The sequence below is a fragment of the Platichthys flesus genome, chromosome 2, assembly GCF_949316205.1.
Source record: "Platichthys flesus chromosome 2, fPlaFle2.1, whole genome shotgun sequence".
Lineage (NCBI taxonomy): Eukaryota > Metazoa > Chordata > Actinopteri > Pleuronectiformes > Pleuronectidae > Platichthys > Platichthys flesus.
This window is the reverse complement of record NC_084946.1, coordinates 14,587,937-14,729,358: the sequence shown is the minus strand read 5'-3', so window position 1 is coordinate 14,729,358 and position 141,422 is coordinate 14,587,937. Positions and strand designations below refer to the sequence as shown.

The 141,422-nt window shown below is 42.5% G+C and overlaps 9 protein-coding genes across 18 annotated transcripts; 7 read left to right on the top strand and 2 right to left on the bottom strand.

The window, feature by feature from the left end:
- Positions 1-28,848: 28,848 nt before the first annotated feature.
- Positions 28,849-39,145, top strand: pfkmb (phosphofructokinase, muscle b). The gene is made up of 24 exons (XM_062400254.1): positions 28,849-28,904; positions 29,654-29,719; positions 30,379-30,483; positions 31,917-31,990; positions 32,407-32,484; positions 32,794-32,983; positions 33,632-33,797; positions 33,893-33,937; positions 34,841-34,949; positions 35,043-35,138; positions 35,229-35,321; positions 35,456-35,581; positions 35,725-35,789; positions 35,880-35,943; positions 36,042-36,188; positions 36,310-36,380; positions 36,489-36,576; positions 36,703-36,855; positions 36,975-37,139; positions 37,240-37,301; positions 37,386-37,497; positions 37,602-37,701; positions 37,807-37,912; positions 38,113-39,145. The coding sequence occupies exons 2-24, from the start codon at positions 29,686-29,688 to the stop codon at positions 38,249-38,251; spliced, it is 2,388 nt and encodes a 795-aa protein (XP_062256238.1). The 5' UTR covers positions 28,849-28,904; positions 29,654-29,685; the 3' UTR covers positions 38,252-39,145.
- A 1,969-nt stretch (positions 39,146-41,114) lies between these two features.
- On the top strand, positions 41,115-56,465 carry espl1 (extra spindle pole bodies like 1, separase). Its single transcript, XM_062400242.1, has 33 exons — positions 41,115-41,377; positions 41,561-41,649; positions 42,144-42,446; positions 42,539-43,294; positions 43,422-43,523; positions 43,665-43,776; positions 43,887-44,014; positions 44,223-44,416; positions 44,762-45,004; positions 45,539-45,683; positions 45,942-46,101; positions 46,290-46,429; positions 46,810-46,944; positions 47,046-47,162; positions 47,254-47,425; positions 47,531-47,659; positions 47,795-47,951; positions 48,088-48,197; positions 48,417-49,546; positions 49,634-50,033; positions 50,356-50,481; positions 51,065-51,278; positions 51,387-51,592; positions 52,228-52,355; positions 52,650-52,772; positions 53,099-53,248; positions 53,410-53,577; positions 53,706-53,810; positions 53,889-54,004; positions 54,091-54,174; positions 54,450-54,614; positions 54,784-54,985; positions 55,158-56,465. The coding sequence occupies exons 2-32, from the start codon at positions 41,569-41,571 to the stop codon at positions 54,983-54,985; spliced, it is 6,501 nt and encodes a 2,166-aa protein (XP_062256226.1). The 5' UTR covers positions 41,115-41,377; positions 41,561-41,568; the 3' UTR covers positions 55,158-56,465.
- Positions 56,466-56,951: 486 nt separating this feature from the next.
- pfdn5 (prefoldin 5) lies at positions 56,952-59,924 on the top strand. The gene is made up of 6 exons (XM_062400229.1): positions 56,952-57,092; positions 58,206-58,308; positions 58,584-58,615; positions 58,730-58,804; positions 58,919-59,024; positions 59,677-59,924. The coding sequence occupies exons 1-6, from the start codon at positions 57,027-57,029 to the stop codon at positions 59,760-59,762; spliced, it is 468 nt and encodes a 155-aa protein (XP_062256213.1). The 5' UTR covers positions 56,952-57,026; the 3' UTR covers positions 59,763-59,924.
- A 2,789-nt stretch (positions 59,925-62,713) lies between these two features.
- On the top strand, positions 62,714-74,054 carry larp4ab (La ribonucleoprotein 4Ab). Of its 3 annotated transcripts, none has more exons than XM_062400216.1 (15): positions 62,714-63,269; positions 64,826-64,976; positions 65,276-65,546; positions 65,855-65,991; positions 66,126-66,229; positions 66,461-66,571; positions 67,062-67,115; positions 67,891-68,103; positions 68,205-68,308; positions 69,381-69,596; positions 69,829-69,880; positions 70,075-70,227; positions 70,340-70,473; positions 70,724-70,898; positions 71,340-74,054. In XM_062400216.1, the coding sequence occupies exons 1-15, from the start codon at positions 63,267-63,269 to the stop codon at positions 71,727-71,729; spliced, it is 2,268 nt and encodes a 755-aa protein (XP_062256200.1). In that variant the 5' UTR covers positions 62,714-63,266; the 3' UTR covers positions 71,730-74,054. The 3 variants fall into 3 exon arrangements, with proteins under 3 accessions (XP_062256200.1, XP_062256182.1, XP_062256191.1); XM_062400198.1 differs by having other exon boundaries at positions 62,721-63,269; positions 70,075-70,239; XM_062400207.1 differs by lacking the exon at positions 62,714-63,269 and having other exon boundaries at positions 64,820-64,964; positions 70,075-70,239.
- A 719-nt stretch (positions 74,055-74,773) lies between these two features.
- Positions 74,774-83,631, top strand: atf7b (activating transcription factor 7b). Of its 5 annotated transcripts, none has more exons than XM_062400163.1 (12): positions 74,774-74,863; positions 75,790-75,851; positions 76,592-76,688; positions 76,812-76,945; positions 77,078-77,203; positions 77,608-77,762; positions 77,911-78,007; positions 80,078-80,197; positions 80,378-80,521; positions 81,088-81,276; positions 81,408-81,513; positions 81,659-83,631. In XM_062400163.1, exons 2-12 carry the CDS (start codon positions 75,804-75,806, stop codon positions 81,892-81,894), a joined length of 1,452 nt encoding a protein of 483 aa, XP_062256147.1. In that variant the 5' UTR covers positions 74,774-74,863; positions 75,790-75,803; the 3' UTR covers positions 81,895-83,631. The 5 variants fall into 5 exon arrangements, with proteins under 5 accessions (XP_062256147.1, XP_062256154.1, XP_062256140.1 ...); XM_062400170.1 differs by having other exon boundaries at positions 76,812-76,957; positions 80,405-80,521; XM_062400156.1 differs by having other exon boundaries at positions 76,812-76,957.
- A 620-nt stretch (positions 83,632-84,251) lies between these two features.
- Positions 84,252-124,421, top strand: dip2bb (disco-interacting protein 2 homolog Bb). Of its 2 annotated transcripts, XM_062400137.1 has the most exons (39): positions 84,252-84,664; positions 98,573-98,644; positions 100,440-100,592; positions 105,494-105,619; positions 105,734-106,081; positions 106,645-106,791; positions 107,358-107,477; positions 108,194-108,391; positions 108,609-108,700; positions 108,907-109,017; positions 109,148-109,271; positions 109,415-109,524; positions 109,773-109,875; positions 109,966-110,030; positions 110,273-110,366; positions 110,453-110,572; positions 110,677-110,791; positions 110,951-111,090; positions 111,918-112,054; positions 112,165-112,245; positions 112,374-112,501; positions 112,876-112,990; positions 113,081-113,282; positions 113,781-113,893; positions 114,179-114,202; positions 114,699-114,779; positions 115,555-115,678; positions 115,778-115,899; positions 116,072-116,183; positions 117,128-117,237; positions 117,446-117,576; positions 117,693-117,861; positions 118,399-118,569; positions 118,661-118,722; positions 119,566-119,623; positions 119,720-119,794; positions 119,883-120,057; positions 120,270-120,393; positions 121,279-124,421. In XM_062400137.1, the coding sequence occupies exons 1-39, from the start codon at positions 84,292-84,294 to the stop codon at positions 121,529-121,531; spliced, it is 5,178 nt and encodes a 1,725-aa protein (XP_062256121.1). In that variant the 5' UTR covers positions 84,252-84,291; the 3' UTR covers positions 121,532-124,421. The 2 variants fall into 2 exon arrangements, with proteins under 2 accessions (XP_062256121.1, XP_062256129.1); XM_062400145.1 differs by lacking the exon at positions 114,179-114,202 and having other exon boundaries at positions 84,253-84,664.
- A 1,027-nt stretch (positions 124,422-125,448) lies between these two features.
- On the top strand, positions 125,449-130,597 carry atf1 (activating transcription factor 1). 3 transcript variants are annotated; one of them, XM_062400105.1, is made up of 8 exons: positions 125,449-125,624; positions 126,437-126,531; positions 127,682-127,804; positions 127,893-127,990; positions 128,088-128,221; positions 128,493-128,675; positions 129,031-129,178; positions 129,754-130,597. In XM_062400105.1, exons 2-8 carry the CDS (start codon positions 126,442-126,444, stop codon positions 129,896-129,898), a joined length of 921 nt encoding a protein of 306 aa, XP_062256089.1. In that variant the 5' UTR covers positions 125,449-125,624; positions 126,437-126,441; the 3' UTR covers positions 129,899-130,597. The 3 variants fall into 3 exon arrangements, with proteins under 3 accessions (XP_062256089.1, XP_062256080.1, XP_062256098.1); XM_062400096.1 differs by having other exon boundaries at positions 125,450-125,624; positions 129,025-129,178; XM_062400114.1 differs by lacking the exon at positions 126,437-126,531 and having other exon boundaries at positions 125,451-125,624; positions 129,025-129,178.
- Positions 130,598-130,732: 135 nt separating this feature from the next.
- Positions 130,733-132,996, bottom strand: LOC133965522 (N6-adenosine-methyltransferase TMT1A-like). The gene is made up of 2 exons (XM_062400124.1): positions 132,492-132,996; positions 130,733-131,331 (listed from the first exon to the last, which is right to left on the bottom strand). The coding sequence occupies exons 1-2, from the start codon at positions 132,987-132,989 to the stop codon at positions 131,095-131,097; spliced, it is 735 nt and encodes a 244-aa protein (XP_062256108.1). The 5' UTR covers positions 132,990-132,996; the 3' UTR covers positions 130,733-131,094.
- Positions 132,997-134,119: 1,123 nt separating this feature from the next.
- Positions 134,120-136,864, bottom strand: LOC133965495 (N6-adenosine-methyltransferase TMT1A-like). Its single transcript, XM_062400086.1, has 2 exons — positions 136,277-136,864; positions 134,120-135,565 (listed from the first exon to the last, which is right to left on the bottom strand). The coding sequence occupies exons 1-2, from the start codon at positions 136,769-136,771 to the stop codon at positions 135,332-135,334; spliced, it is 729 nt and encodes a 242-aa protein (XP_062256070.1). The 5' UTR covers positions 136,772-136,864; the 3' UTR covers positions 134,120-135,331.
- Positions 136,865-141,422: the final 4,558 nt, after the last annotated feature.

Here is a 141,422-nt window from a genome sequence, read left to right as displayed (position 1 = left end):
TCTTACTTTTTCACAGTTTACAAATACTTTTTGGTGTGTGAATCCAGATTAAAAAAGAATAAAAAAAAAAAACAAGAGAAAGAAATGGACACAGCAACCCGTGACGAAGGACAGAAAGACAGCCGGGTTGGAAGAGAGAGCGAGGGATCATCCAGAGGGGATGACAGGAGCAACAGAGAGAGGAGAAAAAAGGAGGGAGTGATAGTGAAGCGAGACATAGATGACCTTCTTTTAGCTCTTAAACCATGCTGTTCATGCCATCGCATCACTCAGAGACAAGAACACCTCCTATACCCTGCTGCTGCGACATGAACATGACAGGCACTGTCTGATATACTGAACAACGGTATCTAATACACACACACACACACTTTTTTCACCTTGAGGCTCTGTGTGATAACATTTACAGTAAAACATCAGATTTTCATGTACATGTAATTTGACTTGACTCATTATCATGAAGGGATCTTACAGTTTGTCAGTCCGTGAATTATTTGATTCAGCATCCTTGTGAGTTTTTACTTCATTTCAAACATACAGTAGGATTTGTTCTCCTGAACTCTTTTTTCATTAGGATATGGTCAAAATACAAAGTAAAAGCTAGATTCACATTTCCCATAGACAAAGTAATTAACCTTGTGGTATCCTTGAAAAAATAAAAGGGCACAGTTGAGACAAAGCTTGAGACAAGCAACTCCTTCAGTGGGACAGAAATTGGTAGTCCTGGAAATCTTGTGTCAGGAAGAGGAAGCAAGATGTACAAAGGCTGTAACTCAAGCCATTGTGGAGGAAGTGGGAAAGCATGGGGAAAAGAAAGATCAGCTGGAAGGACCTGTGGGGAATGGAAGCAAGAAAATGTTGGTGTACGTGGGCCAGCGGCTTTTAGTCCCATCACATATTGTCATTATCGCCCTAAGACCAGACCAGATACTGCACGTCCTCTACTTCATAGAATTCACAGTACCCTGGGAGGATCATGTTGAGGAAGCCAATGAGAGGAAAAGTCTGTAGGTATGCAGACATTGCATTTGAGGCAGAACAACATGGCTGGAAAGCAATAGTTTGCCCTGTGGAGGTTGACTGCAGGGGTTTCCTTACTTCATCCAACATCAGGCTGCTCAAAGATCTGGGGATCCATGGACAAGCCCTGCGCCAGACCATAAAGGAAACATCACAAACTGCAGAACCCTGCAGCCAATGGGTCTGGATCAGGAGGAAAGATCCCGGCTGTGCCCCTGGATTTTAGGAACGCAGCCAGATCTGATCAATCTGTGGTGGAGGCTGGCTGTTTAATTTGCATAAAACAAACTTTTAAATTAGATTTTTATTTATCTAATACTGCACTTTAGTACAAGGACTATAGCGCTATCCTGCAATACAAGAACAAAGCTGCCAAGACGTTTGACACAAAGTCATTATCGAAAAACAGGAACACAAAAGCCACCACAGAAACGCTTTTTTTCGGCATTTCGGCCACCGTATGTAGATTTACCAATAAGTCAAAAAATAGAACTAATTTGATCTCTCCTGAGATCATCTGTGTCATCTGCATTTGAGTTCTCAAGTGTCTCTGGATGTAAGACCTTGTAGTAACAGTTTTTATTCTAGACAACCCAAATGCTGGCTGGATAAGTTCAGCCTGCTTTTTTCATTTTTATTTTAGAATGAAGATCTATTGTTTAAAAAATGATGACGCTTTTCCAATGGTAAATGTTATCGCTGAATCAGAGTGGAGACCTGGACATACAGCGGCAGTAACTAAGGAGGATGGAGCCTTATTTAGAGACCGTATGAAACATAAGAACAGGATACAAAAGAATAAATCTACACTAAGTGAAATACAATGCACTACTCTCTTCTCAAAATCCTATTCCCGCGAGCTGGATTTTATTAATTGCAACATTTTCCCTCCGATTTTGAGATTCTCATTAAATGGACGACGACTTGATATAAACACAATCTCTCACCATTTCTATTTTCAGCCCCTATCTCTTATCAAAGCTTTATCTCCAGCTCTTACCCTCCTGCTCTCGCCACACACCACGAGTACAGCGGCCTCATTTGTTTTTATCCTGTAGATAATGACGTTTCATTTGGCCCGTGCTTGTGTGGGCTGGTAAAACCAAACTCTCTGTATCTCTATCTGTCAGATGAAGAAAAAACTTGGGCCATAAATGTGCAGAAAAATGATCACATGCGTGCTGCAGTTTCCCTAGTTATTTTTTTCAGTAATCCCAGCTTAAGTTTTGTGCTTCTTCAGGTCAGAAGATAAAGGGCTCCTGTATGTTCATGATTTGTTATTGATTATTCTTGCTGACAAGATAATAATAATAGATAATTGTAACTGTGACATTTATTATTAACCATCTAATGGTCCCTGTAGATAATGCTTTGCTGAGGCCTGTTTAATGGACTGATTGGTGCCTTTGGAAACACTGGACAAATGATGCCAGCTTTCTTTCGCTGAATGCTCTCTGGGTCCAAGAGATGAATCTGAAGACCAGGATGTGCTGACATAGGAGAATGAGACCAAAAGGCACAAAAGAGAAAAGATGCCATGAAGTAAATTTTCTTGTAGACTAACTGAAATCTGAAAGTGTCCAACAAATCAGTGGATTCTTTATTGTATCTAACTACCTCTTCATCCTCTGAATCAGTTTCATTGATGCAGTCAGTAATTAGATCATTTTGTAACCAATTCGCTCAGAGGGCTGTGTGATGACAAACCTTCAATGTGGCCCAGGACACATTTTGTGACGCCACTGAAAGAAGAGTAAATAGTCCAAACAGATCTTACAAAGACTAAAAGATGTTCATTATGTGTCCTGAAGGATAAAGAACACTGAAGTGTTAACACTTTAACAATTGTTTCATGATTGAAATACTATGTCATGTTTTAAATATACATGGAAGAAACTTCTTCGTTTTCTTTACAAGGCATAATAAGTGGCACAATTTTTATTGTTTGGGATTCTTTGTTAGTCTAACTCATTTTTATAACTTTAAAGTTTAAGAATTATTAAGTTGTCTGAACAAAGCAATTCATTGGCGCAACAAACTTCTTATTTTAAGTTTGCCTCAAAACACCAAATTCTATTGCAGTAAGTTGTCTTGAATTTGTAAGTTTCCCCAACTATTTTATATTTACAGTGTGTAACCATTTGAGTGTTGTACATTATTGTATCATTCCAATACATAATTCCCCCCTTAGAGACTTGAAAAGACTCGAAGAACGGTAGAGACAAGAAGAGTCTGGATGATTCTGACTGAACCAGCACTGATCCCTGATGACCCACCCTAACACCCTAAAACTCCAGCTGAGGTCACAGCATGTGTGTGTGTCTAAAGGCTGTCTGCTGTAGAGCTATGGTGTTGTCTGTCAAATCAGCCTACTCTCCATTCTGCATCATTTACCTTGTTGTTCTTCATCATCCTCTCCCTATCCTCTTTGTCACTGTTGTATTTCACCATGCCTTTGTATAAATCCTACATTTTCATTGAAGACCTATATCTTTCTGCCGGCTGCATCTCAGTTTATCTAACGCATGAACGGGGGGTTGAGTAATGTGTTGAAAAAACTCAGACAAGTCGGCCATGGATTTTAAGGATATATCGAAGCTGCTTAGCTGGTGACTTATTATTTGCTCCATTCACAGGCAAGGTAGTAAATCTTAGCTGACCAAACTTACTCCGTCTTTTTTTTCTTCTGTTCATCCGTCTTTTTCAGCACCAGTCCTCCAACATCTCTCTGTCTCTCACGTCTCCTTGTCCCTGTTTCCCGTTTTGCCAAATAATGACTGTGCATCACGTTTGCTTCATTTCAGGAAATAATCATTGTCTCTTTATCCCGACTTTCCCTGTTATTTGATTGCAACATATCTGTGGTTTACTCTTTATCAACAGGCTACATAGACATGTGCATGGGCTAAAATCCAGCTTTGTCTTTGCTCAGTGTGAGTGAAATGCAGCGATGGGTGCCATAGGACCTGAATAATTCATGTGTGCTCTGGCTCTGTCTGTGTGTTTTAAATACTGGTTATAGACCAGGAAGCTATGAATCATTCATCAGAGGCGATTAAAGTCTGCTGTTAATTAACCCTTATCCTTTCCTATAGTAGTATGGAGGGGGTCAGTGACTGGTCACCGTCCTGACCTCCCAGACCACCTGCTCACTCCCTTCGTCTGCCACTCCTGGATTTGAGCTCTCTGTCTTACTGGAGCGTGAGGGGTTGTCTGATTGTTTGTCTTTTCTCACAGAGAAGAGGTCAGTCCCACTGAGATTTAAGCCACACAAAAAACAATTGTTTATGAGTGTTATAACATCTAAGAGTAGAGTGTGTTGTTCAGTGTAAATGACACTTTGCAATATGTTTTAAACTGAGTATGTGTATGTTAAACTTTGAATGTGTGAGTGTGAATGTGTGTGTGTGTGTGTGCGTGTGTGTGTGTGTAATTGCCGTGACGAGACAAGATGTTGAGAAATCAGCGGTGCATGTCGTCAGACTGCTTGAACGCTCCGCGGAGGGCCCCACAGAGACGAGGATGGAGGGAAGAGACAGGAGTGGGTAGAGGGATGAGAGGAAGAGAGAGGGGGAGACAGATAGATGAATAAACAATGTTTTATTGTTTAAACAACAGAGAACTTCACAGGGATATCGGAGGGAGCAGCTGTAAAATGGGTGGTGTGATTTGAGTTTTACGATATTTCAAGAAAATGGAGACGTTTTATGGACGAGGCAGAGTTTCTCTCAGGACTGAGGTCAAACCAGTTTCATTACACCTGGTTCAAAATATCATTCACTGGCTAATTAGAGAACAAGACTGTTCAATTGTGTGTGTGTGTGTGTGTGTGTGTGTGTATGTGTGTGTGTCGGCATGTGCATTTGTGTAGTGTGTGTGCAGACATTGGTGTATGTATCCAGATTCAGATGTATTAATTCCCCCTTTACTTCTCCTGTCTCCTCCAGTTTCTGACATATGAACACATGAAAGCCAGTTACAGTTACAATTAAAGGGGAATGCCAATATTTTTCAACCGGTCTATACACATATATGTGTGTGTGTGTGTAAAAATGTATGAACATTTTGTAATCAGTCAAGTATATCACCTCCACCAGTAGCTGTGACACTTCTGCAGTGGCTACAATGGGATCTTACGGGGCAACTGCAACAGTCCATGAAATGTCCACCGTAAGTGCTTTTGTTTCACCTATAAACGGCTCAACATGCTATTCTGGGTCTTTGCTAAGTATTACATCCGAGTTGCTTAGGGTTGATACACACTCCATAAGCGGGGGGCAACGCAGCATATACATAGGTACATTTGAAAATGGTATTTTTTATCTATAGGGTTTTTAAACTCAAATTTCATGTCTGGTGAGAAAAGGCTCAAATTGTTGGTTAAAAAGAAAAGTTGTGGTTTGACCTCTAAATGTGTCATGTTGTTACAGCGGCAGTTGCTTAAATTACCTCCAATTTTGATTTCAATATCGCGTTCACGTTCACGTATTTTTGATAGCCATGACCTTTGGTGAGAAGAACCACAAAGATGACAACAATTTGTGAGCAAAATGGTTGCAAAAGCTGTCAAATCCAATTCAAAAACCACAAAGTTACTTCAGCTAATTTAAAAGTAGCTTCACACTGTTTACTCTGGCTATTTAAATGTTGTCACTGCAGGAGAAACCGGTGGAATTAAGCATCTTGGAATTATGCGTGAACACTCCTGGGTCTGAATATTTTTCTTGCTCTGACATCGTCTGAATGCAGCATTAAAGTATACAGCATCTGGCAGTGAATAACAGAGTGAAGCTTCGAGGAAATAAGTGTGACATGGAAGAATGGCCAGGACACAAGCCAGGAACATGGTTAGCCGAAGAGCTGGATTTCTCATCATCATGTAACAGTTTTAATGTCTTTCAAAAAAGGAGCGAGTGAAGCTGGAAGAAGGAGGCAGGGAAAGAGATGAGGCCTCTGAGGACCCTGTTGATGACCTGTCAAGTGAGCAGCATTTTAATTCCATGTACCAAGGCCAGCAGACTGCAGATGGACATGCACACACAACCACACACATATTTTTACCTGCACATTCCTTCTACCTTCTTGTCAGTCTCACAATCTTAAATGGGATAGTTCACCAAAAAATGAAAATTCATTATCGCCTCACCATTATGCTGATGGAAGGTTGGGTGGATTTGGCTGCTAAGCTGTTTAACCCTGAGACTCCAAAAGTGTTATGTGGACACAAACACTTCACGCACCCCTCCATCGGCATAGTGGAGAGTAGGTAATGAGTGAATTTTCATTTTTCGGTAAACTCTTCCTTTAATACACTAACAAACACAAACTTTACTCTATCACCTGGAACCTGTCCTGGTTTTCCAACTAAACTCAGTCCAACACCCTCTTTGCAAAGCCAAACGTTTTGCAATCTATCGTTGACAGGGCCAGGGACTGAAAAAGCGCTTGTGTGTGTTTGTGTGGCTGTTGGTTGTGGTGGTGGTAGTGGTGGAGGTGGTGGAGGGAGAGTGACAGGCAGTGACGGTGGGTACACAGCGTAACCTTTAGAGTGGAGCCACAGGAGCATGACGGCCAGACTCCAAGGTAACAGAGAGAGAGACAGCGCGAGGTGTGCTGGGGTTGTGGGGGGGAGAAGGAGAAAGTCGACAGGTAGGGGAGATAGAAACTTCAATGTATCTGTGTCATCTGCTCCTCTGTCTGTTTTGTTTTGCTGTGTCCCAGTGCAAAACTGCTACCAGCCAAGAGGTTAGACAAAGAAGTTCAACACTTTGGTAAGCATGCGTATTAACTATCCTTTTGGGACTGACATGACAAAGGAAAAATTTCCCCGCAATAACAAACAATATCATATCTTCATATGCACGCTGATAGAGTTAGTGGTCGCTGTAACCTTTCCCTTTCTTCACTGAGAGTTCACACCCGCCATGGACTTAATTATTACAATGACCTGTAACTCTATAATTCTTTAGGCGTGGATTTTGGATGTGTTTAATCCAATTAAGGATTTGAATCTGAGGAAGCTCACTGTCAAAATTGAAAAGAAGTTCACTTAACAACTATAAACCAGTCAAATTAGTACAATTCAAAAAAAGATAATTTCTGGACCACCTCCTTAGAGATAAATACAAATTGGTTATCTTTTTCTTTAAGTTTTGCATCTGTCGTGTGATATGTAAATCATCAGCTCTTGCTTGTAGTGAATCCCGTGGAGGATCTCCTGTTGTGCTCTCACATCGGAGCCTTTGGACATTCTGCAGACTTTCCACCAGGGGACTGGCCGGAGAAAGTCTGAAGAAAGTCCGGAGGCTGTCACTCAGACATTTTAGTTCACACATACAGCTCCTCCACAGAAGGTCTTCGGGGTTCAGTGCATGTCTGAAAGCAACTTAAGTCAATTACTCTTCAAAGGCAGCCTCCAAAGGATGTGGCTTCTGAATAAATTCGCAGCTTGTGTGACCTCTTTTTAGTTTAACACAGACATGAGACAGAAACGTATCATATCATCTCCCTCGATCAAATGTATGTGTAATGTAAGTTGTGAATAAGAGCAAAAGAACGCAGGTGTTTGTACGAACCCTGTGAGTTACAGCTAACTGAGTTTCTCTTATTCCACCATGACTTAATTACACAGGGACCTAATCATTCCTCGTGTCCAGCAGTACTGATTTTAATTAGCTTCTCTGTATACATCATGCACACGTGAACACATACACAAGTGCACACATCCACTACATATAAAATGACATGGTGCCTATTTATACTTAACCCACGCTCACATGCACACACTGACACAGCTGAGTGTCTGGCTGTAACATTTTTCTCATTAGGATCTCCGTTCCATCAATTGAGGCGTGGTGAATAATTTATAGATATCGGAGAGTAGATAGTTGGCAGCGGATGAGCGTGTCCAGCTCAGGTCCCTGGTGTGAGTTTTTTCTCTGGTTCCACAAGTCAAGTGGGACGTTCTGCCAATACTGTAAGCCAGCTTAGATGTCCTGTCCTGACAGGCCACACTCAAATACGTGCACTCATACACGCAGGATGGACATTCATACAGATTCACATATTTAACTACTTAAATCACACAAACTCCAATTAATAGTAATAATAATAATGATGGCTTGTATTTATATAACGCCTTTTACAGGACCCAAGGATGCTTTACAAATGTCTGTGAGGACCCAAAGATCATCGTCCTCCAGCCAGAAGGTTGGAGGCTGTTGTGGCAATTTTACGTCGTCGTCAGGAATAAAGAGTGAATCAAACAAACAGTTCATCTGTCTTTATTAAGAAGCTTCGGACACAAGTCAAACGGAGAGCAAGGCTGTCTGCTTGAGAGTGCAAAGAGCCTCTCACGGACTGGCAGTTAAGAAGTTCACAGACTTCCGCAAAACAGTGGCAGGGACTTCAAGAAAACATGTACAGGACACGTGAGGCAGGCAGATTATATGATCAGCACACTAGCAGCATAGCAAACATATACGCTATCTCACGACACAGCATCGAGACAGGAACTATGTCTAGACACAGTCTCGAACAGTAGAATTTTCCATTACAAGGTTCAATCCTCAGTCTTCCCCAGCTGCATGCCGAAGTGTCCTCAACCACTAAAATAGCCCCTCATAGACGTTGACTACAATAACTGTAGGTCCCTTTGGATAAAAGCGTCTGCCAAATGACACGTAATCATAGGTTAAGAAAAATGACTCAAATAATGTTCTCATAAAATGCTGCAAAAGATTCCTTTTCATGATCTTTATCATGATTAAATAGTGCAGTTTTTGTGATATTTTTTCTCCACTTTCTCGGATCTGGATCGGACGCAGTGCTGGACCACGACCACCACGGTAGAAGTGGGAGTGTGCTGGTACGGGGAAATTTGGTGTTATGTTACTTGCCAAAGGACACTTCAGAATTTGGGACGAGCCGGGGATTGAACCCCCAGCCTTCTGGTCAGTGGATAACCCTCTCCTCCTCTGAAGCCCCCCATTGCTGAAGGCTAATAAAATCCTATTAAGTTGACATTTTAAAGACAGAGTTGTACTCAGTCCAATTCTATACTGCAGAAGGTGAGAATAGGTCAGTGTTGTGTTCACAGTCTGTTTGCCCAAAGTGGCCCAAAGTATCATTTATTTTTGGTGTGAGGCTTTGTGTTCTATTGAACTGTTTGTTTTTGGTACAGTTTCACAGCTTTTTTAGAATTTTTTATTTGAGATGAATTTTGATTAATTGGATGATTTGAATGAGTGTCCTTCGCATACACTGAATTAAAATGTTCCAGTGAGTTATTTTCGTCGATGCAGGGATGCATATGCAAACACTATATGCAAACAATTGAGCACTTATACATATGTTCAATCACATTCACATACAGTAGAGATTCATATGCACATTCGACACAGAGAGAGAGAGAGAGAGAGAAAGAGAGAGAGACTCTCCTTGGACCAGGGCCTGTGACTCTGACAAGCCCTGCTGTCTACTGTGGTCCTCTCCCAGGCTTTGGGAGAGGATGGGGGAGGAATGCTAAAGAAACCAGGAGAAGCCAAGCATATAGTTCCAGTGTGCGGGCTGGGAGAAGTGGAGGCTTGAAGTGGGGAAGGAGGAGGAGAAGGAGGAGGAGAAGGAGGGGAGTGGATGCTGCTCACCACACACACAACTCCCTTTCTCTCCTCCCCTTCGTCTCCGAGCATCCTCTCCGTCTGCAGAGACCCCATGTGTGTCAGCCAAGCAGTGGAGCGTCCCTTCTGTTTATTTTACCTATATTCTTCTCGCCTCTTCTCCCGCAGTCTCTCTGTTCCATCTCTTCTCATTTTGTGTGTTATTTTGTCCATCTTAAAGAGTTTTTTATTTTATTTCTTAAGGTGTGGTGCAGAGGAGGACATTCAGAGTGAAGGAAAATTTTAAGAATTCAAAGGTTGGAGAAAATGGGGAAAGGTGGCAATGGAGTTGTTCGAATGCAAAAAAAGTCCCACAAGAATATTATTGATCTGGCTGTTATTATCAGTAGGTCATAACCAACTTGGACCAAAGAAAGAAGGACCAAATCATAAAGATAGACTGACTCAGTGGTCCTAGAGAGGTTGCTATTGTCAATGTGTGTGCATGTGTGTTTGGTTGTGTGTTTGTTTTCTGTTAAAACTTCTCCACTGCAGGTGTCAGCTGAAGAAGGAGGCTTGGAGGTGGAGACATGGAGGAAGAAGGCAATTACTGTTGTGGAGCGTTTTGTTTTGTTTGTGGAAGCTGCATTGTGTGGCCTGCAGCTAATGAGGCCCTTCGAGCGTGTTCATAATGAATTGGGGAAAAGGTGACATGGGGACACTGTGTTTGCGTGTGCTTGTGTGTATGTGTTTGTGTGTAGGGGCGTGCGTGCGTGTTTGTGTGTGTGTGTGTGTGTGTGTGTGTGTGTGTGTGTGTGTGTGTGTGTATGTGTTTTTGTGTGTGTGTATGTGTGTGTGTGTGTGTGCCTGGTGCGTGGAGATGGTTGGTGGGGTACTTTCACCAGAGTGTTGACATTCTCTCTGATAGGCCCCCAGGCTGAATATGGTATCACAGCAGTGTTTGATATTGATCTGTCCACACACACACACGTTTCTTCTCCTTTTTCCCATCTCAACCTTGCAGCTTTTGTATCTGTGTCTACCTGTGAGTTTTGTGACTCTTTATTGACTTGCAAGTCTCAGGTGACTGGTTCGGTTGACTCCTGAACTGTGTTTATCAGTGTTTAGCCTACGAGTGGATGAGGATGAGGACTCTTTAATACAGGGGTCTCAAACTCAAATTACCTGGGGGCCACTTGAGGCAGTATCTGGGTAAGGCTAGGCCGCATCAGGTATTAAACAAAAAAAACTTTGCTAAAAAAAATCCAAACTTCTCAAATGTCCTTATTAACAGTTATTTAACTTCAATGGGTTCTTCTGAACATTAATAGAATATTGAAGAACATGAACGGTTCTTCTGAACATGCTTTCTCTTGCCTACTTCTTGCTGCCAGATCCGGTACCTCTCGTATCGGAATTTTCTTTTATTATATTAATATGAATATTAAAAAAAGTTTTTAAAGAAATAATTAAAATAAAATATAACAATATAATGTAATCACTAGAAAATTACGGAGCCCCTGTTGACATCGGTGGATAAATTAATAATTTGTGGCCACGCAGTAACAAGAGAATCTAATAAGCTATATATAAAGCTTTCTTAACAACAGCATCACAATTTCATAAAATAATAACAAATGCAGACTTCTAAGATGAACCAAAATAATTATGCACATCGTCATGTACAGTATGTGGCTCGGTGCGTAAAAGTCACCACCAGAGGATGAGGGAATTTGAATCATTAAAATTCATCCACACATATCAGGTGTAAATAATAATGTAAAACAGCCCAGACTGTAAAATGTAGATATTAGCTCAATGACGTGTTATAAACTGCTGCAGTTTAGAATAATCCGTCTGCGTAAAGAAGCTCCCAAAGCCTCAAAGCGCAGCGTAAAGGAGCCGTGGTGTCCCTTGAATTTGCCTTCAATTTAACAAATTGTGTGTGTGTGTGTGTGTGTGTGTGTGTTTGTGTGTGTGTGTTCCGTTCGTTTTCTCCGCTGGACACAGAAGTCGCCTTTGCTCAAGATGCCACTTTATTAATCACTGACACAAAGACTGATACCGTCACTGCAGTATAGCCTAAATAAGTCCCACTGCATTGTAAGTGGCATGTGTGTGCTGTCTTGAGCGTCGTTTTATGTACGTTCCGGGACCTGTGCTCGTCGTGCCTGCGCTGTCATATGTGCTTAGCGTTCCGGCACCTTGTGATTTACAAATGTAGCTCTGGATACATCATGACCTGGCGAAAGAGGGCGGAAAACTATGAATTTCACCCTCCTGCTCTCCGCACATCTAAAGCCACTCTTTTCTCTCCCGGCTCTCTCTCGCACTCACTCTCACACACACGACCCTGCCCCCCATGTCACTCTCATGCATGGTTTATTCACTGGACAGGCACATAGTAGCTAACAATATAAATCTCGCGGGCCACACTAACATTAAACTTTCATATTAAGGTGGGGGCCACAAAATATCGTCTCAAGGGCCACAATTGGCCCGCGGGCTGCCAGTTTGAGACCCCTGCTTTAATATGACTTATGGGCAGGCGTAAAGGTTTGCAATTGAATTAAATGAAAGTATTCACAAAACACGAAACTTACACGAAATAATTAAGACACTAATGAATAATAATTATGAACTAGCACCAAACAAAAGGCACTGCATATCCTAAAACCTTATTTACACTGCAGATAGTTTCTGAAGGTATGTTTTCCCGTCAGTTTAAAGAAATAAATCTCCATCCATATGAACTTTGATTTCCAAAAAATATCTCAGTGAGCTCAGTTCCAAACTTGCACTAAAGGCCTCTGTATGCCTTTTTGTTCTGAAAACAATTCACCGCCAGAACAGTAGTTGGCGCAACGGAAGTCGAGCTTAGAGAAGCCTACCTCATGAGGTTTATAGTAGAAGTCCAAGCTGGTTTATTTATGTCCCCCGTAAAAGGCTGTTGATGACACGACAGTTTTTGCTGAAATAAAGTGACACCCAGCAGGTCGTACCTTAGCGCAGCGGTACCCCGGTCTTGTTTCGAAACTTTGTTGCTAATTCAACAGCTGCAACAGCTTGAAGCTACACAGAGGCAGCTAGCTTCCCCCCAGCTTCCACACACAGTCAGCCCAGACACCCAATACTAACTACTACGAAGTGTTTGCTTCTAACCTCACGGTGTTTGAGAAACAGTGTCATGAGAGCCGTGGGATTAAAGTCAGCTTTTTTTTGCACTTTTCCCACCGCAGTTAGCATGGTGGCTAGCCCGCTAGCCCCGTTATGAAAGCTCGTTATAACCGTATGTGACCATACACACATGCCATAAGTGCTCTAACTGTAAGGGGTGTAGACTGGAGTGTGGATCTAATAGCACGACACGGAGACACAAGAAGGTGCAGTTAACCAACTTTACTGTTGAATGGCGGTACACGTTAAGGCAGTCCAAACACGGGTACAATAATCCAACAGGAGGCAGGCAGCGGCAGAGTTCGTAATCTGTTAATCCAGCAGGGAGCAGACACCGGCAGAGTTCGTAATAGTTTCGGTCCAAGGTCGGTACACGTGCAGGCAGTCGATCACAATGCAGAGTATCCGGCAAAGGAAAAGGCAGAGACGTAACTCGTTAAGCAGGCAGTGATCGGTAACAGGAACGCTATCAGAAGTAAATGCTGGAACGCTAAGAACATGGAGAAACAAAGACGAACTGGCAACGCAACACAGGAACACACAGACTAAATACACCGGGTGATGAGGACCAGGTGCAGACAATCAGGGAGGAGCTTACAATCACCCAGGTGGAACACACACACAAGGGAGGGAGTGAGGAGTCTGAGACAAGAGGAGAGGTGAGTAAACAATAACAACAGATAACAGAAGAATAAGTTATATTTATCCAGCCAACTTAACTCAATAATCAGGGCTGGACATAACACTAAAGGCCGAATTATACTCTTGTTGCACGGACGCACGCATGCACGCAAGACACGCAACACGCCCCTTTCGTGCCCTCTGGCGTCTTGCTGTCGATTTTTCTAACTATACGACAAAACGACGCGAGCCTAACGCAGCCCGCAAGGCTTGTGATTGGTCGGCTTACTACATCCCGTCCGGAGTCTAGTTTCCGGTTTCATCCCCCACAATACGCGGAAATCACGGAAGATTTAGAAGAACGAATATGGACCAAATAGAAGAGCACTTGGCAGAAGAGATCCGAAAGTATGACCACTTGTATAACCCGTCACTGACTGGCCGATTTGTCCGCCAGAAATAGGCTATGAGGAGCCGGAGTGGCAATGTAAATAAACATTCGACGAAGAAGAAGACGTCTCTTATAGTTACTCCGCCTAGTGTTCTGGCGGTGAATTGCGTTGCAACACGCGCAACACGTTTAGGAATCATAAACCAGAACGGATCCGTCGATGCAGCTGCGTGGCCTTCCGCGGTTGCAGTCGCAGGACTATAATTAGGCCTTAACCAGCCACCGTCAGCCGGACAACGCCGCTAGCTTAACACACTTGTCACATTAATCATAGAGTCGTAGTTGTGATTCAGGTTTATTGAGATTTAGGGAATGAAACAGGAAGTTTGAGGTCCGGAAATGATGTCGTTCCAAAATGCTGGCATTAGCGGACCAATCACAGCCTAGGTCTATCCATGGGCTCTCGCCCATGCCGACGTGTAGTTAGAAGAATCAGAGCTGCACGAAAAGCTCTCCGAGTAGCCCCGGAGAGGCCCGGAGAGGGCGTTCCACGGCAAAGAAGGTGGTCCTATCTGTCCGTGTCCGTCAAAACGGAGAAGCATACATTGGCCTTTAGACGCAACAGTACAAAATAGAGAAATTGCTATATAGCCGCCATTACATTTGTTGCTTCGGGCATTTTCCTCAACACATAAAGCAACAGTGGGTATGTGGGAGGTAAGCTATGACATCACCAACCCTCCATTTAACAAGCACACAAGGATTCATGGAAACTGAAAACTGCACTTTGGAAGGCATTTGAAAAATCTCTGTTTTAGTGACTTAAAACACTGTTTGCTTGTGGATGAGGGGTTAAATCTCAGAGGAATGGGCCGAAGTGCTTTAGTCTGTCTAAATGGACAAGGTCAATATGACAGGAAGCTAATAAAGGGTTATGATCTCAAAGTGCAGGAGACTCCCTCCTGATTGGCCAGTGCAGTATATCCCATCGTCTTTTTGTGTCTATAGATTTGCGATATGTAACTTGTGCTGACTAACAATCATTTGACCGAAACAAACAGTTTACACAATCTTGTTTTCCATCCTATTCTTAGTGTGTGGCAAATTGTTTCAGATACATTAAAATGTTAATTTTTTAAATGATCATCTTTTGAAAATCCTGCAACTGTTTGTTAAACTGTTAATTTCTTTAACTTATACTTTGTCATGTGCCTCTAAGGACAGCCTCACAATGCTGATAGCTTATAGGCTCTTTATCTTGTTATTTTCTACACTATATTGTCGTTTTTCTTTACATTGGTTTTAACTGTTTGTGACTGATTTCTACTTGTGTCCATCTTCAGCAGCTTTCCTACACATGGCAGAGTCGTCCGTCAACTCTGGGCCTCGGTAAAGAGCTCAGGGATTACGGCTGGATCTGATATGAGGGCTGACTCACCTGGGCTGCATTGAATGAAACAGTGTGTGTGTGTGTGTGTCTGTGTGTGTGTGTGTGTGTGTGTGTGTGTGTGTGTGTGTGTGTTTAATGCTAGAGGGGAGACAGAGAGAGAGAGAATTATTACTCCCCTCACTTTGGTGTCCAAACGAAACCCCTTAGATTTCTCCCAACTAACACCTCCCTGAGGAGGGAGGATCAGACAGTCTGCAAGAGGAATGAATTTGTGTGTCTGTAAGTGCGTGTGTGTGTGTGTGTGTGTGTGTGTGTGTGTGTGTATGCATAGGTGCATGCATGTGACCAAGCCATGCTGGAAGGTTTAGTTGTAACATGGACCAAAGGACCAAAGACTACTGACAGTTTCTCCTCCATTACTCCAGCTCCTCTTTGTCGCTCTCCGTCTTCATTATGAATACAGCCCGATCCTTCCATTTCTCCTTTTAGCCTTCTAGTGTACCGCCTGACTGTTAATAGCCTCTGTCAACACCAGCGGTCTTTTCTCTGACTGTCGGCCTGCTTTTTTTCCCCCCTCTTTACCTTTAAAAGGTAAAAAATATTTTCAGCATCCCTCTTTTGTCTATGTAGCTGTCTGTTTTTGACACTTTCTCCCAGTATTCATAAACCTTGCCTCCTCTCTTGTCTTCTCTCCCACTCACCTACGCATAGACAGTGACCAAAAATACACTGTCTTAGTTAAAAAAGCACACTTGTATGCCACCCTCCAGCCATTTGGCTTTTTCTCTTGTCTCACGTCTCCTTTCATTTCTCCTCCCTTTATTTTTCCCGTTTGTATCCAGCAACTGAGAGCATGGACGTGTGGTGCAGTCTGCTCCTGAGTTATTACTTAATCGATTGGACTCTTCCTATCATCTTCTTCTGCTATCTCCGTCTTCTATCCATCACAGTGATGGGCCGACAGAAATTTAAGCCACAGAGTTTTAACATGTCTGGCTTATGAGTCGAGTGCACTTATCATGTGTCGGTAATGATGCATCTCAATAGCTGCGACTGTCTGCTGTCAACATATCGGACAAGGTGGTCCCATGTTGAACAACTTCACATGTAGTAGCCCTGGAGGTTTCTTAGTCACTCGCTCTCTCTCTCTCTCTGACCAGCTAGTCCCTCTGGGGTGGGGCAGAGGAGTGCCCAGTGGACCACAGCAAACCATGTCTATTTCTGTCTCCCTCTCCCCTCCGTCCCTCTTTAACGACAAAGACGGCCCCCGGGTGCAACGACTGACCCCCTCAGTCATCTCTCATCAGCTGGATTGACAGCTGTCAATCCAATTTCTGGGTCGAGTGTTGCTGGGGGAAGCATTGATAGACAGCCACTATGTGTGTGAAGTTGTGTGTGTGTGTGTGTGTGTGTGTGTGTGTGTGTGTGTGTGTGTTTGTGTTTGTGTATGTGTGTGTGTAAGGCCTCCTCCTTCTCAGGGGAACACGGTTTGGAACTGCTTCTGCCTCATGGCTGTGATGACCTGCTGAGATTCAATACGTTGTTGGAGACTAACGGCGGGTTCACACCGGACGCGGGAGCGATGCCAAAACACCCATCCATCCACTCCAATGTTAAACCTTTCTGCGAGCGTATCGCACCAGGAAACACACTGAAACATGGATGACATTAAATTAATAATTGAAGTGGAGAAGTACAGTGAGTTGTATGAACCTCGGAACATGTTGTAAAAAGATAAATGTTGGGATGCTGTTGATCAATGTTGGAGCAACAAGTAAGTATACGAGTGCCATTATTAGCGCTGCCAGGCGCTAATAATAATAATAAAAATGGCACACTAGGGATTAGCGTCTACGCCACATTTCAGCGTCGCTTCCCCATCCGGTGTGAACCCGGTTTAAAAGTAAGAGAGCACCAGAGAATAACTGTGTGGGGGATGAATTTATGATTTATTAAAATGTAGTAAAAATATTACAAAGTATTAAAAAAATGTAAACCTTGAAATGTATAAAAAGTAGTATAGAGTATTAAAACAATATTGTTCAGTGTATATTGAAAAACACCAACAAAATAGGGCTACATTGTAGCATTGGCGGGCCCGTGCTACAGCGATCGATGACCAAGCGCACGTCTCCGCTTAGCATGCGTTTGGCGCACTGCAGCAAGGATAAATGCTTCACTTCCTGCGTCCGTCACACGATGTCGATTCTTGCCTGCTAATTGCTCATAACGGTCCCCCCTATCAATTGCACATCACACTCTGAAGATTTTAAATCGAGTGATGGTTGTAAAACAAAACTTACTTCCTGTTTCCAGTAGGTGGCGCAATCACTATTTCATACAATTATACAGATCTGTTCAAGTAGCTGCTCTGATGTAGTGTGAGCAATTTTATGTCAATTGGACAATGTTACCACAACTTCATTTTCACACTGATCAGTAGGTGGTGCTATGACCCTGAATTAATATAAATATATGGATGTGTTCAGGTCAGAATTATGATCATAGGTCAGTAGTTCGGAGTCGATTAGATAATGCGGAGTGGATTTAGAAAGTACTTCCTGTTTCATGGTAAATCAGTAGGTGGTGCTATGACAAAGAGGAAATATTGACCCATAGAGCTGTTCAGGCTTGGACTCTGATCATGTGAAAGAAGTTTGGTAGTGAAAGGACAATGCACAGTGGGGTTATGACAACATCGTGTCCTTTTGCGAAGGATGATCCTTCGCCGCACATCAATGTTTACACGGTTTGAGGAAATGTCACAATTCTCACCATGATCCAATGACTTGACTGAGCTCTTTTGAGCTGTATATTGTAAAGCAGCCAGGAGCAGTTCATCAAAGTATAAAACATGTCACTTCCTGCAGCCACCAGTGGGCGCTGTGATTTCATTGTAGATGTCATCAGGCCGGGACTCTTACATGTGTAATTTGGTCTTGATTGGATAATATGTGTCCGATAAACAGAACCTCGTTTTTTGATGGCGTTTAATCAAACTTTGACATCATGCCAAGGTCACACGGTGTGACGAAAAATCGATCTTCAAATCAGTTTTTATCTCCATCTTGTTTTGAGGACACTTATCTCAATTTAAAGTTCATCTGATGAAAGCCCTGGAACAAGTACTTTAAAGTAAAAATGTAGAATGTGGCCAAAATGGCCACTAAATGGAAAATGGCGGGCTTCCTGTAACGTTTTTTATAATGCCCCTTGCGACTTTTTTAACTGGTCACGATACACCTTTATTCCTATTTGGTGAAGATCGGTCAAGGGGAAAACTAGGGGCTGGTCCTAGGCGGCGCTGTTGAGCTATTTTTCAGAATAAGTACATTTTCACCACCTTCTAATTTTCTGCAAAGTTTGGTAAGAAGTTCAGCATGTTAAATCCCTCAAAAGGCCAATTCAGTTTAATCACAATAATAACATTAAGAAGAATAATCCTCACAATTTCAATAGGGCCTCCCATCATTCGGTGCTCGGGCCCTAATTAATAAACAAAAATTCAGTCCTCCACTTTCGGACGGAAGCAGCATGTGAGGCATGAGAAGAATTTTCTAAATTTCTTTCTAATTCTTTTCAGCAGCTTTCTCTTTCCACCCGAGGAAGCTTTGGCTGCAGCGGAGACTTCTGAGGCCTCGTCAGAACTCCAGGGGTCTTCCTCTCTTGTGTCATCATCTCCGATGGTCAACCAGACTGAGGTATTTCTGGGGTTGATCTGCAGGTCAGACCCTATGGTGAGTTCCTCACTGGTGTCCTCATCTCTGATGGGCGACCAGACCCAGGTAGCGCTGGAGTGGATCTGCAGGTCAGACCCTTTGGAGAGTTCCTCACTGGTGTCATCATCTCTGATGGCCGACCAGACAGAGTTATCTCTGGGGTTGATCTGCAGGTCAGACCCTTTGGAGATTTCCTCAGTGGTTTCATCATCTCTGATGGCTGACCAGACCGAGGTATCTCTGGGGTTGCTCTTCAGGTCAGACCCTTTGGAGACTTCCTCACTGGTGTCATCATCTCCGATGGTCAACCAGACCGAGGTATCTCTTGGGTTGATCATCAGGTCAGACCCTTTGGAGACTTCCTCACTGGTGTCATAATCTCTGATGGCTGACCAGACCCAGGTAGTGCTGGGGTTGCTCTGCAGGTCAGACCCTTTGGAGAGTTCCTCACTGGTGTCATTATCTCTGATGGCCGACCAGACCGAGGTATCTCTGGGGTTGCTCTTCAGGTCAGACCCTTTGGAGATTTCCTCACTGGTTTCATCATCTCTGATGGTCAACCAGACCGAGGTATCTCTTGGGTTGATCATCAGGTCCGACACTTTGGAGACTTCCTCACTCTAGTCCTCATCTCTGATGAGCGACCAGACCCAGGTAGTGCTGGGGTTGCTCTGCAGGTCAGACCCTTTGTAGAGTTCCTCACTGGTGTCCTCATCTCTGATGGCAGACCAGACCGAGGTACCTCTGGGGTTGCTCTTCAGGTCAGACCCTTTGGAGACTTCCTCACTGGTGTCATCATCTCCGATGGTTAACCAGACCGAGGTATCTCTTGGGTTGATCATCAGGTCAGACACTTTGGAGACTTCCTCACTGGTGTCATAATCTCTGATGGCTGACCAGACCCAGGTAGTGCTGGGGTTGCTCTGCAGGTCAGACCCTTTGGAGAGTTCCTCACTTGTGTCATTATCTCTGATGGCCGACCAGACCGAGTTATCTCTGGGGTTGATCTGCAGGTCAGACCCTTTGGAGACTTCCTCAGTGTTGTCATCATCTCTGATGGTCGACCAGACCGAGGTATCTCTGGGGTTGCTCTGCAGGTCAGACCCTGTGGAGAGTTCCTCACTGGTGTCCTCATCTCTGATGAGCGACCAGACCCAGGTAGCGCTGGAGTGGATCTGCAGGTCAGACCCTTTGGAGAGTTCCTCACTGGTGTCATCATCTCTGATGGCCGACCAGACCGAGTTATCTCTTGGGTTGATCTGCAGGTCAGACCCTTTGGAGACTTCCTCAGTGGTGTCCTCATCTCTGATGGCTGACCAGACCGAGGTATCTCTGGGGTTGCTCTGCAGGTCAGACCCTTTGGAGAGTTCCTCACTGGTGTCCTCATCTCTGATGGCCGACCAGAGCGAGGTATCTCTGGGGTTGCTCTTCAGGTCAGACCCTTTGGAGACTTCCTCACTGGTGTCATCATCTCCGATGGTCAACCAGACCGAGGTATCTCTGGGGTTGATCATCAGGTCAGACACTTTGGAGACTTCCTCACTGGTGTCATAATCTCTGATGGGCGACCAGACCAAGGTAGTGCTCGAGTGGATCTGCAGGTCAGACCCTTTGGAGAGTTCCTCACTGGTGTCGTCATCTCTGATGGGCGACCAGACCCAAGTAGCGGTGGAGTTGATCTGCAGGTCAGACCCTTTGTAGAGTTCCTCACTGGTGTTATTGAAGGTGGGCGAGCAGATGGTGTGGGACACTATTGTCATGTCAGAACACCAGGACAGTTCACTGGTGGCACTTGGGGAGTCTAGAGCCTCCACAGAATCCGAGAAGTCTTGGAGCCAGAGAAGCTGGTGTCTGAGTTTGAACAGTGGACGCTGTCCTCAGTGGGGCAGACCCTCATTGCTTCTTGGCAGGTGGTCCGACTGGATGAAAGAAGACAATCAATTAGTAAATCAGTCACTGTCAATTAATTCCAATCATCGGTCCATCCAACCTGATGTGTTTAGTTCCAGTGTGAAAGGACATGTGGGAACTCACTAGTCTCTGCTGTGGAAGTCCTCCCTCAGGTGGCTCATGGAGATGAAGGGCAGCTTCAGAGCTTGACGAGGAGAGATCCTCTCATCCCCGTCGAGATGCAGCAGCCCCTCCAACAGGGACACAAAGGCCATGCGGTCTTCCATCTCAGCCGCCCCCAATTTTGGATGGATCTGGATTTGAAAACAGGTTTCAGGTCAGATGATCCAGCTCCTGATTGACAGATAAATAACTGATGCAGTCTTTACTTGTTCAACACATGAGTGAGTACTCACATAAATCAGGCTGTTGAGGGAGTTCAGCTGCAGGATGAAGGTCTCCTTTTCCTCTGTTTTCACGTTATTAACAGCATTGTATTCGTCTGCAGTCTGAAGGAGCAAAAATAAATAAAGATGAGACCAAGGAAGTATTTAAACATGCTCCATTAAAATTCTCAAGCATACAAGAACATGTTTACTCTACCATCAGTCTCCATGATGGACTGTCTTCACCCTCCCTATTCGATGAAGAACCGCTCGCTGTACCAGCCAGCATCAAGCAGTTGGTGCTGCGGAAGGCCCAGCACTGTCACCATGTCCTTCATCTGCAGACAGAATATACATTATGAGAATCACATCCACTTGCATTCTCTATGAATATGAACAAAAAATCCAATTGGTTATGTGATAAATACCATTTGATATTCGCAATTAAAGGAGAACGGGTTTCGAGCCAGGTACAGGAACGCCAGTAGGCACCCGACCCCCCACACATCGACGGCCTCGGAGAATGGAAGACCCAGAGAGATCTCTGGAGCCCTGAGAATGAAAGACATGAGCCACAGATGAAAAATATGTTGGACTATTCAGGGGAAAAGAAAATAACATTGCTTAACAGATGCTTTGCAGGATGAACTCACCTGTACCCATACGGCTGGATCTTCATCCCTCGCCAGACTTTGGATGCCATCATGGCTAAGCCAAAGTCAATTAACTTCACCCTGAGTGACTGATCCTTCATGTTCACGAACATAACATTGTCTGGTTTTATGTCCGTGTGAAGGACCCCGAGACACTTCAGGGCATCTAGGGCCACAAAGAGCTGCAGGGACACAAAGAATACACAACATTTAAAATGATGTCTTCAATGTGCTATAGTTGGGTGTTAGGTTTAGGTTTCGGGGATCTCTCTAACAGAGGAGTGCTGGTTTCATGATGCATTGATCGCTGCTAAATACCTGCTTGGCAACTTGGCGGATCTCATGAAGAGGATGGTGCTCAGACTCTTGCTGCTTTAGCAGGTCATAGAGACTTACGTCCAGCCGCTCAAACACCAAACAAGTCTGGCCCAGGTGCTGGAATACTTCATGGAACTTGACCATGTTGTTGAGATCAGCATCCAGGCCACTGATGACTTTCAGCATGATTACCTGAAGAGAGAAGAGGAGACGTGATGAGACAACACTATCAACAGTTTTTGAGCAGCGACATGCTCTGATGGAGCAGGCAACACCTCTCATCATCTCATTTTCATCCGCTTATCCGGGGTCGGGTCGCGGGGGGAGCAGCTCAAGCAGGGGGCCCCAGACTTCCCTTTCCCGGGCCACATTGACCAACTCTGACGGGGGATCCCGAGGCGTTCCCAGGCCAGTGTTGAGATATAATCTCTCCACCTAGTCCTGGGTCTTCCCCGAGGTCTCCTCCCCACTGGACGTGCCTGAAACACCTCCCAAGGAAGGCGCCCAGTGGGCATCCTTACCAGATGCCCGAACCACCTCAGCTGACTCCTTTCTAAGTAAAGGAGCAGCGGCTCTAATCCGAGTTCCTCACGGATGGCTGAGCTTCTCACCCTATCCCTAAGGGAGACGCCAGCCACCCTTCTGAGAAAACTCATCTCTGCCGCTTGTACCCGTGATCTCGTCCTTTCGGTCATCAACCAGCCCTCATGACCATAGGTGATGATAGGAATGAAGATCGACTGGTAGATCGAGAGCTTTGCCTTGCGGCTCAGCTCTCTTTTCGTTACAACGGTGCGGTAAAGCGAACGCAATACCGCCCCCGCTGCTCCGATTCTCCGGCCAATCTCACGCTCCATAGTACCCTCACTCGCGAACAAGACCCCAAGGTACTTGAACTCCTTCACTTGGGCTAAGGACTCATTTCCTACCCGGAGTAAGCAATCCATCGGTTTCCTGCTAAGAGTCATGGCCTCAGATTTAGCCGTGCTGATCCTCATCCCAGCCGCTTCACACTCGGCCGCCAGCCGATCCAGTGAGTGCCAGGCAACACCTGAGCACAGGAATATAAACAAAGACTTCAGTCTCCTGCCTCATGCTCAGCGTCCCGGCAGACCTGGTGTCCTTCATGATTTTCAAAGCCACAATCTCTCTGGTCCTGAGGTTCATGGACGAACATTGTTCCGAAGCCACCTTCCCCTAGAAAGTCCAGGACCGAATAGGAGGAAGAGCTGCTGTGGATCGTGAGGCAGTCCTGAGCTTCAGGTGCCATCAGTGAAACTGTGGAGAGAGATGTTGGAGAATATGTGACGTGGGTGTTTTCAGTGTGAGAGATTCATTCAGACATCACAATATGAAATAACACACAACATGACTTTGCACTTCTCTAGTTGTCATTTTAAGACCATGTGAAGACTAAAAATGTGTATATGAGTCTCTGGCTCAGTGTTGTTGCTTAATGTGATTTAGCACCCTTGAAAGTTTTGTTCAAACAAACTAGATGATTATTAATAGTTGTCAATGTAATGGTGACAACAGAGGTCCAGTACGCTTATGAGTCTAAATAGATGTGAATAGACAGAATCTGGGTTTACATTCCATTCCATTTAGGTAAACAGTCTTTAAATAGAGATTGGTCAAAATATTCTCTGGAAGTAAAAACACCCACAAAAGTATCACTGTTTGTGTTTAATGTCAAGAAACTATGTGTAATAAAAGGAACTAGTCAAACTGTAAACTGTGTACATCCAAAAGAAGATGGAGTCTTGGCCCGGGTATCAGCTGTCTACACCGGTAGCCCCAAAATATTGGCTGTCGCCCCCAGACGCTGATTTATCATCAGGTAATAGCTGATGGGCTCCGAGATCGCTATCAGACGGCAGCGCCAAACCTTCTATAGGGCCAATGATATAGGAGGAGTTGCTGAAATTGTCAGTACTTTCAATTACCAACACATGCACAGGCTAAAAAACTGAATGAGGTTTATGATGAAAATACTAATGACTAAACAGTCATTAAAGTCAGCCTGGTGAGGTTCCAGCGCAGTAGCTGTGTTCATTTGAGGCATGCCTCCTGTGTTGTATTGTTGAATAAAGGAGACATTTCCAGAGGTTTTAATGCTTTGTAGCCGGGGGCAAAAGATCCGAGCAGCGAGGATGTCTCAGCTTGCCTCTCTTTGTTGTGTGCGAGTCAGTGCATCCATTGTTTATCTGCATTATTATTACTCTCCATTGCCAACAAACTGTTAATGACAAAGCATACAGATCAAACCCCTCTATGGCAGCCGGTTCGAGTGCCAGGATGTTTCACATGTTCGTAATACATGCACTGCTGACATGTAGCTGTAAGCCTGAAGCTATTGTCCATACGCAGTCCTCATATCAAACCTAGTAGCTGCAGGGCAGCCGTCGAGTTGAAAGAAGCAAACATGATCTGCAAGTTCCCAGTTTCATCGTGGAGAACGAGGAAAATTATATCCTCTCCACTGTCGACAGCCACTGTTAAAATGTTATAATAATATCATCATGTAGAGGCCCAACAGTGATGCTATGTTTCCTTTAGGCAAAAACAGCATTTCTCGTGAATCGTCAAATCAGCAGGCATAACAAGGAATATCTTATTATCTGATGGCAGTAAAATTAAGACCGGGATTTATGTGTTTTCAGATTAACACATCAATAAGCCTTATAGGAAATGTCTCATTAATTAGTCATCCCTTAATTGGCCCTGAATGTCATTAGCACACCGTGTGTGTTAACCCACGCGTTCATTACAACATTACTGTGCGATCCAGATCTGCATGGACAAGCTGGATTAGTTTTACTCCTGTAGCCACTTATGTGTGTCTGTGTGTGTGTGTGTGTGTGTGTGTGAGAGAATAATATGACGCCCATGCTGATGCACGGAGCTGGTTCTGCTTTGATCAATGGTGCCTGGCACTGGGGTAAAGGAGGAGGGGGGGGGGGGTGCTGGAGGTGAGTTTGGGGGTTGAGGAGGGGGTCTGAACCTCCCCCTGGTGGTGATGAAGACGAATGAGCTAACAAGACATGACGGAATTGCTTTTGCAGAGAGGGGGGCTGAATGCTGTATTGTAATATTGTGTTGAGGGCGGTTAAAAGGGGCAGGTTGATTTATCGTTCCAGCTACAGATAGCCACCGCTTTACCTCCCCTCCCTCTTTATTTATTCACAGAGACCCTTCCTCCTTTAATTACAGCCCCAGCCTCCTCCATACTCTCATCCATGTCCTTATCAGAGGAGTCATACCACACATCACACACATGTTCACGATGGCAGATGGCATCAGTATACAAAAGACACAGGCTGAGGGGAGTACAGGTTTTAGTGGGGAACTTGTACCCAAAATGTCACAGAATGTGGATTTTGCATTCTATAACCACCTTATGGTCATGAAAACAGGGAGGAAATGCAAAAATGGGTGTGACTAATGAAGCCAGGGAGCGGAAGGTCAAAGAAGCATCTATGAAAAAAAGCATGGTATGGATGAAATGGAGGAGGGGCGGAAAATGGGCCGATTAAGATATGTACATAATGGGGAAGAGGGATGGGGGATGACAAATGGAGAAATAGAGCAATCCTCAGGGAGAGGAGGAGGGGGTAAAGACATGTTAAATGGTGTAGGAGGCCTGAGAGTGTAAGGTGGAGCCCAGCGGTCCATCTGATGAATTCATGGAAGGTCTTGAAGGAGGAGATAAAAAAAATATGAAAAGTTGCAGCTTGCAGTTTACTAATCAGATAAAAACACACTTATTGTCTTGTTGGGCCAATTACAGATTATTTTGTTTGTTCTAAAATGAATATGGATCATCTCCGTACACAAGAACAATACCCCTGCAACAGTAAGTGGGCAAATTGCTGTGCAGGTCTACATTAGTGATTCTCTGGAGCGAAAAACAAGAGATGGAGGAGGGGTTGGGGGGTCAGGGAGGGGGGCCACCTCACCCCTACACAATTTATCACTGCATTGCTATCCACTTTCTGAAATATCAGCCTATTAAAACATTCATTGAGCTGATTAAACTGCAATAAAATCCAACAAAATTTGCACTGACACTTTCAGTGCATGATTTATTAGCCAGGCTCTGCATGAGCGACTCCAGCACTGATAAACACAGGGGCAGATGCTGCTGCCACCTGTTGGCTGACTGAGAGCTGACGGTGAAGGGTTCAGTGAGGGTTTTCAATCTGAGCGAGAGAGAGAGACAGAGGGACAGAGAGAGAGAGAGATAGAGAGAGAGAGAGAGAGAGAGAGACAGAGAGAGACACAGAGAGCAGCAGAGTACAGAAATCATACTGTAATGGAGTTAAGATATATAGTTGAGTATATACAAATTAACACAGTGGTTTAATCTCATGTAAATACTACCAGCTCAGTAGATAAAACCATGTATTTTATCCTTTTTTTAGTCTCACCCGGAACCTTATTTTACATCTGTAACGCAACGGTGAATGATTCTACAAACTTTTCCTCATGCAATTTCCAATAATTATACATTGTCTAGCAGTGTTTTGAAAATATTGACGATTGACTGGTAATCATATTTTCAACATTTATGCTGTTATATGACTCAACCTGAGAAGAAAGATGACACCGAGTTGCAGCTAAAGGTTATTTTTATTGTTGATTAATCTGGAATTTATATTATATGTTATTTCAATTTAAAAGAGTCCTGAATAGGATCACTCTGACTTACTGTTGTAGTTTCCAAGATTCTCAGTCACAATTATCTTCTACAACTACAGCCTAAGTCTCTACATGGGTGTGAGAATATGTGAATTTAGCACCTGGTGAACATGTTGACTAGATAAATAACTGTAGCAAAACATTGTTTCATAGGTTGAAAGAGAGATACAGACTGCAGAGAGTGTTAAGAAAGAAAGAAGGGAAGAAATAAGTGTAATAAGAAGTGGAACATTTTGTATTAGTTTATTAGGCCGCCTCATATTTCTGAATGTCAGATTCAAATTGAAATTATACATGAAAACCATTGTGCAATCCGTGAGAATTGTGTAACCGGTTAACATGTCCCTGCAGAACGACCCCATCTTCCCCTACTTGGTGTGGTCAAATTACTTACCGTGTGCTGTGAATCAGATTATTGCAGAATGTGAGCGATCAGATTGTAACAATATCCACAGTCTGCATTTCACCGCATTAGCTGAGGTGGAAGTGTTTTGTTTGGAACTGTTGTTGTATTGATCCATGTGGTTTATTACAGGCTGTGTGAATGTTCCCTGTGCAGGGAAGAAAGGGGGTGGGATTACCTGGAAATGGTGGTATCGATCGGGGTTTGCCTCGGGAGAGAGCTGGTCTCCCCCCCACCAGGGGTGGCTATGCATGTGTTGGAAGGAGTCTACACAAAGAGCCAGACCACAACCATCACCTGAGACTGTGTGTGTGTCTGTGACAAAAGGATATCTTTTTTAAAGTCCTCTCTCAATATCATGATACGATTGTTTCTGTGCGCTCCTCTACCCTGTTTGTTTCTCTGTGGAACATTTTGAGTTCTGGATGTTAAAATGTATTAGGCCCTTTTCTCAGGCCCCTGCTTGAAAATGACGTGCCTTAAAATGAAATGTGTATATCTTTACAATTACAGGGGTCTATATGAAGGATCTTGGTATCTACATAAAGGAAACACTTTCAGCAGAAGTGTAAATGAAGAATTTAGTATTTACAGTTTAAGACTAAATACACCCTTTAAATCATGCAAATGAATACTATAACCTCCAGCAATCCATGGCGCAACGACTGAATATTAACTGTACCAATTTTATTTTGATAAAGTGAAGTAGAGCAAAGTTGGAGATATTTTAGTGGGTATGTTTAAGAGTCCTCTCCAAAAAGCTGTTTTGGCTCATTTGAGGTTTTCTCACCATAAATCAGATCTATTTTTACTTATATGTCACTATATATATTAATTTCTTCTAAATAGAACTGTTTGGAGGACTTACATCTATGAGTGTGTGAAATTTGGTGCCGCTTGATTGAATTCAAGGCAACTGTTGGGCCTTGGTGGAGGTATGCGCTTCACTGAGTTTCTTTTTAGTTTATGAAAGTCCATCCAGTGTCACGACAGTGTTTTAAAAATCTTCTGGTTTTCTTCTAATTCTTCTAATAGTTAATATAAACTGAATGATCTGTGCTTATTTAGACATTGTTCTCTTCTGTGTAAGTCTTGAAATCCCTGTAGTTAATAACTGCAAATATAAATCAACCTGTGCTTTAAATGTGAATCCATTTAAATAACAATATGATTGTCCAGGAAAATAGGCCATAATTAAAAAATTACAAACATCTGTTATCTTATTTTCTCCACCAACAGCAAACCCTTTTACCTTTTTCTCATTTGGGTTTATGTTCAGTGTTGGGAACATAAATGAATTAAGCAGCTTAGATGGTGTTAGTGTATTTTTTGAGTATACATTTCAAAAATATTTATTATACAGCCAAATTTTATTCATATTCACATTACACGTGATGCTTGGACAACTACCCAGTGCAACAGACTCTGATCCTAAGGCAGGTTGTATCTGATAACCCACCATGCATTTACACTTGTGCTCATTACACAATGAAGTGTTGGGATATCAAAGCTATTAATACAGATCAGACCCCGAGAGGATGTGGGCCCCGGCCTTCCCCTCAGCCCAGTGTGTTCTCACTGTCACGCTGCTGCTGGTCTGTCTGCTGGTCTGGCTCAGAAGGAAAACTCAAGGTGCAGGTAAATGCTGGATATGTGTGTATTTTTGATGGGCCCATTCGTTCTCTGTTTCAGTCAGTGGCTTTTCTGCTTTTCTTTACATTCGCATCAGCAGCACTTTTGGAAACTATTGAAATGTAATATTTTATAAATTATGTCATGAAGGCCGGCTGTGTATTTATCAGGTAATAAATTACACAAGCATGACATGTTTTGTCATTCAGTCCAATAGGGGATGACTGTGCAGTTTCACAGTAATGGCGGTGCAGAATGGGAGGGGGCTCTGTTGTTTTATAGATAGCAGCTCTGTGTCTACGTTCAGACATCTTGAGTCTATTTAAAGACGCCTCAAATAGGCTGCGCCCAAGACATGAGCCTTTGTTTCTCACTGAATCATCATTTCTCAACTTTAATCAATTTCCATAGCCGTCAATATAAATAAATCAAATTCTTAACCATGACTCTTACTTTTCTATTTCATAAATATTAAGCTTTATTTCTAATTAATATGCAGAGAAAATACAAGAATGCTGATCATTCATGTTTTCACTTGCAAAATGGACAGAAGAGACAGGGCTGAGGAATAATGCTGCAGCAGCATCTTTTGTAGGGTTTATCATGTGAGTGAGCAGCTGCCTTGTACACTGCACAGTGAGTGATGGAGATTTATTTTCTACAATAACAGCTGATGATGTCATGTGGAGCATATGTGTGGTACAACTGAGGTCTTACCACAGTCTGTATTATCCTGTATCATTCTACTTTCTCAGGTGGCGAAGACCTGTCAGCGTCTGAGAGCAAGATGTCCTGCAGCTCTGATCCAGCAGTAGGCGCTGGTAAACCAGATTGAAATGAAAGGACTGTCTCCATCAGTTTACAGTAGTGACCAACGAATAACTGAAATCCAGCTGCAGTAGCAGTAACTGCCGTTCCGATATGCAGTGAATAACATGACAACTGCATCTCTAATGTTCCACAAAACTTGAATGTTAATAGTATTTTCCAATAAGACAAAGAACCTGAACAACTGAACAGGGACAGCGCAGAGAAAATAACATCAGTATCAGATTTTGTGGTGTAAAGTTGAGCTGCAGCAGTTACACACATGGGTCATATTCTACAACTTTTTTTAACTTAACATACATGATAAATATATTGCTTATATTTGTATCTTTTTTATTTGTGTGCTGATTAATGTGAAATGGTACATCGACATTCAGAGTTGTAGAAGATGAAATATGTAAAATGACAAAGAGTATGAATGGTGATTAATAATAGATGAATACTTTTAATAGGCACTGCATACGTGCGTGTGTGTGTGTGTGTGCGCGCAAATATGTGTGGCTCAGTGTCTGCCAAGGGGATAGTTGAGCTGGACACCCACTGCCCTTACTTTCCATAACAGGCAGACTGTGTTAGAGGTTGAGGCTACTTGTGCTCCAAACAGTTGAGCAGGGTGGCAGGGACTTTTACACTCAAGGCCTCTTTCCCTCAGCCAGCTTCAAGTCCGGCACCATGGCACAACCAGCTCCCGTTCACCCCACCAAGATGGGAGAGGGTCGGGCGATTGCCGTGCTGACCTCGGGAGGCGATGCCCAGGGTGAGTGGAGGATTTCTGGTGTGGCATGGTGAGTGTGGAGTGTCATGGCTGGACGAGTCTGTTGTTTGTTTGATACAGCAGGTGGTTGAGAGGATTTGGTGAGTAATCAATAACTCTACAGGAGTGTTTTATGAGAGATAATAAGTAGTATCTAAGTTGTAAAATGAGAGAAGGCCAAGAAAGGCCTAGAAATAGAGAAGAGTCGAAAATGTCGATGTCTCTTCAATGATAACCTTAGGCACAGGCTATAGCCCACACAATGTGTCAGCTTAGCTTGTCAACAGCTTAAAACTTGTTTAAAGTATGATGTAGCCTGTAATAAAATCTCCTTATTTACGAGAAAAGTCTAACTAGCTAGGTACCCATTTGAAATCTTAGCATAACTTATCGAAAAGGGCAGCACAACCTCCCTCATTCCAAGCTGCTTGGACCACAGCGTGACACAGATGCTCCTTTGACCTTTAACTTGACGAGGACCATATCTCCACGGCGACCTTTGGGTTGTGTCAGTGACCCCACACCAGCCTGTAGTGTGAATGTGTGAAACACTGACCGCTCCATCTGCCTGTTTCTCTACCTATCTTAACTTTACGAGACCTTTGTGGAGTTGTGTGCATGCCAAACTTATAAACAGGCTAACCCTCCCCCTTCTTCCTTTTCACCTTTAATTTTCATAATCACAGCCTTGCCTTTTTAGTCGTCTTGATATCTTCCTTGATTTAGTCTGTAACTTTCTGTGTCTCCTTCCCTCCCTCCTGTCTCTCTCACACTGTATCTGTTATGAGGGCTAATTTTAGAGGAGTGACCTTTCTGTCATATGTTTGTAAAGTGGAGAGGTAGTGAGTGAGCAGGCTGCCCTTACTCCACCTTCTTCTCCTCTCCTCCTTTAAACTGTAAGCGGAGATGCTCTTGGCACACATAATCTATCCAAATCATGTCCTTTAAGTACCCCCCCCCCCCCCCCCAAGGGAAGAGGCCAAGTTGCCTTTCCTGAAAAACAATTGACACCACAACTCTACAGTCATAATCATCAATCTTTGCCTTACGTGTGTTGTTGTTGTTGTTGTTGTTGTTGTTGTTGCACCATCAATAGCCATTTTTTTAAAGTAACAGAATACAAATGTAAGTCAATGATCGAGAGTTGTGCAACATCCATGCAGCATGTTAAAGCTTTGATGGAATCTCAACATAACTCATTCAAACTAAATGCTACATTGTTTTAACTGCAGCACAAAAAAAAAAAAAATTATTATAAAAAACAACCAAAGGTTTTTGCAGGAATATAAAACGCAAAACAACTACATCGATAACTATTATTTTGACCATAATTGAATTACCATATTTGAATCACCTGGTTATGTCACTTCCACCTTTGTTTCAATCCTATCATAACATGTATATGTAATTACTATGTGCATGCACTTTGCCTACAGGTATGAATGCAGCTGTACGAGCCACAGTTCGAGTTGGACTTTACACTGGAGCAAAGGTTTATTTTGTCCATGAGGTATTATTTTTTAATATAATTGTTATTCTTTTAATATAATTGTGCACAATATCAAAATAAATACAACAGGCTGTATGTCTCTGTCTATCTAGTGTGTGCTAAATTGCTTGTCTTTTTGTTGTCTTCAAATGTCAATCAAAAAAGTTATTTAATTTACAATTAATTGAAGTGAAAACGACCACAACTCACGAGCTGGTACCAGTAAATGCTCCACACTCTAGTCTGAGGAATTACTTCAAAATCCAATGTGATTTGGTCAACAAATCCTGGTAGCATTATCCCATCGCCAAACTATCACCAAATCCCATTTCTAACATACACTGAACTGAAATAGTGTGTCACAGGAAAAATATTACTTCTTCCATCAATGCACTTTCAAAGAGCTGATTTTGTGTTGTTTGCTTTTTTGTTGCCAGGGTTACCAGGGTCTGGTGGATGGAGGTGACAATATCCGCCTTGCTACCTGGGAGAGTGTGTCGATGATGCTGCAGCTGGTGAGAACAAGCATGAGGATGCAAAAACATTTTTATAAAACAGCATTTTTCTTATTGCCACTCTTTTCCCGATCACTGCCTAAACTATATTAGGTGGGATGGATGTGTGTGTAACTTTAGCAGCTCTGGCCTCTACTTCACAGTTCTGTAGGTCAAGTGGTCATTTAAATGTCAAGGGTTCATTAAATAGCAAGACTTACTGCATCTTAGCCACGAGCACTAGGGTTACATGACCTTACCCCTTGTCCTTATATGGCTCCTGATGAATCATGTCTGGGAATGAAACCTTTTCTCCTTGCCCGACCTCAGGGTGGGACTGTGATTGGTAGTGCCCGCTGCCAGGATTTCCGCACCAAGGAGGGTCGCACCAAGGCTGCCTGCAACTTAGTCAAGCTGGGCATCACCAACCTGTGTGTGATTGGTGGCGATGGCAGTCTGACGGGTGCCAACCAATTCAGAACAGAGTGGAGTGAGATGCTGGCCAATCTGGTCAAAGCCGGTGAGAGTCATGGCCATGAAGTACACCAATGTAAACAAGACAACCTATGTATACAAGAGAAACTAGAATGTCATTCAGTAGAGCATATCCCAAGGCCAAGGCCTAACAGTCCCCTTAAATTCAATCAAGCTGTACCAAATTGCACACACTCAGCATTCTCCCTAGTGTAGCTCATTTTCCAGCATAGTCTATTGCATCATTATGGTTGAGGCTCAGGGGTGGCCTCTTCTGAAATTGTTATGATTGGATCAGTGGATCAATTCCCCTTTAATCACTGATTACTCTTAAAAATATAAAATAGAACGTGAACATGTAACACCTGTAAATGTACCTGAATATAAATCTACTGCAGAGTTAAGTACAGAAACATGAAGAATGTACTTGAGTACAGTAACAAAGACATGTACTTAATTACATCACACCACTGCTTGTAATGTCAAAGAAGGTTATTTTAAAAGAAAAAATCGTCCAGAACCAAAATTGAATGTCCCCTCCTTTGACCAAGTTTCATGGAAAATGCCTCCGTAGCTTATGCAGAATCCGACAAACCAACCAAAGAGCAGAGTTGACACCATAACCATGTGCTCTTCCACATCTGCTGTTTAATTTAACCCTGTTGGTGAAATAATGCATTTAATCTTCACTCAGGTAAGATCACAGCCAAGGAGGCCAAGTGTTCCTCTCACCTCAACATCGTCGGCATGGTGGGCTCCATTGACAATGACTTCTGTGGCACCGACATGACCATCGGCACGGACTCTGCCCTGCATCGCATCATAGAGATAGTGGACGCCATCACCACCACAGCACAGAGGTACTAATGTGACTGTAGAAGTTTATTCACTTACATGAATGACAGACCTGCCTTGGCAGTTTAAGATCGTTGACTTGAAATGTGTCATTCGGCAGTCACCAGAGGACTTTCATCCTGGAGGTGATGGGCAGACACTGTGGGTGAGTACAGCCTGTGTGCATGTTGTGTGGCACGGGGATGAAGTGGCCACCAATGTGTAAAGTGCTGGTTGTACACTGCATACAAATAACTGTTTGGACTGTGGTAACCAGGACACTCTCAAGGGATATCTGGTGAAATAATCCAGGGCGCAGCGGACAAAGTGAGAATGTAAAACAAAGACACATAATGTTGGTATCTTCTAAGTAAAACAGTTAATAACAGAAAATAAAACTAATAAAAGGAAATTGCAACTTTAACACCAAAACTCAAATTGAAGCCTTAAATCAAACAAGTTTTATTTTCAAACAGTAAGTCTCCAATCTGTTCATTCTATATCCTTTCAGGGGCAGATCCTCTCTGAGGATGAAATAGTTAATGTTCCTCTTCTTCACATTCTACAGACATGGTAGCTGCTTTATGAGGGTGTGCCATAGTGTATGGGTTTTACTTTGACACACAACACTTTGAGCTAAATGCTGAGAGTTTATCTTATCATAAAATATGCTAATTAGCAGCTTAGGCTGATGTGAATAGGATGAGTTTGCAGGTTTTATCTTTGGTATCATTAACCAAAATACAAGAAAGGGGGGTGTTTGTGCGATAACTGGTCCTGAAAGTCTTTTCCAAATAAAAACCACTTTTGTGTTATCCTGACAGCAAACCAATATTCCACAAACACAGATGAAAACCCCATTGGCAGGTGATATATATATATATATATATATATAAAAAACACCATTATGATGCACATCATGGTGAAGCAGCTTATTTGACCTAAATCTAATTCTGATGTGCTGTTTAACAAATGACCCAAGATCACATTAAATAGTTAAAAAGGTTATTAATCAAAGTCTAATTTTCAAAAATCATTTACCACCCGTCTGATGACCTTTTACCCGCAGTTACCTGGCTTTAGTGACAGCTCTGGCCTGTGGCGCTGACTGGGTGTTCATCCCTGAGATGCCTCCAGATGATGGATGGGAGGAGCATCTCTGCAGGAGACTGACAGAAGTACACATCTTATCCTGCATCATCTTCAGAGACTGACTTTAATCTTCCTAAAGTCTGCATGTTGATTTTAAAGCTGTTCTCTGTTGCTCTCAGCAAAGAGGTCGCGGCTCCCGTTTGAACGTCATCATTGTGGCCGAGGGAGCGATGGACCGCAGTGGAGAGCCTATTACCTGTGAGCTTGTCAAACAGGTGAGTTAAGACAGAGCTCCAACATACTAGCAGATAGGATAGACTCTTGTTACGAGAGGAAGGCTGCTCATAAATGATCTGTCTGTCCAGCTGGTATCAAAGAATCTAGGCTTCGACACTCGTACGACCATCCTGGGGCACGTACAAAGAGGTGGAACCCCCTCCGCCTTTGACAGGATCTTGGTAATACCTTATTCTACTCATATATAAATTCACCAGTAAGTCTCATCTCTGTTCCATATACCAAACCTACATCTATGAGCTTGTCTGAGTGCCAATGTGCTCTCTCTCATGCCTCTCATGCCCCCATCTTCCAGGCAAGCAGGATGGGAGTAGAGGCTGTGATGGCTCTGCTGGAGGCCACACCAGACACTCCTGCATGTGTGGTCAGCTTGTCTGGGAACATGGCTGTCAGGCTGCCTCTCATGGAGTGTGTGCAAGTGGTGAGTCCATTATTTGTCCATACTGTACACAAAAACACCTGCTTCTTCGGTTTATACAAAATTAGCTAAATTATTAACATATGTATTTTGTTCATTTTCTGATTTAATCCTCTGTTTCCTTTTTGTCTTTTGATCCACTTCAGACTAAAGACGTCACCGTAGCCATGTCCGAAGGGAGGTTTGACGATGCTGTGAAGCTCAGGGGAAAGTGAGGCATGCACGGCTGTGTTATCATTTCAAATTCTCATGTGTTGCATTGAGTCTCAAATGTCTGTGCATTTCTCACCTCTGACAACAGGAGCTTTGAAAACAACTGGAACACTTACAAAATGTTGGCTCACCTGCACCCCCCAGACAAAAAGGTGAGGAACTGCAGTTGTGCCACGTACATAAAATGTCTCTGAGTCAGAAAATCAATACTTTGTTTTGACAAGTGTCTCTGCAAATCTGACCGTGGCAGAGTAATATCAACATCGCCATCTTGAACGTGGGAGCTCCGTGTGCTGGAATGAACGCTGCCGTCCGTTCAGCTGTCAGGATTGGGCTTCTGCAGGGCCACCAGATGTTGGCAGTGCACGACAGTTTCGATGGCTTGGCTCATGGGATGGTAAATTCTAGTTACGCACACATATACAAACAAGAATGCTTTTACTCTCATGATAAACAGCTTTACCCTGTTGGTGCATGTCTATACAAATGGAAGAGACTGATCCGCTGTCTCTGCTCAGATTGAGCCCATTGGTTGGGCTGGAGTGGGAGGATGGACAGGAAAGGGGGGCTCCAATCTGGGAACTAAGAGGTGAGACTTCAGTTACACTACATGTTTCAGTTTTTCTTTTTATGTACATAGACTTTGAGCTTAACGTAACATGGAGCAGGTTATTCAGTGTGTTTCCCTTTCATAAAGATCCCTGCCCCACGAGTTCATGGAGGAGATCAGTCTGAGCATCACGAAGTTCAACATTCATGCTCTAATCATTATTGGAGGTTTTGAGGTGAGCAGCAAGTATATGGAGGTTTTGCTTGTGTATTGCATGATTAAAGTCAGTACATAAAAATGCAACATGTAAAACATAAGTGGAAAATCACTTCTACTCATTTTGTCCTTTGTTCCCCATCAGGCGTTTGTTGGAGGTCTGGAGATGGTGCAGGCTCGAGAGAAGTATGAGGAGCTGTGCATTCCCCTTGTCGTCGTTCCTGCTACTGTCTCCAACAATGTTCCTGGATCTGACTTCAGTGTTGGAGCTGACACTGCCCTCAACACCATAACCATGGTAAAACTCTTAAACACAAACACTTAACAATCTAACCCCGGATTATACCAGTCCTGCTAACGACAATCTATTCATCTTCTCCCTGTTTCTTTTCTCTTTGTTCTCTTTCCCCTTTTTAGACATGTGACAGGATCAAACAATCAGCTGCCGGAACCAAGAGGAGAGTGTTTATAGTTGAGACCATGGGAGGATACTGTGGCTACCTGGCAACCATGGCTGGCCTGGCATCTGGGGCTGACGCTGCCTACATCTATGAGGAGCCTTTCAACATCCATGATCTAGAGGTCTGAGCTTATGAATGGATAAAAGGAAGAACCTCTGTGTCCATGGATGGACGGATGGGCATTTCTAAACTCTCTGGTCTAACAGCTGGTTTGTTTGTAGATGAACGTGGGTCATCTGGTGGAGAAGATGAAGACCACGGTGAAGAGAGGACTGATTCTTAGGTTTGCATCGTTTCTGGTCAGAACAGAATAACTTTAAACTCACAGTGTCTTTGTACCTCATGCAATATCCTCCTTGTGTTTCAGAAATGAGAAAAGCAACGCTAACTACACCACAGATTTTATCTTCAACCTGTACTCAGAGGAGGGCAAGGGTGTGTTTGACTGCAGAAAGAATGTACTCGGGCATATGCAGCAGGTGTGTGTGTGTTCAGAACAGGTCTTTTGTCAGTCTTTGTTGTTACAGACTCATTCTTTTAGTTCAATAATTACACAATTATAAGAAAAGCTTTTTGTTTTCAGGGTGGAACGCCTAGTCCTTTCGACAGAAATTTTGCCACAAAGATGGGCATCAAGTCTGTCCTTTGGTTGACTGACAAGCTGAAAGAATGCTACAGACATGGTGAGGACTTCACGTTACTAAAACACAATCCTGTATACTTCAGGTGCACTCACCCCTTGCGCTTCCTGAATTGATATGGTTTTGTTCTCAATCTCAACCCTCCAGGTCGCATCTTTGCCAACTCTTCAGATTCAGCTTGTGTGCTGGGCATGAGGAAGAGAAGTTTGGTCTTCCAGCCTCTGACAGAGCTTAAAGATGACACTGACTTTGAGTAAGACCTTCTTTTTTGTCAATTCTATTTATGTTCATGTCACTTCTCTAGCTCTTGATGTGAAATTGGTCAAAAATTACTTTACTTAAATATTTTACTTTAATCATCCGACACGTCTTGAGGACTTCACTCTTGTTGTTATCATGCTCCTTGCTCTGACACATGTTTTTGTTGTTGTTGTTGTTGTTCTTAATCTGCAGACATCGTCTTCCAAAGACACAGTGGTGGTTAAAGCTGAGGCCCATCCTGAAAATTCTGGCCCATTACAAGATCGACCTGGACACCTCTGAGAAGACTGCGATGGAACATGTCATTAAGAAGAGAGGCCTAGCTCCTTAGAAGCCTTTCTTCTCGACCTGACGTCACCCGTCTGATTTATTTTTGAAGCAACCCTGTCTTTGAAAAGTGACATATGAATAAAGACAAGCAAGTCTCACAATAAACACTCAAAAGTCCCACCCCATTATTTGTATTTGCTTAATTAGAGCAGCTTTTTGAACACCTTGAAAACTTGTGGTCCGGTGCTTTTGGGTGAATATTGAAATATTGTACTTTTGCTAATGTATGTGCTAATTTGTATTGTAACTTATTATTTGGAAGTGCACGACAGTTTCGATGGCTTGGCTCATGGGATGGTAAATTCTAGTTATGCACACATATACAAACAAGAATGAAGAATGCTTTTACTCTCATGATAAACAGCTTTACCCTGTTGGTGCATGTCTATACAAATGGAAGAGACTGATCCGCTGTCTCTGCTCAGATTGAGCCCATTGTGTTAGATTCACATTAATAACACAAAAAATCTACAAATTATTACGATAAATTGTTAGAAACAATGATTTCTGATGCATTGTTACAGGTCATCCTGGATTCAAATTCACAATAAACGGCAGTGGAGCTAATATTGTTCCTTAATCTGTACCTATCTATCTATCTATCCATCTATCTATCTATCTATCTATCTATAATAAGATTAAAATGGACCCCACTTTATAGAAGTAACATAAAATGATGCTGCATCAGTAATAATCAACATAATAACATAATCTGAAATGGGTCATTCTGTAACCTTGGCCATTATTTTTATTTGAGTTAAATATATTTAGATGGGAATACTGTTGTACAATTAATTGACCAAAATTAAGGAAGCATAATTCTTATTTGAATTTCCAGCCTGTTGTTTCTATACCTTGAATAAAAGTTGTAGCACTTAAATGGCACTTACTTATAGCACGTTGTAGTTTTACTTTATTTGTGAAGAAATTGTACTTTCTTGATTCTTGTTGTTCTGGGTTTGTACCCTCGGGGTTGAATGCACTTCTTGTAAGTCGCTTTGGACAAAAGCGTCAGCTAAATGAAATGTAATGTAATGTAATGTAATGTTTCTGGGAGATATCATATGAGGCAAACATGTATTTTTGCTTCTTACGTGTTGTTTAAACACACTGGTTTTCAAACGTGGGTCAGTGGTTCTTTATGGAGGACCATACATGACATAAGTAAAAATAAATAAATAAATAAATGTATAAATAAATACAGAAATAAATGAATAAATAAAAATGGAAATAAATAAATAAATACAGAAATAAATAAATAAATATGTTAATACCAAAAGAAATGTCAAAAGAAATGTCTTAAATATATTTTAACATTTATTTTTTCCCTGATACATTTCCTTTGCATTTGCAGTGTCCTTATGCTAATGAGAAAGGCGGGCCTAACCGCAGTCTCATGCAGGATTGGTCACAGGAGTGTAATGATCCAGCCCTACTACTTCTGCCTTTCAATGCTGGTGTCCAGTAGCTGTTTGGGACGTTGAGCCAGTTCACACTTAAAATGAACTAGTTCAAGTTCAGAGGGTTAGTTAAGGTTATTTTTTATTGGGATGATTTAGGTGTCAGTAGTCCTGACTGTGAGCGACACGTCTCGTGTTGTACTGAGCACAAGGAGCGAGCTGAGAGGAGGAGGAGGAAACAGAAACTCCAGCTCGGTACAAACCACCTGCAGCCTCTGCTCTGATCATGAAGCCGCTGATCTCTGAGCAGATGTGACCAGAGAAGCTCTGTGTTTTCACTGTTTCCACAGAGTCACTAACTGGCTGTTTCACGGTGAAGAGCTCAATCTCAGTCACTGCCCGTGTCTCTGAGCGAGTGTGTGACGGAGCGCAGGGGCTGTGTGTGTGTAGCTCAGTTGACCAATCCTGCTCGAGACTGAGGTTAGGCCCGCCTTTCTCATTAGCATAAGGACACTGAAATCGAAAAATAAAAGTTGGAATAAATGTGGAAATAAATAAATAAATATGGAAATAAATGCAGAATTAAATAAATCAATGTCTTAAACTTATTTCCACATTTATTTATTTATTTCCACTTTTATTGCAACTTTTATTTATTTCCACGTTTATTTATTTCCACATTTCAGTGTCCTTATGCTAATGAGAAAGGCGGGCCTAACCTCAGTCTCGAGCAGGATTGGTCAACTGAGCTACACACACACAGCCCCTGCGCTCCGTCACACACTCGCTCAGAGACACGGGCAGTGACTGAGACTTGAGCACTTGAGCCAGTTAGTGACTCTGTGGAACAGTGGAAACAGTGAAAACACAGAGCTTCTCTGGTCACATCTGCTCAGAGATCAGCGGCTTCATGTTCAGAGCAGAGGCTGCAGGTGGTTTGTACCGAGCTGGAGTTTCTGTTTCCTCCTCCTCCTCTCGGCTCGCTCATTGTGCTCAGTACAACACGAGACGTGTCGCTCACAGTGAGGACTACTGACACCTAAATCATCCCAATAAAAAATAACCTTAACTAACCCTCTGAACTTGAACTAGTTCATTTTAAGTGTGAACTGGCTCAACGTCCCAAACAGCTACTGGACACCAGCATTGAAAGGCAGAAGTAGTAGGGCTGGATCATTACACTCCTGTGACCAATCCTGCATGAGACTGCGGTTAGGCCCTCCTTTCTCATTAGCATAAGGACACTGCAAATGCAAAGGAAATGTATCAGGGAAAAAATAAATGTTAAAATATATTTAAGACATTTCTTTTGACATTTCTTTTGGTATTAACATATTTATTTATTTATTTCTGTATTTATTTCCATTTTTATTTATTCATTTATTTATTTATTTCTGTATTTATTTATACATTTATTTATTTATTTATTTTTACTTATGTCATGTATGGTCCTCCATAGTTCTTAACCTGAACGAGCACGCGTACATGGCATAGACACTACATTACCCGAAGGTCCGTTGAACTTCCGTATAAAACCGGATGTCTTCTCGGATTGGTTAACGGACGCCTTTCAAACAAGAGTGCGCGAGCAGTGCAGTTGTTAAGGTTGTTGAGGATTTTATTCTTTACATTTTAATAAAGCGGTACAACCTATGTTCACGTGGATATTGGTTGTCCGTGTGGTCTGCTGTGAATAAAGGTTTCTCTCCGAGGGTCTCCCGCTCCAGGTAAGTGGCAGTTAACGCTGCCTGTAGTTAGGTTAGCCGATGTTAACGTTAGCCGATGTCAGCGCTAGCCGCCTTCATATTGTGCTGGACGTTGTCGCTGATGTCGTCTGACAGCTGAGCTACTTCGCTTTGTGGGAGCTCAAAGATAAAATGGCTAATTCCTGACTAACCTGTCGTCCACAGCCTGCAACATGAAATGCTTGAAGGTGGACGAGTTCATCAAGCGGACTGCTTCCGTGGAGGAGACGGAGCGTTTGCTCCAGGAGCTCGAGGTTAGCATAACACTGAGTCAACGTTATATTACATTACATTACATTTAGCTGACGCTTTTATCCAAAGCGAGTGTCAAAGGTCTTTATTGTCACTTTATCGCACTCTAGTACAATGAGGTAATCCGATGCTTCTCTCTCCAAGATAAATCTCTACAGAAGTTTAAAAATATAGTATGAAAAACAACAATTGTAACAGCATCAGCAGATAACTATGTACAGAAGATATAAAATCATATTTCCAGATAATATATTAACCATATTTAGACACTTCATTCATCATCACATCTTTAGTTACATGAACCACTTATAATACAAGCTCATGTTGTTTTACTAGTTTAGGACTAAAGCTCACATTTTTAACCCAGGATGAACTGCCTCCAAATAGTCCAATTGCTATATTAGATATTATACATGTTTTCTATAATGAAACATCTTTCACCTAAATATTAACTATTAAGTAGAGAATCCAAACCGGCTTTGTTTACATTTTGCAGAATTATGTGGAGAGTAAGCCAGGCCTTCAGGGTCGCACGCTGTGTGACCGGATCATCAGAGCCTGTAACCAGCAACTTGGAGTTGGATCCCCTGACGGGGACCATGTCAGTCTGTTGGTGAGGCTAGTGGAGCGTGCCCTTCATGGCTATGACATTTCTGCAGCACTTATTCCTCAGAGCTGTCCGCTGTACATGGAAAAGATTGTTTTCCATATCGTCAAGAAGCTGAGCTCCCTAGAAGCTCACAGCCTGTGCAGCTATGTGTCTGGCTTGGTTTACACCAGGCTTACTACAGCACAGAAGGTATGTATCACTTCTAACTGTGGTTCTCCCATATACACACTGCATGATTGTGTCATTACAATCAGCTTTAACAAGATTTTTATGGTCTTTAGGGGGAGGACTACTCTGTTCTTCTGCGGAGCTGTTTCTCGGTGCTCTGGACTGGACTATCTGCTAACAAAGACCGGACAACCCTAACTCCTCAAGAAAAACTCCACTGCCAGATGCAAGCTCTGAGCTTCCTCCTGTTGTTCGACACCGAAAGTACAACTCCCTCCTTCTCCAAAGCTCCCATATACACGGAGGATGCCATCGCTGAATTTGAGAGGGCCTCTGGAGCGGTGACCAAAGAGGATGCCTCTTTTCTGCTCCAGGAATTGCGCTTGCTTTTCAACAGATGCCAGACTGGAGGTCAAGGCTGCAAGGGGGATGGGTCAAAGCAGTTTATTAAGAAATTAAGCGTACATGTGGTTTTTGAAATCCTGCTGGTTGCTGTTCGGGTGCTTTGTAAAGCGGGACACTATGATCTGGCTTCCGCCTTCTTGAATGATATCGAGAGAGAGGTCCGAGACGTCTCTGCTGACTGTCAGTGTACAGCCCTGTTGCTTGGCAGGTGGGCTGTCGAAGTTCATTCAACAATGAAGGCTGGTGAGGAGAGTGGCCAGGTTTTGACAAACTGTGCTCGAGCTTTGAGGTCTCTCTCTGCCGACCTGGGAGAACAAGTAGCTCATGCAGTTGTGGAAGGGTGTGGACTTGTGGTGTGGGCGGTCGAGACTGGCCACAACAAGGGATTAAGTGGTCCTCTGCTCCTGGCTTGGTTTTCATTCCTTGAGGAGTATCAAGAGCAGATATTAAGAATGTTGAAAAAGGTGAGGGTAGTAACTTACCAGTAAAATGATAACATTTTATTAATCTCTTACAACACCAAACAAAAATGAATTGGTCATCGATTTTTGGAGAACTTGTAGAGATAAGTAATTTGTGGCTTGTTTACAGAATCTGACATGCCAGACTGAGGACAGCCGACTGCAACAGACCCTTTGTTACAGTATTTACCAAGGCTTTGTATTTGCTTATGAGAGCATGCTTGCATCACAGGTGAGGATAACATCAGATTTTATGACAGTAATGCTGATGCTAAAACTGGAAATGAAGTGTATGTTTTCACACTTACTTGTTTCACCAGTTTAAATGTTCTTAGATTTAGACTTAACTTCTGATTGCGATTTGTCGTTTTAGCTTGAGAACAGTGACATCCTGGACCGAGTGCTGCTGTACTGCCAATCCACCGCTGGGCAGATGATGACTGAGGTGCGCAAGCTGCCAAGTGACAGTCTTCTCATCAAAGCAGGTGGTTATACTCTACTTTATTAATCTTGTCCGGTCATATTGAAGGTTCTTGAATGCTCCCAATTGAATGCGTTTAATTTTTTTCATTTGTGTTCGCTATGTGTATTGCAGTGATAGCTGTGAGCAACCTAGTGTGTGGATTGTACAACCGACGTCTCTATGACCAGGCCTTCACGCTAGTTGAGATCCTCTGCAAGGATCTTTGCAAGAATTGCCCCGTCTCACTCTCTGTTGATCGGGTAAACTCCTTAATCATGTTTTTTATCAATAATGCATCACATTCCCCAGCATATCATGACAAACAAACAAACTCAGATGAAAACATAACTGCCTTGGTAGATGTATCTATTCTAGAATCTTCTTGGATAGAAGCAAACAAAAATGATTATAGTCATTGATTTCACCACTTTTAACTCTTAATGGCGATTTATTATTGTTATCATCTAGTTGTGCCGACCCTTCATGCTGGCTGTGCAGACTTCTCGGCGGGCTGGTCAATTGGAGCAAGCACTCGACTGGGTGATTCTGTGGCTGAAAGCCCTGGGGGATAACATTCCCACTCATATGGCTGAACCGGTCTCCCTGTGGGTGAAAACCAAGACTGATGCAGCACGTAACCTTGAGGAGGATATCAGACTCAGGTACGGATAGGGGTGGGAATCTCTTGGCACCAGACAAGTTCGATTCCGATCTCCACATTGATTTGACATTGGTTCATTTTAGGCTTGTGTGCTGCATCTTCAGCCTTTACTGTATCAGGGTACAAACAACGTTATCGTCAGTACCGTTCAGATCCTAGAAGCGATTAATTTCCCCACCTCTAGAATATGTGTTAATGAAGTTACAGTATTAATATTAAGTATCTTAATAATTCCTAACCAGATATGTAAGAGCTAGGTCCTGTGTTGTGTTAAAAGTCAGGTATTTGAATTTTGGTTTGATTCATAAGTATGGAAACTTGAAAGTGTTTGCTTGTCCTTTAACAGGACGTTACGTGATGGTTTTGGTCCTGACGTCCCTGATGAGAAAGTGATGCTCTGCCTTTTGGAGGAAGAGCTACGTGCCTATAAGGAGGTGGCAAGTGACACTGCCCAGGAACGTTATAACACCCTTTGTGACCTGTTGGACATCTGCCATGAGGACAGCTCCCACACACACCTACGTGCTGTCTACCTCTGTGAAATGGCCCAAGTTGTGTGTTTCCAGGATTTCAGTGAACAGACTGATTGGTAGGAGCTTTCGTTGACATCCACATTTACAAGGAATGGTGTTTCTTAACAGAGAGACAAACTTGATGTTATGATCACTGTTGTTAGATTTATGCAATCTGCTGCCTGTTCTTTGAGAATCTGTTTGCATTTGGAAGAAATGTATGTTCTAACAGACTAGTCTAAAAGAAATTAGCAAGAAATCAAGTGGTTGATAAGAGATAAACTTAGGAAAACAATAAATTTATGTCAAACTAAATACATTTAATAAACACTGATTTATCCACTAAGTTGAAACTAAAGCTGCTAAGGCAACTTATTAGTTGAAAGGACTTGCAACAATTTATTTGCAATTAATTAACAATTAAATTATGTGAATGGGGTTTTCACAGTAAATGTGAGGGTGAGGTAAATATATCAGACCTTGTACCTGAGCAATGTTTTGGGTACAATCTTGTTTTGCACTGGTAATTGGAATAAGTTATTCTGGACCAACACTGGAAAAAACCCACTAACCTTTCACTGTGTTTATTATATTTCTCTTTAACTACACAGCTCTGCAGTTGATTTTACCCATGAAGCTTTGCGGCTACTGGAAGAAGAATCTGTGACCGCAGAGAACGCAGATAGACTAAAAGATGACAAGGCCCATGCTTCTCTTTGGCTCTTTGTCTGCACTCTAGAGAAGAATCTTCAGGAGGTTAGTGCTGAGTCTCTGCACATATATTCAACAATCACTGTTTTTGTTTCATGAATAGGATGTTAAATTGTTGCGCTTAGGTTTTCTGGCGTGTTTGTGTTCTATCAATTATGTCCAAATAGCATGTATACAGATGCCTTTCTCAGCTTTTTTTTTAGTTTCTCAATGATTAGAATTGTCTGGAATAGGAAAGCAGCTAAAAGATGGATTTAAGTGGGACCTACACTGATGGCAATGTAATGTGTTTTTTTCCCCCAGGCCATTGAGAAGGACATCAAATTGCGTGAGTTGCGTAACCAGAAAATATGTGTGGCCAATCCAATAGTAACCAACGATTTTGACTATGAAGATAAGCAGAAAACAGAGGACAGCATTCTGCTCTACGAAGGCCTGCATTTCAACCTGTCTGCAGAAAATAGTAGGAACCATCTTTTTCTATATTCTCTTAATCTAATCACCAGTATCATGGTAAATGTTAAACCTGTTATAATGCTCCAGAAATATCCCCACCATATACCATTGGTCGGTCTAAACTAGATAATTGTTTATCGCTTGCTGTCTCACTGTGTAATTTAATACAGATCATTTTTTCCCCCCTTTCTTAAGAATTGTGCCAACCTTTGGAAAGAGCTCTGGGTGAGTGGTCTGCTCTTCTGCAGAGTCGAGATCTGCCTTCTGTCAGGAGCCCCAAACAGACCTGCACCACCATTGCACTGGCTGCAGCTCTCTTTAAACTAATGGGAAAGGTAACCATTCAACATTTAACTCTAGATAATTTGTTGATTGTTTTTATGGTTCTCTACTTAGCTCCAAATTGATTTAGATCTTGTATCTAAGTACCTCACTCACTTCATAAAGCATCATTGATTAGGGATATAGATTTTTGTCTTTCAATAATAGATAATTTCAATAAATTGAATCATGTCATCATCCTTTCTCCCAAGATGTTGGTAAAAATATACACAGATTTATTAAGAATCTTATAAATTTGGTTTTACCTTACTTTAAAGGTGTGTCAGAGGTATTTCATGATGCATACTGGGGTTAGGTTGTTTTATATTGTGTTCACTTCATTGGTAATTATACTATCTATGTATTAATTAAATGTCTCTCTTCTCTCATGAAGCCTTTAAAGGCTTTGGAAGCTTACCAACTCACAATTGGACTTTCACGTCATCTCTCTGATGCCCATGGTTGTGCCAGCTCCCTCTGTCACTCAGCCAGCCTCCTACTGGATATGGGTGCCCCTGAACTCGCTTTGGTAAGGCAGTTTTGTAAGGATTATTCTATAATGTGACTGATTGATTTTATATTTATTTTAAGTAGATAAGCATTATTCCCTTCTCTAAATGGTGGTTTTAGGCCCAGTTAGAGCAAGCAGAAAAAAGTCTTGCTTCAGAAACCACCAATGAGGGAACTTCTTCCCTCTCTATGCTGCCCCTGCTGTTGAAAGCTCAGTACTACTACAGCACAGGACAGGTAGGACATCTGCTAGCAGCATATTTTATATTACAGATTCCTGCGGTTTTGCAGAGCAGTTTTGCTTCCCTCCTCTTTGATGATATTTCAGGTGGCTCTTGGAGTGCCTTATCTGTGTGAGGTGCTTAAAGAGGTGAATGAGCAGAGACAGTCGAAAAGTTGGTACCTGCTTCGTGCTCGGGCTCTGCAGACCTGCAGCTCCTACCTCAGTTTGGACACAGCTGCACTGCCACAGGCTGAGCGCCGACGTATCACTGAACTTGGTAAGCACACACATTTTCTCCACTTTAACTGCTGGCTTTGTATTTAAATTTATTCATGATGTTTGCAGATATAACTAGGTATTGACCTATGTTTGGCTTTCTCAGGTATAAATAGCCCCGACACTGCTCTGTATGAAGGACTGAAGCTTCTCTGCAGCCTACTTGTCACTTTAGTGGGGAAAGGCCTGTATGGGACTCATGGCACCAGCTCGGATGTGCGCTTTATCGACCAAGGTACATGTTTTCCACACATTCATTCAACAATTCATAAAAACGAACTTCATTTAATTTACTCTTCTTTTAATCCCCTCAGCTATTTCAGTTCCTCCCTCCCTGACTGTGTCTCTATCTCTTTTGTTCCACGAGCAGGAGATAACCTGGTGCTGAAATGGCAGCTGCTCTCAGAGGTGTTAAACTGCTCCATGAAGATGGTTTCTGTTAGGAGCAGCTGTGGGGCCATCAATGATGCCAGGCTCCAATGCCTAGAAGCTCTTAAACTGGCCATAAAGCTGCAGGCACTCAGCCAGTAAGTACATGAACAGGGTTTATGGTGAAAATGATTTTGTGAAGCAGGGTCTTAAAGTTTGTTTGTTTGTTAGATTTCAATGTCCACATTTTGAGGAAGCCTTTTGATTGAATTCCTTCCTTTCTCATTTATTTAGATGTGCTGAGCTGCTGGTGATGAAAGCGGAGTTGGAGCTGATGCAGGGGGAGAGAGAAGAAAGTAGTACTGATTTGGAAAACGTCAGAAACCTTCTGGACCTCTGCACAGGTCAGTTAAATGCACAGCTACCAGTTCAAATAGTGCTGGGCACTGATTCAATTAATATTTCAGTGACTTTGAGTGAAGTTGTAGAGTGAAAATGTAATTATATTGTATTATTAATTTGGTTTTATTTTTTAGAAATGTAAGGTAGTTTTATTGCATTATACTTCATTCATATTGACACTTTCTTGAGCTGCATAATTTACTTAATTTTCTTCTCCTCAGATTTCTCTGATCAGGTGCAGAAGACTGAGGTAAAAATCAAACCCCGGAAAGGTCGGCCAGCACAGAAACCTCAGCCTCCTCTACCTTCTCCTGAGGATGATTTTAAAGACATCCTGAGCACTAGATGGATTGCTAAAGAACCTGTAGTAAGGGACCTGACCAGCTCACCTCCTCTCAAGGCCCAACCACGTCGGTGGCTCTCCTCCCTGGCACATGAATCTGACTGTCAGTGCCCCTGCTGCTCTGAGCCCTGTCTGGGCCATGCCACTGCTCGCTGGGCTGCTACACAGGCTGATTTGGTTCTCAAGGTGGAGTCCAGTGACCCCAAAGTCAGTCTGAAGCTTCAATGGGCCACATTATCCCGCTGTGAGAGCATCACAGCCAAAGTTGGGGCAAAATTGGCTAAACTCTTCCCTCGCTGTGGCCCCACAAAAGGCTCTTTTAAACCCTCCCTGATGAAAGATGTGGTGGGTCGTGTGTACCTTCACATGGCCCTGTCCAGCCTGGATCCTAGGCTCAACAACATTTGTGGTATATGGAAAATACTGAAAGCTGGTTTAGCATTTGTTGATTGCTCACCCTCTCCTGTGCTAAGACCTGTGAGAGCTGGCTTAATGGCAACCAAAGCCATAGTGTCATTGATCACCTTGGCTTCCAAAAAGGGTTGCAACCCAGAGGAGCTCTTCTCAAATGTGTGGACTTGGAATGCACCGAAAGACAGAGAGCTGAAATCAGAACAGAAAAATGTACCCGCATTGTCCTTGAATAAAAAGCCTAAAGACTGCCTTAAAATCCCTGATGCTCCTGACAAAACAAAGAAGGCAACGAAGGTCAAGCCTGTCAAGCCCAAGATTCAAGTGATGAGCTCTTCAACCAGAGGAAAGGATCTGGTTCCCATGACACCAGTAATGGTTAGGTCAAAGTCTGCTGTTAAGGAGCTCAGCTCTTTCAACTTCAACACAGTGGTGCCTACTGTGGCTTGTACTCCTGTTCAAAAAGTGAGAGCTCCTGCTTCAGTGAGGAAAGCACCAAGAACTGCCTCGAAGCAACAGTTTTACGTGTATGAAGAGTTCTCACCTTCCCAGGCAGTGCCCGCTGCCCCCAGACGCACCAAGACATCACGTTTTAAGGTCTGCATCACATCAGAGCGAGTTAGCTTTTTTCCAAAATGTACTGTTTTAATGATAAATATCTTTCTTTTATTATATTCAATACAGGTGGAGTTTAGTGATGAGAGCGACTCCGAGGCTAATACCCTAGCAGAGGCCAACGAAAAAACAGAGGCCCCTAAGAAGAGAACAACTACCAGAAGAGCTGCCCAAAGTGCTAAAACAGTCCCAGATCCACCTGCAGAGAGCAAACTGCCCAAGAGGCAGGCTAAGGGTAGAAAAACCACTGCAGTGCCGAGGGCCACGTCCTCCGAGGACGACGAAAGTTTGATCCTCCAACCTGTGTCAACAAGAAGAGGTAGAAGCAGAAGGGAGCTGACCAAGACAGAGGTGGAAACGATGGAGGAGCTGGACAAAATGAGAACCATCGAGGAGGAATCTAAGGAAGTTCTGGACATGAGCATCGAAGAGCTTAGGACATCAGACACTGAGGACAATGCTGCTTCAAGTAAAGATATAATAATATAATATTTTTGAAATGTTTAACTTTTCATTCGCAGTTAAGTTGCACTTAAAGTAATGTTCACAACAACGATCCCCTCCAAATTTCATCCTAGTTCTGTTATAGTAATAATAAGCAAAACTGTTGTTAATTATGTATCAGAATATCACAAACAACCTGGGAGGAAATTGGATGATATTGATAAGTTATTGTTTTTAAACATGAAGGATGCCAGGAAATGGCAGGAGACCATTAATAGCAATTCTTATCGGTATCCTGTAAAATGTGGATAAATGCTAATCTCGCACTTATCTCTCCCCCAACATAGACTTTGAAATCCTGCGTAGGGATATAGGTGGTCGCCTGCCGAGAGATGGTTTGTCTGAACTGAGTAGCAGGGGTCATCTGAGAGAAGGGCCACCAATCCATCTCACCCAATCAGACACCAGGCCAGGTGAGTTTACTGTGCAATGGTACTGTGCCTTTATGGTCTGATATCAGATGATGTAGTATGTTAATGTACGGGTCGGTGCAGGGTTTGCACTGTCTCCTCACAGCAAGGAGGTGCAGGTTGGCTCTTTTTGTGTTGAGTTTACACCAACTTCCAAATGCATGCAGATTGGGATTAGGTGTGAATCTTATTGTGACTGGTTGTCTCTTTATATCGGCTTCCTAATACACCGGCAACCTATCATGGGTGTACCCAGCCTCTTACCCAATATCAGCTGGGATTGGCTCCAATTCCCACGCGACCTTCAAAGGATGACTGTTACGATAATTAATAGATGGATGTAAAAGTAATGGAATTACAAAAGTGGAATTTATAAATTGTTTTGCAAGATCATCCTCATCCATACCTCACATTGCAAATGTCCATGTTTAATTGAGAATATGCTGTGATATTGCTGACTGTAACATTAACATATCAGGATGTTACTGCCTATGTTACTGGTTTGTAGAGTTAAATTATTTGTACAGTTCATCACAGATCCTTATCCAGTTCCCTCCATGTTTTTTTTTTCCCCCTTGTTTTACAGAGAATCTGTCTCTGGAGGACGTTGAGTCGTTGCTCCGCTCAGCCTGGCTGGACCTTCAGCACTTCCCTTCTCCCACTCTCCACCCAACCCTCTGCGCTCTCCTGGCCCTGGCACTGGGACAGCAGGATCCTGTAACCACAGCACTGCTACACGCCGAGTCCTTTGCCATCACGAGCCGTCATCGCACAATCAGGCATTTAGCCAGTTGTCTTAAGTAAGCATGCCCGTGTTGATATGCAAAATAGAGCAACCTACTTTACTTGTATGATCACTAGTTTTGTGTAAAAATTACTGAACTGTTCCGTTGCTTTGTATCTTATAGAAAGCTGAAAAAGTCGTCCAGTGAACTTGCGGACCAGCTCGATGCTCTAAGTCTAAATGAGCTCAGTTCAACAGAGTCCAAGGCTACTACTGAACAGAGGTTGAATCAGTTGGAGAACATCTTCTCCTTCCCCACTGCTGACTCCTCGTCTTTCCCCCAAAACCTCTGCCAAGAGTTCATCCAACAACTTCAACACCTTCCCACAGGTAAAGTTGTAGATTCTGTCTTGGATTTACTAGCAAAATGTATATATTTTTATTGTAAAATTTGATTTGGTCCAGACATGGTTTGCATGTCACTAATGCATTCTGAGAATTCATCTTACTACTGTAGCAATAATTTTTAAATAAAATAATACTGAGTATGTACATTATATACACACAGGATGAGTGTTTGGGGAAGTAAAAATCTGTTTTGTACGTGAGAGTAAAATGTTTGTACATGTAAAACAAATGTGAAAAAAGTGCTCTCTCTTAAAAATAGTGCAAATAATGTAAGGAACAGACCAGAGCAGCTACTAAGGGCCCCCACGTCATATCATGTAGGGGCTGAGAGGTGTTGTCCATGATTGTATTCAGCTAATAAGTAAAAGGTAGAAAGCCACATGCAGCTTAATTATGCAAATCACAGGATTGTGCCAGATATTATGATTGCATCACTGTTGGAGCCAGAGCAGATACATTTCTGTGACAGATGAAGCGTCAGTTGGACTTTTTTGGCAGTCATTTAATGGGTTTTCACTTTTGGTCTTGCTCATAATCTGATTAGTTGATGCTTTCATGCCTAATAAGCACATAAACTAAATATAAATTGCACGATATCCCTCCTCTCTGTTGTACAGGGATAACTGTGTGCATGATTTCTGTGCTTGGAGTCAAACCTGGGGAAATTGGCGACAGCATCTTACTTTCACGTCTCCAGAAAGGATCTGCACCCGTCACTGTTCATATCTCCACATCTATGCAAAAGGTGATGACAACAGTTTATATAATTTCAACATGAGTGTTTTATTTTATTTTCCATACAAGTATAATCGAAGCAAATGCAGTTTAAAATCAAGCCAAATGGTGGCCAGAAAACAGATAATTATAGTGTGAGCTGTTATCCAGCTGTAGATGAAATTCAGTGAAAATAACAATAAGGTGTATATGAGATTCAGTAACGATAACCAACAAGTTTAAGTTTGAGCCTTAATTTGACTCTGTTATAAATTTGCTATTCACCATCCAAGAAACTGACTTCAACTTTCTCTGTGTTGTGCAGCGTCCCATTAGTTTGCTTGTGCAGGAGATGGACAGTATTCAGGTGGATCAGAAGGTTGTGAGCTCTGTGTCGGATAAAGCCAAGTGGTGGGAGGGCCGCAGGGCGCTTGACTCTCGAGTTGAGGTAGGTGATGAGAAGCCGTGTAGGGGAAATTCATTTAAACGATCTAAGCAGTTGTACTTCTTAATTAATCATGGTTGTGTTTGGGGCGTAACATGCAGTAAACCATCCAGTCACCGTAACTCCTGGTGTGCTTGCACCTTGGTAAATTGATATTATAATGGTGGATTTGATTATGTAGTGAGAGACGAAAGAGATCTGCATGTGCAGACCATTTCTCAAAGATCACTCGTATCATTCTAGTTTGGTTGTTTTGACTAAGAAATGTCACTTGAAAGTTGTAAGCGAATGCTTTTTCTCGTCTTAACAACTTCACATGTTTCTTCCAGCAACTGTTGAAAGAGATGGAGGGATTGCTAGGATGCTGGAAGAGCTTTCTTCTCCCCCTTTCTTCAGACCCAGAACTTTCCAATCAGGCCCAGCACCTTTGCAAAACCATTTCTGCTAAAGGAGTGACATGCAGTGAGGAGATGTTGAAGGTGTGTGTGGTTTATTTAGTTTGTTTGTTTTTATTCTGTTTCTTTTCACTTGATGGATTCTGGAGCATCAACAGCCGACCTTCCATTCTGACTTGATCTCAAAAGCAGCTGGAGCAGGAACTGCAAAACAAACAAACATTGAACTGGTGACTTTCTTTTAGGCGCTGCTGTCTGCATCTCCTCTGCTGTCTCAAGAAGAGTTGCAAAGATTTGCTCTTGGAGTTTCTCCTCACTGGCCTGCGGAGTGTTGCCAGCTCCTCCATACAGCTCTTTCCCGGCCCTCAGAAAGGGACGAGCCCCGTGGTCATGTTGTTCTGATCTTGGACAAGGTTGGTTATATCATCTCAATCAAATCCTGTCAACTGACTTTTGATTAACAGAATTTTGAGAGTCAAATAGATGAGTTGTTGAGCGAAATGGTGTAAAAGTATGGCCATCTGTCCTGTCTCCTTTGCAGTACCTTCAGAAGTTGCCATGGGAGAGCATCTCCATCTTAAAATCTCACTCTGTCAGTCGGATGCCTTCTCTGCACTCACTGATTGGACTGAGCATTCAGAAAGTGGTAAGATTAAAGTCCACGAATGTAATCTGTAGTGTGCACTAGTAGATGTACGTCTCATACTTAAATCTTTCCCTTCAGAACGACTCTCAATCCGTCCTGAGACAAGGTGTGGATACAAAGAAGGCGTTTTATGTGCTAGATCCTGATGCTAATTTAGGAAACTCTCAGGACAGGTTCAAGGAATGGTTCAGCAGGTAAGGCTAACACTCAGAATTAAATAAGGTTTATCTTTTTCACTGCTGTTTCATCCTCAATGACGACATGACTGTTCTGCTTAAAGTAACCCGGACTGGGAAGGTGTGTGTGGGGTTGCTCCTGACTCGGGTCAGCTGGAAGAAGCAGTGGCCAATAAGGATCTGTACATGTGAGTTTGTGATAATCTTCTGCATCCTGAAAGAGACGAGAAGCAATGGCTACACTCCACAAACATGCTAATGTTGAGACATTTTGGGGAAACCCTTGTCCAAAATATGCTGCACATCGAATGAACCAACATTGTGGAATAGTTGTATAAAGGAAGAAAACAACATACTGATGGGGATTAAAGGGAGACCACAGAGGAGATTCGACCAGCACTGTATTTGTGTTTTAAGAAATGTGATGTGATGACCTGTTAAACTTTTATGTGTGGTCCTTCAGCTACGTGGGTCACGGTGCAGGCGCTCGGTTCCTCGACGGTCAGACGGTCCTGAAGACGCAGATAAGAGCAGCGTCTCTTCTCTTTGGCTGCAGTAGTGCTGCTCTGGCCGTGCGTGGAGACCAGGAGGCACAAGGCATCATCCTCAACTACCTCATCGCAGGCTGGTGAGATATCTGTGTTATGGTGCAGTTAAATAAGGATTAATTGATACATTTTTAACACAACTACATCTAACAAATAGAGTTGGCGATTTATATCTTGATCTGGTTGATCTATAAAGATTAATTCACTGACTTCAATTGTTCATTAATATTTATTTTTTTCTCTCTTTAGCCCGTTTGCTTTGGGAAACTTGTGGGATGTGACTGATCGGGACATTGATCGCTTCACCAAAGCTTTGTTGGAGTCCTGGTTCGCTGCTGGACCTGGAGCTCCCCTCCTGGAACACATGGGCCCATCGCGTCAGGCCACAAACCTTAAACACCTGATCGGGGCTGCACCTGTGGCCTACGGTTTACCTGTCTACCTGCAGTAGGTGGGTTAATGAGCCAAACGCAGGATGTAAAGAGCCTCTATGCAGTATTTAAACACACTGCAGAGACAGCTGATCAGTGTCTTTCATTTGGGTAGACATGCAACAACAGGGTTAAGCTGTTTATCATGAAAGTTAACGTTTTCTTCTTTTGTTTGTGTGTGTGTGTGACTAGACTTTACCATCGCATGAGCCAGGTTGGCACTGCCAACGTCTGGTGGCCCTGCAGAACCCCGATCCTGACCGCTGGTCTGCAGCGTTCATTACCAGCACACAGAGCTACCGTGTTCAAAACGGAATAATTTATATTACTATGACAGTTTTGCAGAGACACTTGTCAAAACAACAGATTTTCTGACTTGGAGATAGTTTATGTATGTGGCACAACTGCAGTTCCTCACCTTTGTGTCTGGGGGGTGCAGATGAGCCAACATTTTGTAAGTGTTACAGTTGTTTTCAAAGCTCCTGTTGTCAGAGGTGAGAAATGTACAGGCATTGAGACTCAATGCAACACATGAGAATTTGAAATGATAACACAACTGTGCATGCCTCACTTTCCCCTGAGCTTCACAGCATCGTCAAACCTCCCATCGGACATGGCTACGGTGACGTCTTTAGTCTGAAGTGGATCAAAAGACAACAAATACTAAACGTATGTTAACATGCAGGAGTGTCTGGTGTGGCCTCCAGCAGAGCCATCACGGCCTCTACCCCCAGCCTGCACGCCTGGAAGATGTCAAGGCATAAGAGAGAGCATGTTGACACTCAGAAGCTGATAGATGTATATTTGGTTTATGGAACAGAGATGAGACCCACTGCTGAGTTATATATATGAGAAAAGTGAGGTATTACCAAGATTCAAGGCAAGAGGGGGTTCCACCCTTTTGTGCTCACCCACAGTGTCTGCCCATCACCTCCAGGATGAAAGTCCTCTGGTGACTGCAGAATGCCACTTTTCAAGTCAGCGATCTTAAACAGCCACTGCAGGTCGGTCATTCATGCAAGTGAATAAACTTCTGCAGTGACATTAGTACCTCTGTGCTGCTTTGGGAAACTTGCAGATTGTGACTGATCGGTTCATCAACCGTTTCACCAAAGTCTTGTTTAGTCTGATTCTCTGCTGTGTGGAGCACCGCTGCTGGATACATGGACCCATCCCATCAGGCCACACTTGGAAAACACCTCACAGGAGCTGCGCCTGTTGGTTACCTTTCCACCTGCACTAGGTGCATTAATGATATAAAAGTATTCTAAAAGCAGGATGTAAATAGTCTCTATGCAGTGTTTAAATATTACGGTTTCAGCACACAAGCTGGAGAATGACTTTAATTTGTATTTTACCTGAAGTACGATTGTAGTACTGCAAGTTCCTTATTTAAAAGCCTCTGTTTTTAAGCAAATTCTAAAGTGTTTTGAATTATTTAAAATTTTAACAGTGTTTGGATGTGTTTGTATTGACAGAATTGTTTTTGAATAAAGATATTCTCACACACAGCCTGTGTTGTGTAAATAACTGATATTTATCAAATGTATGTGAAGGGATGGGTAAAGCCTGACTCAGGGTATTTACAGTTATAACTTGGGATAGGAAACATGTGCTTAGTGAAATGTATTCTTACACACACATCTCCTTCATGCAATACAAATTTACTATTTTTTTTTTACTTGTGGGATAGTGTTCTTAATTTTAAAAACGGAAGCTATATCTCTAGCTCCTGAAACACTTAATGCAGAGCACGTTCTGTATGAGGCATAATCAAATATTAATTGTTCTGTTTAATGCAGTTGGCCTGATATTTATTCCTTAAATGAAAAATATTCAATGCATTATTTTTTAATTCAACAGTAAGCGACTTACACTTGTTGCACCACAGTGTGTTTGTAACGCGTTTGTCTTCCACGAGAGACCATCGGCTTTGTTTAGACTAGCTGTACCGTCGCGTCTTGTCCACCAGGGGACGACGTTTCCCACTATCGGCGGCACTTCACCCGGAAACACTCCCACGAAAAGAAGAAGAGGGTCATCTGGCAGTGCGTTTCCAACATGGCGGTGAATCTCACAGACCTCTCCCTGCCTCAGCTAGAGGGACTGAAGAACCAACTGGACCAGGTAACAAGAGCAGGTTCACTCCATTTCACGCCTGAGTGTGTTCGGACATAGTGACCCGACGGGGGCGACACTCGGGTTGAAAACAAGACAGTGGGGAAGCTAACTAGCCTCACCCGCTAGCGGTTCAGACGATGCTTAAATACCCGGCGTGTTATGACAACGCGTGTTCCTCCTCGTTTTACGTAGAATGTTCTAGCATGGAACGTTATGAGGAAATAGTGTAACACGTTATTATTCTCACGTTAAATCAATGCAGTTGAGTTAATGGCTACAGTCCTGTTAGCATGACCAAGTCAACCGTGTGGGGTTCAGAGGAGTGCCCCCCCCCCCCCCATCTACCGCACTGTCATTATTTCATCATGCAGGTTAATTGACCAATCAAATAGATGATTGACACGATAACATGATATTAATGTGTACTCATGTCTGCCAAAATCAGTTGTCTATGATACCGATCATCTTTGTCCAGACAAAACGAGAACGATGAATATATAGATATGTTGGTTCTCGCTATTTGGTGACATTTTATACACTGAACAAACAGACAGTCAAAATCCTTAGAAGAAAGTTTCGCCTCCATTAACATTGTGTATTACTGCAACATTTCCCTGTGATTTGTGTGCGTTTTATAGTTTGAAAAACTGGAAGGAGATCGATTAAAAAGAGAAAACAATAATCATTAACTGAAATAGTGACCCCTTCCAGACCTGGTATTATCATCCGTCCTGAATGATCCATTTAAAACATGATTTGATCTTTGAGCTGGGAAATGAGATCTGATCACAAGTGGTCCAAGGAGAAGCATTCAGAAAGGATATCAGTGCGAGGAGGGAACAGGACAACTTACCGCTGTCCACGTGTGATGGGATCTCTCAGGACACATGTCAATACCATGTCTGTCCGGGGCCATTGAGGGTCTTGCAGCTAGAATTTGACATGAGACTGGGCCACAAGACGGGGGACCAGTCAAAGCTGCTTCTGTACTTCAGTCGTAAATTCTTCAGACGAATTTGCAGTTACTCAAATTACTTGGACCCAAATGAACCTGGCTTTTTGGGAGTGTTTGGTGTGTTGACTCTGACTGGTTGTTTTGTCAATTTTAATGTCTTGCAGGAAGTTGAGTTCTTGACGTCTTCAATAACTCAACTAAAAGTTGCCCAGACAAAGTTTGTTGAGGCAAAGGATAGTTTAAATGTGTTGAGCAATAACAACAAAGGTGAGTGAAATACATTTGATTATTTTTTGACAATCAAGTCTTAATCAATGTCACTGGAAATATTTATTCAAAAACATACATACCTCATCGGTGGTTCTTCAGTTCCTGTGATAAACCATGTTTCCCTTCTCTGTGTGTCAGTAATAGTGAACTTTATCACGAAAGTTCAGCCTCGATTTAGTGTTGTGAAAATTGTGCTGATCTGCAGCTTTGAATCTTTAGATGTAATGGATTAGTTGTTCACCTTTTCTGTTTTCTCTTTTTTTCTCATGCAGGAAAAGAATTGCTGGTGCCTCTCACCAGTTCTGTATCCTTCATCACAATGTAGCAGCTAGCATTTAGCTGTTCTGTGAGATGTAATTCAAATGATGTCTCTTGAGATGTACAGTAGTTGCTTGTCCTTGACTTGGTTTCTTCTCAGATGTACGTCCCTGGAACATTAAATGATGTGGAACATGTCTTAGTGGATGTGGGGACGGGATATTATGTTGAAAAGGTAAACATTTGAACACCACACAATGTATTCATGTATTTCAAGTGTTCATATGATGTTGAGCTAGTAATTGTTATGTGAATTTATTTGTATAACTGTATTTGTCTGTGTCTGTAGAATGTGGGAGACTCAAAGAAATTCTTCAAGCGCAAAATAGACTTCCTCACAAAGCAGATAGAAAAGGTTCAGCCAGCTCTTCAGGAAAAACATTCAATGAAACAAGGTAAGTCCAGAAACATCTTCAACAGACAAACATTTGTACTGCATTTCTCCTATATCTTTTACTTATACATATGTCATAGACTGTATGTAAAGTTGTCTGACATAATGGCTCCCGAAAAGTAAAGCCAAAGCACCTCAATCGCCCCTGGTGGCTGGCTGCAGTATAGGTCATATACTGTGTTAGCAGATGGGGCATAGGCCAAACTAAAATGAAAAAAACGCATATCAAATAGTTTTATCTTAAAGATGTTTTTAGCAAGTTTGGTTTTAATTAGTGACTTGATGATACAACCACAGGATGAAATGTCATGCTTGACTGTTCCATCACTACTACACACACTCTACAAATTGTGTAATTAGTGCAAGATGACAGCGACCATATCCAGGACATTTTGGCTTCATCTTTAGATAGTGGAAGTGGAGGCAGTATCTTAATATAGTCTGTATGCAAGCCCTAAGAAATGCATTTATTTAATGTTATACAGGGATGTAGGTATGTAAAATGTATAATTAAACGGATGAAAGTACCATTGTTGTTCATTACTGAAGACCGCACATACCAAGTTAGGTTGTCAACCACAACCTTATCCTTTAGTTCAGGACAACGAACGCACCTATTTACTTAATGCATTGAGGGTTGTTTTTTTTTGCAGCTGTGATCGAAGTCATGAATGTGAAGATCCAGCAACTACAACAGAGCCAGCCGACGTCACAGGTGGCCGGGACCACCAAGGCTTAACCTAATGAATCAACAATAAATGATGAATAATAAAAAATCTTTCTGTATCTGTCTGAAGTAAGTGCACAAACCTGGTCACCAGTAAGTAGGCTGTTGTCACTGGTAAATTGGTCATGTACTTGGTCAATTTTGCATAAACAATAAAAGTAATTAGACCATAAAGCAACAGTTTCACTTCTGAGTTTCATCATTGGTATCCAGTAGTTAGAGGTTTTTCAATTTTGCATCTGACACAACCATTAAAGCCCTGCACACCCACATAGCTGTGTTCCATTAGTCTGATGGGAGAATGTGGGTAAAACTTAGTTTGGGAATTACCTGAGATCACTTAATTCTAATTTCTAATGCCATCCATGTGATATTGTAACCAGTGTTTAATTTCAATTTACATGTGAGTAAATACTAAAATCCCATTTGTCTCACGTCACCTTTTTAAAAAGCAATTGAACACAGAAAGCTAAAGTGACCAGTACTTATTAATTGAAAATAATTTTTCGCACACTTTCAAACTTTGCATGAGGCCATGTCCTCTTCACTCACTGTATGAGTAATGAGTGATAACCAGAAGTGATGGAATGCAAGTTTAGCACATTTACCTAAGTACTGTGCAATTTAAATACAACTTTGAGAGCTCCTTACTTTATGTATTAGGATTTTATGCTGCATTGTACTTATACTCCACTAAACTCAGCTGGAAGTGTACCTTTTTTATACATTTACTGTCAATTATTGGGATTACAGTTAATATAATTTTTATATATATATAATTAAAATATAAATTTGGCTGTTTTTACCCTTGTTTAATTTTACTTTTTGTTTTGAGGTTTGGATAATTGGTTCAACAGAATATATATATATAAAATAATTAAATTAAATTAATAAATAAAAAATAATTAGCTATTTTCTATATTGTTTACCTTCAATTGTCAATTGTTTAATCTTTAAAGCACCTTGTAACCTTGTTTACGCGTTTATTATCATCTTATCTTATCTTCAACATGTCCAATGACTGGGTTGTACTTATAATGCAGTAAATTGACTGGCAGGCACGTGCACAGACATTTTGGGGGGCCGGTGCTCAAACCAAAAAAAGGGCAACCATCGCCAACATTGTTTATGAAATTAAAAATAATAATAATACATAAATAAAAAACACAGTAGGATATTTTCAACTTATATATTTATTTTCAAATCATCAATTTGAATAAATGAATAACAGGCAAAAACAGACAAAACAAGGCCATATTGAAGAACCAAATAATATGTTTATGTTAGGGTTAGTGATGTGATGTGATGGGCTCCTCTGGACCAGGTAGGGTTACTGATTCTCCCTCATCTGTTTTACAAGTTGATGGCCTGATCCAAGATAAAAGAGAGCTGCTACCCTGAGCTGCTTGCTGCAGTTCGCAGTCCTTCTGCTTTTGGAGTCTCTCTTTTCTTGGCATTACGCTGCAAATTTTGTAAACGAGATAAATCTCTAAATTTCATTTAAATAATTACGATTTTAAATTAAACAAAACAAGTGAACTTGTCTAATTAATAGAACAGTAAAACTGCCTTTAAATGATCTGTCTGTCTGTCTGTCTGTGTATGTATCTCTCTCCCTCTCTCTTTTCATTAAACATGACAAACGTCAGTAAACAGCTGGACAAGGCTTTGAAATCACAGAGTTTTTTGTTTGTTTTTATTTTTAGGAAACGTCGGACCAGTTGCGACGTAATGTTTTCAGCGGCGCTAATGTTGTGGTTCATTTATCACCAAACACCGTCGGGGGATTGCACAAACACCGTCATGACCTGTTTGTCTGATGCTGCGGGCAGTGTTGTGCAAGTTCACACCTCTCATGAACTAGTTCATAGTTCAGTTCATACAAGTAAACATGAATAGTTCACGTTCATAGTTCACCATTTAAATTCTGAACCAGTTCATAGTTCAGTTCATGTCATAGTTTTAAGGTGGAAAGTGAGAATGAAAGACTTAACTTGTTAAAGAAAACCTTATCCATCACTACCTCTTGCCTTTACTGTTGGAATCTTTATTAGACAGTGTGTAAAAATCCCTCTCTACTTTCTCTTGCCATCTGTATATGAGACCGAGAGCTGTTGTGTTGCAGGTATGACCTGCCCCTTTAAGGGAAGTTTGTAGTGTGTGACGTAGTGCACCTGGGTATTGTGGGAAAATACGCTGAAAGTGTGTGTATAACCATAGATATGTGTATAACGAGAAGTTACCACCTAGAGGTGATGCGAGTGTCGCTCCTGTATATCCGAGAAATACTGGGTTGAGTAGGTCAGTCACCTTTGAAGACCATCATCAATTACCCCTGAACCAGCGCGGAGAAATGATGATGGTGATGAAAAATTAAATATAAAAAAATATATATAAAATTAAATATAAAAAAATTAAGAAAAATTAAATTAAATTAAATTAAAAATAAAAAAAAACTGCCCACTGCGTACTTCCTGTGCAGAATCCCACTGCGCACATCCTGCGCAGCAGCCCACTGCGCACTTCCTGCGCAGAATCCCATTGCGCATATCCTGCGCAGAAGCGAACTGATGATTTCCATAAGGAATTAAGCACAATAATAACATCACTAAAACTTCAGAGAAAATATTTTCTACTTTACTACATATATTTGACAGCCTTACTTAAATGTTACTTTTATATTTTTGGATTTTAGATACTGGATGATTTAACATACAAACTATTCCATAAACTAAAAACTTTAATGTCCTTCAAGGGCAATTTGATGTACAACCAGCAATCATCAATTGATGACAGAGAGAGTAATTTTTATTCTTAAATATTGATGAATGGAAAACTAATTGGGCTCCAGCAGAAGGGCACTTTTCTCCAGGGCAAAAGGGCCAGTGCTTCAGCACCACTAGGGGTCTGTCTATCTGTGCACGTGCCTGTTGACTGGTAATGGGAGCTTAGTAAAACATGAAGTGTGCTTGAAACATCCCATGTGGATATAGATTATAGATTATGGATGATATCTCGGTGTGTTGAGGACTGTGCTGTGCTGCAGCCGCTCAGAGGTCACCGTCAGCGGCTGCGACGCTGCGCTGTTGACGGTGCAGTGGTTGGAGGCGGAGGCAGCTCATCTCGTCGGGACGAACAGTGGAGGACAGAGGACGCAGCTGTCACACGCAGAGCGAGCGGCACTTGGGAGCTGATCTGCGGGATGAAGAACTGAGCAGCGGAGGGACCACACTTCACGAGAAGAAACCAACGGGGAATGCTTCCAACCACAGCGTCACTACTGGTTCAAGTTAGAAGTGTTCCAAGTTGAAGTCTGCGCGGATCCACCCGGAGCACGCGCGGCCGTGTGAGTTACCAGTTGCCGGGGAGACGTAAGTTCAACCGGGGAAGCGACGACGCTGAACAAAGAGCAGCCGGCCATTCTGAAACCATCTGCGGGGGATACATCCACCAGGGCGGATAAACCCCTCGGAACCGAAGAGGACACCGTGAGCAGAAGCCGAGGACCGGGGCAGCATGGTGAGTGTTGGGGCCTGGACGTTAGCTAACATGCGGCAACCTGTTTGCGTCCTTCCTCCCTGGAATTAAACCGCCTCACTCTTTTAACAACACGCCCGCGACGGTTTATTAACCTTCGTGATGCCATCTATTTCCCCTCGGTTCATTATTTACACGTGCTGTAAATGGCGGGTCGCGGTGACCCTGTGGTACACGTTAGTTAATGACTGCAGTGTAAAGTCAGGCCAGTTCTCGCCGGTCTGCTACAGTCAACTTAAGCTAGTTAGCTAAAGGCGAGTGTGTTTGTTGTGGCTAGCTACCATATGGTGGACACCGCGCTAGCCTGCGTGTGTTGAGGGACATGCGGCACTCGGGGGGAAACGTGGGACATGTTGTTCCTTATCAAGTTTTACTCCACGTATTCTTTCATTTCGTTGCGGTGCCCGTGCTGCACGTGATTAATGTTCGCCGTTAGCTAGCTGTTCCACTCGGCTGTTAAAGAGCTGCGAGGTAAAGGTCATGGCACGATCTCTTTGTCAGGAGATCGATCAGAGAGGACCCAATAATCAATCAACCACAAACGCCTTGTACCCATACCCCAGATCAGCTCTATTTATTCTGATTTAACGCGGAATGAGTGCGTTTTGAATGTCGTCCCGAGTTGCACGGGCTCGTCTGCGCCATGTGCTCGTTCTTCCTGATTCTCGAAGCTACGTCGCTTCACTTTGAGGCCTCGGTTGGTAGCAAACGGCCACAGGACGCTCGGAGAGGTTACTACACGTTACCAGTTATTAACTGGTCTCGATGGGCGAAGGGCGGTCGAGGTTTTGCAATGGGTGACAGGCTAAAATGCCTTGTTCAAGTCACGCTCCCGGGCGGACCAGCGCCATGTACAGTTACATGTGCCCGTGGGAGGGGCGGAGTGTAGTCGACTAGGAAGCCAATGAAGTGTGTGAGCGTGTGCGAGCCTGTGTGTGTGTGTTGGTAAACTGGATTACAGGATTTCGCATGTGAACTCGCCTCATTCATCGGATTGGCTGTGATATATCTGAAGAAGGAAGTCAGTTGTCAGGGTTTGGCAGGCTTATTAGTTATTTTTGTGTTATTATACGGATAGGCAGTATTTCAAAAGCATATCAGCATAAAACTACAGCATTTTATTGAGTCTGGTGAATTTGACCTCATTTCAAATTTAATGGCTGATTAGTGCTAATCATGTCTTGACAGCTCTAGACTTGTCTGGGATCTTTGTTGGACACAGTTGACACATGTATTTGCAAAGATGCTGTGATTGCTTCATCCTACACTCAACCACACTTCTCAACTTTGTAGGCGTGATTAGCATATCTTAAAATCGTGATTGTCATGTGCAATATCAATATTTCTCCACTCTCCACCAGTCTAATATGCCAAGCTCAACTTTTAGAAGTAACAAAATAAACTATTGACTTTTTATACTAGCTGCCTTCAACCATGCATTTGACTCTGTAGCAAATTCCCCCGGATTTTACCCTTTTATCCTTTTTAGCATACAGTGTAAGGTGTGAACCTCAAACTATATTCTTATAATCATGCAGGTTACCACTAAGGGAGCGGGTCTGAATCCCAATGCCAAAGTGTGGCAGGAGGTGCCTGCCCACCAGAACGACGTCCCAGAGGGGACAGAGGATTCACCTTGGCCGCAGACAAACCCTCCTCCTGCTGAGATGACCAATTGTAAGAACAATTGTATGTTATATTAATGTTTTTGAGCTAAAGTTTATCCCCAGCTTCTCCTCACATGAATTTTAACATAAATATAAATCAAAACCTGCACCTCTCCCATTACAACACTTTGACATATAGAATTGGACAATTTTTCTTAAACAAAAAACATAGTATATGAGAGAATCATTGTAAGTCTATGTGTTCAGGGTTACGCAGAGAATACGAAGCATGACCAAGCTTGTTCAGAGTGTTGTCTGTTGTGGTCTACACATAACCGTTATTTCACAACTATTTTGTCACTGCCTGCATCTCTATCTTAGGTTACACAGATGTTCCTACCATAGAGGGTAAAGGATGTGACACTGAGTTTCCTGACGGGACTGGTGACTTTGCCCCTGTAGTGACCGAGGCCCCTGTACCCACTGAGGGCCCTGTGGCCACAGACGGCATCAACCCCCCTGACTTCGGGTATCTAGTTTTCGACCAACAAAGTCAACCAGCCATGGATGGTGACGTTTCTAAGGAACAACCAATGTCCGAGGAGTGCCTAAGGGAGTCTCTGAAGAAACAGCTGGAGTTCTGCTTTTCGAGGTGAGAAGAGAATATCTTATTATTATTAGTAAGAAAAGATCAATAATCGACCAAGTCCTTTTTATATACCACAAATTGTAATTCGGATGTTTTCGATGCTGATACTCGCTTATGTACTTTATGAAGTAAGTCATGGATGAATAGAGTGGTTGATGATTGATTGAATAGGATCCGTTCCTGATTAATAATGGTGTGAGATGGGAGTGAAAATCCATTTTCTGGCACTGTCCTGATTGGGATGGTACAAAGCAAAGATATTTTGAATGATTTCTTTTAAAGATCAATGTTTTTGTTTTGGTTGATTACAGGGAGAACCTCTCCAAGGACCTCTACCTTATATCTCAGATGGACAGTGATCAGTTTGTTTCCATCTGGACCATCGCTTGCATAGATGACATCAAAGCTCTCACCACTGACATGGACCTCATTGTGGATGTACTGCGAGGTACGGTCATGCTACTGCTATTCTCCCTGTATCCATTCACACTTGTTAGCAGATTCATAGAGGTCAGCAACAGAAACCACATTACAATTTTTTTAGTTTGTGACCCTAATGTTTCAGTTGTGTTTTCCTAACAGCCTCTCCCATGGTGCAAGTTGACGAAAGTGGAGAGAAGGTTCGGCCGAACCACAGTCGCTGTATCATTATTCTGAGAGAGGTGCCAGAAACTACACCAGTTGAGGTAAAGACAACTCGCACTGCACAGTCCTCAACATCCACACTTCTCCCTGCACAGTACATCCTACAAACAAGGTTTACACTGTGTAGCTGCTCAGTTAGTAGCTAGTTATACTCGGTGATTCACAGTTCCTGTTATGGTTCATTGACAGCTCGTCACCGAGCATGCATGGGGAGATGAGTTCAGTGGTGGAGCCAGAACAGTATAACATGTGCCTTGTTTCTCTATTTGCAGGAGGTGGAGGCTCTTTTTAAGAGCGAAAACTGTCCAAAAGCATTAAGTGCAGAGTTTGCACATAACAGCAATTGGTACATAACATTTCAGTCAGATATGGATGCACTACAGGTACGTCTCCTCTTAAATAACCACTATAGAGAGAGTTAGAATACAGTTAATTCTTTGGAATTGATAGTAGGGCTGAGGTTAATAAAATTTGATTATTAAAATCAGTACTTGTCGAATGCTCTAATCGCCTGGCTTATTGTTAACAATGACGGATGCAAATAATGCAGTGTACGACAGTAAATGATTCAACATAACTAATCACACTTCGATACTATACAGCACATGTTAAGACATGGTGAATTATAATAAGCAGTTTATGATTCAGCAAATGGTAATTAATGACGCATATTAAATAATAAGTGATGAATGGTGTCAGTGAAAATAGATAATTGTTAGGGAAGTGGCGGCGCGATGATACAAAAGTTATCCCAACAAAGTGACGTGTTAACAGTGAAATGAGCGGAGGAAAGCTTTAACTCTTTAAGTTTAAAAGGGAACAATGCAGATTTTTACAGTTTTGTGAATGTCGGATTCTTTTTTTTGTCCCCAGGCTTTCAGATACCTCAGAGAGGAAGTGAAAATGTTCCAGGGAAAACCCATCATGGTGAGTACTGTTATTGACTTTATTGAGTATAGAAAGTTCCTAGCTCGAGCTGGATCACTGCTTATCATTTAGACACTAGTTTGGAGCACGGTGAACCTTGTGTTACGCAAGACTAGTTGTGTTGTCAGTTGTCGCGTCACTACCCTCTGTGCTAGGCTGTTTGGCTAAGCCGTGGCCTGAAGAGTGACCTTGGGATTTGTGTGTACAGGCTCTTGATAAGCAAGGAGGAAATCCAATGATCTCTGCTCCTGTGTTTGTCTGAATTGCAGCACACTCGTATCTCCAGATAGTTTGATTGCCAGTGTTATCCCAGTCTGGCATTTACCTTTGCTTTTCACGTATATCTAATGCAGCTGGACTTTGACTTGACCTTGTGGGCCCTAATACTTTTTGCTGAAATAACAAATTAGCCTTTGACATATTAATCATTCTGTTTAAACCCCAGTGATGATCAGTATCGCGCTTGGAAGGACCCATATGCACTGGAACTAGCTGGGAGGAAGTTTTAATCTGTAGTTCTCTATAATTCTATCGTATTTCTGCTGCTGCGTCTACTCTTTACCTCTACTCTCCCTTGTCCTCCTTCACTCTCTCCCCCCAACTCCCTCTCCCTCCCCTTCTCTCCCCTAGTCAGAGCAGTGTTTTATGACCTAATGACCGTGAGATTATGAGATCTGAGGGCACTAAAGGACAATGTACACAGATCTACAATCATTCTTGAGCCACAACAAACACACCTATCTAACTCCTCTCCTTCCTTTTCTGTCCCCCACAGGCCCGCATTAAGGCCATTAACACATTCTTTGGTAAGAATGGCTTCCGCAGTTTGGACTCCAGTGTTTTCAGTCAGCCTGCCCAGCCCCAGGCCCAGTACAGCTCCCCTGTCTACATGCCGCAGATGTACAGCCCTCAGCAGCAGTACCCTGTTTATCCTGTGGTGTCTCAGTCCTGGAACCCTTCAGTCACGCCTTACTTTGAAACGCCACTGGTAAGAATTCAGTCACAGCGTGTTTCTCAAGATGATATTCATTATTGACAAAAGTATGAGAGAGTTACATTGTGTAATTGGATTTCCTTTGTAACATCTAGGCACCTTTCCAAAATGGTGGATTCATGAATGGTTACAATAATCCTGGGAACTACAAAGGAAACTCGGGCTCCATCAAACCACATCGACCCATGAGCAGGAACCAGTAAGTGAATGTTGTGATGACATAGCTCTCTCATTCACAGTAGTTCTGTCCCATCTTAATTCACCTTTTCTTTTAAAGTCTTTATCAAATGCAAAGCAAATGTTCATTCTCTAATCACTTGTATGACAGGATGTGATTATTTTACTTAAGTGAACCACAAATACACTTGCCTGCATTGAGCATAACATTTGACTCACTTGTCAGGTCCTGTCGGGGACCTCACATTACGTCACGTGAATTTGAACTCTATTCTTACTGTAATTTCCTTTGTATAACACTACTGACGTTAGGGGTGTGGTAATACTCATGTTCATTGCCTTGCTTTTTAGCAGACTGCATCAAATTTAACGTTAATGTTTAGCCCCTGATGGTTCAAATATCTTTAACAAGACTAATACTGTCATAACTATTGACATGATTTCCTTCTGGGTGTGTTTTAGACCATGAGACAATAGGATAGACATTTACTTCAACTCAAATGGATCCACATTATGAAGTGAAATGAGACATTTGTTACAGTAGCTTAATTATGTCATTTGAGAGGGCGGCAAATCCCAGGCTCAATCAAAGTGACAGATGAAGTGGAATGACCTCGTAACAGTTTTTATTTTGGTTGTAGTGGCTGTTAACTCAATTCATAAACATTATATGTAAGCCCTGGTTTTTAATTGGCAAACAGAAGTTGCAAGCTACTTTAGAATATATGACAAGTTGTTTAATTTCCCTTGTACGGTCGAAGGTCTTCTGCACAGATTAGATTTGTTTGAATTTGGTAGATATATTTTGAAATGATAAGCAAATTATTTAAACGAATACTAAAGACATACAGGTCAAATATAAAAAAAATGTGTGCAGTCAAAGCAACCTGTGTCAGGCAGTTATGGTCTAGAAATGTAAAAAACTACATTGTGATCAAACTACCGTATCCCTTTTGCCTTTTATTTTAAACTGCTTTAAAGTCATATGTTCATTCTTATTGTTAGAGTAATCGGTTATACTTTGCTAAAATATCAGTCTACTTTTTCATGGTAACGCTGGTGTTTAAGATTGTATGTTCTTTGTTTATGTCCAGAAACCACGTGAAGGGTCACCACAGGCCTGCTGACATGCCCACTCATTCTCCTTCTTCCTTGACACTGGGGGCCCTGATGGATGGTCTGACTGGTCCCTTGAGTGTGCAGCCCTCGCAGACACCCGAGCCAGTCTCTCTGCTGTCCTTCACTTTTAAAGATATTGCTCTGCCAGCTAACATATCCAACGGAGATCTGAGTGGTGGTGGACGGGGCAGGTTAGTTAATTATATCTTGTTTTGAAAATGTAGAGATTATTTGCAGTGTGACCCACTAATATGCAGTGAACTGGTTTGCTCTATTAATATTCATATATATATATATAGTTGTCATAATTTGATCACCTCTTAAGTGTTGACATTGTTAAGGATTGACCTTCACAGTCAGCTCAATGGAAATGCAAAACAAATAAAAACAATGAATATGAAAACAGAACTGATTTGTTTTTAGGAGAGGTGGCTACAGAGGCATGAGGAGAAAGAGAGAAGATGAATATACCACGGTGAGCACTTTTCCTTTTTTTTTAAAATATCGAGTGACTCTCTACAAAACAATTGTCTTCACACATTTCTGTAGACCAGACAGGTCCTGAGGGTATCTCAAAAGTTGTCAGCGTAATGTTCTTTGGCAATTTTCAAGTAGTATACAAAATCCTTACTTGTCTTAACCTTTACCCAATTTTTTTTTCTTCTGCAGCATCCAATCCCTTTGATGGAAGCCAAGGTTCCGCCTCCTCCAAAGTTTGACCTGGCAGCTTCCAATTTCCCTCCTTTACCGGGGTCTGTGGTTAGTACGCGAGGAGAAACCACGCCAGAGATGCGCCTCTCTGATGTTGTACGTGGCATAAAGGTGACCAACAAGGTAAATCTCACCTACGATTGATGATTCTCCTTTATTGGAGAATCAGCCTCAAGGTTACAGTTGCATAAATACTTAATCTTTTTTAATTTCTTTATCTCAGCCTGTGAGCCAAGAAGCTAATGAGAGCAGATGCACAACTGTCTCAGAAGAGCCTGTGAGCTCACCTGAATCCGTGGTCTCAGCTGCCAAACCTGATCCTGTGGCACTGCAGACAGAGGCACCACCCACCTCATGGTACAGTTTTCTTCATGGTGTAGCAAGAACTAATAAACACTACAAGTGGATCTAAACTTGTTAAAGAGGTCCTGCTCACTGTCCGACTTGCAATCAGAACACAGATCAACTACTGAAACATTGCATATTACATTTCTGATTGCAAGTGGGACAGTGTGCAGGAGCTCTTCCAGAAGTCTTGATTGTAAGAACTAGCAAAATATCTGAAGGACGTGTTGTTAAAAATAACACATTGTTTTTGTCAATTCAGTGATTCTTCAGTAAAGGAAGAGGATAAAGCTGAAGTTCCCATTCCAGAGGAAGCGATCTCTTCATCCATGGAGGATGTTTCTCCAGCTGAATCAGAATATGTCCCCCCCGACTGCAGCCAGTCACTTCCAACTGAAGCACCATCTCCGTCTCCCTCAACTCCAACATCAGAGCTGGTGAGTCCTGCTTTCCACCTCTTGAATACTGCATCAGTTTCCTGCTTACTGCTCCCTGTTTAGTCAGTCATATGATTAATTTTATAACCTCCGTACACTGCACTTTGTGTCATACAGAGTTATTCAAAAAATTTGTATAAGTCTAATTGAATATAATCTGACTCCTTTGTGGATAATGAATATTTACAGCTGATGTCAGCTTTAATTCACACCAGTTTAAATTGATTCCATTTGTGTATTAATGTTTACAATTTCTATAGACATGTATATTTTACAACTTAAGTCAATTCTCTGCCATTGATCCATGTCAGTGTATTATTGAAGGATTATTTGTCGTGGATTTTTTTATATTTATGCTCATATGGTGTTCAAACAGAGAACATGTTTGTGAAACTTGTGACATATTTCAGTTTTGAAATGTCTCTATTCTTCACTAACCAGGGGCTCAAAAAGCTCAGCTATGCAGAGGTGTGCCAGAAGATGGCCAAGCCAGGAACACAGATCCCCTCTCCCTCACCTCCTGCGTCTTCACCTAGCCAGCCCCTACAGGAGCTCAAGGCCAACAGGGTTGAAGAGCCTTGCCCAAACTACAGGGGCACAACAGACAAACCAGAGAAAAATGGAGACAGCCGGCCACCTCGTCAGCCGTTGCGCTCCTTCAGAGGGGGAAATGGCCAAGCCAGAGTTGGAGGTGCAGCTGCAGGTGCAGGTGCAGGGCTTAAAGTCCGGGAGCATCAGAGAGGCCTGAACATTGGAAAACCATTTAATCCACAGCGGGGTGCCAGACGCAGCGGCAAGGAACAGAACATTCCCCCAAGGTCACCAAAATAGCTCAAGGAACAGAAACTTTTACAACATGTACTTGAACAAGAAAGAAATATATATGTAAATATAGAATATATGTAAATAGACAGATGGATATATTTCATTTGACAGACTTTGTCAAAGATTCTCTACATTCTTGCAGAAAAATCTGCAAGTAGATTTTCCATTCAGGAACATGTATTTAGTCTGCTGAGAGAATTGCAGACGAGGTGATGAAAAATACTTTGCCTAAAGTAATATCACCATAAACTGGCAAAAGTGTGTGTGTGTTGGAACCTTCGAAAGAGGGATCTTGTATCTATATAATTATCGTGTTCTGACATGAAGCATTGTAAACAATCCAAAATGACCGAAAGGCAAATGTGGCACATATTTTTTTAGTGGCCATTATTCGCATTTGTTTCGTCTTCTGATTTTATTTAGATTTGTATCAAGGGTGTTATTTTGTTATTTTTATGAAATGGAAGATAAATTCCGGGACAGAGTAATAGAAACAGTGGAGTGTGATACCACAGAAGGTTTGAGTTTAGATGAAAAGCTGTGATTGGAGAAGTTCTCATGATTATGGAATCATGCTCTTCAACAGATGATGGTGAAATTCTAAGTAACATAGATTCAAAACATTACATCTTATGATGATGATTTTTAATTATTGAATGTTTTGCCAGTCATTGTCTTTGCGACGCAGATATTATAGCACTGCAAATAGCTGAAATAACAAATGTAGAGTAACAACTAAATTCTATTATCAGTAGGTCTTATTTCAGTTGCTTAGTTTTATTAGAGTTCAGCAGGAGCAGTAATGTTTTATTTGATGGTGTCTGTTTCATGAGGCAGGATTACTGGTTTATCAGCTACTTAAGTAGTTCACGGTGGTAACCTGCCGAGCACAGAACCTGCTCCAGAAATGTTTAAGTCCAGATGATCACCCACTAATTACTGTAACATAGTGTTTAGATTGTTCGGTATTTTAAGTTTCTACTCTGAAGTTTTTAGAGAAGGATGAGATGTGAAATAATTATTTGTAACCACCACCTGCATGTGACTTGCTAACACATAAAGATTTCTGAATAGAAATTGGACTAAAGTAGCTGTTTGATGGATGGTGTTGTGGCCAGTGTCTCCTCTTGGTTTTTGGGATACCGCCTGCATCATCATCACTTCATCATTTCAGCTGAATGTATATCTGTCGCTATAGAAACCATGTTTAAGCTTGACCTTTTAACTGTCTTATGTATTAGCTTTCTTGCGTGTGTGTCTTTATACAGGCTTATTTTTTGTTGTTTATGTACTTATTTCCTGCTGCACAGGATGTCTTTACATTTAATTTTCTGTCCAGTTGTCATGTTTTTTTCTTTTCATGGTTATCAGTGTTTCTCTAATGTTTCTAAATTGTTGTGTAGACTGATCTGAGGGGGGGGAAAGACTGGGTTATTGTCAACTGAGTTGAATGCTGAGGTGTACAGTCAGGATTCATGGCAGAGCAACCTGTATCTGTAGTGGTGTGAACTGCAATGCACTAATGTTTGATCTCAAGGTTTTTAATCATAGCAGATGTAAGAAATGGGAAAATGTTGCTCAGAAATGCTGATCTTATGCTTCAATATGTTTTCATTTAATCTGAATAGCCTGTGGTGCTGCAAATTTAAATGAACAAAAAAAATGAGTGAAGGTAAAGAATTCTACATTTTAGGGTTAGGGGAATTAAAAAAATGCCTTGGGAAACGTGTTTTGATTCCTTTGCTTCTAGGAAACTTACTGTGGTGTTCAGTATTTTGCTTTTTTGTAATCACTAGTTGTCTCCTGTGAACAGTATAGCATAGTATGTTCGTATTGAAAGTGTAAACCTGGGTGCAAGAAAGAGACGGATTACTTCTGCTTCAAACGACACGGAACTGTCATCTCAAACCAAACCTCCAGTGCCTTAACAGTGTTTGATCCCAACAGCAAAAAGTTGTGAGATTGTTGAGCACATCCCTCCACTGATCGAGGCTGGTTAGCTGGTCGAACAAATCCAACACGGTCCGTTCACGACACGGGAGACACGTAGATCCTACCTGATGGAAATCTTAGTCTATGGTGGCTGCAGCTGATTTGAGCAGAGCTTAACATGTACAGTATGTGCATGCTTATTTGTCCAATGTTAGGTGTGTGTGATATAGATGATTTTGTTTGCTTGTCAATGCAATATTAGTCTTATATCATAGTCCTGCTTATTACTGTCTCAATCAAACACAGGATTTCAAGTATCAGCCAAGTACACACTGGTTTATCAAGTGAATATTTTATTACTGAGCCTGATATATGGAAATAAAGATTTATTTTTAAACAGCCCTGTTCTATGTGTGTGTGTTTTCACATGTTCAGACGTGGGTTGTGTTGATCTTCCTTGACTCTCTGACATTACTGGCAGGACAGTGACAGGTGTGTGTGTACAGTATAGTTTCAGTTCCCAATTTAACTGGAAACGATTTCACTGTCCAGGAAATGTTCACTGGAACAGTAACACAACTGCCTCTGTGTAGACAGGAGATAAGAGTGGTAAAGTGGAGGGATATAAAGTATATTTTCTTGAACATTTTTATTAACTAAGAAATTGTACACGTTACATTGGGAATACAATAAAATAGAGCTGATAATGGTAAATTATAAATACACAAGGATGTGAGCAATGTTCTGTGCTTTCTCCCTGTTCTGATTTAATGTTCTAGTTTAATCTTGTTTTTCACTTTTTTTTTTATCTTTGTGTGCTTCAATGCTGTGTGATCGATTGTTTAAATTGTTTAACTTCCTATTGTTTGCCTTCAATTTGTCCATCTTTAACTTGCAAAGCGCCTTGTAACAGTGTTCTGAAAGGCGTAACTTGTTTATTATTATAAAAAACAAAAGAACATATATTAATATGAAAAATAATGGAAAACTTAACTTAATAAATAAGAATTAATTGGACTTTAGGGGGCTTCCCTATATGTGAAGTAGGGGCACATTAATACGACCCCCTCTCTTACGCAATACTGTGGCTTGGTTCAGCTCTCGCGATGTTTGGCGGGTGGAGTGTCAGAGTGTCAACAACGGGCAGCAGCAGCAGCACCGCGGCGCTGTCCGGAGCAGGGAGGTGGGAGAGGCCGTTTCCACGGTGGGTGAGTCCGGACACTATTCGCTTGTTCTAACGTAAAATGGGATTTTTCGTGACCGACACCGATTCTGTGCTCGTGTCACTGGTGTTATTTTCTGCGCGACCAGTTCACGGGCATAGCTTTCTTTAGCATATAGCGTGCTAACGTGTAGCTGCTAACTCGGTGGAGCCGAGTGTGAACTAGAGCTAACGAAGCTTGGGTTAGCATTCGCTTAGCTAGCTGTGTTGGGCTGGCAGCTACACAAGGAAAAACATCGCTTGGCTGGGCGTGTTCGACCGTGTGGTGTGTGACATAAGTGAGCACGATACTAGCCTCTGCGCTCGGGACGATGACAGGGCTGTCAGGTTTCGGGTCAGTGTGGTGTGGCTAGCAGCAGGGTTCTGCTAGCCTGAGGCCCATTTCCCATGAAGTCCAATATGTACTTACCATATGATAGCCCTATGATAACCTATCCTTGAGTCCCGTCACCCAGCCCACCTCAGTAGCTGCACAGCCGGGTGACCTCGGCAGTGTTCGCGGGCTAACGCCTCTGCCTTGAGGACACTGTAGGGCAGGTTGTGTGTTAGCTTGCTCTGGCTTTGCTGCTTCATCGCTGATCGCCTGTCCACGGTTCGCCTCGACTTACCGAGTCCGCAAACGCACCGAACAGGCCGGAGATGGTCGGCCTGTTCGTCACTTCAGTGTTTACGTGAGAGCTCGGGCTATCAATGGCGCTAACAGAGACTGTGGTTCTCAACAGGTGCACGTCTCATGTGGCCAACCACTTTCTGTTTGGTCAACGCTGTCAATGGCCGGAAGCTGGTTTAAACTTGCACTATTGCAACCTTCAGTAGCATGTATTTATTACTGATAACATAATGTGTCTTAGTAAGATCAGCTGTCTGCTTACATTGGAGTTAACAGTTTGCTCTTTGCTTTTTTTTTTACAGATCACTCGTCTGAAATGGGGGATGACAGACCTTTTGTATGCTCTGCCCCTGGATGTGGGCAGGTAAGATTTCTTTCAATATTTATTTTTTACTTCTCTGATTATCAAGCTCTGAAATCGAATACCCTGTTCAGACCTGTTATTTACACCCATCCTGAGTGATCGGATTACAAGTGGTCTGTGCCAAGTTGATTGGTTTGCAGCCAACTGACTTCTTAAATTGTTAAAATCTTCCTCATAGTTTCGCAGTCATTCATTTCGTTTCTCCTGCTCGCTCTACCTTTCGCTCTTGCTCGCACTGACACACATACAGACACACACAAACATTGGAGTTAGACCGGGTCAAAACAAAATAATTCAGTCATCATAAACAACACTGACAGCTGTGATCCCCATATAGAGTGGGGAAGTGTTTCCCCGAGAGATCCAATCACAAGTGGTTACAGGAGACACATTCAGGACGTATTTGAATGCCAGGTCTGAACAAACGATTATCACGCTGACCACTTCTCTCAAGACGAATGTTAATATCAGGTCTGAACACGGTCTAAAATAAATCCTTGCTTCTTCACCACAATTTATTCAAGGTGAGGCACAAATGCCAGAGTAATCCATTAAAATGAGTAAGCACATGTAAGACTGCTTTTACAGTGTCTGACATCACTGTAGACCTTCTGCACATAAAGGAAGGAGCTAATCTTCATTTCAAATCAGATTTATGAGCAGCACAGTGGCCAGAGTAATGATGCTGTTTGGTGGATATATTACTAAACTTTTCTTATCTGCTGTGTTATTGTTTGCAGGGATTCACCAATGAAGACCACCTGTCAGTCCACAAACACAAGCATGAAATGACATTAAAATTTGGTCCTGCCAGAACAGACTCTGTTATCATTGCAGGTAATGACATTACCATTTACATGACTGTTTTTACCTCTATATTTGATATAAAAATCTGTTGTCTGTTGTGAAAGGGACATTTCTGTCTACTGACATAATTCTTTATTTTTTTTTCAAATTCAGACCAGACCCCCACACCGACACGTTTTCTGAAAAACTGTGAGGAGGTTGGGTTGTTCAGTGAATTAGCCAATTCCTTTGAACAGGAGTTTAGCAAAGCTCATGATGATGACCAGAGGGCAAAGCACCTGGTTCGAGTAAGGACGATTGTATGTTGAAAGGAACTTCACACTCTTGCATTACTCAAGTTGTAAGATTCATTTATTTATGAATTTAATGATTTCAGACGAGCTGATATCATCTTCTTTTGTCTGCTTTTTTCCTCTAAGACTGCACCTTTACAAACACCATCTCTAGCCAAAGATGAGGACGAGGGTCCTTTGGAAGTTGACTCTTCACCTCCTGGAAGTCCAGACTCCTCCTCCAGCATGTCGGACGACAGCAGAGACTCAAGGGTGAGAGGACAGATGCAAAGTATTGCTAGAGACGTCTGTTATGTGGACTGCACATTGGATTACAGACGGGCTGCAACTATCGATTATCCAACGATTACTTATTCGATAAATGATTAATCGAATTATTTTGTATTACTAGATAAATATAATAATGGATTTATCAAAACAAAATTTGTAAAACTTGTGCCATTTACATTTATTTAGTAATCTTCTCCTAAATACAAACACATCTGACAACAAACAAAGTATGCACTGCAAGGCATTATTCCACAACAAAAAATAGCCCAGTCTCAACTGATAAAAAATTAAAAAAGTTAATTTCATTCATGATTATATCTATTTTCCTGAATACAAAAAAACTTCCATTTAACTGTCAACATATAAAGTGTGTGATGTTTCAACAGGTGATTCCCACCAAGCCCAGCTCTGCCCCTACTCCAACCATTGTACGTCCAGGTTCTCTTCCACTTCACATGAGTAATGAACCACTACACCCTACAACTCTGCCATCCCCAACATCCGTCATCACACAAACTCCACCCTCCAACCGACAGCTCAGGTAAACAGATGTGTTTCTCTTGGTGGTATTTACAGCTCATCCTAATCCCTCTTGAAAGATATAAATGCACCGTTTCCTCTATTGTAATTTTGTCAGTCTGCACCAAATGGAGGAACAGCAGTTTACAAGTATCTGATTTTGTCAACAGCTCCCCAACAAGTTCTTATCCACTGGTGAGGCACCTCCCTAATGGGCAGAATGTCCCTCTCCTGCCCAGTCCTGTGCAGATGACCTCAGTTATATCTGTAAGTCATTTTCAAAACTCTCAAAAGTATAACGCATTTTATTTAGGAGTCTTTTTTATAAACCGCTCAAAAAATAAAGGGAGCACTTAAATACCACGTATTTTTCCAATGGAAACAAATATGACTGTTGAAAATCATTACTGTCGGTAACCCCTTGAGTGCTCAGTGAGAACCTGCTCTCATCTGTGAAGAGAACAATTGCGAAACTGCCAATTCCATTGTTCTCTGGTGATGCCAATGGAGCTGCTTGGTGCTGGGCTTTGAGCCCCGGTCTCAACTGAGGACGTCAAGCTCTCATCCGACCCTCATGGAGTCTGTTTCTGATAGTTTGGTCAGAAACCTACACAGCAGTAGCACTCTGAAGGTCATTTTGTTGTGCCCTGGCAGTGCTCCTCTTGTTCCTCATCGCACAATTGAGCAGATACTGGTCCTGCTGCTTGGTGGTCTCCCTTTTACGGCCCTGTTCAGGTCTCCTTATGTAATGGCCCCTCTCCTGGTATCTCCTCCAGCATCTTGAGACTGTGCTGGGACACATAGCAAACCTTCTTATGATGGCACACATAGATGTGCCATCCTGTAGGAGCTAGACTACCTGTGAAAAGCCCTACCCCTAGATATGAAGTGCCCTTTGCTGGCCGTGTCCACCTCCAAACTGAGCCACAAGGGGTACAACTAGAAAATCTTCCCCTTAGGGACCTGGCACCACTCGCTACGTCATCAGCGGCAAAACAACATTATTACATTGACAAACGATATCAACTAACACCACTGACAACGGTAATCAACCAATATTATAATAGTGACACAGATTGATCTGTTGATCATTACACAGTCAGTCAGTGTGTTTACATTGGCTTCTTCAATGGAACATTAGTCCATAGAAGTTTCGAACCCCGAACTGAAAACATTATAACATGAGCAGGGAAGTTTGCAAAATGTTAAGCTGTTCAATTTTTCAATCTTCATATAAGGGATACATGAGTGACAAACTTTACTTGTTACTCATTCAGACTGTTCACATGCTTGTTTTGACAGCATGACCAGCTATTTTCGTGAAATTCTTATCACAGAGGTTCAATTTTCATTTGCTACTGGATTGAAATAAGATATACCGCTGGATTTAAAAAGAAATTTATAGTTACTTTGCAAGTTTTCATACTTACATTTATGAACATTTTACCTGCAGCGGCTGCCATGTTTATTTGCTTTCTTTGTTTGTAAAGCATTCAGGAATTTCTGTCTACCCGTTCATTTTAGCGGGGTCCTGAATCCCTGCGGTTGAAGGGGTGGTTGAAGAAACACAGTTAGCAGCACAAATCTCTGCCTGACTGACTGACATCTCTCAGTGGATGTCTGCAAACCACCTGAAAATTAACCTTGACAAGACTGAACTACTTTCCCATTTACGGAAGGGCTCTCCCACACACGACCTGACTATTACCTTTGACAACTCTGTGTTAGCCCCCACCCGGACTGCTGGGAACCTGGATGTGACACTCAACCAATACGCCCCCTTCTCACTCAGAGGGCGGTGCAGGTTCTGGTCCAGGCCCTAGTCATCTCCCATCTAGACCATTGTAACTCCCTCCTGGCTGGTCTACCTGCTAGTGCCATCCGACTTCTGCAGCTCATTAAGAATGCAGCAGCTCGACTAGCCTTTAATCTAAATTAACTCGCACTACTCCGCTCCTCCGCTCCCTTCACAGGCTACCAGTGGCTGCCCGCATCCGTTTCAAAACATGAGAACTGCGTACCATGCTGTGAACGGATCGGGTCCAGTCTGCATTCAGGACATAGTCAAAGATACAACCAAGCCCTTTCACGCCGCTCTGAGTCTGCCAATCGGCTTGTTGCTCCCTCACAGCGAGCTAAACACTCAAAAAAATAATAACAATACTACACCTTCAAGACCATGCACAAAAGTAGGGGCAGGGGCCATGTGGTAGGGGCTAAGGGGTGAATTGGGACAGGCCCCAATTGATCCCTTAATCTTTTTGAGCAATGTTCTTGATCCATATCTCTTCTGATTCTTACTCTTTTTCTCTCATGACCATTCGATGGAATGTGAAGCTTGCGAGGCCAGTGAACTCAGTGCCTAACATCCCTGGGATCCCAGGACCTCCAGTTGGTGGAGCGAGCAGTGGCTCGTCCTCGCCCTCTGGGTACAGTCTGCATTCTGAGGCCAATATGGTGAGAGATGAGCAGTCATATTGGCATCATTATAGGGGCCAAACTATTTGTAGCATGTGTAAAATTCCTTTTGAATATATTAATTGTGTTTTATTTAATAAGTGCAGACGCCTAACTTTTAACAGCTTTTTGTAAGGTCAACGTTAGCGGACCTTCATGGTTGCATCTGTATTTTTGTAGCGACTGAAGACAGTTCTTACTCATCAGAGCCAGGGAGAACAAGATGGTGGTGGGTCGGGGTCCAACCCTGCTTTTCCACATCGGCATGAACAGAGCCAGCAGCTCGGCCAAAACTCTGATGCACCGTCACCTGCTCAACCACAGGTACTACACAGGTCATATGAGCCTCTATATAAAACGACCTAGCACCTTTCCCTCCCTTTTATTATGAAGACATTATCTCAGACACATTTCAAATTGGTACAAACTTGTACTAGAGGATCATATGATTTATTTTTTTGGGTGGTCAGAGTAACTCTGTCCTCACAAAACATGCCTTTGGTTTCTTGAATGTGATATCTCAAACTTTCTCTGAATTTTCCTTAAAGTTTAACTTTAATCAACTGAATTGACACTATGAAACTGAAAATATGTTTGGACTTTTGACATGACTCATTCAATATAATGAGTAGGTCATGCAAATTTAACATGTTTAAAGTTGGTCTCCACATAGCTTCACACTATACTTCGCAATAAGTATTCATGCACTTATTCCAAAACATCCTGTGTTATTCTGAGTGCCTGACTTTCTGAGAAATTGTCAAGTAACAGCATGTTAGTGCCTTTTGAGGAAAAATGTCCTCCTTGTGATAAAGTCTTTCTGTAAATCAACACACCACATTTCCCATGCCACATAATCTAGATGTGATGTGAAATTGTGTTTCACTCAGGTGTCACCTGCTCAGCCCACGGGCAGTCGGCGACGTCGAGCCTCGGAGATGGATCCTGATGAGAGGAGGCAGCGTTTTCTGGAGAGAAACCGGGCGGCGGCCTCCCGCTGCCGGCAGAAACGAAAGCTGTGGGTGAACTCTCTTGAGAGGAAGGCAGACGATCTCGTCAGTAATAATGTCTCCCTGACGGTGCGGCTTCAATGTCTCCAGGGTTTATCCCAAATATTTAAACACGCTTACAGATTAGTTTCCCTGATAATGTGACAGGTAGGAGCATGTTGGGAATGATGTGTATGCTGTGTGCTTTGTGTTGCAATCAGAATGAAGTATCCCTCCTGAGGAATGAGGTGGCACAGCTGAAGCAGCTCCTTCTGGCCCACAAAGATTGCCCTGTCACAGTTATGCAGAAGAAGGCAGCTTTCTTAGGTAACCACCGAGGGTCACAAACAGACAAGCTTCCAGCACAATGTTCCTTCTTTTGTTAGGATCCATAAATCATCTCCTCCATCTAATGTGTTCTTTTTACTCGCTCACCTCTCTTAAGGGTGAATGTTTCTTTCTCTGTCTCTAGCTGCAGGAGGAGATGAATCCTCCAGGGACACTTCTACTGAGCCCATCAGCTCCCCGGCGGCAGTTATCCAACACGGGCCGTCACCGCCTGCCTCTGCCTCCAGCCCAGGGGCCACCATCAACGGTCTGAGTGTCCGCGCTGCAGAGGCGGTGGCTATGTCAGTCTTGGCTGGCATGGGATCCGGCCAGCAGGGAGGGGTCGTCATGGCGACGCAGTCCCAGGCAACTTCAAGATGATGTGCTGACACAGGTAGCCAGTATGAACTTGAGTGGCAATTGGAGGCCGAACTGGTGCAAAGTGTTTGAAAAGAGGGATCTAGCCTCCTCTCTCACCCCAGACTAAGTTACTCCGCCCCCCCCGCCCCTCACAGCCAATGATAATCACACAAAGACACTGCACAGCGGCTCCATCAGCCCTCCACCCCGGCAGTATCCCTGTTCAGAGAGTCTCTCTGTGTACATACATATGAATAACACGTCAGAAACTCACATTGCGGGTTCGGGGGAATTTCTCTTTCAGTTACGACAGTTGGAAAATGTTTTAGATCAGGAAGAAAATTATGAATGAAAAAATTCTGTATGTGAAAATCATGTGTTTTTTATTTTTGTTTCACATTAAATATGCAGCTTTAGTCTAATTCTGTCCCACACGCTGGCTGTGATGAGGTTGGTTGCTTTCCAGGCTGATAGTTTTACTCTGTGATATCTTGTATTTTTTTAATGTAAGGAAAGACTTTTTCATGCCTGTTACTGGGCGTTCCACGTAACTTGGGGCTGATGCAGTGAAAGTACCGGGAGAGATGGGCTGGCTGACTGCAGTAACAGCAGCCTGGGAACTGTTTCTAATGCTCTTCTTTTGTTTACTTCTCACACTGACTGTTAGTTTTCTGTCTGCGTTTCCCCTTTGAGTTCACTGTCCTTTTAAATACACAATGGTTTAGTCAGCCAAGTGCGTAACAATCCAAATTATAGACGTGTTCATCGTTTCCTTGTAAATGTCTGCCTGACTGTTGTAGCATTAATTTTTAAGCCATTTGGAATGGGTCCCATTTCATTTATTGTGTATGTATCAAACTCTATTGGTTGCATGAATTATTCATGGCTGAAGAATACCACTGTTTGTTTGTGCCTCATCGTACTATCACTGGTTATTGAGCTGCTTTTACTTCTGTTGTATAGCATCAAATTATTGATGCTAAGATTGTCCTTGTGTAAGAATTCCATCCTCAATCATTGAAATGGTTAGCTTTAGAAGGCCCTTAAAGGATAATCAAACCTAGTGCATTTTAAATCATTTACCATACCATTTCAGTTTGAGGAAAGAGGTAGTGCAATATATTTTTCTATTAAATATCAATGTTCTTGCATTTAGCTGACGCATGTAGCCCAGCCACCGAGAGGGGTTTGGTCTATTTTAATTGAAAGCTTAAGTAACTAGGTGAGTGGAAAAAATGTGGAGAGGAGTAATCTTGAATGAATGAGTTCGGTGACGAATGCACATCTGTAGGGAAATACAGATGTACTCGACCTGGTTGCTTTCCAACATTTGAAAAACTGTCTTATATCATGAAGTAGACTTCATACATGAGCAAGGTGCATCTTTTTAAATTTAAGTTTTGACATGTAGATTGTTTTGTACCACATTGTACTTCCAAGACTATCACATTGTGTTTTCCCCTTTGTCACTGTTTTTGTTTTTACTTCATTGTCTCAATATGTTTTTAGTTTTTTTTCATTGGGCATGTTAGGCTTTTTACCATCATGTGATTTTATGTTCCTTTATTTGTTGAAGAGCATTAGTGTGCTTTATTTGTTTAACACGGTGAACCACATGAAAAAAACTTCTTTAAGATATCCATTTGGAGGGTGTTTGTCAAATACTCAGGCCTCAAGGTGGGAAAAATTACCTGTGTATAGTCTCAACTAATGAATAAGTTGTCTCGGGCAAAACCAATAAATTTATGAAAAAGAAAACATGTTTCCAACCAGCCCCAGTTTATTCCTTTTCTCTTTCCATTGCATTTGATCTTCTTAAAATGAAATTCAGTGATCTTATGTGTTTCTGAAATACTTAAAATAGAGGATCAAATGACTATATAAAAGTGGTTGCTGATAGTGTTTACATCTGACTGCAGTTCCTTTCAGCTCCACAGGGCTCTACAGCTTCTTGTAACTCAGTGTTTTCTCAAGTTCACCTCAGTTCACTCTTACAGACACAAGACTAGCAACATTAGCAAAGTTGTAGGGGTCTGAAATGTTCTGAATAAATACATTGTCTGTATATACTTGTGTTTGATGCCAAAAAAAAAATCCATAAAAATACCTATAATTTCATTTGATTGATTTAAATTATTTATTATATATACATAATGTGTTTTTAAGTGTATATTGAAGACAATGAAAGCAGGAAAAATGTGCAGGTGTCTGGTTTAGAAAATAGTTGCTCCATTTAAAAAATTAGTTTAAAATCTATCTTTGTTTACAAATTACTTTCTTTCCAAATGGTTACAAAAACGTTGAAATATCAAAGGCCCTCCAGGCATATATTTATCTGAATTAGGGCCCGAGCACTGACAGGCACTGACAGACAGTGGGGCCCTATTGGAATTGTAAGGATTATTATTATTATTCAGGATGGGGGGGAGGAAGTCCACCAGCAGGGGGAGCAGGGAGTCCGCCTGGTCGCATCCTCCTGTCAATGTACTCGCGATCAGCAGGTCCGGTCATGTGACCGACTCACAGACCGACTCTCGGGGCGAGTTGCTCCACAGTCATGGCGGTGTCGGGGAGCCGCGGAGATGGAGCGGTGAAGAGCAGCACAGCGGCCGCTTGATTCTTCTATCTTTCGCCACTTCGCTTCATGCTGGACTGTGGCTGCTGACGAACGTCCCGCTGCTGGTCGCCGCTGCTGCGCTTCCGACGATGGCCGACCGCGGCGTTGATCCGTCGGCTCTGCCTAAAGAGGTCAGGGACCAGCTGGCGGAGCTGGACCTGGAGCTGTCCGAAGGTAAGCGGGGCTGGAGCGGTGCGGGGGCTGCGGGGGCTGCGGGGCTGGTGGTGGATGTGCAGAGAGTGAAAACAAACACATAAACAAACAGCCGGAGTCAGCTGCAGTAAGATTAAAAACACACTGACCTCCTTTTCAAGATGTCACTTCTTTATCAAGTGTTCTTCTTGCTTTTATTCCACATATCAGTTATGATCTGCACAGGCTGTGACACAAGCGTATTTGGTTTATATGCATAAGCTTGCATGTTTGTTTTATATTTCCCCTTCTGCATTCTTGCTGTGGTCCACATCCTCTCCCTCCATGTTTAGCACACAGTGCTTCCCATCTCTATATGAGCTTGTACACTCTTGCAGAAGAAAATGGGTCATATCTGTCATCCCTCAGGCCTTGGGTGGCATCAGTGGACTCTACACGATGCTGCTCTCACAGCCTGAACCCTGCACTGTAGCTCATGCAGCAGAGGGCCATTTGTTTTAGAAGAATGACTGTGGGAAATCAAAGAAATAAATAAGAGGAATATGGTGCTGGCTGTTATGCAAGTCTCCTCCTCACCCTGTGAATCACAGCGCAGGAGCTTGATTGGTGCTGTGCAGTTCTCAGGCGCCCGGGGGTGGATGAGTAATGTAATGTTTCACGTGGACGAGCCGGGCATGGGGGGGTTTATGGGCCACTAATGAGGCCTCATGCACCACAGAGAGACATCCAAACACTGATACCTGGAAGTGTCCGGCCCATGTGGGAGGACAGGTGAGACTTCCAATCACAAGAGAGGAGGACGTGGAACCAGTTAAGATTCATCACTTGCGCCGCGGTCAGACATTTAATACCTCGGCCAAGGAAGTTGTTTCACCTTGTCAGTTGGATTGTTGGGTTGATTTTTAGTTGGTTGGGTGGATATATATTCTTTTATAAATCAGGGGCGCAATAGGGGCCACAATTTACACAGAGGGGCTAAATGTAAGTATGTACACCTGATTCCTCGCTCCTTATTTACTGTTAGCACGATAGCTTTGAGCGAAACCATGCATCGTTGAATATATTATAAAAAGCTTAGAAATGTATTGAGACACTGGGATGTATGTATGGTTGGTATTGCTTTTGTTGGTGGGGGCTTTGTTTAGAAAAAAATAGACTACTAACAGGACAGGGATACATCAGGGACCAATCAAATTTCAGCTGGGGCCAGTGCCCCCCCTGGCCCCCACTCCTGGATCCACCCCTGGTTGGTTGGTTGGTTTGCCAGCAGCATCAACCCCAAAACTACTTGACAGATTTCCATGAAACCTGATTAGACGGAACATGGGCAAAGAGAGAGACCATTTAATTTGGACGTGGATCCAGGTCATTTTTTATCCCTTTCTTTAACATTGAACGATAGTGTATTGTTTTGTTTTTTTGACGTTTTCAAAGATTTCCCAATCTTCTACAATTTGGATAATGTTTTCATGATCTGCATTGCATTGGTTTAGCTGTAAGGCTTGACATGTTTAACGGGGACTGTTGGCCCTTGGCGGAGGTATGCACTCCAAGGATTCTAGTTCCTTTAGAATCTGGAGTGTTTACTCTTCCATTCATAAGAATGCAACGACATGTGTTGAAGATGTGAGCAGATAAACCAGCGTTCAGACCTGGTTTTAACATCCATCTTGAGTGGACAGCTCTGAGTACATGAGTAAACACACAGGGCGGTGATTCTCCCTGTCATTTGTTCCAGGTGACTTTAGTATATTCAGAAAACAGCCCAGCTCGGGGCCTTGTTTTTTAGAAACTAATACTTTTTATGTAACACAAATAATACAGGCATCCTCTTTGCGATATTGTTTATACAATATTTCGGTTCATTCTATTTAAAGTAAAACCTTCATCTTCCTTTTCCCACACTCTCAAACCCATAATCCTCCTCCTCCTCCTCCTCCTCCTCCTCCTCCTCCTCCTCCTCAGCATTACATAGCGGTAGATACTACTCCCCTTAACAGCCCACTTGTTATGTGAAGTTAACAGTTTACCTCCACAGTACCTTTCTTGACATGGCGTCACAGGGAGTTGCTGTGGCAACTTTGATCTGAGCTGTGGAGTGTGTTCTGGTTAATAATAGACTGCGATTAACGCCGTGATAATGAGAGTGGATAATGGAGCAGGGGGATGTATGCTCACTGTACATTCAGCTCACTTCACATGGACCAGAGGCTGTGGATGGGAAATCCCTTTGCACTCAGGAGGATGATCCAGTCAACGGGACCTCCACCTCTTCGGTTGCTCTGGTCGTGTGTATTTGATCGTTGTCCTGCTGAGTCATCAGAAGTGGTCATTTTTTGTTCTAGTGCATTTGACTGAATCCGAGCTCACAGAGTGCTCCTGTCGTCCTCTGCATCCATCGTGCTGCAGTGCAATCATCAATAAATGCCAGTGTGCCAGGCCCATAGCAGCACCATCACCATGTTTGACAGAGGAGCAGCTGACTTTGGATCATGAGCGTTTGATAGAGTTTGAATCTTCGTTAACTCAGTGGGATTATTCATGTCAGAACTCTATTGGTTTCTTTTTTTAGGCTTTTGTGGACTGCGACCAGGCTTTGCAGGGGTTTGAATGTTAGAGTGAATCCTCTGAAGATGAAGTCTTCTCTTGATTGTTGATGGGGAAAAAAACATGTTCGCCCACATCCTGGAGACCATTCTTGACTTGCATAAAGGGCTTTTTCTTCACCATGCACATTTTTTTTCTGCTAATCTGCAAGTCTCAAGCTCCTCGATCAATTTGGTTGTTTGATATTTTCCAGTTTCCCCTGTGCACATCTGCTTTTTACTGTGTAGAATATATCCAGTTCTTGATTCTGGCAAACCTCGGATATGACAGATTTCTTTTGAACCTTTCTCCAACTCTCAGGTCTGAGCAACGCTTGAGCGATGTTGTGCATGATCTAGCAGTCTTATTTGCCAAATGCATCAAATTCTTCAGAACTCAAAAGATTTCACCACACAGCAAGACAATATGACCCTAAACATGCAGCCAAAGAGCTTATCAGGTCGAAGTGGAATATCCTCAATTGGCCCAGAGCCAGTCACCTGATCTCACTCTGGCTGAGCGGCGGTTGGCTTGATGAAGTAGACTAATATCAGAGAGAGCGAGAGAGAGAGAGAGAAAGAGAAAACAAACAAGAGCTGAAGGCGACTGCAGGGAAGCTCTGCGAGAGAATGAGACACAAAGATGTCTGTTGACGTCTGTGGGTAAAATACTTCAGACAGTCACTGATGGCAAGGGATCTTCCCCTTAATACTGAATAACATGATTTTATTGGATTTCATGTCCATGTGCTTGTTGTGTAAAGGGCTGAATCTGGCACACAGCTCTTTCTATATTGATGTAAATCTTTCAACATAAAACTAATTCTAAGCAGTGAAATTTAACATCCATTATTTTATTCATAATTAGCTCAGAGCTCACTGACCTGAGACTAACTGTCTGGATTGGATGTAGAAGCCAGAAACAATAATAATCAGATATTTTACCAGATGAAATACATTTATTTAATATTACAAAAAGACTTCTTGTGGATGAATATTGTGCATTTAAATTATTAATTGATTGTCCAAATTGATCATTGCTGCTGGTTCTCATTGCATTCCCCTCATAGAACTGTAGCATCCATAGATTATAAACTTCACTAGGGTCAGAACGAAGTCATGTGACTTGAGTCTGTTTCTCTTCTGCCAGTTTGGAAATGACTAATTACTCTGTTCAGATTGTCTGTCTGGTTTATTGACTCACCCCTGAAAGTTTCGCTGTGTTAAGGCTCAAGTGTGAGCTAGTGGTAAGACGACACCCCCAGGGTGAGCGTCCTGCTGCTGCGGACTAGGCCCCAGTGGACCGTGGCCCTTTTATTCGGCACTGTCCAGATGCCCCGCTCCCGTATCCACATGTTTAAAGTGTGATGAAGTGCATTGACCGTCTGCTCAGCCGGCCGAACTCGGCCTACGCGAGGCTGATGGCACAAGGCGAGCGGCAGCTGGTCGGCCAAAGCCTGTGAAACCGTCTCATGGATATCTTTTACATGGCAACAATCACGCCATTGTTGTGGCTATGGATGGGACGACCCCCGGCAACAAGCAGAGGAAAATATGCTTCGGCAGTTAAATTTTTTTGTTCACACTACACAGCAGTAGCTGTTGAGAGCAGTTTGTGCACGTGTCTGTACATGGATGCAAATGTGTGACTCAACCGCCTGAAACCTCGCTGACTGGAAGGACACAAAGAAAGCCATTGAGGGGATCAAAGACTTGGAGCTTGAGCCGGACTGGAATGCAATGAACCACAAGTGTTTAAGCTGCTCAGCCTCAGAGTGTGTGGCCATTGTGGTGTCGGCCACTCCTGTATTTGTTTTTGTGTGTGAATGTGACAAAGACGGAGGCTGAAAATGACCAGAGCCGACAAAAGATGGCGTTCACCTCCAGGGGACGTAGACCTCGGAAAAGTGTCTCGCGTTCCCAGTAGTAAAAACTGTCAAGTACCAAACGCTGGCGTCACGTCAGATCCGTTGTCTTGTTTACACCTGAGTAGAGCATGCAGGAGGCAGGGTGTGATTTGATCAATTCTGCCATTGAGACCACGTGTTTTTGTTTACATCACATCGACGCTGGCATCGCTTCTCGCTCTCGTATCTTGTTATTTCAATCTAGTCTTTTCAAGTGTGTTCTCTGTGGTCGACGCCTCTTTTTCATCCTTAGATATTTGCACTCTTTTAGATTTCTTTTTCAGTTTCACGTCTTTCAACACAAAAGCAGTTTATCTTCCAGTTAATGCGGCTATCAAAAAGCTAGCAGTTTCGTGTGGCTCTACTCAACCATAGTGGACCTTGACTACTAGCGTAAAATGCTAACACGGTCCCAATGCCAATAAGAACCTGCTAATCTATCAGGCATACATTTTTTTTTTTGAATACCAAGTACAGCTCTTAAGAATGTCCCTAGTTTTGCAGATATTCGGTGGTAAGCCAAAGTGTTGGACAATTCAAAATTTGGATCAAATAGTTGTGCCACAGAAAAAGGGAGAAAAACTGAAACTTGACTTGAGGGTCAAGAATACATGGACGCAATTTCACGACTGTCCATCCAGTAGAGACAATCCAAACAGTCCAGAATAACCAACAGGTCGATATTGCCTTTTCTAGAGTAATGTCGACAGCGTGGCTATTGACGATCAAATATTATATATGTGCCAGGATGGAAACATCTGGAACGGTCCAGCCCTGCTCATATACCCCATGATGCACGCCATCTGTGCCATTGTATACGTGCGCCTGGTGCTGCAAAGGCATCACACGCCCAGCAAAGCAGACAATTGCACAGACATTGTACTGTAGTTTTCTTAATTCTCCTCCATTTTCAGTACCCTCTGTACCTGTCCAATCTCATAAGTGGACATGTGGATTTCCTAAGGACCGCAGCGTCCGTCCTGCCGCCTGTCTGCGATGCTGCGGACGAGAGGCGGGTTTTCATCCCAGCAGCCTGCTCCATACTGAGAGGCAGAGAAATGAGAGATTACGTTCCTGCCTGTGTCTCTCAATCTAGGTCACAGAGCATCAGGGGGCAACACGCCTGGCTCATTTAGCCTGTGAGTCACACTGGGCCAGGACTGCTGCTGGGGATCTCTCCCTCTCCCCCCGCCCTCACACCACCGCTGCCTTCTCTCGATCTGTCACTTTTCCCCTACTACTGGATTATTTTAGTTTCCCTCCCCTTCAAGATAAATACAATGCAGTCTTAAAGGGCAAGGCCGGTGTTATTCTGTATTCATCTAGCTGTCAACGAGTCCCATGGAAAACAACAGAACCCAAAAATATGTTCATCTTTCTTATGACTTATTGTTCAACTTCCATAGCTGATCTGTGGCACTCATTATGAAGCCTAGTATGCTTAGCTGTGGAAAATAAATAAATAAATATATAGAATGCAAATTTGTATTGTATAGGAACACCTGCAAGGACCATTTACAGAGTGTTTTAAACGATTTTAAATACCAACGTAGGGGAATAAGCCTTTGGTTTTAGCGTTTTTGCAGGATTCGTTGACATTAAGACAAAAATGAAATGTTTTCAGTCTTGACCTTTAAAGCTGACGGGTTGAAAACACCCACTGTGTGCTTTTTGCGTGTATGCATTGCTCTGCATTTGTCTGTGCATGTGTCCACATGCAGCAGTGACAGAAAGGAAGCTGGTTTAGCCTCTCTATTTAAAAGCTCAATAACTGATCCCCAGTCACAAGCTCCAGGCCACAGACTTGGTTTTACACCATTTGAAGAGAGAATCTTCTGCCACCTGTGTCACACTGAAGCACAACAGCAGGACTCAGGTATCATTTTTTTTTTGGGGGGGGGGGGTGAATCATGAGTATTATGTAACACGCTATGTCTCTAAATTTGCCATTCACGCAGACCCACACACACAAACACGGACAATGCATTGAAGAACTGTGCACAAAGGCAGACTAAATAATTTAGACTCGAGCGCGCACCTTCACACAGACACACACTGAACGTCTCAGTTTCACGTCCACAGTGAACTGCAGGTGGGCTCTCAACCTCTTCTCACTTTAAAGCTGTGCTTCTCTAAAACCTTTTAATAACTAGAAGCAACATTCTCTGACGAGTGTGTGTGTGTGTTTTTTTTTTTTTTTACTTCTGCAGCTTATCACTTAAAGAAAGTACTGAGAGAAATGACAGTGAGGCTGACAGAGTAGTAAGTACTGGTCAGGTCACAGTGTTGTTCACTGAATTATTAAGCAGTGCAGTCAGACCGCCTGCAGCACGTGTTTCAGCCCCTGAGAATCCACTGTCACTGAATCCAGGTAATAGGATGTGGTATGGGACGGGTCTGGAAATGTTGGTGCAGATCGGGTTCAGCTGTTGGATCCAGGAAGTTTGCTCTAAAGTGCCATTCAAGTTATGTTTTATCATTATGCTTTGGATTTAGACTGCTAGTCATCCATCTATACATTTTAAGACAAGGGCTCTTGGATCTTGTGAGGAACATATTTTTAGACTAAACAATAAATATACTTGAAAGAAAATTGTCATATGAATTCCAAAAATACATACTTTCTCGTGCCCAAGGTTATGCCATTAAATTGCTGGTTTTATTTGACTTAATAGTCCAAAGCTAATTTATATTTAATTAACGATGATGCAAGACAGAAAAGCACTCAATCTTTATCTGTGAAGCTGGACCGAGTGACCTTTAATGATTCTAGTTGTAATGATGGTGCTGAGCTGTATAATGGTTTTAAATCTCATATTCCCTCATGCCACTGTACATGGACCTTGTTGCTGTGGCCACGGCCCATGTGGTGCCCCAACACACACCCTGCCCCCTTCCCACCCACTTACACACACGCACACACACACACGCACACATACAAATAAACACACACACTCAGGCACACAGGCACACACTTTTGCGTTGTGCTTCTGTCATAAACCCTGTCCAGATTCAGACGGCCATATGTTGGAGCCACACATACAGTAATACATCTGAATGTTGTGCTAAGCTGTTAAAACCATTAGCTTGTCATCACAGTCTGCGTTATTTCAACGGCTGCTCCACATGAATTTGGAGGATACATTTTGTGTACGTGTGTGTGTATCCACTATTTCTCCTCAAGTTAAAACAAATGATTGACACCGGGCTTAAATTCTATTACTTTTAAATTCACAGCAGGTTTATGGATTTATATACATATCTACCTAAATCTGCTTGGTATTTACCAGTTATCCGTCATATATTGAGCTGAAATGTTGTATGTTGGAACTTGGTCCAGTCTTCTTTTGATTTTAAATTTTTTCTTGGCTGTTCAAGAGCGACCTCCTTGGTATGAATGAGGGAGAATTGCAAAAATATGTGAGTGGAGTCAGTTTAATCCAATTTTCTAAACATATAGGGTTAGGAGAAAGTTTAAATTGAGTTGGCCCAGTCTTCCTTCCCCGACTTCCTCGAAAAGAGCTGACGACGTGATCTCCGCAGTGAAATTAAACGTCACTTCCTGCCGCTGCCTGCTGCACCAGGCTGCAACACCCCTTGCCTGAATAATGCAGAGGATTTGCTGCTGTTCTGAATGAGTCTGTGCAGAGAATCCCCCGCTACACTTTGCATTTGTGAAAGTCCGGGTTAAGTCCAGACACAATTCCCTGGACTTAACCCACCGGCCATGTCTGAAAACAGTTGCAGAGTGTGTGGGCTGGGTCGGGAAGTGTCTCTGCTGCAGGCCTGATCAGCACACTACCACAGTGTTGATTTGACTGAAGTTGTTGCTCACCTTTGAGTTACAAATTTAACAAGTGTCTTGAACTTTGCAGCCTGCATTTTACACCCTCTATTGGTTTTAACACTGAAAAAACAAAGAATACCCACAGGATGCTCCACAGGGTTAGGGTCATTCTTCATAGACATCCTTCTGGTATTGTTTTTATCACAGTCATGATTGTCACGGCCCACTCACAGTGTCACACACTGTTGTGTAAATCCCAAAGGGCGACATGCTTCAGTGGGTGTTATGTAGTCTTTGGAATAGCTTTGTCGCTAAAGGTTGAAGTGTGTGAAGTAGTGTAGTGTGTCAGGTGAAAAAAAATGAAAGCAGCAGGCAGAAGAAAGCCACCAGCTGAGTCAGGTTCGCTTCAGAAAAAGTATTGCACTTCTTTGCTACGCTGCCTTGTAACCCAGTAACTACTTCAACTTTTTTGGGGGGAGGGGTTATTTTGACTGGTCCTTACAAATTCAATGGGCTGTTTGAGGGTTAAGAATTGGTTTTAGGGTTATTGTTAGAATTATAATTAGGTTTAGGTTAGGGTTAGGGTTGTGGTTAGGCATTCAACTGTGATATTTAAGGTTAGGGTATGGGGAGCTAGGGAATGCATTATGTCAACGAGTGTCCTCAGAACTATAGAGACATGCATGTGCCTGTGTGTGTGTGTGTGTGTGTTTGAGCTGAGTTTAATGAGTGTGCGGAGTGAAACATGATTCACTCAGTTACCTGAGTTGGCCACACCCTGCCTCCTGTTTCAGACAGAAAAAATCACTAGAGACCTGCAGTGTGTGTGTATGTGTGTGTCTGTGTGTGTGTGTTACAGGGCTTAAGGCTCTCTAGAGCACCTCTTCCACCATTGCCTGTAATACCAGTTCCATTGTGTGGAGTTATTACTTGTACACACACAGCCTCTTTTGGTGAATTGTTATGCACAGTGAAAGACTCAATGTCTTCCTAGTGAGCACGTAAACTATATATAAAATGTTTTTTTGATTCTTTCCATGTGATTTAATGATTGGCCATGTAATTGGGAGTTTGAAGTTGACTGTTTCACTCTGTAAACATTATCACTTGAACGAGGAGCTGGAACAATCTGATCCCAGATGTTTGCGATTTTGTCAAACTGTGTTGTACAAGAACATTTTTCTTACCACAAAGATATATAAAGGATGAATGAACATGAATCCAGGGGTTATTGTCTAGATATGAGTAGGACTATCGCCCTGAATGCCAGTTACATATACAAGTATACACATGCATAGACACACCTGTCATTCCACATAGACAGCTGTTATTATACATGAGGACCCATATGATATCAAAAGTCATTGCCATACCACTTTTTACATAGACTACATGCTGAGCAATGAACTGTATTACAAGTCAAATCTAGGTGGTTGATGTGCTCTTATTTTCATAACCCAAAATGTAAAACTCTACTTCCCCACACCATCAAGACATATATGTGGAATATCCCTGTAGAATGCTGCCATCTTGGAGCCCCAGTCTGTGTAATAGTGATCGGTGGACAGCATACGGTTGTGGATCACTTCAGGCAATGATGCGGCACAAAATGGACGTGAGCCTTAAGTTGCCTCCCTGTAAAATACTTAATGTGGCCGAAAGATCCCAAAACAAATGTGTGATCTGGGGTTGGGGGATGCAGTATTGCTACGGCTTACTTGTGGATCTAGCAACAGGAGCGGACCGACCAAGTGCCATCATTCCACGCGGTATGTGGGCCGGATTAAAGTGTGACAGTGTGGGTCCAATCTGGGCCTAGGAAATTGCTTTGTGGGGATGGAGCCCCAGTATCGAGTTCCCCACCGACACATGCGCTCAACCACTTGTGAGTTGAAGCGGTTGAGCGCACCCAGAAATGAAAATTCACTCATTATCTACTCACTCCTGTTCCAGTGGGGGTGGGGTAGGTGAAGTGTTTGAGTCCACAAAACACTTTGGGAGTTTCAGGGGCAAACAGTGTAGCTAATTAGTGACCTGTCTTCAGACGCAATAAAACAACAGAAAAAAACATACCTCCATTCTGCTCCTGTGTCGTAGCGTAAAAGTCCATTAGAATTGGTTATCCCTTTAATCACTTTTGAGTAATTATAGCCAAACTTGACAGAAATGAACACTTTAGTGGTTAATGAACTTCCTGAAATGAAAGAATGTACTTTTTTTGTTTGGTCCATGTCCCATCGACTGACCTGGAGGAGGCAGGATATATGGGACGTGTACTGCACTTAGACACAAGCTTGCGATTGAGATGCTTTGGTTTTAAGTTTGAACATAACGTCGGCCTCTCTGACAGCAAACGTGTGTCGGTGTGTGTGTGAAAGAGAGAGATATACATATGCATCTACCTACCTTTAAAAAAAATAAAATAATCAGTGTGTGTCCTGCTGCTGCTGTGTGTGAACGTGTGGACGAGTTGAGTGGGTGAAGTCTTGGCGGACCTGCTGGTGAGAGGAGGCCGCTGGGAGCTCTCAGTGGGATGTTTGTTCACCAGATAAAGATGTGCCGGGTCTTTCGGCTTCAGGAAAGTAAACAACCCTCCAGAGCCCCCACCCTCCTTTCCCTCCCATGAAAATAACACAGCTCATATCAACAAATATAGAGAGGACACAGCCCAACACAGAGGGGGAACCATGTGCCATCCTTTATTCTGGACCTCAATATTTCAGTCTGCTCCAGAAGTCCCATGACCATAACCAGTCTAATATCTTAACATGTGTCTGTATCACTTTCAGGATTGACATATGTTGTTTTCACGAGAAAGCAACTGAGGGAGAGGAAAAAACAGAGACGGAGAATAGAGGTCGGTAGCTAATTACTATTCAGACAGAGTGCCTTTGGGGTGGAAGGAGGGAGAGACAGCGAGAGAGAGCAAGCTCGCCGCAATTCACACAAACCAGGGTTTGCAAGTGTGAGTGTGTGCGGTGCAGGGAGAAGACACAGCTTTGATGTTTCTCCGTCTAGTGGGGGAAAAAACGACCGAAACTGTTCGAATAAAGGCAGATGAGGAGAGCGGTGGCGGCCTCATGCAAACCCTGACTGTAACAGAAAGGAAAGGGTTGGATTGTGACCTCCATCATCAGGAGTGACATGTGTGGGTAGCTGTGAGAGAGCGTGGGACCCTCCCCTCATCACCTCAGTGGAGCTGTGCTCTGCCTCTCGAGCAAATCTGGGACCGTTCATTAAACAGACAGGGACAGATTCCTGTCTTAGATTTTACATAAATTTGAGAAAATTATTTTTTCACATACAGAAGAGGAAGCTCAGGCCCCCAAAAAAGCTTAAGTAGTCAAAGTACTTCAGTCACTTCCTCCACCAAGGAGGTTATGTTTTCACCTCTGTGTTGAAATGAAGTGATGCAAGAATTTTGACAAAGCCCTGGCCCGTGTGCAGGGAATTTAAAAAGAAAAGCGAAAATCACAAAATGGCTTCTCTCTTTTTTCTTATTTGCAAGTTTTGGCCCATTTTGATTTCATGTGTGTGCTCACCTGTAGTTCAATGATGGAATGTAGCTTTTAAAAAGATTTAACTCTTGAGCTCCCACTGCTGGAGCCTGGTTCGGATGATAAAAGCATTAAAAACAGATGAATTTCAAATCATCCAGATGGAAGAGTGATTACTTTGAGGTTCATTTATTGCCACACCAGCCCCTCCCCCATCACTGAATCCATCTCTCTCTCTCTCTCTCTCTCTCTATCTCTCTCCCTCTCTCTGTCTCTGTGTTCTGCAGAAACTGCCTGTTCACATGAGCTAAAAATACATCATGTGACTGAGCGAGGCCAACTGTACCATTCATGCATTACTTATGGAAGTGTTTGCTTTATCTCCATTTTTGCTCTGTAGAAAGAGCCTCAGTCCCTGAGTAGATGTACTCTGTTGGTTGGGCTCTTAACCCAAACGAACTTGAGCATGTTCGCTTTTTGTCAGCTTGTCTGTGTTGCAGCAGTGTGGTGGTTCAACCATGTAGATGTCTGCTGGAACATGGTTTTGTTGTCGACACAACACTGTAGAGAAGTGTGAGGTGTTAAGGTCTAACACTCAAAGTCAAAACAATCGGCCAGTGTTTAATTGTGTCTGTGTGTTGTCTTGAGTCATTTCAAGGTGATATGAAGTATTGTCTTATTGGATTACAATGTTCTGTCCAATACGATGAGCCTAACTCTAAGCAAACAATACTAATGAATAGAAAGGGCGCTCATCACCTCCACCAAGGACCAACAGTCCCCTTAAATTGAAATGATTCCTCAGTATTGTGACCGAATTCAGCTGTGGGACTGTTCTCTCTGTGTCGGTGTACCAGGAAATGCTTATCTCATCTCTGTTGTCCTCTGTGGTGTAACTGGGAAAAGACACTATTGTTATCAGACGGCTTCAACCTTTCATTACTGGGTATGTCAGCCGTCATATTTCCTATCAGGGATCAAAGCTCACAGCGCTGGGCGACGATACAACTTTAGAGGGAGTCACCTGCCACACTGGCCACTATCACTAAAGACACAACAACACAAACCTGTTAGAGAATCAGGCTGGTTTCAGGCTCTGCTCTCAATTTACCCTCCGACATTCTTGTAGATACTGTAAGTCTCATTAGGACAATGATGGAGATGAGGTTTGAGAGCAGCCAATGGCAGGAGGACTCACTCACTCACTCACCCACTCACCGAATCATCATCGGGTACTAAGTGAGTGGATTTTTTAGTGTGTGTCTGAATGTCTCACAGCATTTACCCACACTGGAGTTTGGCAGAGTCACTGCATCGCTTCAGGGCCATCGAGGAGCCCAGTCCGCCTGGGTCAGGTCTGGTGGGGCGGAGGGGGGTGCAGATGGGCTGTCGGCGGGAGGGAGACAGAGAGGGAGGTGTTAAGGGGGACACGTTTCTCGCCGCTTGCTTGAGGCTCAGGACTCCTCTTCTGTCCTCTGTCACCCACGTCTCTCACCTCACCTCTCTCTCCTCTGTTCTCTCGTCATTCCCCTTCTTATCTCCGTGCCTCCCACCTTTCTTGCCTCAGCCTTCGTGCTGTTTTTTTCTCTCTGCGTCTATGAATCATCCCATCTCCTGCCCACACTTCCGCAAGTTTCCAAATTTAGCACTGTTTTTCTCCCTCCGTTTCATAATTAAGGCTGGAACTGATCCACATCGTTGACGCCATCGGCCATCTCTGGAGATGCCTGCGTCCATCTGTGTTTCCATCTCCATCCTCGTTTATTCATTTTTTGTTGTTGTTGTTTTCTTTTCTTTTTTCTAACCGCTCTGTTACCTCTGTGTTAGTTTCTCCCTCCTCTATGATCATTCTTGTGTATGAACAGGTGGTGATTTATCTCATTCAGACACATCAGAGAAAGTAGATCAGTACAGCGGTGTTTAGTTCGTCATCAAACGATGGAGAGAATACTTGAATGAGTCTTGTTTCTTTAAGATATGAACTCACTGTCAATCTGTGGCGGGGGGTTGTTTTATCAAGAGGAAAACAAATGTGCCTCCTTGTAATGTGGAATGGGGAAAGGCTGACAACAAGATGTTGCTCATCAAAGTGTTGTGTGTAAAACTTTGCTATTTCATATATCAGTCTGTAAAAAATGTGTTTCTTTTTTCAGGTGACATTACACAAAAGGGCTACGAGAAGAAAAGGACCAAACTCCTGGCTCCCTACGTCATCCACGCTCCAGGTAAACCTGTTATGGAAGTATTCTGGAGTCTGGTGAAAGGAGAACTCAGGCAGCAGCTGATGTCGTATGCAGAAGGTTTTAATGTAGATTTGATGCATCAAGGAGACCAGAAAGTGGAACAATATAACAACGTCAACAGAGTAACATGAGCAAATGTCACCTAGTCTAACAGCAGATCCATAAAAGGCTAGAATTGCTGTCACTCTCTATGTAACATGTAAGTTTTCGCGTCCTATTGGACAGTTAAGCCTAAAGTATGCATAACTAAATGTCAATGTGTCCTTTCGTCTTGCCACTGGTGAAATACGGAAAGAGTTAACGTTGGTGCTTCTCTGTCTGGTGCATGTGAGCTAGATATGAAAGTCCCTAAACTCTACACTACATTGCACTGTTGGGCCTTTATCTATAACCTGACATTGGGTACTGTTTAGAGAGAGAAGGGAGTGTGTGTGTATTTAGACAGTCACCATTCTCCTGTACAGATATAATATACAATATACTTAATTTATAGTGGCATATACAGTAATATATGAGGATGGTCAAAAGTGCTCTGTCCGAAATCACCCACACACCCACTAGCCATTACTTCACTGTATAGCGACATCTGCAAAAGAAAAAAACATTTCAGACACAACATCATTGTCGCAGGATTATGACGTACAACTACAACACAACGTTGGCTGGTAGAAAATCCCACAATTAATTTAAAATACAATGCATTACTACCTTCTTCAGGTATTTACATTGGTACGACAGGTCGGGCTGTTCCTACTCTCCTCTCTCCTCTCCACCTTGAGCGCAATGCATGATGGTATATATTGCTCAGTTTGTGACCATTGGTTGTACACTTATTTGCGCCATCCATTGTGGGAAATGATGAGTCCATTATAAACAGTATGTTACAAATAAATACACAGCACTACAAAATAGCAAACTCACTAAATAGTTGACAATATAGTGACAATATTAGCAAACGTAACATCTCTCTGTTTTTTTCTTCTCTGGTTACAGCATATTAAAGAGCACTATGTTACAACCAATCAGAGAAATGTTTTGTCTGGTTCTGATTTTCATTGATTGTCAGTGTCTGTGACAGGGTTACATAAATTCCTACGACTGCCTGCTGTCAGTTACGATGATCCATAAACCTTGTTGACAATGTATTTTTATAACAATGGTTATTTCAACCTGGGTCTCACACTGTTGATGAACAAACAAAAACATCTTAACCTGACTGCAGTTTATGATAATTGTGTGACATTAGACGCACAGTTAATGTTCTGTAGTGGCTGTTTCTCTAAATGTCACTGGGAGATGACTAGATGATGCTCACTGCTGCCTCTTAGTGGTCCCTACCTCTCACTAATGATGGGATATAAATCTTAGCACTGGTGTATTTCTTCAGGGCTCTTGAGAGGAGCCGCAAACCACTAAACAAACTGCAAGTCGGTCTGAGGTACAGAGAATTTGGCCAATTTCCCTATGAGAAATTACTATTGGCTGGTACATATACACTTGAATTCCAATAAACCAGCTGTCGTTGCAATGTATCTCTTAATTCATTCATTGTTCTTTAAAATGAATTTAGGAAAAAAACATTAAATAATTATTTTCATTGCTATTATTCATAGTTAAAACCACAATAAAACAAATATATGACAGAACAAAAAGAACAGGAAGAAAAACCTAAACCGACTGCAAGACATCTAGTAAATACTTTCACCAAATACACATCTTTTTTATGAAAACTATTCATTTACTTATTTATTAATACACCTTTTATTTTCTTCCACAGTGGAGCCTCCCCCTCAGAATGACGTGCTGCTTCCCCCTCCCAGTTCTTCCTCCAGCCACGGCCCTCCTCCGTCCAGCTCGTCCCGTTACCGAGAACGTCGCTCCCGCAAAGCACATCGGGGCGGAGGAACCAGGGATGACCGTTACAGATCAGGTCAGCAAGCACTCCAACATTACAAGACGCTTTCCAAAATGTAAAACACCACTGATGCACCAGTCACTGAAATGTAGTGTCCTATGATGAGTTTACAGTCCCGAAATGAAACTACACCGACTTCACTTGTTTAGCCAGCCTGTTTTTTAGCCTAGATGTGTGTGTGTGTGTGTGTGTGTGTGTGTGTGTGTGTGTGTGTGTGTGTGTGTGTGTGCGTGTGCGTGTGTGTGTGTGTCCTGCAGCTGGGAGGCCCTTCAGTGTGAGGAGCCTCGCTCTGTGAAGGCAGAGTGATGTCACTGCCTGGCTATGTGTGAGAAGGCTGTGTGGAGTACAGGGGGAATACTGATCTGGTGGGGAAAACCTGACGCTGGGGAGATTAAAGAAAAACAGCAGTAGAGCAGCGGTGAAGAGCATGTGAGAAGAGTTATTGTGTCTACTGAGCTGACCCTGAAAGCATCCTCCCTCCACATCGGCCCACACCCCGCTGTTTTGGTGCAATTATTCTCTCCGCCTCCTCGCCTTTCCAATGTAAAACCCCCCCTCAAACTTCGGCATGATATAAACCAGGCGGACGAGAGTCAATCTCTTAAACTGGAGCGCGATGGAGGGTTGTCTGAAGATGTTTCAGCTGTAAAAAATAATCTGAATTGGAGGATGGATTAGAGCTGGGGAAGTTCAGGGAGCTGGACTTTAAGGGCAAAACTAGTAAGCGGAGGAAGATAACGGTTTGTAAGGAGTTTATTAACAAGGTATTTGAATGTGCACAGGCAGCTGGATGTCAGGGTCAAGGAGAGGGGATTGTTCAAGGTGTCATGGTTCCAGAGTCCAGACTTAACCGACAGAGTCCAAAAACAGTACCTAGACAGAGAGTCAGGTGATCGTGTGCAGAACAGGTATTATAAGTAGAGTACTAAAACTTCCTATTGAGAGACGGAAGCTGCTGTAGCGTGTCTGCCCCCAACGACCTGGGTTGAGTCTTGTGGAATGAACCGGTTCTTATGCTGGATCTGGTTTGAGGAGCAGATTAGGCAACATGGCTCAGGAGTAGAGATGAATAGGAGGGAAAACCGGAACCCACGCCCAACCAGTTACACAAATACAAGCACAGACAACCCAAGGAAACCAAGGCTACAGGGTGTAATTCCAACGAAATCAGTCAAGGCACAATTTACCAATAAATGACAAAAAGCAAAGAGGGGCTTTGCTGAAATGTGGGTTTCCAGAGTTCAAGTAAAGTTTTGTCGGACTGATGGGTTGAAAGAAATGTCCTGGAGGAGACGAGCTTCGAACAAGGACGAGAGAGATGATGAGCAATTTGTCATAAATGAGTGTGCCTTCCATTTTACTGTGTCCGCTATGTAGTACAGTTCAAGTGGGGAAGTGGAAAGTTGTCAGCAGTCAAGTGTTCAAAATCGCTCCCTTCTTCGTTCATTCACTACTCCTCATATAATACAATAAGTACTTGTAGAAGTTAACTGAGTTTCCACAATGTAGGAGTAATTATCATTTTGCTGCATCGATGTAGTAAATGGTGAATCCACTGTATCTAAAGACATATTACACAATTAGATGTGATTTTGAGCTATAAACTAAACGATGTCACTGTACTATGATGAAACACATTCATAGTGGCAATCATATCAAATGTCTTATCACTTTTATAAACATTTGACAATTCATGGGTTGAGCATGGCTCAACACGACACCCAGTGTTTCAATGTTGGACCTTGCAACGCTAATGTTGACACAGAGTTTGGTGTCTCTCACACCAGGAAGTTTATCACCTGAGATACAGCCAACTGCTGTGTACCTTTGCATATCTGTGATTCTCACTCAGTTCAACAGAATGTGATTTGTTTTTTATATCTGTCATTAAGCCCACATCAAACATGATCCAGATCCAATTTTATGAAATCCATCCAATATGTTGGTTGTCAAGGAATTTTTCAAAAATGTTGACACAACCAAATGATGGGGCTGACATGCCGTTCTCATACACAGAACCACATCGCTAGAAAAGCAAAGAGGTGAGACATGACTTAACACTGGAGCAATAAGAAACTGGGGGAAGTAAAGATCTTATGGCTGCAGAGTCATTTAACTGCCTCTCATCTCCTGTAGCTTCCTCCAGTTATTTCTACTCTGACTCCACCTGTCAGCACTGACTTCCCTACAATACACTGTTGACTGTTTATATGATGCTTCTGTTTCTAGGGATTCACCAGAGATTAATCTGCTGAAAACTTTTCCACTGACTCAGATTCACATAAAAGACAATGTTAGATTTTGGCCTTTAGCTGCGTGTGTCAAACACACCTCACTCCTGCCTATAGCCACAGAGTCGGCCCTCGCTCTCCCAGACATGTTTGAGGACTCGGCCTCATCTGACGCTCCAGTGTGAGTGTGGACAGCGGCCCATTATGAGGGAAGATGATTTAGCTTGGAGCAATCTGCTCAGCAGAGAGCTCACTTATGTAATCACGGTCCCCACTGCTGCAGTGTAATGAGCTGTGCTGGATTATTTATTTAAATGTGTTGATGTCTGAATGGAATAATGTCCCCAGAGTGAATAGATGGGGTTTGTCAGCGAGAGGGCTTTTGTTGCACATGTTTTGCTTGGCAGTCTGAATGTGTGGCTGCTCACATGCTCATTTTCTCTTGTGGGTGTCATCAATTGAGAGAATCCCTGCATTTATTACTTGGTGAATTAGTGTGTGCATGTGGAGGAGAGAGTGTGTGACCTAACAGTCATCCTCTCACAATTCTCTTCTGACTCCTTCAACGATAATATATCCTTCACATTTTATATGCTGTGTCGTCCTAAATGAAAGCTGACTGAAACTAAACTAGAATGCTGCTGTTAAAAAATACCAGTAAAACACTAGAAATGAAGTCCTTTATAGTCAGATAAAGCAATGTTTAGTAAGTAAAAGTAAGTAAAATGTATTTATAGAGCACATTTAAATACAGCATAACTGACCAAAGTGCTGTACAATGACAATAAAAGGCAAATAATGCAATATAACAATACAAATTGACCATAAGTACTAAAAAACCAATACAAAGTGCAATAACATTCAATAACATTCAATAACAGGAGGCGAACAGTTAGGGGGAAGGGAAGGCCAGGGAGTAAAAGTGGGTTTTTAGCCTAGATTTGAAGGCAGAAATGGAGGGGGCGGATCTAATGTTCTGAGGGAGCTGGTCCCACAGACATGGAGCAGCGACAGCAAAGGCCCTGTCACCTTTCTGCTTGAGCCGTGAGCGTGGCACGTGCAGAAAACCCTTGCTAGAGGATCTGAGGGACCTTTGGACTGACTGGGGCTGTACAAGGTCAGTGATGTAGGCTGGGGCCAGCCCATTGAGTGCCTTAAAAACAAATAATAAAACTTTAAACTGTATCCTAAAAAGAATGGGGAGCCAGTGCAAGGAGGCCAGAATGGGGGTGATGTGCTCACGCCTCTTGGTGCCAGTTAAAAGACGTGCAGCTGCATTTTGAACCAGCTGTAGACGTCTGAGTGAGGATTGGGGGAGGCCGAGGTAGAGGGAATTGCAATAGTCCAGCCGTGATGTAATAAAGGCATGAATTACTATCTCCAGGTCTTTATGACTCTAAGTTGGTAGAAACTAGTTTTGACCACATTACTAATCTGTTTGTCAAAACAGAGTTCAGAGTCGAGGATGACACCCAGGTTTCTGGCGTAGGGTGTGACAAATGGAGTGAGGTAACCTAAATTATTTAGAGTAGTGCATCTTGCCTTGGGGGGGGGCAAAAATGATGACTTCTGTCTTGTCACCATTTAACTGGAGGAAGTTGTTGGCCATCCAGTTTCTGATATCTTCAAGACAGACCAGGAGAGATTGGATGGAGTCCCTAGATTTTGATGGCAGGTACAGCTGTGAATCATCTGCATAGAGGTGAAAAGAGATGTTATGCTTTCTTATAATGTCACCCAGTGGGAGCATATACAGGCTGAATAGCATGGGACCCAGTATGGACCCCTGAGGGACCCCATAAGAGACAGGGGCAGATGATGCCTATAGAGACAGAGAAAGTCCTGTGTTTAAGGTAAGAGCTGAACCAAAGTAATGCAGTCTCCCTGATACCCACCTGCTGGTCCAGGCGGGTGAGGAGGATGTTGTGATCTACACACAACACACTGGAATTTACCTGTTAATTGTGTCTATGAGCTGCAGGCAGATCAGTGTTTTGTTTTCTCAGTCTCAGTTTACTAGATCTTAATATTTATTTGTAGAATTTTCTATATATACAGTATATATATGTTCTGCTATTCTGTTCAGATTTATTTGCCACATTAAAGAATGTCGTATTTTGTTGTTTTTTCCTTTGCTTTATCCACGAGATAAATAGAAGACAATACTTATACACTACTATAGTTGTCAATCAAAGCATCAATTATCTTTACCTCCATATCTGGCAACTTTTTACACTTCGTGGTAAAGCTGATTTCTTAAACTGCATTTTAACTGGAGGATCCATTCAGGCAGTAAGCTAGTTGCCTGGCCCTTGATTCATTTGAGAGAATAAACTTTCTGGATGTTGAGTTGGGATCGACTGACTTATATGATTCACAGATCAGTGAAATAATTCAAACAAATAGCAGCTACATTAAGGCACAATTTGGGAAAACATTACAATTTCAATCTCTCATCAATAAGAAACAACAACCTTGGGTTATAGGAAAATAATCTCTCCATAAAAACAGATCCTTGACTCTGTGTTGTGGTCAGTATCTCTTGCAGAGTGAATTCAAAAATGTTTAAAGATTTGTATTTTATTGTTAATTTCATGGTTTCCTTGTTTTTATTTAGATCCAAAGCCACCAGGACAAAGCTATATATCCCTAACCCAGAGTGTGCATTGTTCTCTGTCTGTGCAGATATCCACACTGAGGCAGTACAAGCTGCCCTGGCTAAACATAAGGAGGAGAAGATGGCACTGCCCATGCCCACCAAGCGGCGCTCCACTTACGTCCAGTCTCCTATCAATACCCGTACACCACCAGGTTGGAGAAGGAGGGCAATCCTTCTGTCCTCTTAAGACATATCTTCAGACACATCTGACCTTTAAACAGAGGAATACAGGGCTGAAAAGTCATTCTTCTTTCTCTTTTATTTAGACTCTTCGTCAGATGATGAAGATGAGACATCTGCGCGCAGGCAGTCATCACTGGTCGCTCCCCAGCACTTGGTCAGTCCCAACCTGCAGAGCCCAGACGCTTGGATCAACCGCACCGTCCAGGGCTCCTCCACCTCGTCCTCGGCCTCCTCCACCCTGTCCCACGGAGACGCCAAACCGCAGCCTCAGAGCCAAGCTCAGCCTCAGCCCCAGTACAAACCGCAGTACCAACCCCTGTTTCAGCCGCACTACCAACACCAGCCTCAGCCTCAGCACCAGCCTCAGCCTCAGCCTCAGCACCAGCCCCGCACCACAGCTGTGACAGACATGCTGGCTCAAAGTCGCATTGGTGAGATGCTGTTGTTAATTGTATTAGTTCAGCAGTTTCCATTGCAAAGTTAGAAATTATTTATTACAGGAGTTTGCATCCTTTCCTTGTGTGGGTTTTCTGCGGGTACTCCAGATTCCTCCCACGGTCCAAAGACATGCAGGTTAGGTTTAGTGGAGACTTAACGGTCATGTTATCTCTATCTTTATACTGTATACAGTCTATGGGTATAGCTAATGGATCATTAGAAAAAAGCAATAATTTAGGAATATTAAATCCATTCATTTGTTTCTGCCACTCTCATTACATTTAATTAATAACTGGTACACCTGCTTTGAAAGGATTTAAATAATTGTTATATAATATCTGACGTTAACTGTTGCTGTTGTAAATCTATGCATCTACACAGCGAAGGAATTGATGTCTACACGAGTCATATCTATGAACTTTGGCAGATTTGTTAATGCATGCTGGAGTCTTGAACGTTCAAATACCTTTCAAACATTTCAGAGTGTAGTATTTTAAAGTTAGTTGAATCAAAAGATTAGCTTTGATCACACCCTCTCCCATTGCTCCCCCTGCAGTCCCCTCAGAGAACAGCGCCCCGCCTCCAGATGTTACAGCTGTGGCCCCTCCAGCCAGGGGCCCGCGGGTGGACCTGACCTCCAACGCCGTGGTCCGGGGGATGAGCCGGGGGCAGAGCCGCTCCAGCATGATGGAGACTGGGGATGGTAACGGCCACACCACACAACTGTTCTTTATCTGTTTGTGTGTCTCTGCAGGAGAATGTGTGTGTCTGGCTCTTCTCTCTTCTCAATAAGTGCTGACTTCCATCCATGACATATCATTAATCAGACTTTACTGCTTTCTTTCTCCACCCTGTGACTTGTTTATTTCACTGGCTGATACAGTAGGAAGAGGTAATACGCAGAGTAAGGAAACTCTTTAATATATAATGTCCCTCTGTGATGTTGCTGTTCCACCCTTACTCGCCCTCTTGTTTATAATGATAACAAATTAAAAAAATGCAACAAACACCCAAGCCCCCCAAAAACCCTCACTTCTCCTTGTGTTTTCCTCGTGTTGTTTCCACCTAATGTGAGTCTGCTGCTGTTCGTCCCGGAGAATTACTTCAATCAATTCAAAACCAACTTATGTCAACAAATCTCTACAATATTTTCTACTTTGGGATGAAGAGCAGCAGACTGGGAGATGTGAAGACGTTCTAACAGGTAGTGTTTTCACTGTGTTTACGAACCGTTGTGTGTGACTGTGTCTGTCCTGCCTCTGCTTGTAGGGGTTCCTGTGAACAGCCGAGTGTCCACTAAGATCCAGCAGCTTCTCAACACCCTGAAGAGGCCGAAGAGGCCCCCGCTCAGCGAGTTCTTCACCGACGACGCAGAGGAGATAGTAGAAGGTACGCTGCCTCCCTCAAACACTTCGACCACTGTGATCACAAGATTCCTCTGTACTTAGTTAAGTTTTGGTGGTGGAGCGATTACCAGTGTCCTGAACTGGTCCATTTTTACAAACCTGCAGCCATAAAACTCCGTACAAGACCCGACCCACAATTATCTCCAAACCTGAGTAAACACACATACATACACACTATCTTATTGCCTCCCTGTCCTCCTGTTTTGGTGGCTTAGTTGTGTTCTTGGGAAACAATCTGTCAACTGTCGCAGCACCTGTGCTCCTGCAGCTGTCGGCAGGTTTCCTCAGCGAAGACGTACCTAGCTCGCGGCCATCAAAAGCTTATGGTTTCTGTCACTTTTCACAAGCAGCAAAGCCACCGAGAAGGGGTCAAAGATGGTGTTGTGGGCTTTCACAGCATAATAAATCCTTGCGGCAGACTAGGCTTTATATAAGCTGATTTAGATGTTAAAAATACTGCACAATAATTTCAACTTCTTATTTCTCCAGAAAAAGAAACATACTGTCATACTCTACCGCTGCCTGACTGCGTTTTGTTCATTTCTAGCCATAAATATATATATAAACATATTCTATATGTAACACGCCTGTACCCGGAGCAGGACCAGGACAAATGCAAGTGTGGGTTTCCTTTGTGTAATTTAGTTTTCATTCTGTGGCATCCATATTGGACCTCATGTTCTGTTGTCTCTGCCATAGTGCCACAGCCAGACCCAAATACACCCAAGCCGGAGGGCCGTCAGATCATCCCAGTGAAAGGAGAGCCTCTGGGTGTGGTCAGCAACTGGCCCCCAGCCCTGCAGGCAGCACTGGCCCGTTGGGGGTCCACTCAGGGGAAGAGCCCCGCCCTCACTGCGCTTGACATCACAGGCAGACCGCTCTATACACTGACTTATGGTGAGGCACACAACTGTACCATTTCACATGCGGAAGCCATGGAAGGATGTTTACAGTGTAAAATCAAAGTCAAGTTAACTGTATCAACCAACTGAGTCATACATTTTGTACCGGAAACTAACATCGCTGTGTTGCAAAGTTATTTCTCTTGATCTTGTGCCATGAGATGTCTTTTTTGCTCAGATTCTACCTCCCCTGTCCACCTTCTGTCTGTCAGGGAAGCTGTGGAGTCGCAGTGTGAAGCTGGCGTACACCCTCCTGAACAAGCTGGGTACCAAGAACGAGCAAATCCTCAAACCTGGAGACAAGGTGAGACGGAAAACGCACACAAGCATAAAGGAGATACACACACACAAACTGGCAAAGTCATACATTAAAGAGGAGTTAAACTTGAAGTACTCAAGGGCAAGACGATTAATAAGACTGCTTTATCTACAGTGTTTACATCTATATAGACACATTTTCATCTTTATAATCTCACAAAAAGCTTACAGTGAGGTTGAATGTCTTTGCAGGTGGCGTTGGTTTACCCCAACAGTGACCCTGGGATGTTCTGGGTGGCCTTCTACGGCTGCCTGCTGGCGGAAGTGATTCCTGTTCCTATCGAGGTTCCACTGTCACGCAAGGTAAGACCACCGTCAGAGGAACAACACCACCGACATAGTTGTGAATGTATACTCGATATACATTCACAACTATAACTATACAACTATACTTGATAATTGTGTTATTTCTTGTGTGTGGTGTGTGTAATAGGACGCAGGTATCAGCCAGGTGGGCTTCCTGTTGGGCAGCTGTGGGGTTGGGCTGGCTCTGACCAGTGAGATCTGTTTGAAGGGTCTACCCAAGACACCCACAGGGGAAATTCTGCAATTCAAAGGTCAGCAACTTGTTTTTGTCCCTAAAGTTTTAGAATCACAGTATAATGGTTAATCATATGGGTAATAGCTAACAGGCAAAATTACATGTAAATTTCGGGCTATTTTGAAATAGTTTATTTTCCTTGATGCCTCTCTCTGATAGGCTGGCCTCGACTTAAGTGGGTTGTGACGGATTCCAAATACCTAACCAAACCTTCAAAAGACTGGCAGCCTCACATCCCCACCGCCAACACTGACCCGGCATATATAGAGGTGACTTTGGTTTCATTCTTTTTTTAAGACTATAATGTTGGACTGAAGTAGCTATTAACTATACGCTTATTAGTAAGTTCATCTTTAAAATGATAAAATCTAAAAGAGAATTTTATTTTAAAGAGAAAAGGTCATAATATTTAGAGAATACTATAAATATTTGACTTTTTCTTGCACTATTTTGACCAGTGGGTCTGTGTTTGCACCGGTATTCACCTGTTTGCTCTTGTGTCTCCTTCTTTGTGTAGTACAAGGCGAGAAAAGATGGCACGGTTGTGGGTGTGGCGGTGTCTAAAGTAGCCATGTTGACCCACTGCCAAGCACTGACCCAGGCCTGCAACTACTGCGAGGGTGAGCCCACAGACCTGAGGGGTCGTTATTAGCCTTGATCTGATGGATTCTTCCATGTCTCACCTCACTTCTGTCTTTCTTCCCTTTCAGGGGAAACTTTAGTGAATGTGCTGGACTTTAAAAAGGACATAGGCCTGTGGCACGGTGTTCTCACGGTGAGCATGTGGAGACGTACTGTATGTTTCGGTGCATTTGACGAGGTAGCTCTCTGAAGAAAGACACTTTTTGGTTGTAATCATTTTTATTGAAACGATTCAGCATTACATAGCATTTGGCATTCTTTTATTGTGACACAATAAACAAATCTATATTTTCCCGGCTAAGCTCTACACTTTTAGTCAGTTGAAAGTAGGGTTTAGCTTTTAATTTGTTTCACTAATTGATCTGTTCTTTCCAGGCTGTGATGAACAGGATACACACCATCAGTGTTCCCTATGCAGTGATGAAGGCTTGTCCTCTCTCCTGGGTACAGAGGGTCCACATCCACAAAGGTAAATAATGCAGATTTTTCAGCTTGAGTAGCAGCAAGTAAAGAAATGTATTTAACACGCCTAACGTCACTTTTACTCCTGTGTAGCTCGTATAGGTTTGGTGAAGTGTCGGGATCTCCACTGGGCCATGATGGCTCATCGGGATCAGAGAGACACCAGCCTGGCTTCGTTACGGATGCTCATTGTGGCTGATGGTGCTAACCCCTGTGAGTACATCACATGACCATAACCTGCTGTGAAATAAAGACCTGTTCAAACTGTACAGATCTGATGATGCAACATATTAAATCCACCAACTCTTACTCTTCAGGGTCAGTCTCATCCTGTGATGCCTTCCTGAACGTGTTTCAGTCCCACGGCCTGAAGCCTGAGGTCATCTGTCCCTGTGCCACCTCCCCTGAGGCCATGACGGTCGCTATACGCAGGTATGACACTGACTCATGTTCCCCTTTTTTTCTTATCTGCAAGTTCTCTAATGAATGGATTTGCACAACGCACATATTTGATGTTGTGTTGTGCATGAGATAAGAAGAATGGATGGGATGAATGGACTTGTTGATCAACCTCCTTCCTCTCCTGTGCAGACCAGGAGTACCGGGCGCACCCCTCCCCGCCCGGGCCATTCTTTCCATGGGCGGCCTGAGCCACGGTGTCATCAGGGTCAACACGGAGGACAAGAACTCCGCCCTGACAGTTCAAGATGTGGGTCACGTCATGCCTGGAGGTGAGAGCAGAAGGACAGATCCATAAAGATAGGTGCTTGTGGGGAAATCTGTCATGAGCTATCAGGATGAGCAACTGAACTACAGCTTCCAAAAAAGATCATAAATCAGTAACTGTATGTTGTAACATTATTTCAAATGTATTGGTTCTCACACAGGAAAGATGCTCACGGCCCCTGAATGCAACATAAAATTGCTCTCAATTGAGCTTATACAATATATTAAGATTTATTTGGCAAAAAAATCATGGTATGCTTTGTAAAACATACATGATGATGTTGATGATGATGATGTTTTTACTGTGTGTTTGTGACTGTCAAATACTCAGCCTGCGTGAGGTTACAAGACATCACAGATAGAAATAAAACAGATGCAGAATATACATTTTTAAAGAGTTTTCAGGCTTTTATGTTTACAACAAAATCAATAATCATACTAACTTTATTTATGTAACACCATTCAAATACAGCTGTATCAAAGTGCTTTACATAAGGACAATTAAAAACATGAACACAAAAAACATAGACTTCTGATAAAACATAACTATTGTATTTACTTTCAATATCAGAATTAGATAACCAATCCAGTTGTTATTTGTACCCCAGAATAGAATCCCATCATATTAATACCTTGTACATCTCTACAAGGAAATGAGACTCTTTTTCGGTTTTTTTTAAATCACACAGCTCGCACAGAATATCAGCTTTCAGTTGTGCACCTCTAAATCTTTTGCCTCTAGATAGCCACGATAAACACGTGTGTGCATTGAAACCTGGGATGAGAATTACATAACCATCAGTCACTATTGTCTGATTGTTGTGCTTTCCAGCTCTGATGTGCATCGTGAGACCTGACGGGCCTCCTCAGCTCTGTAAGACAGATGAGATAGGAGAGATAATCATCAACTCTCGTGCTGGAGGCACCATGTACTACGGGCTGCCCGGAGTCACAAAAAACACATTTGAGGTATGAGAGCCGAGGCAAGACTCAAACCTGTCTGCAATGATCTCATAAAATCCTAATTAGAGGATTTTTCTGGGTTATAATTCCATCCTCTGTGTCTGTGTTGTGTTCAGGTGATCCCAGTGAACAGTAACGGAGTTCCCATTGGAGAGATTCCATTTGTGCGGTCTGGACTCCTGGGCTTTGTCGGCCCCGTAAGTAGGACTGTTTTAATGAGAAACTCCAGCTGACCTGGAAACCATCCTCCTCTCTCGATCTTCAAATGGATCTTTGCGCTTGTTCGGGTAATGACCTCGCTCAATGTGCTCCCCGCTCTTTACAGGGCAGTCTGGTCTTCGTGGTGGGGAAGATCGAAGGTCTGCTGATGGTGAGCGGGCGGAGACACAATGCAGATGACCTGGTGGCCACCGCTCTCGCCGTGGAACCAGTCAAGACTGTGTACCGTGGGAGGTGAGATGAAATTCTGCTTAATTCTTTTTGTGTAGAGAGAAGATGGCTTCAAAGGTATCCATACTGACATCTAGTGGTACAATGCAAGCACAGCAGACTCAAACATAGCACAACTTGATGTGTTGTCCATGGAAAATCATAAAAAGGATAGTTCACTGACATTGCTTAAATCACTAATTATGTACTGACCCCTGGGTAGAGTGGAGGTGAAGTGTTTCAGTCCACAAAACACTTTTTGACTTTGTGTGTAATTGTGTTTGTGTGTGTGTGTGTGTGTGTGTGTGTGTGTGTGTGTGTGTGTGTGTGTGTGTGTGTGTGTGTGTGTGTGTGTGTGTGTGTGTGTGTGTGTGTGTGTGTGTGTGTGTCTTTGTCAGGATTGCTGTGTTTTCAGTCACAGTGTTCTATGATGAGAGGGTCGTGATTGTGGCGGAGCAGAGGCCTGATGCCAGTGAGGAGGACAGTTTCCAGTGGATGAGTCGAGTGCTTCAGGTAAATCACATCATCACCCTTCACGTGTTTATATTAGGAAGCAGCTTTTCTTCAAGCACTGTCAACATTAATTTCTGGTTTCCTCTGTAGGCTATCGACAGCATCCACCAGGTGGGCCTCTACTGTCTGGCTCTGGTACCGGCCAACACCTTACCTAAAACACCCCTGGGTGGCATCCACATCTCCGACGCCAAGCAAATCTTCTTGGACGGCAGCCTGCACCCGTGCAACATCCTCATGTGTCCCCACACGTGTGTCACCAACCTGCCCAAGCCGCGCCAGAAGCAGCCAGGTACACGTATGATATAATGGAGACTCCAACATTGCAGTTTGAACTTGTTATGTTGAGCTCTCTGCCTGTGTACGATTTCCTCGCGAAGTGATGCCTGAATTACTAACTGAATCCCAGAGGAAAGAGAGAAACTGCTGACTCAGGCCTGCGTGCAAGAGTGGGACTGAGTTTCAAGTGTTTTGTGAAAAAAAAGAGCCTGGTCAGTAGTTTTACATAACGCACACGTAACATTTTCTAAATTTGGACAAAGTAATATTCCTGCCGCGTTGGCCGGGAAACTGTCGCACAATTGGAAAAAGTCACAATTATTTATACCAAATTCATTTTGTGATCTCTTTTCTGTGATTAGGATTAAGATGCATTTATTATAGATATGTGTATGACACCTGTGGTTGATTTGAGAGGATCATTATTCTTTCCTGTCTTTTTCTGCCTGTTTTTCCTGCCCTACTCTTCCCTCTCTCACTCTTTCTTAAACACACTTTCCTTCTCTTGCAGTTGGTGTAGGTCCTGCATCCGTCATGGTGGGCAACCTGGTGGCAGGGAAGAGGATTGCACAGGCTGCGGGCAGGGACCTCGGCATGATTGACGACCAGGATCTCGTGCGGAAGGTGAGTGTAACTATGAGCATTTTAACAATATTCAACCAATCAGTAATAATGAATCTGATAACTTTTTAACCACATTTTTTAAGAGCCACTTGTATGTTCTTAATAATAAGCATCTGGGAAAACAATCAGTACTTTAGCTTACAGTGTGTGGGGGTAAATAGACATTTGGGAACTTTGCACTGCCATGTAATAATGGCATAAGCTCAGCCAGAGCTCACTTCTATAGATGTTAAAAAAAAATGTGGACTCTTCTCTCTCTTTCCTCTGGTCTCTCTCTGGATGTAGCTCTGTATGTGGCCCACAGTGATGGTAAGAGTCACGGCCCCCTCTGGCATCTTCCCCAAACCCTTGTTTACTCTCACTGTGCGTTTATCTTTAGTGTATTGTGGATGTTATTTTTTGTCCTTATGTCACAATGGATGACAAGTAAAAAAATAAAAATGCATTTTTTTGCATGTTTTTGTTATTATTTAAAATGCACCTTTTGTAAATATCCCTTGTTTTACCGCAGACATACCCTTTCCCATCCTTAGTTATTGTTCATTATATTACAAGCTGGATTGGCAGGGGAGCATGTGGCATAAAGTGTTTGCACGTCGGCAAGAGATAAGTTAAACGGCTGTCTGCTGAGGGCCGCAGTCTCTGAGCTCCACGTTTTGTTCTGTTTAGGTGTGAATAGGTGTAATTCCATCAGCTCAAACCTCTCCCTGTAAAACCTCTTCATGGTCGTGTTTATGATGTTTATTTAATCACAACCTCACATGTACAGTTTGCACATCTAATTACTTTTCTCGTCCTATCACAGCATCAGTATTTGACGGAGGCTCTTCAGTGGAGGGCACAGACGGACCCAGACCACGTCCTCTATATTCTTCTCAATGCAAAGGTACCATACCCAGACTTCCCAGTTCACCACTTCGCAACATGCCTCTAACCAGCACCCCCAGTCATGTTTTGTCCTCAATGCTGTTCTGTGCCGTGGTTCCTTTAGCTGCTGATGTTTCCTCCTCACTCTCTATCAAAGCTCACAGAAGGACAAGGAGGTCCCAGAACAGAGTCATACCACCAAATATAACTTTTAATGAAATAGACTTTGTTTTCTCTAAAGTGGTCCTGACTGAACTGGTGAAGACAGTTCTCATTTTATTTATCTATTTGTTTAAAGTTCGACACACCTGAATTAACAAAAACTCCATTAAGACAGCAATAGCACTAAGTGAAAGCTGACAAGACAGAAGCAGAACAGCACAAAACCACAAGACATGAATATAGTGATACACAACAACAAGTACAAACACAAACAACGACACTTTGGGCAGCGGGCAGAAGAAATCCGCTTTAGGTAGGGTTACGATAAGCACAGTAAAAAATAATCAAACTAGAAACTTAGTACAGTGCCTACCTCCACTCTTACAGAGATGTAGACTTGGCTGAAGGAGCAGGAATCGAGAGGGATTACAGTTCTCTCCTCTTGTAGGTCCGCTCATATGTTTAAGTTACTTTGGTTTTAACTTGAATGCACAGAAATAATGTAAAGATACCAGGATGTGAATTACATGTTGTGTTTCTGAACCTGTATCTCTTTCTCTCTTTCTCTCTTTCTCTCTTTCTCTCTTCTCTTTCTCTCTCTTTCATTCTCATTACTTCCTCCTGTCCTCCAGGGCGTAGCGGTGAGCACAGCGTCCTGCGTCCAGCTTCATAAGCGAGCTGAGAAGATCGCTGCAGCGCTCACAGAGAAAGGCAGCATCAATACCGGAGAGAACGTGGTTCTGCTCTATCCCCCTGGTAGGCTCCACTTCCAGCTTCCTCCCATTGATTATTGTTCAACATGGACGGTTTTCTCTCCCTCTTTTAATCGACCTTTGTCCTCCATCTTTCTCTCAGGCATTGATTTGATTGCAGCCTTCTACGGCTGTCTATATGCTGGATGTGTTCCTGTCAACGTCAGACCCCCACACCCTCAGAACCTAGCCGCCACACTGCCAACTGTTCGCATGATTATCGATGTAAGTCCATGAGTGCTCATTGCACATTCACCTGTGTGGTTATTCATGCTTAGATAAATGATAGTTTGTACAACACAACAGTGCATTTTATATGTGCTTAGAGCTGCTCTGTAACCTTTGACCATTTGTAGCAGCTTCTCTTGTTGAATCCTGTTTATGTTTTGTCACCTAGGTCAGTAAAGCTGCGTGTATCCTCACCACTCAAAACCTCATGAGGACACTCCGCTCTAAGGAGGCTGCAGCCTCTGTAAACATTAAAACGTGGCCAATAATCATCGACACAGGTAAGATATATACGATAATAAGATAAACAGCAGCAGAGTGGACATGATGACTTGGGTTCAGCTGTGTGACAGTGAGCCACATTGCTGTGACCCTTAAAACTGAAGGAACTAAAATAGAACTAAATTTATTTTATTTTTTATCATCTGTGGGGTTGCAAGTAAATTTGAAAGACGTGAATCACATCACATACAAATGTCTCTGGTATTCAGGCCACTTAAAGGGGGATTTTTCTTTACAAGAATAAAGTTTGTTATTATAAAGATTATGATTTTATTCTTGTAATTATGCAACTTTTTGCACTTAGATTGGGGACTTATTTCTCATAATATGACATTTTCTCATTTTATTAGAACTTTATTCTCGTAATATTAAGACTTTACTCTTGTAATATTGCTACATAATTATTTAAATCAATCTAAAGTTTACCCTTTTTGTCTTTCTCAAATATTTTTGCATCAAATATTCTAAAATGACAGTAATCTGAATTAACAATATATGAATTGTTAACAATAACTGATTTACTCATTAATAAAAAACAGGCTCGACAGTAGTGAGTAGTAAAGTGAGTGTAACATGCACAGTTGTGTCAGGAACATGGATATCAGTTATTAAAGAGTGTTTGCTGTAGCACAGTTTACAGAATCAAGCCAAACAGGAAGTGGGACATTTCTCTGCAATGTCTCCTCCGCTTATCATCAATACTGCTCAGTGGTGTAGATTTATGTTGCTGCCTTCGCTGTGGTTTATCTTCCCCAAAAGAAAAGTACTTGAATAAGTTGCAAAACCAGTAGATAATATCTGATTGACATACAGATATCACTGAGCAATAACTGTCCGTGTGAGATGCACCTGGTGGTGATAACATTCTCTAGTGTCGGTTGGTGATATTCATGTTATGTGTATTTTGTTATTCGTAAAACATTCACCGTTCCTGTTCCTGCAGATGATCTCCCGCGCCGACGGCCTCCACAGATCTACAAGCCGCCCACAGCGGAGATGATAGCTTATCTGGACTTCAGCGTGTCCACCACAGGCATGCTCACTGGAGTCAAGGTCAGACACATGAAACCCAACTTCAAATAATCTGGTCCACCTGCTGTTACACAGAAGCTGCCATTTTCAATGTCTCTCACAATTCCCCTTATCCTTTTGGTCTCTACACCTTTAAGAATACCAATCACAAAAATGTTTAGTGTTAAAACTTAATTTGTTCTGTGAGGTTTTCCTACGATGTTCTAATGTGTCTTCTTGTCCATGACAGATCTCTCATGCAGCAGTCAGTGCTATTTGTCGCTCTGTAAAGCTGCAGTGTGAACTCTACTCCTCTCGCCAAATAGCCATCTGCCTGGATCCTTACTGCGGCCTGGGCTTTGTCTTGTGGTGCCTCGCAAGGTACAGAAAAACTGTCCCCCAACACACTTCACCCACTCTATGCACCAATGTTTTTTCTCTGAGATGTTTCTCCTCTACTCCTTCACTTGTTCTCCTGAAAATCTCTCTCCTCACAGTGTTTACTCAGGTCACCAGTCCATCCTGATTCCTCCCTTTGAGTTGGAGAGCTGCTTGCCTCTGTGGCTGAGCACGCTCAGTCAGTACCGCGTAAGAGACACCTTCTGCTCCTACTCTGTCATGGAGCTCTGCACTAAAGGACTGGGCACTCAGACTGAGTTACTCAAGGTAAGAGCTGCACACAAAAGCTCCATGCAGATTTTCTAGATGAGCCCGAGGTCACTGTGTGTGTGTAGATGTAAAGAGGGCAGTCAGGGGGTGCTAAATGAATAACGATTTTACCAATTTCAAAAAAGTATAAAGCATTATGTGGCGATTGTCTATTATGGGAACAAACTAATCAATGTGTTGTCACTATGAAGCCTAAAAATACATTTGATTTATTGCGAAACCTTAGTGGGTCAGAGGACTTTAGCTGAGTAGCTGGTTCTTCATATGTGGCCGGGGACACATGTGTGTTCACACAGACAAAAAACAATTTGGTCACATGTGTCCCCGACCACATCAGGATGTGGTTGGAGTTATGGGCTCTCAGGACATTGGGGAGCGTTCAGACCTGTAGTTAGAGCTGACCACTTGTGATCGGATCCCTCAGGACAGATGGATATACCAGATCTAAATGGGTCAAAGAGAAACGTTAATCACAACAAATATTGATTCTTTAGAATTGAATTATCGCTCTGTGTGTGTGCGTGTGGGTTTCAGACTCGTGGCGTGAACCTGTCGTGCGTGCGGAGCTGTGTAGTGATAGCAGAGGAACGCCCTCGCCTCGGCCTCACACACTCCTTCTCCAAACTGTTTAAGGACGTGGGGCTGTCACCCCGAGCTGTCAGCACTGCTTTTGGTTCCAGGGTGAACCTGGCCGTCTGCCTGCAGGTATACCAGCCATACACAGCCCGGCATTACGTAGACACACGCTGTGAGCTTCACCTGGAGTCTGACCTGTATGTGTCGGTCTTCTTCACAGGGCACTACTGGTCCTGATCCCTGCACAGTGTACGTGGACATGAAGTCCCTCCGCCATGACAGGTGAGAACAGGTGGACTGATGTAGTCTGCAATTACAGTGAATCTTCGACAAATCTTAAATTGACACTTAAATTCAATTTTTTGGGAGAAAGGTCTATATGGAGTTTAGGTTTCGTTACATATTGTTTTGTGTGTCTGAGGTCCACATTGTGACAAACTGTACCAATCACAGGGATTTATTCATTTCCTATTTCATTATGTGTTGATTTGTTTCCTGAGCTGCTTTAAAATTACTTTAAAAAAAACTAATAAACTGCACACAGCCTGTAGCTACCTTCAGACGTGCTCTGAAGTCCAACATGATCCCGAAATCTTCTGTAGGGGCTGTATTAGAGAGTGAAAATGTCCGAGTCCAAGGAACTTGTCCTGCCAGCCCCTGGAAAATATATGGGAAAAAACAGAGTTGAGAGCATGTTAAAAAACTGCAGGAACATGTCCTGAAAAGTCAAAGCGAGCCAGTGTGGGTGTTAAGGACCTTTCTCATGAAGGCTGTGAACCTAGAAAAGCAATATCTGTAGATAAAACAGTGTCATACATGTAGAAGATGCCAACAAACTTTAGTAATGCATCACTTCCTGCTGCTCTACTAGGGCCCTACCACTCCTCGACTAAATGTTCTTTACATTTTCCAGTTGTTGTAAATGAATCTGATGTCGGAAATGACTTGAGTCTCTATCACAATGATTCAAAAGGTTTAAAATTGTATAACAGTAAATGTTAAATGAAAACAATATCACTTACATTTTTCTAATAAGTGGGTTTAGAAAATTATTTATAAATTATACAAAGACTCATAAATATCTTCCTATGAGGGTTTATATAATAATAATATGTGTTGTTTCAGGGTGAGGCTGGTGGAGCGAGGAGCGCCTCAAAGTCTTCCTCTAATGGAGTCTGGCAAGGTGAGATGCTCTATTCCTACGATGTGTGAAGTGTTAGTTAAAGGAATATTAACAGTATGTTCAATATTGATTTAAAATTTCTCTTTGTTTTTTTAGATTCTGCCGGGTGTGCGGGTGATAATCGTCAATCCAGAGACCAGAGGCCCCCTCGGTGACTCTCACCTGGGAGAGGTGAAAGGAAGATGTGAACAGACACTCAGTTTTAAGTGTTGGCCCCGGTGACACCATCAGTGAACCAGTGTGTGCTTCTCATTCTCAGATCTGGGTGAACAGCCCTCACACTGCCAGTGGCTACTACACCATCTACGGAGAGGAGAGTCTCCAGGCCGACCACTTCAACACCAAACTCAGCTTCGGAGATCCCCAGACGCTGTGGGCCAGAACCGGATACCTGGGCTTTGTGAAGAGGACAGAGCTGTTGGGTGCCAGTGGAGGTAAATAGACCCTGACGCAGCCGAAACTTAGATTCAAAACAAAATTAGGATTTGTTGCTACAAAGTTTTGAGAGAACTATGCACACAACGATTTACAAGGCAGTGCAGTCTAATATAATATCCGTCAACACGTTTGGCTGCTCACACATTTCCCTCCGCTTTGTCTACAATCTTCTCTGGGTTGATTATGTCGCCTGTGTCTGTGCGCTCAGATCGGCACGATGCTCTCTTTGTGGTCGGGTCGCTGGATGAGACCTTGGAGCTACGAGGGCTGCGTTACCACCCCATTGACATTGAGAACTCAGTGTCCCGGGCGCACCGCAGTATCGCTGAGAGGTGAGAACGCTCCCATAGACATGATCTACCTGATACATTCACACATAAAGTATTTTAGGAAACTCCGGAAAGCTACCATTGAAGTGCAAATGGCTAAATGATAACTTATTCTACGACACATTTCATTTCACTTCATACTTCTGCATGTCTTTTTGTATCATAAAATTCAGCTATATAGGACTTTATGATGATGATTATCACGACTTCAGCTGAAGGAAAATGTGGATTGAAATATTATTCGTATCTGTTTACTCGTTTATTTTCTTTGCTGAAAATCCCTCACAGGGGCATAAAAGTCTCTTTTATTTAGTTTAATTTACTTTATTATTGTTTTGAGAAGATATTGGAGTCATTGAGGAATATTGGACTCTGCAGTTTTACAAACAGAATGACTGAAGCTTTGACTTCACTAAAAGTCACTAATAGTAATAGTTGAGGATGTGTTTTCTTTACTTCACTCCCACAGTTGCGCTCATGTACGTACATTAATATGAATCTATAGATAGCGGCTGCTTAGCTTGACATTAAAACTGGAAATGGGAAAACAAATAGCCTGTATTAAATATTTGTATACTGCATTTTTAGTGAGTTTAGAGTTTCTGGTTGGTAAATTTACCTGTTTACCTTTAGATCTGCCGAGCTGTTTTCCTCCTGTTTTCAGTCTTTGTGCTCTGCAAATTTTGTGCATGAAAATATTTTCGTCTCTTGGCAGCCCTAAAAACATAATTCCCATAATAATGATACAAATAATAAAAAACGAAAAACAAAAACAATGTAATAAAAATAGCAATCAAATTAACAGGGAATATGACATTATGTAAAAGATTTTTGAAAATCACAGAGTTTGAATGCCACTCTCACTCCCCCGGTTGTCCTTCCTCACAGTGCTGTGTTTACGTGGACCAACCTGCTGGTGGTGGTGTCGGAGCTGTGCGGCTCAGAGCAGGACGCGCTGGACCTGGTGCCTCTGATCACCAACGTGGTCCTGGAGGAGCACCACCTCATCGTGGGCGTGGTGGTCATCGTGGATCCTGGGGTCATACCCATCAACTCCAGGGGAGAGAAGCAACGCATGCACCTCCGAGACTCTTTCCTCGCCGACCAGCTGGATCCCATCTATGTCGCTTACAACATGTGATTGGGTCTGTTCTGCCATCGCCCCCCCAGTCCGGATGCTTCTGCACCTTCACCCAAACATTTAACTTTATGAGCTGGCAGGTGACGAGAAGGAGAAGCATGAACCACACATCAAACTGCCACCCAGCCCTGTGTGACACCAGCATATCTTGGCCACTGCATGTCTGTGACTGGATCTGCCATGTTTGCAGCTGTTCACTGTGTTTTATAGATAGAATTTTGCAAATAGGATCGGAGCAACATGTATTGCATATGGCAAAGAGAAAAAAAACGCCCCTGTTGCACATTTTTGGGGGTAAAGGGGCAAACAACACGTACAACAGGACCACTTTTAATACAGATACTATATTCATGTCTTTGTGAAAATACATCCACTCATTCTGTACTCACCGCAAACTGATAATACACATTCCCCCTTTGTGTCGACATAAATTCCAAGAGCTACTAGACTAAAATCTACAATTTTAAAATATTTTTGCATACAGCTTTTAAACTAATGCACACATTGCATGTGCTAAACCCTCGTCATTTTTCACTAACACGGATATATAAAAGAGGACACGTGGAAACCGAACCTTTAAACTAACAGCTATAGTGTCAGTCTGTGTAAATGATTTTAAATGATTATTTTGTCCCGTGATAATGAAGCCAAATAGATTCTCCTGCTATGATATATTTCCTGCCTTATAAAACTTCAGTCAAACATTCCTGTGGCTGTTAATTCTCCGTTGGTTTTGACCAGTTGTGGAAACTCTGACAGACGTCCAAAGGGAGCAAAGTAAAAAATAGGAAAGAGGCCATATTCTGCACGGCATCGAAAGGCCTCGCTGTATTTTAGATACTGTATGTCACTGTATAGATATTTTTAATTGTATAAATGTATAAACGCTAAATTCATCTCTCTTGGTTGATGGTTTCTGATGGATGGTTGTGCTGTGAGACTAGAACAAGTAGCAGAGGGAAGATTGTAAATAAGATTTGACAGTACTTTTGAAGTGGAATACTAACTGAATAATTGAGATCAATAACTTTAAAGTGTCGTGAGTCAGGTTAGATATAACATTGCACTTTCTCAACAAAAAAATGATCTATTTTATTATAACATTGAGGCAATAAAGGTAATGGTTCAGGGGCATATATTATTCAGAGATCATCTTGTTTGAGGGGCTTGAGGGAGAGATTTATCAGGAAAAAAAACAACTGGCGTGAGGAGAAGGCTAAAACCAACATCATGACTGTTTCTAGGAGACCAGGTTATTTTGTAAATTATACAAATACAGGCCCACAACATTTCATCTAATATCCATTACCACCGTATGAATCACGCTCTTCTCGGTTTGTATTGTATTATAATAGTGTTTGAGAGTTCTGCGTTTTCCTTTCCCTCTCAGCACTGTAAGAGTTCCATCGAACTGTTTTTGTGTTTGTGCGACTTTGTAAAGAATTACTTTGAATTCCAACAGCACTTTTGTTGGTACTGTAAGTCAGTAGTCAATAGAGGAGCGCAATCATGTATCTGACTTACTTTGTGTTCAGTCACTGGATTTAAAAAGCACTTGAAAATGCAGTTGCAGAGCTGAGCCACATCCCATACACCTTTGATTTGCAATCAATGAATAATATGAAAAAGAAAAAGGGTAAAAATCGTTTGCATCAAAATGTGTTTGGTGTCCTGCAATTTTCTGATTACCTTGTACTCTTTGCCTAATTTATAGCTTGTTCGTTCAGTGATTTACCCTTAATAACCAACATGTAAATAGCTTTTCGTTCTTTTTTTGACTTTTATAAATGTCCCATCACAACATCCGATCATGCCAAACGCAATAATAGAAAGATGTTTTATTATTTCAAGGTAAACAGGAATATGATCCATTAAATTTACAGCACTTTGCACTGGTAGTACTTGCAGTAGGTTTCTACTGTGTGGACTTAACATTTGAGTGATTAATTGAACTGCCCCCATTACATGTCTGATTAAATATGTTTATAGTTTTAGAAATATTGTGCTTTATATTTGTTTTTTTCCCCCCAGTTTTAAGTCGACCCTAGAAAAAAAAAAAACGACTAACAGCACTTCATCTTAGCTTTAACATTGCATCCAGCAGAACGATTGCATTAGTCAGCCAAGCACAAGAAGAAATCAGCTTGAGGCACATCTCATCCCGAGGCACAAGTGGGGGAGATATATATACATACACACATATATATATATATATAAGTCTACGTGAAACCACTTATTCAGGGAATAAAACTCATAACACAGGGATGGACCAGGTGGTCCCTTGGTGCAATTTGTGAATACTACCCATAAAATGTAGACGTTTGTCCAAAACAAAAATCTGTGTATTCATTGCAAATCTTTCCAACGTAATGAGCAAAAAGAGGGGTTACTGTTGCCAGTGTCCATCCACCATCTACCTGTGTCAGTGGGAAACTCACCCGCTGGTTTCCACTCTTTTTCTCTGTCAGAGCTCTAACACTATGCAATCCCAAAGACAGTGCAATTTAATTTCCAAGCTTGCAGTTTGGTGAAACAGACATACTTCTACGTTTTTTAATAACAAAGAACAGAGGACTGACTAAATTTAACCAGTAGTGTACTTAAGATCTTGTTCATCTCTCTTCAGTTATTCTGTTGATATTTTATGTCTGCACTGTTGATATGTTGTATATGGATTATTTGGTCAATTCTAAACTTGCTCCATTAGGGTATGATCCACTGATGAATCTTTAACACTACAGGGAGGTGTTTCGACTTGTGTAGTTAACAAATAAAAACGGTACATCCCTTCCCGTTTTTCTCACTTATTTTCTATTTTCAATGGTTGTACTTTGTTTTATACTTTATGTAAAAGTAATAATGAATAAACAAAAACATTTAATCATTTAAAGTGTGTGAATATTTATGAGTTTAGTAATAATGTAACAGAGATGAAATTAATCCTAATGACAGAGCCTTTTTGGATTATATGATTGTGGGTCTGTAATATTGGACATGAAATATTTATTTTGACGCAAAATAGGCAAATTCAAAGTTCTCCAATGGTTAATGCCAAATAATACATGAATAAATCAGCTAACTCAGCACTGGATCATTCTTGTGAGGTTCAGTATCGGAGGTAGCCCAACCTCAAGTACTCAAATGTGTCAAATCGCTGCAATTTTATTTTTATACTATACGGGCATGAATGGAAACTGACAGGGAACATCATTCATGATTTAAAAAAATGTCAAGGTAAACATTAAACAACAAAAAGAACTTCCAGAAAAATGGATTAAAACGAAAGCGGAGTAGTCTTAAAGTACTATCTTCGACTGGTGTACTTTCTAGAGCCCAGCAACCATAAACAGAAATACAGTTTACTTTTTTTTGAGTGCAAGTAACAAAAAACCAACATAGAAAATAGAAGTGCTTAAGTATTATAAACAACAAAAAGCTGTGTAACAAACGAGTTGGTCTTGCAATGGGATCAAAAAAGTTGACTTGAGGCCTTGTGAGGCTTTTAAAAAGTGATCTATATATAATTATTGCTATTAATAGTGTCTAAATGTAACAAACATGTGTAATGAGATGGTATTACTTTATTATGTCATGGATACTCATTGTTAATGGGCCGGACCACACCCATCTAAACTTTATTTATAGTGTTGTGATGAATCTTAATGTAGTTACCAAGGTGTGTTCTGTTCACACCCACACACAGGGGTGGCTTAGAAAGACATAAACACAACTCAAAAACATATTTTTCATTGATTCCACCCACGGACAAACACGCACACCCACACGCGCGCGCACACACACACTAGTGAAAGGTTTGAATTTTTTTCGTTTCTGTCCACCAGTTGCTCCAACTCTCTGAACCAATCGTAAAGCCCGGAGAAGCTATTACGTAATGCGGCTTCGGCTCACAGACCCGCCCACTTCCTTTGGGAAAAAGTGCTCAGCTATTTTTTTTTAGCTGACGTCTTTGTATTTTTAGCTGTTAGCAGTCGCTGCTAAGTAACTTTCCGGCGGCTTCCTTCTCCCTAAGTAGACACACGAGTTGCACGAAGTCCACGCCGAGAACAAGAGCACTCACGCGGCTTTTGCAAAGGTAAATGTGGGGCTGTCTGAGCGCCAGTTTGGTGCTCGTCTGCCCTGGCTGTCTCTGCTACGCTGCGGCGGTAATGGCGGCGGTCGCCTCGTCGGCTCCTCGCCGTTTTACGAAAAGGGAAGGTGTAGTTAGCTTAATGGCTCCCCGTATCGCTGACGTCTATTGACGCGGTAACTTGCGTGCCAGTGACAGAGTTACACATATTTACTCATTGAGACAAAAGCTCCGGCATTCTGTGAATCGCAGCGGGGGAAAGTTACCGCGCTAACCGCTCCGGAGCGCTTTGTATTTTTATCCGTTTAAAAATGTGTTAACATCCGTTTCTTCGATTGTGAGCTGCCGTGAACTAGCGACGGCGGCTCGGATATTCTAGCAGCGATGACCCGAATGGAAACTTTACTTTGTGTAAACGTTAGCCCTGGATGGCGCAGACCACTTAGCAGTCAAATTGTAGCATTTAACGCTAAATCGTGCGGGAAATACTTTGTAGTGGGAAGTATTGACTGTGGGGCCTAGCTATGTTCCTTAACTCCGTGTTTGTTGCATTAGCTCACACGATTGAACCGAATAGGAAGTTGATTTGTGATTAGCCTTAAGTCAAATGTTTAAAGCTTTTTATCTAAATGAATAAACTGTGATTTGACGTCGCTGTGTACATTTCCACACTTCGGGATTATTTGTTATTACACATCTAATGTGGAAGAAGCACCCAGAAGCAGTTACCGTAAATAACAGTGGACCCCGAGGCGGGCAGCTCTTGTATTAGATCGTGGCCATTGTAAAAACGGTAATATTGGTTTATTTGTTCCCAGTTACTATGGAAGAAGTACAGCAGGGCAGCAATGGCACTGAGACTGCCATTTCCACTCTCCTCTCATCCTCTCAGTTCTCACAGATAGCCCAACAGGTAACTCATAGATCCCTTTCAAAACACCATTCAAAAGTATCTCGAACACTGCATTAAAGTGCCACAGTTTGCAGTTGATCTGCTAATACAGCATGTCCATTTTGTTTGTGAATATTGTACTGACGGCCCACTTATCGATCCAAAGAGGGTAATAATATATGTACTAGGTTTACTTTGACTCTTGATGCCATATGGCTAAAAATGTGAGATGGATCCACCAGGACGGCCATGTTGATCATTAAATATAAGGCTAGGATACTAATTTCACCAAATGTCTATATTTCCAAATTGTACAGCATTTAAATTACATTTCTGTCAAATTAATAGTAAAGTGAGGTATTGCTGAATGTGGGATTTAGTGTGACTGGTGTGTTTGATGGAGTCTCTCTCTTCTGTTGCCGCCTTTACTTGATGTACTTGTTCATGTACCTAAAGCTACTACAACGTTTAATTTAAGAGTAGAAAACAGTGTGGACTTGACTGGGACTTAACGTGTCTTTAGTTCATGGCATCTGACATTGAATCTTTCCTTGTATTTACTCAAAGCACCCAATAAAAAAATAATATCGGGATTAGACTTAATAATGGTGAATGAGCGCGTTCTTAGTCGCATTGTGCTAAAACCAATTGTGTGTTCAATTAGATAACATGAAACTAGAATTCTCAGAATAGATTTAACAGTTCAATAAAGTAAAAATGCATCTGTCCATTGTGATATCTAGTCATGTAGATAGTTTAAGTTTTATTAGTGATCAATTTTGCAGACTTAAAAAGTGGATTATGTTTGTGGTGTTATAAATGTATACTGTTTATGAAATTAATCTGTCTTTGCAAAATTTACTTCCAGTTACTCTTAATTTTCATAGAAACCATTCCTGCGATAGAACATAAATCCAGAGTTTTGTAAATTACCCAGAATAACCAGTGTATTGTTACTTGAAAGATAAAATACTGTTGCGTTTTCTCAAATGTACTTTTTTTATTCTCTGAGGAAAATAAGTTAATTCATTGGTATATATCTTAATTCTAGACAACCAAAACCAACTCCTGCTCAGATGCCACTAGGAGTAGTTAGTTTTTCTCCAGATACAAATAAATGTGTATCTAATGTTGAAACAAATGTTTGAAATTGCCTTTGGATTTTTTGTAGATGTCGCTAGGTGGTGGTTCGGTGGCTGTTGTACAACTGCCTGGGGGTCAGTTTCAGGTGCAAGGAGTGATCCAGAGTGCACAGTCGTCAGTCATTCAATCCCCTCAGGGGCAGTCTGCACAGGTAACGCCACTTTCTTTTTTCTTGGCACTTTGTAAAATTATATATATAATTGCTCTTATGTAGTTGTTAATCCACATCAACTTTCAAGTCCCAGGGTTCAGACAGTGACGATTCTCAGGACTCATCAGACAGCGGGGCAACAGCCCAACACACCAGAGAAATACTGGCAAGGCGTCCCTCATACAGGTAAAAAAAATAACACTTTAAACATAGACATTTACACTGCAATAGTCTTGTTTGATGAACAATAATTCAATAAACCTTCATCTTTATCACCTTATAGAAAAATTCTAAATGAGCTTTCTTCTGAGGAAGTGTCACACATTGATGGGAAAGACAACAGCCCAGCATCCACAGGAGTGACAGGTGTTTCACTATCCAGCGGCCAAATCTACCAGACCAGCGGCGGCCAGTACAGTACGAACATTGCCCCTCTATGTGCTTACAGTTATGATTGTTTGGTATGATAAATTACTTTATTCTTTTATGAATACTGGTATGCTCACCAGACAGTATGGGGTTGATATGTCTACTAGACAAGAATTCTTGCTGGCGTGTCTCAGAAAGCCTGTATGATCTTTAACCTTTCAACACTGTCTACAATACAGTTCCCAGAAAGATAGCCTAGCCTTTAGCAATGTTAACATTTTTTTTCACTGTTATTTTGCCATCTGTCTGGTTTTTCCAGTTACTATAGGTCCGAATGGCCAAATCCAGCTGGCGACTACATGCACTGAAGGCATTCAGGGATTACAGGCGGTCACCATGGCCAACTCTGGTGGTGCCCAGCAAGGCACCACCATCCTTCAATATGCCCAGACACCTGATGGGCAGCAGATACTGGTGCCCAGCAACCAGGTGGTTGTACAAGGTGAGCAGAACATGACGTGGTTTGGTCAAATTTACCTGAAATTCTAAGTTGGTTTTATCTGCTAATGTAGTCAGGAGGACAATTTGGCAGGTGGTTAGATGCCCCAAAAAATGTGTTGTGTTACAGACAGAGAGTCGTTGTTCATATATTTGTAATGAGGGTGGGTGCCCATTTTAATTTGTAACAAACCAACATGTGATGGTCAATAGACTTTGTGGATATGTCAGTAAAATTCTACTTTTCAATAAGCAAGTATTAAGACTAATACACAGGACATTTACCAAAGTAAAAAAAAAGGCTGTCTCCGTATTGAGACCAACAAATTACCATTGAATATGGTTTCTCTCAGGTGCAGGAGGAGAAGTGCAAACGTACCAGATTCGCACAGCGACCGCATCCAGCTCCATGCCTCAGACTGTAGTTATGACCTCTCCTATGGGAATATCTCAGGGCAAATCTGATGATCCAACATTTAAGAGAGAAGTCAGGCTGGCAAAAAATAGGTAAGTGTGCCGTTTCAGGGTTTGGACACAAATATGCAAAATATGTTTTCTGTTACATTCTGTTAAGCAGAGTAGTATTGATTGTAATTAAAGCTTCTGTTAGTGCTGTTATAATTAATAATGCATGTTCTGCTTCCCACTTGAGTAATCACACATATTTTAATGATTTAGATTTTTGCTGTTTGTATGTATTTGTTATTAAATATTTGTAAATCAAAATAGAAAAGACTACTAAATGAAGAGGTCATTAATCCATACAGCTCTTAGTGCCAAACAGAAATGCATTCTAAAACTGATGTTTTGAAGTCACATGTCTTGTCATGAATGAGACGTGAATGACTCATCTGCTCTACAAGTAGGTGCATGACTACATCGCACCCAGTCTTAAAAGTATATACATGCATTTCTCATATCTGTTCCTAATGGGTGAAGTAGCTTATTACAACAAACTATTGAGCATTGTACAGGGAGACTGTTGCTAGCATAATGTAATGTGGATTTCTTAGTTATTGCACTTAAAAGAATACATACATGAAGTCTCAGTTTGACTAACTGCTCGTTGTTTCCCTCTTCAGAGAGGCAGCCCGTGAATGTCGAAGGAAGAAAAAGGAATATGTTAAATGCCTGGAAAACCGTGTCGCTGTCCTCGAGAACCAAAACAAGACCCTGATAGAAGAACTGAAAACATTAAAGGACCTTTATTGTGTTAAAACGGGATAACCTGTCTGAATGCAGGTCAAGCATTGAGATGTGGCAGCACACAGCTCAGCCATTCGGACATGTTGGGGTTTCTGGGAACACTTCATTTCAAGCTGAGATCCTCCAGTTTTTTTTACTCTGTTTGATACGAAAGTGACCTGTGATCACAGCGAGATATACTCAACAAATGAAAAATGAAAAAGAAATTGGCCATTTTTTCCACCTGCTGTTTTTTACTAAATTTGCTAATTCTATAACATTTATAGTTGTGTACATTTTTAATACTGGGAGGTATGAAATCCTGAGCTTTAACTTTTAAGTCTCAGTTTCAAAATGTATCCCTTCCTTTTCTCTTGTTTTTAAAATGTTACTGTTGGATATATCTTTTTTCTTTTTAACAGCATCTGCAGAGTATTGCCTGTATAATTATTACACAGACACAATTTCTGTTTTATTTTATGAACCAGCAATTCCCTGTATCTCTCCATTACAATTTTCATTCCTTATTTTTGTGCAATGGAATATCAAGGGTAAGAGTAATTTTGACGTCGAGTGTTGTTTGTTTGGTGGTTTCTTGGCAGTTACTTAGACAATCAGGGAAAAAGCACAGTGTCCAGGTAATATTTATTTTGTGCATCTTGGGAGGGATGGGGAAGAAGAACAAACTGTTTATGAAATGTTGCTGATTCTGTAAGAAAATAAATATATTTTCACTCAAAATTTGTAGTGTGTATAATGTAATTTGATTCATTGTAAGTGCCAACATCTCATTCAGACACGGGTGCAAATAGGGCTTCTGTTGCCACCATATGTTTGACTTGCTCTGTATATATAATGTGAAACCTACAGGTGGAGTTTGGACTCTTATGAGGTAGTTAAAAACCGTATATGTCATAATATAAATTATGGTTTGGAAGGAAGTCCGACCATTTTATTATTATCTATCATCGTTTATGTTTGCTGATACACATCAACATGTGTTAACTTTCTAAATTCCAGTTATATCTATATGTTTTTTGTAGTTATTAATAACAAGGTTTATGATTGAAGTGTAAAATGTCAGCCCTCAATTACACTTCTTTGTCATGAGGGTTTTATGATGACAAAAGTCAGGCTCTAAATATTCTTCTACTGTGTATTACTGCGCTTTGAGTAAAAATACTACAGAATAGACGCCTTAAACAATTGCAAATGGAGGTGTCCATTCTCCCCTGGAGTCACTTAATGGAAAATCCCATGATATGTGGTCTTATCAATGATGTCACCCCTGGAGCCTCCACTTGTTTTAAGTGAAGTTCAGAGAAACCAGCGGCTTCTAGATCTTTCCATGTGGCTCTGGTGATCATGCACCCATCCCCGAGGTAGTACCACACAGGTTCAAGCACATGCTGAAAGAAGTATGTCCATGAAGACGGATCTGAGACAACATGTTCCAAAAAGAAGAAGGCTCCGCCCTGTAGGAGAGAGCAAACAAAAGCACATGAATGGTAGAGCTCTTATGCAATTTCATGTGTCATGATCCTGATAAAAAAAACAATTGTGAATTTGCCAGTAAAGGTCATCAAGTTTGAAATTTCTTTAAAATCATTCACATCTTGGACACTGATCAAAAGTGACTGAAAAAAATATCTGAAGAAGTTGGTTGACCCTGAAGAGATAACCAGGATCAAGTGTCTTCTACGTAAACAGTCAAGTTACAGTATTCAACCAATCATACTCTTGTCATACACTTGCATCTGTAAACATCCTTCACACTTCTACAGTTGCATTCCAATCTATTGCAACAATCTATCCCTCTGCCTTGCAGCTTGAGCAAGTTCAAACTTATTCGCTCTATATTTAAATTGGTCTGCCGATGCCCCGGGGTATCTGCCTCCTAACAAAGGGCTATTTCTGGAATGTCAGCGATCCAGAGCCTTGCTACAGTTTGGAGGATGATCCTTACCAATCTTTTTCAGATAACCCTGGTTTCAGGTTAGCGGTCACAAACAACAACCCAGTCCCAGAAACCCTTCTGCTGTCATGGTACAGAAACAACTTTTAAATCATTCTCTCAATTCAATGGGTGACATCTTAGATAGAAAGCCATATATATTCATAGATACAATTATTTATAAGGAATGGACGATCAAAATAGTGTTTGCAAATTGTGCTATTAATCAATCAACAGCTCCAGGGCTGCAGGTCCTCAGAGGCCCCAGAAGACCAGGTTCACTGCACGTTGAACTGTTAAAGTTCAACATCAGCCAAGGGCCTGCAGCATAACCTTCTCTTTTTTTCTGGATTTGTTGGGCCTCTTGTTTTAATTGTGCTCACTTCGGTCAAATATATCTATTTTTAGTCAGGTGCTACTGATGCACATGTTTTTATCCTGTACTTGTTTTTTGGGTCTCCTTCAGTGGTGTGCACTGTACTTCCTGAACACTTGAAGGCAACTTGATACCTCACACTGTTGGAGTTGAGTCCATGAAAAAATCGAAAATAAATAAAAGTATCAGCAAAAACGTTCCTTGCCTCAGGGCTACCTAACCGGTTTATTCAGGCATGCACATGAAGCCATTCAATCGAAGTTTAATATTTCACAAGGGAGCGGAAGCGGCCTGTGGGTACTCACAGGTCTGAGGATGCGTCGCACCTCCTGCAGCACCTCCCGCACGTCCCTGACGGAGCAGAGGACCAGCGTGCACACCACAACATCAACAGACTCGCCCTGCACCTCCTCCATGTTCTCCCCCGACACCACCATGAACTCCTCGTAGGTCAGATGCGTGTTGTCGGCCATGCTCCTGCGCAGGAAGCTGCTGAAGTGCGGGTTGGGGTCGGTGCAGGTCACCGTGCAGCCGCCGGGGTAGAACCTGAAGTTCGCCCCGCTGCCGCAGCCGATCTCCAGCAGGCGCAGGGTCCCGTCGCTGCTCGCGAAGCTGGCCACGTTTCTGAAGAGCTCCCTCTTGAGCTCGTGCGTTCTGGCGTTGTATGAAAACGTGATGTTGTAGGCGAGGAAGGGAAAGAGGCGTTTGTAAACACCGCACAGGCCTGTGAGCTTCATCAGGGCCAATGGTAGAGTCAGTGCACAGCAGAGAAGTCTGCAGAGTTTCAGGAGACAAGTCGTCATTACTCCTCTGCGGCATCCCGAGGACTAAGTGAGGGAGATTTAAGGCTGGAGACTTGAGCAGATCAACAGATTACCCTGTCGCACTGTTGGTTACAGTGTTGCTGATTCTGTAAGAACCCAACAACTTTTGTGTTACTTATAGGGTTAATGACTGAAGTGTAACATTTCTAATTCATAGCAAGCCTAATGTTCTTGTATTGACTAATTGCTGCGCTTTTAGAAACACTTCAGTACAGGACCCCCTTAACCAGTGCAAAATAGTGTGTGTGTGGGTTCTTCCTTAATATTTGTGATGTGTTGAGTAATCCAAGAAGGTTTTAGTGAAGCGCGTATCGAGGCTCGTGCTGATTGTGTTGACGTTCGCGAGCCGGCCGTACCACGTGACGGAGTCAGGAAATGGTTCACGGGTTTGGCGTGCGAATCGAAATTCAAGGGGAAGCGAAATGCAATGGACCCCCCCCCCCCCCCCCCCTTGGACGTTATTGCGCGTCTGTTTGCAAAAAAAGAAACCTCCTGAAACCCAGCACTGTCGAAAAGTTATTTTTAGATATAAAAATGAATAAAATGTACAAGTAACACAAGCACATTCATATCACAACCCTCTGCCGAATTTGTTTCCACTTTCCCTTTTGACCCCGCCATTGTATCATACAAATAGACACCATATTAATAAGTTCATAATTTTTGTATTGGCATCACAAACACCATTAATTAATTTATTCAATTCAAAGCTTCACATTGCAGAGCCATGGCCTCATTATAATCACGCTGCCTGTTTTACATTTACTTTCCACTTGATGGCGCAGTAGAGCAAATGAAGGGGGAGAGAAGAACAAACAGTTTATGAAATGTGGCTGATTCTGTAAGAAAATAAAAACTTTTGGCCGAAAATATAATGTTAATGATTGTAAGTAAAAGTATGAGTGTAGTGTAAAATTTCTAATTCACATCAAGCTAAAGTTCTTGTATTGACTAATTACTGCGCTTTCAGACACACTACAGCACAGACCCCTCAACAATGGCAAAATTACATGTGAGCATGTGTGTCAGACAACAGGTTCTTCCTTAATATAGGAGTTTTCTGTCTATATCCTCTCAATACATTCTTTATCTGAAATAACAAAACTGCATCCGGCTTAAAATCTTTAATCTGGGACATTATGACACGACAACCACTTTAGTCACAACAAAATGGATATATATCAGAGGCACCATTATCACACCATTAAGGCAGTAAATCCAGCAGTAGCAGAGATAAACACTGACAGAGAGAATTTCACAGAGGCAGCAGAGATGAGGCATGATGAGCATAGAAGATCAAAAGAGATATATTTCAAGGTATATATTTTCTTACCTACACAAATTGCATACAAAAATTAGTATTGTGAGCTATGTAATTCAGTACCTTCAAATCATGTCTCTGCATATCACTAACAAGGCCAAACAAGCCTACAGACGATTGTCTATTTCTTAAAGTAGAAATTAAGATTGAAAGAAAATGCTCTGATATTCAAAATTATATTTTTGTCATAAAACATAGAAACATAGCATATGTTACTCTGGATGTGAATCTGCTCGAAAGTAATACACTTAACATTGTGTTGTATGGCTGAAACCCCCCCATACAAAATGATATAATCTGCTAAATTCAGATTTCTATTTAGAGCCGCACCAAATTATTTACACTCATACATGTCAGCCCTCTGGATGAGTCTGGTTTTTATGTACACAAACATTATATGTTTGTGAGGTCAAATACTTCTCTTCACTAATTCAGGAAAAAGTTCTGAACCCCCAGGTGAGGTCAGATGAGAATGCTTTTTAAGATCTTTTTTAAATGATCATGGAAAATAAACATGCATCTGGCACAGGTTTAAGTGGCCTTCGACTCTTAAGCAGAATGTTTCCTCACTTATATCTTGGCCTAGTTAGCATAATCTAAAAAAGTTCCTGCAATACTCATATCCAAAAGTCAAAGAGTAACTTCCTCGCCTGAACTTTCACTTCTAATATTAGCTCCCGACTAAAAGGCTCTCTTAACAGATAACACTATAACATAGCAACACAACAGCGCACTCTGTTCTAGTGCAAATCATAACTTTCCCTCAAATGAAAAAGTTGAACATTGGCATGTGTTCCATTCCTCCTCCAAGTTTGGGTGAAATTGGTTTGTTAGACTTCAAACAAATAATCAATTCAGTGCAACTTTTAGTGCAAAAATAGAACGAGTCAAATTGACTGCCATTCTCTCTGTCGATGGGGATCAATGATATCACACACTATAGTTGAGGACAGGCATTATAGGCTTGGCATATTAATACGGTGATCATGAGAGACAGAATCTATTTCACAGCATAGCCTACGATGTGCGGTTTGATTACAAAGACGAGGGGAGCTTCCATGTGTCTGAGTTTGAGCTCAGAGAATTCAGCCGCCTCCAGAAGTTTCCACGTCGTACGGTTGACGTTGCATCCGTCAAATAGGTAACACAACAAAGGCTGAAAGACGTGCTGGAGGAAGTGTGTCCAGGTCGAGGGGTCTGCAACGACATGCTCCAAGAAAAAGAAGGCTCCACCCTGCAAAGGATTTAAAAAAAAATGATTTATCAACAGCATTTTTAAGTTTGTGGACTAAAAGCAACATTATGCAACTTTTTCAATCTTAAAACAAGCAGCTTCAAAATTAGTTTGATGGACTAATCCCATGGTGCAATACTCCCATGCCACTGACTTATTCATTTCTTATCCTAAACAAAGATACACTGGCAATATTATAATATTGGTCCATTATATGAGCTTGGCTGAAGTCTGCTTCAGTCAATTTACTTGGACTTCAACTCCATACTTTCATTCCTAATATGTTGCAATGGTCAAATATATGTTGCAATTGTTAAATCCCAAATTTTACCTGCTGCCACTGATCAAAATTCAGTCTGAGAAGCTCTTATTACCCAACTAACTACTAATGGGTCACAAGTCATTGTTCAGTTAACACAATGAAGCTGGACATTTTGTCATGTAGACTGTAATTCTAATGTAAGTTTGGAAACGGAATGAAAACTACTTTTGTTGAGTTCAGGGCAATGGGTTTGACGTGGGTCACATGGCCAGTGGGGTCCAATCATGGTTGAGTAAACACACCCACAGCAAAGGGGAAAAGAACGTTCAGTTTGATTAACACAGCGTGAATAACGACCACCATGTCCCGATAAGAGCAGCAGCTTATCAAACCAGCTATGGCTACATGTCGTTGAAACTCGTATTTATTACAGTAGTCAGACAACTTACAGTCCTCAGGATGCGCTGGGTCTCCCGCAGTGTTTGCTGTATGCTGGTGACAGAGCACAGCACCAGGGTGCAGACAACCACGTCCACCGACCCGTCCTCGATTGACCCCATGTCCTCCCCCGAGGCCACCACGAACCTGTCGTACGTGAGGTGTCCGTTGGCGCCCATGTTTTCCTTCAGGTACTTCTGGAAGTGCGGGTTGGGGTCGGTGCAGATCACTCTGCTGCCGGCTGGGTAGAACTCAAAGTTAGTCCCGGTGCCGCAGCCGATCTCCAGGATGGTGAGCGGCCGGTCGGGGGCGCGGAACTCCGGCAGGCTGCGGAACAGCTGCTTCTTGGTGTCGTGCATTTTCTTGTTGTAGGTCAGAGAGATCCGGTGAACGCAGAACGGGAAGACGCGCTTGTACAGGGCCCACAGACCGGCAGCATGCAGCAGGTGAAAGGGGAGACACAGCGCGTACACGGCCCAATGACAACATCTCATTACCGTGGTCATCTTAGCGGAGGGCGACCTCGGAGACGAAGCTCAGCAGCAGAGTCGCGGACAGACTGTTCACTGCGACCCCGCCACAGAGCCGCCCATGTGGCAGGTCCGGTTTACACTTTCAAAATAAAAGCTGGGCCCCCTAGACGCGCCCATTACAATAAGGTGAGATGTTCCCCTTCTCTTCTACACCTGCTATAAGAGTGAGGGATCATCTTCTTCAGACGGTCACACACTTCATTAACTGAGCTCAAGATTGCCACAACTGTTGAAGTTCCACAAAACTACCAGGCTAATGCTTACAGAAGGTGTTCAGCTAGCTCACTCAAACCATGACTGAGATAATACTTCTTTATTTTATCAACGTGTTACAGATTCGAGGAGATTCACCCTCTTATTTTGAAAATTGTGCTTGTAGATGCAGTTTTCAAGTGGCAAAGAATTGCACCAGGTTGAAAGGTTCATTGTGTAAGATTTAGGTGAAAGGGATCTATTGGCAGAAACTGAATATACAAACTTCCTGAGGTGTTTTCACTGGTGTGTTTCATCCGAATTGAACCAATTGTTGTTTTCAAAATCCTAGAATGAGACCTTTTCATCTAAATACTATATATTCACATCCGGAGCAGGTCTTCTCTAAGGAGGCCGCTAAGATTTTCACAGTAGCCCAAACTTGACAAACTAAACAACTTTTGACTTTTAACGACAGCTGGAGGCTACCACAGGTTGTCTGCAGGGCCGGGCCTGGTAATGTTGCCGCCCTAGGCAAGATTTCAAATTGGCGCCCCCCAACATATACACGCAAACTGTCATGCATCCCGAATACTTTTTGGATTGTAGACAGATGCACACACAAGCAGACACAATTTTAAGCTATAAAAAACAATAAAAATATATAATAAAATATATCCAAAGAGTCCTGTACTGATAGCATATCATGTCATGTCGACACAAATAAACATGAATGATGTCCACAATCGGGGTGATTCTTACCTCTATATTGTTCTTTCTTCTCCTCCTCTACTTTGCGGGGCTTTCTGAATTGTGCACCTGTTAATTTAATCTTTTTTGATTAATCTTTGACTCTAGCCACAGTCTATAATGTTCCTACTATGCTGCCAAAATGAGAAGTTTTTATACATCTCTTTGTATGCAGCATGCTTCTATGAGGAACTGTTGTGAAGTGAAATGAAACTCCTTTTTTTTCTGTTCATGCTGAAATAAAGTGGATTCACTTGTTCTGACGTTTTCGATCACATCTTTATAAAACACCTCACTAGCTTCACACTACAAACGCTATGGGGCTGGGGAAATGTTTTTTGAGAGAAGATTCCAGATTCATGCACTAGACTGGCACTCAGTAGAGCTCAACAGAGCCGTATAGGTTCATCTCTGATCCATGCAGCTTCCTTCTAACAAGTTGTGTGGTTATTGGTCCAGTAGTTTATTACATAAACCTGTTGACTGACAAATCAGAGATGAAAACATAACCACCTTAGCAGAGGTAATAAAACCTCCACCCATTTATCAAGGAAATGTCACCAACATTAATAATTATTAGAATCACAACAGGAAATTAAAAGTAGAATGAAATGTTTCGAGAATATCTAAATAGTTGACGGGTAATTTTCTGTTGGTTGACTTATCAATTAATTTATTAAAAGCTAATTTTCCCCTGCTACTTAGTCTATAGGGTTTTTATATTGTTTTTTATTTACATTGTTTATAGTTGTTTATTTTTGTCGTGCACTGATTGCTGGTTGTACATCAAATTGCCCTTGAAGGATATTAAAGATTTTCTTTCATGGACTTTAGTTAATCACAAGCTGCACAAACCAAGCTAGAGCAGCAGGCAGGCAGCCTCAGGACATCACAGCAGACTGTGATTCTTGTAAGGCGTTCAAAGACAAGGTTGGAAAACGTACTAGGTTATTCTCTAACAATCATCCAGTATCTACAAGGCAAAAAATCTAAAAGTAACTTTTAAAGTAAGGCTGTCAAATATATGCAGTAAAGTACAAAATATTTTCTCTGAAATGTTTATCAAAAGCAGTATAATATGACACGGACACAAACACACACACATGATAATTTGGACATCTTCTCATAGTGTTAGTTCTTCATGGAAACCATCAGGCGGTGTGGCCTAGTTGGTAGAGTGTCTTCTTCAACAAGAAGGACCCGGGTTCGAATCCCACTCCTTCCCATCTTTAAGCTGGAAATATATCTATATTCTGGTGGATCTGGAGAAGGCGTATGACCGGGTCCCCCGGGAGAAACTGTGGGAGGTGCTGCGGGAGTATGGGGTAAGGGGGTCTATCCTCAGGGCCATCCAATCCCTGTACTCCCAAAGCGAGAGCTGTGTTCTCGTCCTCGGCAGCCAGTCAGTTTCGTTCTCAGTGGATGCTGGTCTCCGCCAGGGCTGCGCCTTGTCACCAATCCTGTTTGTGATATACATGGACAGGATATCGAGGCGTAGTCGTGGTGGGGAGGGGTTGCAGTTCGGCGGTCTGAGGATCTCGTCACTGCTTTTTGCAGATGACGTGGTCCTCATTGGATCATCGGCTTCTGACCTTCAGCACTCACTGGATCGGCTGGCGGCCGAGTGTGAAGCGGCTGGGATGAGGATCAGCACCGCTAAATCTGAGGCCATGACTCTTAGCAGGAAACCGATGGATTGCTTACTCCGGGTAGGAAATGAGTCCTTAGCCCAAGTGAAGGAGTTCAAGTACCTTGGGGTCTTGTTCGCGAGTGAGGGTACTATGGAGCGTGAGATTGGCCGGAGAATCGGAGCAGCGGGGGCGGTATTGCGTTCGCTTTACCGCACCGTTGTAACGAAAAGAGAGCTGAGCCGCAAGGCAAAGCTCTCGATCTACCGGTCGATCTTCGTTCCTATCCTCACCTATGGTCATGAGGGCTGGGTGATGACCGAAAGGACGAGATCGCGAGTACAAGCGGCCGAGATGAGTTTTCTCAGAAGGGTGGCTGGCGTCTCCCTTAGGGATAGGGTGAGAAGCTCAGCCATCCGTGAGGAACTCGGATTAGAACCGCTGCACCTTTACTTAGAAAGGAGTCAGCTGAGGTGGTTCGGGCATCTGGTAAGGATGCCCACTGGGCGCCTTCCTTGGGAGGTGTTTCAGGCACGTCCAGTGGGGAGGAGACCTCGGGGAAGACCCAGGACTAGGTGGAGAGATTATATCTCAACACTGGCCTGGGAACGCCTCGGGATCCCCCCGTCAGAGTTGGTCAATGTGGCCCGGGAAAGGGAAGTCTGGGGCCCCCTGCTTGAGCTGCTCCCCCCGCGACCCGACCCCGGATAAGCGGACGAAAATGAGATGATGATGAGATGAGAATACACTATGTAAATTTAATTTAATTAAATATAAAAAAAGGGAAAAATATTTAATTGAAAAAAAAAAAGAAAAAAAAACTGCGCGCGCAATTTCTGCGCAATAGGCTTCCGCGCAGCATGTGCGCAATGGGCTTCTGCGCAGATGTGCGCAGTAGACTTCTGCGCAACATGTGCGCAATGGGCTTCTGCGCAGGAAATGCGCACGCAGTTTTTTTTTTTTTTTTAATTTAATTTAATTTTTAATAAAAAAAAATAATTATATTTAATTTTATATATTTTTTTTATATTGAATTTTTCATCATCATCATCATCATTTCTCCGCGCTGGTTCAGGGGTAAATGATGCTGGTCTTCACAGGAGATTATGTGTGTGTGTATGGCCGCGGAGCCTCCCGGTTCTTCCCGGTGCGAACAGCCCAAGTATTTAACATGGGCGAGGAAAGGAGAAGGACCGCTTTTCGCAGCGCTTCTACCTCCGGTGCGTCCCCGGGGTTAGAGAATGATGGTGTGACTTAATGTATTGTTTTACATTGCATGTTTCACATCATAGTAAATCAGTCTCCCATGTCGCCTCTACCAGGAGCCGCCCCTGTCACTGGTTATCTTGGCTCGCTGTCTGGCCGGTAACCAGCCGTCCGGACCGCTTCGTGAATAAGGAGGAGGAGATGTTTCTTTACTTGGAATGCGGCCACTCTATTTCTCGGATATACAGCAGGAGCAACACTGGCATCACCTCCAGTTGGTCGGTTACTTCTCGTTATACACACACTTTTAGCGTATTTACCCACAATACCCAGGTGCACTACGTCACACACTACAAACTTTCCTTAAAGGGGCAGGCCATACCTGCAACACAACAGCTCTCGGTCTCATATACAGATGGCAAGAGAAAGCAGAGAGGGATTTTTACACACTGTCTGAAAAAGATTCCGACAGTAAAGGCAAGGGGTAGTGATGGATAAGGTTTTCTTTAACAAGATAAGTCTTTCATTCTCACTTTCCACCTTAAAACTATGACATGAACTGAACTATGAACTATGGGCAGAGAATGACAAACACTTGATAAACAGTAGCAAATGTACGTGTTTTCATGTTTTTGTATGTGTTTGTTACCTGCTATTTAGGAAAATGAAATCTAGATATTTAAATAAAAATAAAATAAACTAAGAATTAGTTTTTTTTATTAACTGAAACCTGACTGAATACATCCTTAAATTTAAAGTGGAGACATACACTTCACAGTTGCGTGATAATGTTATCAAAAATCAAGAGCCACTTATTCCTTTTTTTTCTGAAGCGTTTGATTGTATTT

Bases quoted from the DNA above. Each gene is read 5' to 3' on its own strand.
- larp4ab (XM_062400198.1), top strand. The intron at 66,572-67,061 runs GTACGTCTCCTC...TTTTGTCCCCAG, and splicing joins CAGATATGGATGCACTACAG to GCTTTCAGATACCTCAGAGA. The intron at 69,881-70,074 runs GTGAGCACTTTT...TTTCTTCTGCAG, and splicing joins GAGAAGATGAATATACCACG to CATCCAATCCCTTTGATGGA.
- atf1 (XM_062400096.1), top strand. From the start codon at position 126,442: ATGGAAGAAGTACAGCAGGGCAGCAATGGCACTGAGACTGCCATTTCC. The intron at 127,805-127,892 runs GTAACGCCACTT...TCAACTTTCAAG, and splicing joins CTCAGGGGCAGTCTGCACAG to TCCCAGGGTTCAGACAGTGA. The intron at 127,991-128,087 runs GTAAAAAAAATA...ATCACCTTATAG, and splicing joins GCAAGGCGTCCCTCATACAG to AAAAATTCTAAATGAGCTTT.
- atf7b (XM_062400156.1), top strand. From the start codon at position 75,804: ATGGGGGATGACAGACCTTTTGTATGCTCTGCCCCTGGATGTGGGCAG. The intron at 75,852-76,591 runs GTAAGATTTCTT...TATTGTTTGCAG, and splicing joins CTGCCCCTGGATGTGGGCAG to GGATTCACCAATGAAGACCA. The intron at 78,008-80,077 runs GTAAGTCATTTT...TGGAATGTGAAG, and splicing joins AGATGACCTCAGTTATATCT to CTTGCGAGGCCAGTGAACTC.
- dip2bb (XM_062400137.1), top strand. From the start codon at position 84,292: ATGGGGGGGAGGAAGTCCACCAGCAGGGGGAGCAGGGAGTCCGCCTGG. The intron at 106,792-107,357 runs GTAACGGCCACA...CTCTGCTTGTAG, and splicing joins CATGATGGAGACTGGGGATG to GGGTTCCTGTGAACAGCCGA. The intron at 111,091-111,917 runs GTGAGAGCAGAA...TGTGCTTTCCAG, and splicing joins GGGTCACGTCATGCCTGGAG to CTCTGATGTGCATCGTGAGA.
- pfdn5 (XM_062400229.1), top strand. From the start codon at position 57,027: ATGGCGGTGAATCTCACAGACCTCTCCCTGCCTCAGCTAGAGGGACTG. The intron at 57,093-58,205 runs GTAACAAGAGCA...AATGTCTTGCAG, and splicing joins TGAAGAACCAACTGGACCAG to GAAGTTGAGTTCTTGACGTC. The intron at 59,025-59,676 runs GTAAGTCCAGAA...TTTTTTTTGCAG, and splicing joins AAAACATTCAATGAAACAAG to CTGTGATCGAAGTCATGAAT.
- pfkmb (XM_062400254.1), top strand. From the start codon at position 29,686: ATGTCCTGCAGCTCTGATCCAGCAGTAGGCGCTG. The intron at 32,485-32,793 runs GTGAGAACAAGC...GCCCGACCTCAG, and splicing joins TGTCGATGATGCTGCAGCTG to GGTGGGACTGTGATTGGTAG. The intron at 37,140-37,239 runs GTCTGAGCTTAT...GTTTGTTTGTAG, and splicing joins TCAACATCCATGATCTAGAG to ATGAACGTGGGTCATCTGGT.
- espl1 (XM_062400242.1), top strand. From the start codon at position 41,569: ATGAAATGCTTGAAGGTGGACGAGTTCATCAAGCGGACTGCTTCCGTG. The intron at 44,015-44,222 runs GTAAACTCCTTA...GTTATCATCTAG, and splicing joins TCTCACTCTCTGTTGATCGG to TTGTGCCGACCCTTCATGCT. The intron at 47,426-47,530 runs GTAAGCACACAC...TGGCTTTCTCAG, and splicing joins CCGACGTATCACTGAACTTG to GTATAAATAGCCCCGACACT.
- LOC133965495 (XM_062400086.1), bottom strand. From the start codon at position 136,771: ATGACCACGGTAATGAGATGTTGTCATTGGGCCGTGTACGCGCTGTGT. The intron at 135,566-136,276 runs GTAAGTTGTCTG...AATCCTTTGCAG, and splicing joins CCCAGCGCATCCTGAGGACT to GGTGGAGCCTTCTTTTTCTT.
- LOC133965522 (XM_062400124.1), bottom strand. From the start codon at position 132,989: ATGACGACTTGTCTCCTGAAACTCTGCAGACTTCTCTGCTGTGCACTG. The intron at 131,332-132,491 runs GTGAGTACCCAC...TCTCTCCTACAG, and splicing joins TGCGACGCATCCTCAGACCT to GGCGGAGCCTTCTTCTTTTT.